Source organism: Acomys russatus, chromosome 13, assembly GCF_903995435.1.
Source record: "Acomys russatus chromosome 13, mAcoRus1.1, whole genome shotgun sequence".
In the NCBI taxonomy this organism is placed as follows: domain Eukaryota; kingdom Metazoa; phylum Chordata; class Mammalia; order Rodentia; family Muridae; genus Acomys; species Acomys russatus.
In genome coordinates, this window is record NC_067149.1 from 31,504,257 (window position 1) to 31,648,435 (window position 144,179).

The window sequence follows — 144,179 nt, forward strand, 5'->3', positions numbered from 1 at the left end:
TCAAGATGAATCCTTACTTGCCAGCTGATGCTTTACAATGATAATGCAATTACTGTGGTGGTGGTGGTGGTGGTGGTGGTGGTGGTGATGGTGGTGATGGTGGTGGTGGTGGTGGTGGTGGTGGTGGTGGTGGTGGTGGTGGTGGTGGTGGTGGTGGTGGTGGTGGTGGTGGTGGTGGTGGTGGTGGTGGTGGTGGTGGTGATGGTGGTGGTGATGGTGGTGGTGGTGGTGATGGTGGTGGTGATGGTGGTGGTGGTGGTGGTGGTGATGGTGGTGGTGGTGGTGGTGGTGATGGTGGTGGTGGTGATGGTGGTGGTGGTGGTGGTGGTGGTGGTGGTGGTGATGGTGGTGGTGGTGGTGGTGGTGGTGGTGGTGATGGTGGTGATGGTGGTGGTGGTGGTGGTGATGGTGGCTTTAAATTAGGAAAATGTTTTTCTCAGTAAATTTCTGATTTAAAAGATAGTGGTTGTAGAATAAAAAAAAAAAAGCTAGACAGTAAATCTTTTCTATTTGCCAGTCATATAGTCTCAGCCACTGCCCATATATGAATAAATGAGACTGTGTTCCAATGCATCTTTACTTACGAAACCAAAAAAGGGACGTAGTTTACCAACTTTTGTTGTATACAGTAAAAGAATAATTTTAAAACTCATGTTTCTAATTCAATGCAATCTTTCAGAAGATAACCAATTTAAAAATTGAGACTTCACTTGAGGTTAGAAGTCCAGATTATTGTGATTTTTTTTTTTCCTTTTGAGTATATATTTTCATCACGTTTGTGTGTGTTTCTGTGTCCGGGTATGTATATGTGCCCATGGGTATGAGAAACATTGTATTCCCTGTGTCTACCTTTACAAGAAGTTGTGAGCTGTCTGACATGGGTTCTAGGAACCCAACTTGGGTCCCATGCAGGAATAGTATGCATTTTTAACTAGTGAGCCATCTCTCCAGACCCACTACTAAGTTTTAAAGCATTATTATTCCTTTTGTTAGGAATTTCTACGTGTCTGACTCTGTACAAGTCTTCATCCCCACAAGAACAAGATGCAGCCATTTGACTAAGCATTTTTGTTATTAAACCTTAGTGGAAAATGGCAGTTAAAGAGTTTCATACAATTGAGTGTCTGAGGGAGAATATTTATTGTTATTTCTAATTGACTCAATTATGCCAAGTGCCGTCCACTCTTCTGAGGTCTTTTCTATATTGTTCCTCATTGAAAGGTGTCATCTGAATTTGACAATTATTTTCCCTTTGTGGGGATCAGAGCTATTTACTATCTGTATCTCATGAAAAAATACAGCCCCTATGTTCCAAATGTTATTCATATTTATTCCAAGTTGGGATGCATTGAAGTGGTTCCTTTTATCTTGCCTTTAACGCCCTGATAAGAAAAAAGACAGGAAGATCAATAACCACATGATGGGTAACTAATTGCTTTCTCTTCAACCTGCAACCTGCCATCCCTGGAGGAGCTCATTCCAAAATCCATTTGACAATCTCAGATATTGTTTTCAATCTTGGCAAAAGTCTAGACTGCAAATGGAGTGGGAAGAATATGTTTAAAATGCTTCCAGCATTAACGCCTTCAGATGTGTGTTCTACTTATTGTGATCCATATACAGCGGTTTTCAGCAGGCATTTACTAAAATGGCTGTTAAGAACCAAGAAACTCTTCATTTTGGGGAGAGTGCCAAAATGTCATTAAATTGCTTTTGAAAATGTTTTCATTTACCGTGGGATATATTAGAGTACCGCACTGAAAATGCATTTTAGGAGCTGATTTAGTACTATAGCTTGTAACCAAGATAACTGATCAATTATGAAATCCACACTTTAAACTGAAGACAAAGTTACTTAATATTCACAAATCCATAAGGTAAATACTCCTATTTCTAAACAGGGTCGTAGGTCGTAGAGGAATGTCTGTAGTTTCAACTTCTTTATCTTGAAGAAAATTCATTCACTTCTTTGTGCCTTAGGGTTTTTTTTTTTTTTTTTTTATAGTGAACTGGATACAAAAATAATGCCTATTTTGTTGATGTATTATGTGGATAAAATACAATAATATTTTAAAACATTTAGGGATGTTCATATATAAGGAGACTTAACTAATAAGATGACACTAACTTCCTCAAAGCCATAAAGCCATACATGGTAGGGGCCTTTTGTACACTGTGGGTGGGAAATTCAAAGGTGATTCTCTACATGGGTAGATCCAGCATGAACATACATTGATATGAACACTTTCAGAATCCTCAGCTGGGTTTGAATTAGTCTGAGTTGGGAATATCATCTTATATTTCCCTACACATAGAGAACTGACGTTGCTCAATATATGGACCACAGCTCATGGCTGAATAACATAGCTAAATTAAGCTGAATCCATGAATCATTCTTGGTTATATCATTTTCAAGGCTTAAACTAAATGACGACTGTTTTTGTCTTCCTTTTATGAGCTTTCCGGGGTATAAATATACAACATTTGAAAAATTTCTATTGATCAGTTGAGGGCCATCTAAACGATTCCAGTTCCTGGCTACTGTGAACAGAGCAGCAGTAAATGTGGATTAGCAGGAGTCTCTGTAGTAGGATATAGAGTTCTTTGGACACATATCCAAGTGTGATGTAACTTGGTCATGAGCTAGAAATCTTTTTGGCTCTTTTCAATATGCACAAGTTCCATGCAAGCTCAAGTCAGACAAGATCTCGGCACGGAGAAGTCATGTGGTCCTGAAGTCTTACACCACTACCAAAGAAGGTCTTGCAAATCAATAACTACTGCAAGAGGGAAAGTCAGTTTTCTTTAAGGTTGTGACCCCTGTGATGTTGACCAGATACCAGCGCAGCACAAATTAGACTTTGGAATTTTCGTTTTGTTTTGTTTTGTTTTTTGTTTTTGTTGTTGTTACTGTTGGGTTTTTTGTTTTGTTTTGTTTTGTGTTTGTTTGTTTTTTAAAGACACAGAGTTGGATGACTAGGGAAAAACAAGTGGATTTAGGTGAAGTTGGAGGATGTGTAAGGATGACCAAAATATATTGTATGGAATTCTCAAAGACCCAAAAGAGAATTTTCCCGAAAAGTGATGACCACAGGAAATTATTTTTTAATTAAATATGAAATTTTCCTGCAGAGAGACTGATTTTTGTTAACTTGTTGTTTATAGCTTGTTTTCCTGTTTCTATAGAAATAGAAAGATGTGACTTCATACCTAATCTTAGAGAGGTGACAGTACCTTTAGATATGGAGCAAAGCCAGTACCACATGGAGTCCTGGTATTTCTCAATAACCCTAAGTGAAGTGACTGCTTCACCCTTTATTAATTTAATTTAATTTAATTTTATACTTTTCCAAAATAGTAATTCAGAAAACTAGCTAAAACATCTGTGGGACATATACTGTTTTGCTCCTTCCTCCTTTCGCTTCATGCTGAACCCCAAGCTGGCCTCTAACTAGCTATGGACCTCCTGCCGGAAGCTCCTGAGTGTTGGGGTTGCATCTGTGAGCCACCATGCCTGTTTGTTACTTGCTTTTCAAATAATCTCCTTCTGGGAGAAGAAGAACTGAAGTTGGGACTGAGAAGGTGTGAGGAAGGGGCCTACCACTGGGATGTAAAGCGAATAAATTTTTTAAAATGAATTATAAAAAATTAAGTAGCCACTGAAAGAAAGAAAACAATACAAGTTCAAAAATTAAATAAATAAATAAATAAATAAATAAATAAATAAAATAATCTTCTAAACAATGCCTCTGCCAGGGCAGTTGCTAGCAACCAGGTGCTTTCGGAAGGCATTTATATTCTTATGGTTGTCCCGTATTACCTTATCATGGTCATCCTCAAATATATTTCTTCTGCATTTTGAAGAGTGAATAGTTTGAAATATGACAGATTTGGACAGCTCCATATACTCGATTTCCCCCTTATTCATTTGTCAGGCTGTGTTATCTTGCTTTTTCTCAGAAATAGACTTCTTGCACTTTCTGCTTAAGTAGACGTGTTTCAATATTTTATCATCTTAAATTAAGCCCTTAATCCATTCATCTCTAAATGTGAGCTCAATAGTATTATTTAGTTGTTGGGAAATCTTAAAAGAAAATGAAAAGATTGTTGGTGTTCATCTCTTTCTCCCTCTTGTTCTGGTTCAATCATTATATTAAATAATAACTCTTAAAATCCCATCCTTCAGTGAAAGTGGGTTGTTGAAGTCTCCCACACAACAGGGAAATATGCTCAACCATGTTCATAGTGGCCTTATTCATAACAGCCAGAACCTGGAAACAGCCTAAGTGTCCCTCAGTAGAATGGATAAAGAAACTGTGGTACATAGAATACTACTCAGCTATTAAAAACAAGGAATTCCCGAAATTTGTGGACAAATGGATTGAAGTAGAAATGATCATAATGAGTGAGTTAACCCAGAAGCAGAAAGAGTCCAATGGTATATACTCACTTATATCTGGACACTAGGCCAAGGAGCATGTCCCATGAAATTCTTCACTTACCAGCAAAGTGGGACAGAGGGGAGCACATACTATTGGGACTTTAGGTGAGAGAAACATGAGAATGTGGAAATAGAAGGATCCAGAAGGTCCTAGAAACCTACAAGAAGGACATTATGATTGGCAGATGTGGGCCCAGGGTTTCTTCTCAAACTATGGCACCAGCCAAGGACAATATGTGCAGTAAACTTTGAACCCTTCCCCAGATCTAGCCAATGGACAGGACATTCTCCACAGTTGAGTGGAGAGTCGGGACTGACCTTCACACAAACTCTGGTGCCCCATATTTGACCACGTCACCTGGATGGGGAGGCCTGGTGGCACTCAGAGGAAGGATAGCAGGCTATCAAGAAGAAACTTGATACCTTATGAGCATATACAGGGGGAGGAGGTCCCCCTTAATCACAGTTATAGGGGAGGGGAGTAGGGGGAAAGCGTAAAGGAGGGAGGAATATGAGGATACAAGGGATGGGATAACAATTGAGATGTAATATGAATAAATTAATACAATATAAAAAATAATTCTTAGAATCCCAACCAATCCAATGGACGGGTGAGTGTGCATCTGTGTTAGGAATGATACTTCTGTGACTTATTAATGTTAAGTGTTTTGCACACAGTTCTGCAGCACCCCCTTTTTATTCTTCACTGAGATATTAATACCTAATGCCTACCAAGAATATCCATAAAACATCTAAACCCTTTAAACCTCAGTCATTGGTGTGACAAATTGTGTGATGTTGGGAAAGTAGTTTATGAGATTCAGGGGGGTCAGGGCTGCTGTGCATAGGATGCAGTGTTCCTGTTTTTCTTCCTATTGAAAACCTAGTGTCTAACATTGTGGTTGCCCAAGAACCATTTCTCTGGTGTCCCCAAGTCTTTAAAAAAGCTTTCTTGAATAAAGCCTATTTCCTCTTTCAGAGTCTTGTACTTTTAATGGGCTTCGTGCTGTTACAAATACTCAGACAAGATTTCCCTTTCAATTCTCTGAAATGTTAGATTGAGGCAACTAAATTCCTTTTGTGACTCTTTCGGAAGTAATCTTGGATGGAAGCAGCAAGGAAATAATTTCAAGAGATCAGTGGGTCTCTAAGCTGAGGCTCTTGACTGGTTAGCATCACTTGCCAACTGCTTCTGCAAGCTCTGCAGCCTGACCCTAGATCAAGGTAACTGGACCATGCAATTGGGAATCCACAACCTGATTCCTTCTGATTCCAGAACCTCTGCTAGGAAGAAACACTTAACAGTAAAACACATGTAGTAATATTTGCTTCTTCTACATATTTGTAATTCCTATGACGAATATATAAATCTTTTCAGGTCAATCATCTTTTTAGCATAAGACGTTCCTGGCACTGCCACATGCCATTTGTGATGTGATTTGACCATTTCCTGCTTATCTATCAGTGGTTGAAGCTTTCCTTTCTATCAGAAATGTACTTCCCTTTCAACTTAAGTCTCAGAACATTCAGAATTCTCAATGCCTCCTATTTTCTTTGCAATATTGTAGGGTTAATTTTTGACATTATGAGTTCATTGATGCATTAATTTAAGAAACTTGTGTTGCTCTTATAAACTGAAATTGATTTATGAGCCCAATTCCACACCTGTTCCACTGAAGGTCCAGTGCAGCAAGCCTTCCAGGTTTCAGTTTAATCACCTTTATAATGGGGAAACAATGACTGTACCATAATGATTATTATATGACAGACATGTTTTAACTCTTTTCTTGGGTGAGGGTTCCTCATGTAGCTACCGCTGTCCTAGACTGGCTCTGTAGACAAGGCTGGCTTTGAGTGTCAGAGATCCACCTGCCTCTGCTTCCCAAATGTGGGGAGTAAAGACATGCACCACCATGCCTGATGAGGCTTAATTCTTTATAACAATCAATGAACTAATTGTTACTACTGCCTTTAAAAATGTATGGTTATTTTTCATTTTTTTCAGATGAAGAAAGTAAAGCAAATAAAAGCAGTCTCAACCCAACTCAGAGCCTGGATATGATGGAGTTGGTATCAGATGTAGTCTAGTGCTAATATCATGCAATGAATACCAATGACTATTGCTGTCCAACCCAACATCATATGGATGTTCTTAGTGTCAGATAAAGTAATTCAGAGACTTAGCATAGGTCCATTATTTGAACACACTTCATACAGGAAAGATATTTTTAACTACTATAAAATACAAAATTTTACACGGCCACATACGCCAATAATTTCAGTGCCCAGAGGCCAGCAGTGAGACTTTTGAGTTTCAGACCAACTTGGGACTTATAGTAAGATGCTGTCTTGAACAAACAAAACAAAAGAAAACACAGTCATACAGAAGTGAAAGTACAAGAACAAATCAAAAAAGTATTTGGTGGATATTACTATTCTACTGCTCATATTAATTATCATCTACTGAGTGACAGTGCATCATCTCAGGACATAAGTCTGAAACTGGTTTCCAAGGAGTGCTTCTTTTATCTGCTCCTTTGTTTTTGTTTTTGTTTTTTCAGTTTGTCAGCCCTGGCTATATGTCTTAGCTCAATGCCCTTGTCATCTTCCAAACCAGTGATGTCATCACCCATGTTTCGCCTACCTCAACTCTTACCCCATGTTCCTCCTTTTTCATTTTTGAAGGTTATGGCATTGGACCATCCATAATGATTTCTCCATATTAGGATTCATACTCAATTCCATGTTCAAAGACACAAGTCAAGACAGACAACATAGGCATGGGACCAGAAGATGAAAGTCAATGGAGAGGATGCCATTCTACACACCCATGAAGAGTGGAATTAAACAGATACTTACACAGAAGTGAAGCTTAGATGCAGCTTCTTCAATGTCTACTTCTTTCACCAGTCATACAAGAAGGCATGTGAAATGAAATAGCTCCTATGCACTGAGAATAGAATTCTATAAGGGGTAACTCCCATGGTTGATATCAAAATAGTAACCAATGGCCAGATACTTGATGCCCTTGAAGAGCAAGCTAAAGCCTAAGGTACTCAAAGCAGATACCTAGTAAATAGCACTGATTGATAAACCATGGAAATGATAAAAAGAATGGTTTTCCTGATGTTTAGTTAATATCACCATCTCTGTTCTGAGAGCAATATTTAAATAGAGCACCCAACCCCATTTGTCTTATGTTTTACTAGAAAGCAGATAGGTATTTACTTGTCCAAGAATAGTCCTGGAACACCTACATGCTCCAAAATTAAACTAAATTAACAGACCAATTGTTCTTGCATGAAACAAAATGTTCTGCTTGTGGTGTGTATGGTAACTCATTTGGGGACCTTAGGAACTGTGTTATACCTTCACTCACATTCACAAAATTCAACAGGCTGGCCTTTAAGTGGAACTCTGTAAGATAAGACATGGATGTGCACAAACACAACAAAGTGTCTTTCTAAGGCTCACTGTTAGATCACAAATCCTTAAGGACTGTTCTCTCTCTATGTCTGTGTCAGTGTCTGTGTCTGTGTCTGTGTCTGTGTCTGTGTCTGTGTCTGTGCCTGTGCCTGTGTGTCTGTATCTATGTCTGTCTGTCTGTCTCCCTTCCTCTCCCTTACTCCATCTCTTCCTCCCTCCCTCTCTTTCTCTCTCAAACACACACACACACACACACACACACACACACACACACACACACACAGAGGGCCATGGCCCCCTGGAACTCTTCCTGGAACAGGGTTGATAAAGCACACTATGGCCTTGTAACCTCCACCCCAAACCCCACCCTTGCAACTGAGAGCTAAGAGCTAAAAAAGAAATTGGAATTAAAACTTTTTATTGGTGCCTTCTGACTTCTAGCACATAGGCCAAGCGATATGGAACTTGCCGTGAAAACCTGTAAGAGTCAGAGTTTCTGTCTGTCCTATGGAACTGAAGACACCCTCTCCTTTCAAGACAGCACCATGCTTTCTGTGGTATAAAGCTATACCTCTCCTGAGACTCTGGTAAATGAAGAATGGAAGGCTCTCTGCCTCTTTTCAGACCTTCTGTCTTGCCATGCATGACATTTGTCTTTCCTGGGGAAGCTCTTTCTTGGACCTGAAGGCTCAAGCTCTCATCTCAGGCGAATTACCCCACATCCTGCTTCATAAAACTTAGTATTTTTGAAAACTCATTCTTTTATATCTCCATGCAGGTACACTGGCCTGGTGAAAGTCAGTGCTATAGACACAAAAACAATAAGAAATATTATTGATTTGATGGTGTCTTGGAACAAGAGGATTCAAATGACACAGTTTCTTTTCACCGTGACTCTATGGCCCTGAAGAATAGTAGACAGACCTTATCAATCTTGCCCAAGAAAGCATGAAGGGCACATGGGCAGGGCTGTGACTTCTCCGAGAATTCCTTGTTCTCTTTCGGATCAGCAGGTTTGCTGTCTCTGGGGTCACCCGTGTCACCAATGATTCTCTACAGTGGCATCCTTTCATTTTGTCTTGTCTCTGACTATAGATCCTGCTAGAATACAAAGAAGAGGAAGCTGGAATTTTTAGAGTTGCACCACTTTTGGGGTCCCTACATAAAGCTCTATGAATAAATTGGACATTGAGTTCAATTTTTTCAAGTGAGCAGTCACCATTTACTTGCATATTAACTCAGAAAATAGCAACTGAATTTCTACTATGTTCTTGGCTCTTCACAAGATGTCCTGAGTATTCAAATGCAGAAGAGAAGAAACAAAGCTGTTCCTGTACTTCCTGTATTTGTTCCTTAATGAAGGGAGACTTCATAAAATCAGTAAATGGATTAAGTAATTATCTCTGCAAGGAGGGCTGAGTCCAGAATCCAGAACAGGCACTCATTGAAATACATTACTATCAGTAGAGCCCCACCACAACCCTATGAAGAACAGGGTATTTTTGTCTTATGTCAACTTGGTCCTAGGTTTCTTGCAAGTTGCAGCCAGGCTTTTGTTTCACATGCTTACACAAAGCGCTGAGTGCCCAGGGAGCCTGCTGTCTGTTAGATTTGACATTCCCCGAGAAAGGCAGAAAACCATAGCCCCAAATTATGGCAACTGGTTCCATAACCAGACAGCATGTTGCATCTCATCACCATGGTAATGAGATGCAGCCCTTGCTAACCTCTTCCTGGACCTCCCTGATCTCTCATCCCCAGGGGAGCTCCTTGAAGATCATTTATGAAAATCAGCAGTAAGCACCAGTGGCCTTTGGAGCCTCTCAGAGAGTGCTTAATGCAGTAATTGTTTACTCTGATTCATAATGAGGAGAGGAACACCGTGATGCTAATTTGTTTTCATGAATGTATTCCAGAGCAGAAGGCACCTTGAAGAGCAGGACTCATTTTTCTCTCACTGAGAAATACCCTGTCATGATTTTTGCAGCTGAAGCCCAGGGCTCCCCTCAAAGCACAGCTTGCCTCAGATTTACATAAGGTGAAACTGCAGAGATAAAGTGTTGTCACAGGTGGGATCAGTTACCAATTTTTACCTCCAAATTGGGAGAAACCATTGCTATGGAGCCAAGAATAATACAAAAAGTGTGTCTTACTCATTCAGATAAGCAGCAGTTTTATTTTTCTGCCTTTTAACAGTCAACAGACAGTAGCTAGTGCTTCCCTGACTCAGGGTGGCCATTTTGAGATAGCGAAGAAGGAAAAAAAAATGCCAACCAGATGTAATCTGCTGTGAAATAAATAAGCGTGCAGCATTTATGCGACATATCTGTGTTGTGTAAAGTGGGGTTTTCTGAGATGCGTGAGTCCCCTCATGTTTAGAGAAGGCTTCTTTCTGTCAATCGGGCTTTTGTAGCGGTGGGGTGGGGGCAGGGGTTATGGGGCTTGGGAACAAGGGCCTTGTAAATTGGCCCTTACCAGCTGCTTTGTCTTGTCGTCTAAATTGCTTGAAAATCTATTAAGATATATGATCCACATAAAGTAGGACCAGAGGGTTTCTGTGTCACAGGCCCTAGGGATTGGATTTTACTTTATCACCCATTAACAAAGAAGGGATTTCATCAGTAGACTTACCCTCCTCTCACCCCTGAGGGCTATAAAAAGCCCAAGGATTAGCCTCTCTAGGATATAAGCAGAGATGTAAATACCCAGATAGCTATTTGTTAGGCAGGCCTGCTGGAAAACTGCGGGATTCTCTAGAATGGCTGAGGCACTAGTCCTGACATAAGAAAGGTAGTGAGGCTTGTGGAGAGAGCTGGCCTTTCAAACAGACCTGCAAAATATTAGACAGATAGAACAGACCTTTATTGTTTCTGCTTATTAATTTTAAAAAGGATTTGTTCATTTTTATTTCATGTGCATTTTTTCTGGGGTTAGGTATCTATGCACCATGTGCATATGGTGCCCAAGGAGGGAAAATAGGGCATCAGATCCTCTAGAACATGAGATGCTGGTGGCTGTGAGGCTCCTGAGCCTCTGACCTTTTTTTTTTTTTTGGTCTATTGTTTTTCTTACCCTTGGATCACCCTCATTGGCTGTGACCTTTGCAGTGGTTCCTTTGCATTGTCAAGTTTACTGGATTTATCACCAGGGAAACACATGTCAGGGTATTTTTGTGAGGGTATTTCTAGAATGGTTTAGCTGAAGAAACAGAAACACACCCCTCTCCCTTGAATGTGGATGGTACCATCCTATGGCTTGGGGTCCTTCATTAAGTACCAGTTTCTGCCTCTCAGCCTCCTGACTAAAATGTAATATGACCAGGTGACTCAAGTTCCTGCCACTATGCCTTCTCCATGGTGAGAAGATGTATTCCTTTTAAAACCATGAGCCCATATAAACCCTTCGTTAGGTTTGCTTTTGATAGGTATTTTTATCAGAGAAATAGGAGAAGAAAACTTATCTATCTATTATCATTCTGTCTATCCATCTCCTTGTATATCTCCTACTTCCTAAAAGCATTCTTTCCGAGGCATCCTTGTCCCTATTCCTGCCTTCTGAAATCTGGGTTGCATCATGATTACATCATTGTAACTGAGTGTCCAGCTTGTATGTACAAAAAGATAAGCACAGTGCCATCGTCCTTATCAAAAGGAAAGGAAACTGCCTCGTGTTGTGTCTAGTTAGGCAAGGTAACGCAGAGATTTGAACCACTAACTGACAAACGCCAAGTGCTTAGAGCATAGGATCCAACTGCTGGGCTGCTGATTGTGTTGGAGCTAAAGTTATGCTTTATTTGGCTTGCACTGTCTACTGGAATTCCTGGGTAAATTCTCATATAGGGACAATTTTTCAGAGGCTATCAAAGATAGCGGCTTCTAGATTTCCTTAACAGTAGTCTTCATTGTTTATGGGGAAAAGATATCATCCTGCCGCATTCCTTTGTGCTATATACTGGCTCTGGTAAGTGAGCACTTACTTATTTGCAGTTCTGTCTTATGCCAACCATTTTGCTCTAGCCTTTTCTCATTGGTTATTATCTGAAGTATGGGTTTCTCAGCTAGGGTTTTTTAATCTGTTGGTAAACCTCAATGATATTAGTCCCTCCCTGTTCTGGGGCTTATCTGAGCCCAGTGTCCCAAGTTGTAGCAGTTTTAGCTTCATTGGTTTTTCCAAGTAAGCTCTGTGGATTTCGGAAAGCCAGCTTATGTAATTTGGTGGATGGTCCAGGCTTCCAGGAACCTGGTACAACCCAAGCCAAACACATCCTATCATTCTTGTGCATATGCCCAGTTGTGATCTCACCTTTTTTGAGCCAGCACAGGGCTCCTTGCTTCAGCTCTGTTATATGGTGTTAGAATCACAAGAACACAATACACACACCCTCTCTCCACCCCATCCTCTAAGACTGGCAGCCCCACCTCTGCAGCCTGCATCTATTAGTAAAGCAATGATTGCCTTCCATTTATCTGTGACTGGGTTTTGCTTAAAGAGAGTGGCTTCCTGCCAAAATGAGATGCATGCTTAATGAAGTTGAATGCTCAGAAGCTCAGGCATCTCAGAAATCCTCCATGTCACTCTGCAGCTACTGGGAAAACAGAAAATTCCAGAGGGTATATACTGAATGAGTCACATCCCAGACATTAGTTTTCAGTGAGGATAATTCCCTTGAAAGGCTTGTAAAATCTTATTTTATTTTCTAAAAACAATTTGAGCTAGGAACCTGATAGTGTCATTTTTTCTAGTGTGTGTGTGTGTGTGTGTGTGTGTGTGTGTGTGTGTGTGTGTATGCATATGTGTCAGGAAAAAGGCAAATATAAGTGTTTACAGAATGTGTGTCGAATAGTAATAAATTTGCCTGTAGTTTTGAAGCCATTCCATTTTGGTAAGAGGGTGCTAAAACTGTGTAATTGTTCACTGTGGGACAGAATGCAGGCTGAGAACATAGTTGTATGTCCCTCAAAACAGGAAATTGCAAAAAAAAAATCGAAGAAATGATTACTGTACAGATTCCCAGGTTCCCCTAGGCTTTTCAGTCCCCTGGAAGATTAGACAACAGGGATAAAATGAGTCTTGAGGATTGAATGAAATATGTTGCTGTGCTTTTTTTCTTTCAGAAACACAGAGTGATGGTTTGCAAAACACAGTGGCTACTAAACCCCAGTATCTGAAAGATGAGAGATTGCAGCCTGTCCAGTTACGAACTTGATGACAAAGCCTGAGCAGCCACCTGCCCCACCATTGACTCTTGTAGCAGACTGCATCTCATCTCACTGACAGTGAAGTCATAATAATGTGGTCCCTGACCTCACCAGCATACCCCATAAGTCCCGTTTCCCCAGTACATCAAGCCACACACTAGGATGGAAATTGGTGTTCTGAAGCATGGATTTACCATAGAGTCCCTGGGGATAAAAAGGAGTTAATGCTGTTTTCCAACCCACCTAATTTACTCCTAGAGTGTATTATGTCCTATGCGGGAACAAGAATATACAAGTGCCTGGAGGGAAAGGAGTGTCGGGGGCATTAGAGAAAAATCCAGAAATGACACCATCCTCTTTCCAAACTGTCACCTTACAACCCTTTTGCACATAGCTCTGTTGGTAGACTGTAGTGACATTTCAGGAGTCTTTGAAATGTGTGTTCCATTCTTTTTCTTGTTTGTTTCTCCTGTCCACAGCTGCCTGTGCAGGTAACAGAATCAGTGCAGGATAAACAAGCCAGGGTTTTAGTGTTGCAGCCTCTTTATGTGCCCCAGTCATTCACTTCTCAGCCTTGCAGCTGTAAAGTGGGCAGACGTCGATGGCCTCTAAAGGGCCTTTGCTTCATGATTTAGTGCTGTACATGTTTGCATACATGCACGCTTAGCTTAGCCTCTGAGAACCGCAACCTACTTTAAATACACAGAGCTTCTTTTGTCCTCATTACTTAGAATCCTATCTAAAATGAATTTATATATCTCCCCTTATTAGAATATGTAACAACAAAAGAAGCAGCTGGGGCTTCAGGGGTCACGTTATCAGCAGATAACAGCATAATTACTCTAACCTTTAACCACTGCCAGTCATGAACCATGGGAAGGGCTTGGACATTACGGAAGCAGTCACCCATGACCTTCTAACCCTTTGCTCCTCCCACTGCACCCTGGTGAGTGACTCTGGTGTCTATCAGAAGTCCTTGGTGCTTACATATACCCCAGCAGAGAGGCAGGGTCTTTAATACGTGGCTGTTAAGGCTGCATTCAGAGCCTCTCAAGCCCAGGAAATTCCTCACAGAGCTCTAGTTCTGTGCATGAGATAAGCAAGGTGAGGAGGAAGGCTTTTCCTGGGGGAAGGTCTGGGGTTATATTGTCCTATTATCTTTCCCGAACCAGGCAATGCTTTTGAAATTTTCATTTCTGGCTTAGCATATAATATCTATAGCTGGTCATGTACCTCACTTTAAGATAGTAGCCACAAGCCACCTGCAAGTGTTACATTTAAGTGAATTGAATTTGCATAACATTCAAAATCTAGCTCTTTAGTCACTCCAGTCACACTCATGTACCTAACTCAAAGCTACTGGGTAGACTGCTTAAAGTACTGTATAGACACATTGGTATCACAGAAACATCTGCTAGACCACTCTGGGAGACAGCAGGCTTGTTTTTCTTGTTTAATTTTGTATTTTGGTACAGGGGTTTCCTTCTATATCCTATACTGGCTTGTGTCTTACTATATTCAAGGGTGGCCTTGAAGTCACATATTGTTTTTGCCAATCTGGGATTGTAGGTGTGAGTTAACCCCAGATAGAATGTTTAAATAACTACAGTCTTTCTTTTCCCCTCATCCATTCATTCTTTCATTTACTTATTCAAACACATGAACTTGAAGAGAGTGTGAAAAAGCTAAGCCGTATGCAGAATGGTTACTACAGGTCAGCTATCAGTCAAGGAGCTTTCCATGTTGTGAATCACCCCTCCAAGTAGCTGTAACAAACTATTTCACATAAAAGAAAATGTGCTGAGAAGCCCATATTTGATCAGGGCAGAGATGAGCAGGAAGCGGTGGGTCAAATTTTCAAGTTTATGGTACCCTATGGTCAAAATGACCTCTGGGAATTAAGTTTACAGACTAGATTCATCATCATAGGAAGTGATTAAGATAGTGTTTATACAAGGGTAAGTTCTCTTATTAGTTGTAAAATGTAGAGCGGTCAGCCCCAAAACCATATACCCACAAACAACAAAAAATGGGCTCAGTCATTTGTAGTTATATATGGTTGTACATACACATATTACACATAAACACGTAAAAATAAAACCAAAGAAAAAGAGGTTATGAACTTGAAGGGACACATGGAAGGGTTTGGGAGGCTTGGAGGTCCTGGTGGGAGGAAAGTGATAAAATTCTATTTTTATTAAAAACATGTTTTAAAAGGGATAGTGTTTATATACATTTTGGACAATATCTTGATTATTGCAAGAACCTGGGATTTTAAATATTTTTCTCCTTGAAGATCAATTTAAATAGAATATGGGGGAAATGGAACAAAGGAAGTGGACTAGAGCAAAATAAAATAAGAGAGGATTCCATGAATAGCTTGAATCTTTACATGCTAGAGTCTGTTTTTCCAGTTGCTTTGTTTTGAGCAGGCATGGACTTTTGCCTTCTATGCAGCCTGCATGGTCCCAGGTTTTGCAGGTGAAAATAAGTGTAAGGTATTTGATATGCAGTGTGTTCTCTCTAAAGCAATTCAGCTGAAAAAGAAAGAACTGCACTTCAGACTTTGTATATTTTTTCCCTTGGCAGCCTACTGCTGTGATATTACCGACACTGAGACTGTTAGACTAATGAAAGTAAATATTGTAAAAGCTGTGAAAGATGTGGTAAAACATTCATTCATTCATGTAAGAATATGTTACCGAGTACCCACTATGTGCTAGGTGTTGAACTGTATACAAGCTCAGGAAAAGGTACAAACCCTTTTCTCCAGAAGAAAATGACTGGATATAGATCCTTATACAATGTACTGTATGATCATATAATCATTAGTATTCACAAATGTTTAACAATTAACTCTTCAGAAAAAACAAAGCCAGCATCATATCAGTTGCAGTTATTGTGCAATGAATACCTATCCCTACTAGAGCTGATGTCAAGTTACCAATATGGTCTGAACGAATGTAGACTTGGGATATAACCAGCCATTATAAGCAGTATTAGCCAGCTCCATCATGCATGCCATATGTTGAATTATGCCAGTGCTTCTCAACCTGTGGGTCATGACCCCTTTGGAGGTTGAATGACTTTTTCACAGGGGTCTCCTAAGACCACAGAAAACAAGCATATCTATATTATAATTCATAAGGGTAGCAAAATTAAAGTTATGAAGTAGCCTAATATTTTATTATGCAATCATTGATAATAATTACAAAAATAACTTGTATGGTTGTGATCACCATTGGGGAAATGTATTAGAGAAAGGTTGAAAGCCATCATATGCTATTGTGTCATGAACCTATCTTATTGTATTAGCATCAATACACACAATACACACACACACACACACACACACACACATCAATGCTATTTAAAATTAAGTAGTGCAATATCTTATAGCTTATTAGTTAAGAGTTTATGGTTTGGGGATCAGAGCAGTATAACCTTAAATGTCAAAATACCTACTTACTAGCTACATAATTCAATAGTGCCTTTATCCTTCTATACCCCAGTTTACATAACTACTTAGTGGGAGAATTTGTTACCTAGGGTTTTTGAAGGATAAACATTGAAAAGGTTGAGTCAGTTATCCAATGCATATAGTAGGTTCCTAATGCACAGTAGGTACTCTATGTATATTTGCTGAAAGCATGAGTGAGTAGATGGCAAGTTAGCAGCATCAATTCAGTCTAAAGAAGATTGCTCATAAGGTCCTAGAGAAAGAGAAAATTAGATGCATTGCAAATTAATGAAGCTTTGACAGATGACAAAAAAAGATGTAGATTGTACTTTGAACATCAGTAGGAGTTCACTAAGGCCAGCAAACAGAGGTTGTTTCTGGACAAGTATGCTTGTTTATGGCCTTCTTGCTGGTATTGGTCTTTATTTGATGGTTTTTACTTTAGTCTGATACACTTCTTTTCAAAACCAACCTAGAGCATTCATACGCCTACGTTTGACGGGAGTCCATGAATGTTCCAGTATAGATGATAGCCAAGTATTGACAATCTTTCAAAAGGGTTTGGTGAACTCTTCGGGGCATCATATAGATTTCTTTTATTAATAGCCTTTGTTTACTAAAGCCAGGCAAGCTGGGCTAGTAGCTGTATTAATAATGGGACCTAAGCTCTATTGTGTTTTACTGAGATTCCATTTCAGCTGCAGAAATGCTGAATGCCTGCTGGTGAAATGAAATTTCTTGAGTATCACATATTAAAGGACATCATATTTCATCTCTCCATGCCTGAGGTTTATCCAAACAAAGGAAATGGGTTGTTACCAAGGAAAGCATAACTCAAAATTCCAATTATAACTGTTAAACCACATGTGAAATTACTTTTAATAATTAAAAATGGCTCTTGCCACTCTGCAATCCTGGTTCAATATTAAGTCTGCTGCCATTTTAAAGAGAACTAATAATCCCTAGTAAATCCCGATGACCTTAATTGTCTTCACAGCCACCCATCAGTGACCTTTATTGCTTAGATGGTTAAAATCTAAAATAAATGATACTAATACATCTGCCTTGCAAGGGCATTGTGTGCATTTTTACTACGTAGCCATTGTTTCCAAAAATGCCTTTCCTAGGACAAGATGAGGTTGCTTTGGGGTAAGTATTAGGATAGGTGAGTTTTTAAATTCATATTTTCAAGTACAGAGGGAAGAAAATGTCAATAAGAAACTAGCCATATGGGAGAAGAGGCTTAAAAGGAAAATAAGAGCTGCTGTAAAGAAAGAGTGCATGAGAAGGTTAGTAATTATAAAGTTCACTGCTAAAACACAATTGTAGCACTCAGCCATGGAGAAGCAGAAAAGAACAGCACATCTACCAACAGAGGCAAAAATGAGTGTAAATATTTGCACCATGGGTAACATTTCCCTGTACTAGTGATTGTGAGGTGTACCACCAAGGACCCAGTAGTGTCAGCTGCTGACAGAATCACATTTTATAACTGCATCTGGGAATATATTCAGGTCCAAATCTTAGCTGCTTTCCTTGGACTTGAGCAAACAGCATAGGCACCATGAATTTAAATGTTTTCTGTGCTTTGTGAACATGGATTTGACTTTCATATCATTGTGGTTCAAATTTCCACTTAATTGTGGTTCATTGTTCTTGAGAAAAGCTGCTCTTGCGTGCATGCATTCATTCAGTCCTTCGATTCATTCAACAAATATTTCCAGTGCTTATACTATATTTTGGCAAAATATGTTGTTTAAGTACACAGATGGCATACATTCTTTTTTGTTTCCTAAAGGCAATATACAGTGGAAAATGTATGGAAAAGGCAGATTTTGTCATAAATTATAAACAGAAACATGATGTGCATATACAATGGTTTAACAGAATTATGCCTCTTGTACTTACTATAGCTTTTATTTCTACTTGCTTGAGGGATCCCAAAAGGGAGAAAGATAGACTGCTGTCACTCTTTCAACACAAGTATTATCAACAGGGAAGACTGTCCTTGAGCTCTGGTCAACAAAAGGTAGGACTCATTCAACTGCCATTGTCAGTGGTACCAAAGGGAAGCTGACACTCCTCGACATTAGCGGTAGAACCCAAACTCAAGTACATTCCTGAATATGCACTTCCGTAAAAGCAACTACATATCCTAAACTCTAGGACACACCTTCTCCCCTTTCTAAGACAAACGACTTTCAATTGTCTGCTTCCCGTCACACTTCTCATGAAGTTGAAGTTATTTGTTTTGAGTTTCATGAAACTTTAGCTGAGCTAGCCTGAACTACAGATGATATTATGTATTATTCCAGGTTTCTCTGGACACAAATATCTGGCTACATTGGTCTTCTTTCTGTGGTATTTGCAGGCCACACTTGTGTCCTTTAAAGCCCTGAAACACCTAATGCCAAGGAAGTGAGACATCTTAGAAACTGAACTTTTTTTTTTTTTTTTGGTTTTTTTGAGACAGGGTTTCTCTGTGTAGCCTTGGCCATCCTGGACTCACTTTGTAGACCAGGCTGGCCTCGAACTCACAGCGATCCGCCTGCCTCTGCCTCCCGAGTGCTGGGATTAAAGGCGTGCGCCACCACGCCCGGCTAGAAACTGAACTTTTAACTAGCACTGAAGTTTCAAGAATTACAGCTGTGACTGATAATTAATTGATTAGAGTATTCCAAGAAACTCTGTGCAGGAACCATATAAACAGGTTTCTTCTGATTCCTTTCTGAACATCTTTATGGTCTAAGATGCAAGATTTGGGATTTGTTTGCAGTAGAATAGTATGTTAATACATCTATCCACACCATGATAACTGCTGCCTTTTGTCTTAAAGCAGAGCTCTTAAGATAGCAGGCCATTAGCATTTGTTGGCTGTATTAATGAATAGCAGAGTGGCTGAAGATAACTCCTTCATTTCCTTTAATTGCATTTAAATGAAGACTAATGATAACTTCACTGAAAGATATAAGATATAGCTACTTTTAAAATTAGGTTTATTTTGCTAAAAATAGCGCAGACGGAATCAATATCAAGTATTTGAATCTTTAGTCTGGCCAATGGTTGCTCTTTTATTCAACTCTAGGTTTCTTTGTCTTAACAGAGAAAATGATCAGGAAGGCTTTTATTTTGATTTCTTTTATTCTCTCTTCACTTACAGGCTTTTGGATTCTATTTGCCTTCTTATCACCCCCTTTATTTTTTCTCTAGATTTGTGGTAACAGTCTATTTGTATTACTCTTTCCAATTCTGCTGTTTTTCTTAGGGGAAAAAAAAAATTCCTCTCAAATCGTAATTAATTTGTGGAATTGTATGCACACATTTCTTACTTACAACTTGCTTTAAATGGCCTGAATTTAGCTGTTCATCACCAAACAAAAGAGGACCTGATAGCCAGTGTGCTAACTGGAGACCAACTCTGTGGAGTGGAGGAATGTTGCAGAAGACATGTTTCTACCAATGTCCCCCAAGCGTTTAGAGTATCAAATGAGATTCATATTTAATTCATAGGGTACCGTAGTTGTTCCACTGGTTGAGGACAGCTTCTCTTCAGTATTTTTCGCCTTTACAAACATCCTGAACAATGTTTCAACATTTGCTTTCCTGGCTACTATGTGCTCATTTTTATTAGCAGCAATAAGACATTTTCATCTTATCAGGATGCTTTCCATGGACAGCAAGCCTTGATGCAAATGGGTTTCATGTTAGAAAATTTGCTTCATTCTACAGTCACAGTGGAGCTCCACTTGCCAATTTTCAACAGAGAAGCACATTGGAGTATGGGAGTCATTTTTATTTAATGGCATTTTATACTTCTGATTCTCATTTTTATGAAGTGGGGTATCATTAAGATCGGTGCCATTTTGATTTCTTGTAACATCAAGTTTCAAATGGAGAATGTTTAAGCCTAGATAGCTTTTGAACATGGTTTTATATTTCAAAACAAATTAGAGTTGGGAAAACAGTGGGTATAGAGGGGGATTATAACTGTTTATTTTTATCATTAGGAGGAAAAATACAGTTGGCAGCCATGGACCTGTTTCTCCCCCATCTTGTATTATTAATGATCATTATATGATGAAGCCATATGCATTAGCAATGGAAATAGAAATATCAAATTATATAACATCACTGGCACCATCTTACACATAGTAAAGCAGAAAAAGACATTAGGGTTATTAATCATTGATAGCGCATCAATGAGAGATTAGCATTTTGCAATGTGCAGTGATATTAAACTCTCAGTTACGACCACGGATTCTAACCACACTGTTGACATTTTTTTCTTCCTCATTAGGAGACTGTGCTATGTGTTGTTGAATATATATGTAGCTGCACACCTGGCACTTGTTGGTGGTGGCATAACATCAGTACTGACAAACATTGTCAAATGTCCTTTGGAAGAAGACACAGCTCCAGAGTATCATGTCTCTACTCAAAAATGCCCACACGATGAGAAACCAGCAGCATTGATCAATAGTAAAAACATCCATTTGCAAAGGTTTCTAAATGACATGTGATCCATTTTCTTTATTTGAATAAAACTCTCAAACATTGAGAGAAATAAAAATTTGACCCAAGTTACCTAGCTGGAAATATGTCATGGCTGATGTCTGATATTTTGTGGTAGACATGGTGTCTTTTCTTACCACCAAAGATAACCCAGTCTCCACCATGGTTGAATGTAAATCTTATTTTCTTGAAAGTGCCCAAACTTTGCATTATTTTTACTCATGGAATTAGGCAATGCTCCTGCAATAAAAGTTCACCAATCTCAGCCTGAGACTGATTTCTCCCAGAATGTAAGAAGTGGGAATTTACACATCCAGGTGTGTGTTTCTTGTGTTCAAAGACTGGACCAACGATGTGTGTTTAATGACTAAAGCTTGAAAGTGTACATTCAGTATAAATGTGCAGAATCCATTTTTATTGTTTATATTTGAATTTTTGATCAAATTACTAGCTCTGTGACCTCGACTAAGTAATCTCTCCAGGTAACTTCTATAAAAAAGGGATTTGTTTGGTTGTTTATTAAGGAAAAAAAAAAAAAGGCCGTAATTGAACCTAATTAATCAGGGTGCCATAACAATGAAACAGATACTTACTGGGAGTTGAACACAGTTTCTTAGGTGCAGAAAGCACTGTCTAAATATGTCTAGTTGCAGCTTCTGTTAGTATGTTTTATGATATGAGCTGGATGATTATCAAAAAACCTAATTGTGCAAGATAGATGGATTATATTTACTTCTAAAGCACCTATCAAAATGACTAACCAGGAAATAAAGATCCAAGAACCATAAATAGAGGCATTCCCAGATATCACCAAGATTAAAAAAGACTATGTGAAAATAATCAAGAAATTCATAAGTGGGAAAGTTCCAGCCATCATCAAGACCAAGAAAGACCATATGGAGAAATTCTATTCTAAGGACTAGACACAGAGGCTAGGGAGGCAGCTTAGCAGGTAAAGGCACTTGCCATCAAGCCCGATGACCTGAATCTGACACCTAGGTCCAACATAATGGAAGAAGAAATCTAATTTCCCCAAGTTATTCTCTGACCTCCACATCAGTGCTGTAGCACACACACACACACACACACACACACACACACACACACACACACACACACACACTAAATGAATAATTTATTTTTACACTTTAAAAAAATTTTTTATTAATTTATTCTTGTTACGTCTCAATGGTTATCCCATCCCTTATATCCTCCCATTCTTCCCTCTTTCTCATTTTGCCCTTATTCCCTTCCCCTATGACTGTTCCTGAGGGGGATTTCCTCCCCCTGTATGTGCTCATAGGGTATCAAGTCTCTTCTTGGTAACCTGCTGTCCTTCCTCTGAGTGCCACCAGGTCTCCCCCTCCAGGGGACATGGTCAAATGTGAGGCACCAGAGTACGTGAGAAAGTCATATCCCACTCTCCACTCAACTGTGGAGAATGTTCTGACCATTGGCTAGATCTGGGTACCAGAAAGACTCAAATGGTATATACTCACTTATATCTGCATACTAGCCCAAGGGGCATGTCCTATGAAAGCCTTCACTTACCAGGAAACTGGGACAGAAGGGAGGACATCCTATTGGGACTCTAGATGAGAGAAGCATGGGAGAGTAGCAAAGTAGAAGGATCCAGAGGGTCCTAGAAACCTACAAGTAGAACATTATGATAGGCAGATTTGGGCCCAGGGGTCCCTCTCAAACTAAAGCACCAGCCAAGGACAATACAGGCAGTAAACGCTAAATGAATAATTAAAAGTGATTTTTTGAAAAGGAAAATGTCTTTTAAGTACACAACCCATAAGAATTGGTACAATTTAAAAATAGACATAAAGACTATCATTTTAATTTGGAGCTTAAATAACATAAGTTAATGCACTTCTATGTGTATGTGGAAAACATAATATTTTCTGAATTTTACTCATTAAATAATTTCAGTATGCCAATACTTTTATGACTCCAGCCTTCATCATGTTGATTCAGTAATACAATGAGAATTGATTTAACTCTTTGCCCACATTTTGGATTATACAACTATTAATAAGATATAATCAAGTCTACTAATGCATACGTTTGATATGCATTATCATTAGGAAAAAGATGATGAGTGCCATGCCTACTCTTTGCTTGTTCTTGCTCTAAAATGGGAAATTAGATGAAGAGTAGGAGAATAATATAGAAACAGAATGAACTTGAGACTTTGGAATCATTTAAAATTTTCCTGTAACCCTAGAGCTATGGCTAGCAAATAAAAAAGATAACACTGTCCATTTTATTTTGTCCATTGATACTGTGCATCTTCGGATACCAAGGCACACAATCTGCTTACCTGACCCATTGGAATTCATTGGTCACCACAGGATATATCTTGGCTCCTAGATTTTGTAGAAAATATAAAGTAAGGATCTTCAGTTTGGTTCCTTAACATGGCATGAATTGGATTTGACCCTTTCTTAAAAGGTAATAAAATAATAAACTTCACTTCTGTGTGCTCCAAGGAACACCACATTATAGAGATTATTTTGTGAAAAAAGAAAATAAAATAGTGACTATGCAGTTGCAATGAGCAGCAACCGAAGTCCTGCTGTTCACCAAGCCTTGAATAATAAAGAGGAAGCACTCATTGTTTGTCATCTGGTTATTCACTGTCAGGATAATTTGCCATGTGGAAACAAATTAGTCCTTGCCTCCTTTTAAAGAAAATTGTAGAATAAAAAAAAAAGCACTGAATTTTAAATTAAACAAATCTAGTTTGGCCTGCTTAATAAGTTATAGGTTGTGAGTCCACAAAATAGGATAAAACTGTCCTGTTTACCTGCCTACCTCTGAAAGTCACACTGAGAGTGAAGAGTGATAGTGTCTGTGGATGGCTGTGTACAACAGGAAACAGGGTACAAAGGTAAAATATCATTGAGATGGAGAGAGGGCACTGATACCCACTAGAGTTTAGGCATGTCTGGGCATGACTACCAAATGGTGGGGCAAACCTCTGAAGACAGTGTTTGCACAATAGACAGGGTTTCTGCTGGAGCAGATATCATAGAAAAGAAAAGACCATGTGACATATGACACTCTAAACCCAGAAAAACATAATAGAAGGTGTAGCTACACATTAGGGAAATTAGTGATTGTGAAACCATTATCAAAAGCTATCATTAAGTTTGTATTTTGTCCCTACCCTCTTGATTTCATGAAGGTGACTGTGTAGGATGCTAGAAAAACTCCTTCTGGAAGTTATGAGAAAACATTTCCATGTGTTCCTTAATTCTAGAGGCTACTTCCATTTCTTAGTTCATAGCTTCCTCTTGTTAAACTTATCATCTCCATTTCGATGATAAATCCCATCTCCTTTTATGACTTCAATACTATGTATCCTATCTAGAAGGATGTGTCATTACATTGAACCCACAAGGATCGCCAAGAAAAAAATCTTCCCATTTCATGATTCTTAAATGCAAAGGCTCATTGCTCTATAAAGTGATATCTTCACTTGTGCTGTGTATTAAGATGAAGCTGTATTTGTATGAAATATTTCTTATATCAAAATGTGGTCCTACCAAAAAGTTTAATTCAGAAAAAGGATGATAACTGTATTTTATTTTATTTATTTTATGAAAATAGATGTGCTGGTTATTTTTATTGTCAACTTGACACAGCCTCAGGCCACTAGGAAAGAGGAAACTTTTATTGAGGAATTGGCCTGCAGCCCTATCTTTGAGAAATTGTCTTGACAGATGATTGATGGAAGAGGATCCATTCCACTCTGGTCTGTATCATTCTTAAACAGATGGTTCTAGACTGTAAAAGAAAACTAACTGAGCAAGCTAGAGTGTAAACCAGCAAAAACATTTCCTTTCCTTGGATTCTGCTTAGTTCCTGCTTTTCTCCCTGTCCCAACTTTCCTCAGTGATGGACTGTGCTTAGGAGTGCAAACTGAAATAAACCCTTTCTTCATGAAGTTGCGTTTGGTCATTGTGTTGAGCACAGAAGAAAGTAAGCAAGGACATTAATTTATTTTCCTAGTTTACTTTCAAAATTTCAACCCTACGTTTCTTCTTTCTCAAATAGAATAAAAAATAGTGAACCTATAAAGTACACAAGAAATATTGCAAAGAGCATTAAGATCACTATGGACTAGTAACAAGTACATGGTCATGAGAAAGCTCATATTTCTGTAGAAATTAAATTCTTCCCAGTTTAAAATTTCATTTGTTTTTCTCACGACAGGGTTTTTTTTTTTTTGGTTTTTTTGGTTAGCTCTAGTAGTTTAGAACTAGATTGGTAGACCAGGCTGGCCTTGAACTCACAGAGATTTGCCTGTCTCTGCCTCCTGAGTGCTGGGACTAAAGGCATGTGCAACTACTGCCCAGAAGGAAACTAATTTCTCAGCAAAGGGAAAAAACAAAAAAATAATAAATTGTGATATATTTCAAAGTATATACTTACTTCTGTATGGACACTAGCCCAAGGGACATGTCTCATGAAAGTCTTCACTTACCAGGAAAATGGGACAGAAAGGAACACATCCTATTGGCACTCTAGGTGAGAGAAGCATGGGAGAATGGGGAAATAGAAGGATCCAGAGGGTCTTAGAAACCTACAAGAACATTATGATGGGTAGATCTGGACCCAGGGCTTCTGCTTAAACTATGGCACTAGCCAAGGGCAATACTCGCAGTAAACTTCAAACCCTACCCAGATCTAGCCAATTGACAGGACATTCTGCACAGTTGAGTGGAGAGTGGGATTTGACTTTCACAGAACTCTGGTGCCCCATATTTGACCACATCCCCTGGATGGGGAGGCCTGGTGGCACTTAGAGGAAGGATAGCAGGCTACCAAGAAGAGACTTGATACCCTATGATCATATACAGGGGAAGGAGGTCCCCCTCGGTCACAGTCATAAGGGAGGCATGTAAGGGGAAAATGGGAGGGAGGGAGGAATGGGAGGATACAAGGGATGGGATAACAGTTGAGATGTAATATGAATAAATTAATAAAATATATTTTAAAAAAGAATACAATCAACAGAATATTCTTGAAGCTATGTGAAACTATGCATGGTAATTAAGAGAGAGATCATGACATGGGCATCTTAGATGTAGTGACAGGAGTGAATATTGTAGAGACATTGATGACAGTGTTCTAATAAAATCCTTCTTAAGGACAACATTTTGTGAAAATACAGACAGAGAAGGTCATGAATGGACATGGATTAAGTCTTATGTTATGATGAGGAAACAGAAAACACAGATTCACAAGCATGCTTTAAATCATTGTTCATTGATTTAACAAAGAAATAAAAGTGAACAGTCCCTCACAAAATCAGAAAAAGGCTGGCAGTAAAAGTTAATGGCATGATATGAATTTGTAAAAAGCTACGCCAATCATTAGCTGCCTTAAATAGATACCAAATGACATGTTATTAGTCAGTGTGCAGAGAGGAAACATTTTCTGCAACTGTTGAAGAAATAAATGAAAATCATCGTTAGCTTTTCAGGAAAAAATGTTTCTATTGTCTCTTAAAATTAAAACTGTGTCATTAGGGCAGCTCAGTAATTACATATTTAAGTGTAAAGGAGAATGACAGTGATTTTGCATTGAAGTAGATTCAGGAAGCTCACTAGAGCATGCTTACACTAATGGAAAGAATCAGACCCTATTTAAATGCCCTTAAAATTAGCACCCATTAAATGGACTTTTCATATACATATAGCAAGCATGTGTAATATAAAGTAGCAGCTGCACCTGTATGTTCCAACATATAAGGATCTTCAAAATAGATTGTCAAGTAAAAATACATTTGATATAGCAGATGCTCAAAATCCTTTCAAACTATGTACATCCTTCTCTAAAGTAGGAGCCAACTTCTCCTAAGATAGAGTTAGGACATTTTCTGCATGTGTATGGCTCAACTAATGTAAACTGATAGCTTATTATTAATATATATCTGTACTTAAAAGCACTCACTTAATGACAAAAGCAAAAGATGATCTATTCAAAATTGGCAGTGGGATGCCAAGGACATCTTTGCCTATACAAGTGCATATTTTTGTCAAAGTACTGCCTGTTGCATAAGCCCTAACTTATCTTAATAGTTGTGTGTAATTTTTTTATTGGTGTGAAAATTCGATTCATTTCAGGCAAAGGCAGTAGAGAATTTTGAAATGTAAAGCAATGTAACAGTGAAAGACTTAAGAGCTCTATTCAAGTGCAATGTCACAGTACATCAATGTTAGAATGAGACTTCCTGTAAAACTATCTTCATCATTTATTGCATTAAGAGAGACAAATAATATTGAACAAGAAAAAAAAACCCTTCCTCTCTAGATGCAGTACAGACACCCTGGATTGCACTGTGTAGGTATAGATCAGGTTCAAGTTCAGACATGTTCAAAGAAACAAAGCTCAATTGATTATCACAGGACTTGAAACACAGTATGAAAAAAATTAAAAATGAACAGAATAATTGGTCAGGAGAATGAATACTCATGTGATGCACACTAAATTTAAGCATTTTAATACCACCACATAGGAACAAAAAGGGCTTGTTCTGCATGCAAGCAAAGTACAGAAAATAGTAACTGTCATTGTACAAAAATGCATATATTACTGTGTTTTTGTTTTTTGTTTTGTTTGGTTTGGTTTGGTGAATATTGTTCTGTTTGGCAGGTAAAGGACTGTATTTGCAGGCCTCCTTTCAGCTTTGAAGCTAAAACTGTGATCCAGTCAACAAAATACTAGTCAAAGAATAGGAAGTGACTTTCATGTATAGCAATACATTTACACACAGAGATACACACTAAAGTCAGAGATGCCACTTGTATACATGCTTCCACTTATTTTTCTCTCTTTCGTTCAGAGGAAGAAATATGGACAATACAACCTTGGAATGAATGGTTTTGCTGAGTCAATTTACTATGGAAGAAGGTCCTCTAATACTACAAAGCCATGAGTCTGGTGACTTATTCTTAGTGGGATGGGTGCAGTAGGGGAAGGTATCATGAACAATAAGGTAAAATATCAGAGTAGAAATTTTTGTTGATTGTAGCGAGAGTGACACATAGATGAAGGCTGTAGTATCAGATGATACATTCAAGTTTGCATTGCTTGTCTAAACAGAGCTAACTCTGAGAGTGGCTCTATCCACCTGGTTCCTTGGCAGACCACATGGAGGACTGTCCTACAAAGTTGTTCACTTAAGCTGTAGTTCTATGTAGCAATAATTCAGCTTCTTCTGAGTTTAAAATATTTTACTATGGCTTCTGATATAAAGCAGTTGACATATTGATCCCTTTGACAGATTTAGAAAGTGAAAGTTAGGAGATGTGAACAGGATAGAAACAACTACCAACAAGTAATTTAATCAGACTCGACCCCAATTCATCTCATTAAATGCATGCTTCGTCTTTTCTATTAACTTTCCATGTAACATAAATAGTGTCTGTGTTGTAAATGAAAGGGATAGAGATTATGATTCCACTCAAAAGAACGCTGTAATTGAGCAGTACTCACGTCTGTGAAGAGGAAGTGTGTTCAGTCTCAGGAGACATCACCAAAAACATTATAGAAAGAAAACAGTAGATGCATATCAGAGGCAGATGATTTAAGACTTCTTAAAATCTGAAATTCCATGATTCAGCGCACACTGCAAGCATTCAGATGGTGTTTATTACACAAACACTGTGCACTCAGCAGCAATTTGAGAACCCTACGGTCTCCTTAACAAGGTATAATGGAGCTACTAAGGAGCTGAGTCAGAAAAAAAAAATGAATAAGAAACTTAACTAGACAAGTTTCAGCAAATGTTTCATTTGAAAAGACTTGTATGGTGAAGAATGACAAGGAACTTGACTACAAACACATGGATGATTGTTCAAAGGAAGGAAGTTTCGGAGGAGTCACTCATCTATGGAGCCTGTACTTCATGCTTTTACCTAGAATAAGTCCAATGGTACCAGGACGCCAATGCAACTGGAAAAAAGACGAAGCCCATCTCCATTTGATACTAGTAATAGTGGTATAAGATGAAGACTGCAGGTATTAATGATGAGTTCAACTTTGATTTACTTGATGATAATACTGTGAGGATGCTGTCATAGTTCATTATGAGTTGGTTTATAGAATACTCATTGGCATCTCCAAATTTACCTCCTGCAAATTGTAGCTGTCACCATGTTTTGGTCCATCTAACCTTTAATGAAAAAAATTAAAAAAGAACCCAGAGTATACAGGAAACAATAATAAAGAGAAAAATAACAAGAAAGACAATAACAAAAAAAATCACTATTCCTAAAAGTGTATATTCCAGAAGATAAGAGAGATTATAACAAAGTAATTATGCACTGACTGTGTGTGCCTGGTTACTACAAAATTGAACCTCAATCACAACATGAAGAAAACTTTGGAAATCTGATCAGAAATTGCCCTTAGAAGAACTAGGATTTTCAGGGAATTTGTGAAGGAGCAAATGTAGTGATCTGGGCAGAAGATTCATTGGAGTCAAGCTGCATCTGGTATTCGGTACATGTATGGCTGGAACAGACTCTCGCACCGTGAAGGAGATATCTGTAGCACTTGACAGTCTAAGGAAGAACTTGTCATTTGAAGAACTCCAAGGGAGCCAATAAAAGGACTGACAGGGACTAACTTTTAGGAGACTTTAATTAACAGAAGGTTTGGCAAAGTTAAGGCTTGGAGATTAGATTACAGTTAGAAAGAAGGAAACAGCCTAACAGGCTGAATGTGGGATTAGATAATAGGAGGTATAAAATTTGAAAGCATGAGATTTGGAAGCCATATTAGCTTTACATGGAGAAAGAGATCAAATGTGCTAAAATATTTCATAGTCCAATAATAGGTAGAATGACAAGTGACCATCCTTGGGATCATAACTACAATGTCCACGGAGACACACAGGGCAGGTTTGGTGATAACAATGAGAATAAAAGCTCACTACTATCATATCAAAAGAGATGAATGACCAAAGTAAGTAAAGAAGAGAAAGATTACAGGGGAGGGAGCAAGGAAAGGAATGAATATTGGTATCAAATCATTAGGCCTTCCACGGGGCTGAAGCATTGTTAGACTGGGGTACTATAAAGAGGCAGCTGTGATACACTATTGATGAACAGAACTACCAAGCATTTGATTCTGATATAGATTTTCTGAGTCAGGCTTGTATTAGTTAATATTTATATTGCTGTGATAAAATGCCAAATCAAAAGCAATTTAGGAATACCTAAATTGACACCACCCACAATGGGCTGGGTTCTCTCATATCAATTATTAACAAAGAAAATGCTCTATACAATTTCCTGTGAGCTCATCTTAAGAAGGCATTTTCTTGAGTGAGGTTCCCTTTACCCAAATGACTCTAGCTTGAACCAAGGTGACATAATACTAACAGACACAAGACTATATTAACATTCAAGAAGAAAAGGCCAAGAAATATGGAGGACATGCCCATAAATATGATCCATGTAGCTTCATAAATCATCAGGAATAATGGTACTTTCAGTGGTTAAAAACATGACAGTTCCAGGAAGAAACATTCTACAGAGGGAGAAAAATAATTAGAGAGACAAATGGAAAGCAAAAGGCATTAGGTTGCATAGTTTGATCTTGGGAAAGCAGTCCAAGCAGAACAATTCAGCTCCCAACATGAATGGTTTAGATTTAGCCATGATGAGAAGTGGGCCATCTCTCCTGTCTCCACATGCCATGGTACAGCAGTGTATGAGAAGAAGGACAAACCCTTGTGACTTATTCAGAAAATGAGGAGCCATTGGAGGGAACACAGCCTAATTAAAGCAACAAGGACACTATGAGGCTGAGAAAAAATGCTTATGACAGCCCTGTAAGCATAGACAGCTCTATGAGTAGCTTTATGACATGGAGAGGGACAGGAAAGGGCCAGAAAAGACAGTGAGATCCAATGCTGACACTGTTTGAAGATACAGTTTATCATGGCTAGTGGCTTGTTCTAGTGGCAGTAGATAGATGTAAGCTGGTCAAGTTGTAACCATAAACAGGAAGAAGAGAAAAAAGATGCTATGCTCATTGACGTTTTTTCCGTTTAACATAGTCCAGGACCCAAGCCCAATGAATAGTGACATTCACTATTAGGGTGGACCTTCCCACTTCAGTGGACCCAATCAATATACTTCCCCATGGCTAGGCATGGGGTTGTAGCATATGTCTTTAACCCCAATATTTAAGAGGTGGAGGCAGGTTGGTTTTTGTAAGTATAAGGCCAGGGATACAAGTAAAATCTTGTAATGAGGAAAAAAAAGATATTATCTCATAAGTGTAACCAGAGGCTAACCCAATATAAGTAATCATTTGCTGGAATGTCTGGACTCCTGACTCTAAGGTGATTTCAAATCCTTTCAATTGACAGTTAACACAAACTATCACATCACCATATCGAAGCAGACAGATGTGACCAAGAACTTGCTCATCTTGATGGGAAAGAGAAATGAAGAAGAGCATTTTCAAAAGACACAAACTTCTGTGGCTCCTTCTTGACTCACATTATAACACTGAAGGATAACACTCTTCAGTGAGATTGCATATCCTTACTGGGTTGAATCCTTTGGGTGTTGGTTTTCCTTTTCCTCTCTGAACTTGTGCACATGGAAACCTGAGAGGAGTATATGTTTAGCAATGGCATATTATGTTCAGTGGTCGCAATTGTAGAAGACTATCAAAAGAAAATAAATGTGTACAGATGTTTTTAGTGCAAGAAATAGAAAAAATTATTAAAGGTATCAGTCCTCTTGGCCTATGTGATAAAAGAAACAGCCTCCCAGAAGAAATGTCCTATACTCTATATTGCTGTAGCCATTTGTTAAGGCTTCGTTTCTGACACCTATATCTTTAGTAACCTGTTGTTAAATTTTTGATTCCTTTGACATTAAAATGGACTTAACTTAATTAAAAATGGGCTTAACCTTAATTATAAGCACCAAACCTGCTGGTTGTGGTGGTATATACTTTAATTCCAGCACTTAGGAGGCAGGAGAAGGCATATCTCCATAAGTTAAAGAACAGTCTGGTATACATGTGAAGTCTATGTCAACTGAGACCCTGTCTCAAACAAAGAACCAAACACACCCAAAACAAAATAGACACATAAATGAAAATTAAATCACTAAACTGTTCATTCATTATTTGTCACTTTCAATTCGTGTTAACAGAGTCTTTTTTTTTTTTAAGGAAATCTGAACAATTTTTAATGATGGAGAAGGAGAAAATTGTGAAATGTACTGCTCTGTGCTAGAATAGAAAAGCACAGAATGAAGCTCTCTCTTCTCTTGTCTGAAGTCTGAAACACTACTCCTGGGGTATAAAATATGATCCCATAGGCCAGAAAGAGGCCAAAATCTTTCCAGCTTCAAACTTTGCTTTCATGAACCTTTCCAAGACTCCTCAGATAACTGTAATTCAAAAGTCGATACTTAGCAAACTCTTTTTATAATCTGTGTTTAAGTCTCAGTGGGACTTTATAGCGTTCTTCCTGGAAGCTGAATTTATGTTTTTTTAAAGTTCAGCTTACATTTCATTTTGAAAAAGTACAATAACACAGTGAAGTTTTTTACTGCTGTACAAAAGGAAGGACTATGGAAAACACTATATGTTTCACGGTGTGTTTGATAGGGTATTTGATTGTAGCCTTGGGGGATCAATGTGTCTTTAAATAGAAACTCTTGGGGCTCCTCATGCAGCAAATTCAATCATTTGTTCACCTACTCATCACATTTTTGTTCTACAGTTACCATACACTGGCCTCATCTCAGGGAACTAAATAGACTCTTAAAATAATGGCTTACAGTGTAAAAACCTATTCCACAGTAGATAGGAAATACAAAGCAAATAAAACTCATGAACTCTTGATTTCCCAGGTTCCTATCTGGCCACAATTACTGTGTTACAAAGGTATAGTTATTAATGGTGCATTAAAATAACATTGATAAAAAGTATGAGATTGATAGTGTATTTTATTTACAGGGCATTTAATGGAATTGTCTGTTACAATTATTATTTAGAAGCTAACAGAATTTCTGACCAAATTACTTTAGCCAAACCAATAGTAAAAGACCATAAAAGAATACAATAGGTATTAGATATTATAGTATATGCTTGTACTTCAAACATTTGGGAAATTGAAATAAGAATATTACCAGTTCAAGGCCAGCCTGGTGTGCTATGTGAGACCTTCTCATGAATAAAATCGAACAAGTACAAACAATAACTGACTGTCTAGTTCAACTCTGAAATACCAGAGTGAATGCAGACCAAAGCGTAGTTTGACCTAAAATACTGTCATGCCCTCTCTGACATGTTAGTCCACATCCACTCTTTACTTTTCTTATTCCCAAGCTTCTAGTGTTTCCTCACTCAAACAAAGAGTAAGAGTCGGAGAACACTACACCCCATCACAGCATTTCTATATGTATGTCAAGAAATATTCTTCCTTCCTTCATATTTATGACTCCTATCAATTTAGATTACTCACATTTCTCCAAAGAACAGATTAGCCAATCAAGGACTTTGAAGCTGGAAGCTGACCATGTAATGGTAGTACTGTTTCTTCAAATGAAGGGAATAGTTAACGTCAAAATGAAATGCTGAAAAATAGTATGAGAAATACATGTCCACCAGATGAATTCATCATGGCTGGAAGAGTTCAATTAGTTGATACTTAATATGTGACTCTGATTTTGTTCTTTGTCTTTTAGTAGAGCCATGTAATGTGTTAGTGGCCCCCTTTGAGAAATCTAGACAGTTGCTAGTGATAGAGATGCCATGATTATGTTGCTGAAGAGTATGTTCTATCATGGAAAATATTCATAAAGAATGGCTACATTTTAAAAAGAGTCCTTTCCTAAGCAGTAGATATAGCATCCTACCTTGATATTATTTTAATATCACAAAATGAATACTGTATATATATAAAATGAATGTTGAGAATATTTTTATAAGCAAATACTCTACCATGTTATGTGACCATCCTCGATTTTTTCCACTTTCACATAAATGTGTACCATTTCAAAGTATGCCACTTTTAAGGTTTACTCTCTTTTAGATGCATCTATTTGTGTGCAATCAAGTATATATTACCTGGTATGTGTGAAGATCATGTGAGAGTGTCATAGTCTCTAAAATTGGAATTTGGAATGGTTGTAAGCCACAATGTGTGTGCTGGAAATCAAGCCTGGATTCTCTGCAAGGACAAGTACTCTTAACTGCTGAGCCATATTTACAGCCCTGTAAAATACATTATTTGTAAAATCAAATAAAAATAATTCTCACATTAAATGTAGAGGTTCAAATTGTTTTTTCAAGGAAATTCGTGGTATAATACATACCTTGCAATGCATTTCAGAAGCGCACAAGGAGAAAATGTGTTGGTCTTGAAGCTGAACCAGAGCGTATTTGCTCCTGAGTTTTGAAATGCACCCCAGCAACTCTTCTTCTACTCAACACGATTCTCCACATCTCTCAGGAACTGCACAAGGAGAAAAGAAGATGTTCTTCCAAGTCTAAAAATGGAATGTACAAGTCCAAGCAATGCCTTGCCCCAATGTAGATTATTTTAAGCGGTAAACCATTTTTCTAAGACTCTCTCAACCATAAAAACAAAGATGTTCTTTTTGTCATTTTGTAGTCCCAATATCAGCAAAATATAGTGCATACAAATACAAACAGATGGGGAAAATAAAACAAGAAAATGCAGGCTAGGGCTAGAGCTGATTAAAGTTTAATATTTTGTCTGGAGGTCTGAAATGATTTTTTCAGAGAAAGTAGTTATGAGAGCAGCTGGCATGCAACTATTTATTCTTTTTACATGTTTTTAAAAGGCTAAAATTTTCCATGTCCATATAGCACCTTGAAGTCTACATACCAATGGAAACTTTCAAAGATGTATGCGTGCGCTATTGCTTCTGGATTGGTCCATTCTTTAAAATAAAAGATCAATAATGACTATTTATGAAACTATCATTCCTGTCTTTGCAAATTACTCTATGCTTTGTTTTGATACTAAAATATCTATTGAGTTCCTATGAACACCATAAGGTAGCAATATGAGATCAATAAGAATTCTTGTTTGTAAAAGTTTTCCTGTTCAAAAGAAATTGCCCTAAGGAAAGGAAACAATGTGTAAACATTTATTCCTCAACACTGGGATCACTTCCCAAATAAATGTAGTGCATCAGATCCCATTCTTTGGAAGAATCCAGGCTAAGCTATGCCTCATGGATTGATTGTTCCTAAGGCCTCCCTTTATTCTTGAGGAAGGAAGTAGACTCAGTGTGGCAGTCCGGCTCAGTGTATAGTCACAGACATTTGTCCCTAATGAAGAATTCAGAAGTAATTGGACAAGACTTCCTGAAGCAGATCATACTTAAACAAGTGATTTCACATTGGAGAAGAGGGTTTTATAAGGGGTGAAAGGAGAGAAAAGCTTTTAGAAACCAAGTGTGGGAAAAGACAAGTGGCTGCTGGAGCGATGTGAGGATGCTTCTCTTAACTGAGGCAGTTTGATTCAAAGAGTAAGAAGCACAAGTTAGGATGGACCCATGAGCCAGCAAATGAGACTGAGGAAATGGATATCAGTAATGACGCACTAAACAAAACTGGTTTTTGAGCAAATGATTATCTTAATTAGCTTCAATTGTCAAATTTGACCTAGCATAGAGTCACCTGAGAATGGTGTCTCAAGAGAGACATCATTACCTAGATCACACTGGGCTATGAGATTGTATGTGACAGCCTGACCTGGCCATTAATTGTGATCATTATGGGAATGCTCAGTCCATTGTAGGCAGCATCCCTAGGCATGAAGTCCTAAGTTGTATAAAAGAATGAGCCATGGACAAAGAGAGGAAGGAAACCAACAAGTGTTCTCCTCTGTGGTTCCTGCTTCTGGATTCCCACTTTGAGTTCTTGCCCTAACTTCCCTCAAGAACAGACTGTGACCTGGAAGTATAAGCCAAGTAAACACTTTCCTCTTCCCTAAGTTACTTTTGGTCAGAATGTTTTATTGGAGCCACAGAAATCAAACTAGAACAGGGAGGAATGGTATGAAGATGCTACAAAAAACAAACAACAAAAATGACTACTACAGTATACAGCAATAGAAAGCATACTTTAAATAGAAAAGCAAGAGAGAGAGAGAGAGAGAGAGAGAGAGAGAGAGAGAGAGAGAGAGAGAGAGAGAGAGAGAGAGAGAAATGGGACATTTAAAATAAAATCTAAATTAAATAGAAAATAAACTATAGAAATATTGAAGGGCAAATTCTTCTAGGCATAGAGGACATTAGGTACAAAGGCTCCTGGCAAGATTAAGTTGTTTATATATGGTAGGAAATAAGCAAGCTAACATAAAAGAAAATGAAGGGCAGTGTGTGCAGAAGACAGAGCATGGAGAAAAGCTGGAGACAGTGCTGGGAGAGCTCTGCAAGTCAATAGTGATGGGTTTGGAGTTTATTTTAAGCCTGTTGAGAAGACAGTGAGGAATTTTGTGCTAAAGAATAGTGTGATGCAATTAGGAACTGGGACAGAGGGGAAGGCATCCTATTGGGACTCTAAATGAGAGACGCATGGGAGAATAGCAAAATAAAAGGATCCAGAGGGTCCTAGAAATCTACAAGTAGAACAATATGATAGGCAGATTTGGGCCCAGGGGTCCCGCTCAAACTAAGGCACCAGCCAAGGACAATACAGGAGGTAAACTTTAAACCCCTTCCCAGATCTAGCCAATGGTCAGAATATTCTCCACAGTTGAGTGGAGAGTGTGATACGACTTTCTCACGTACTCTGGTGCCTCACATTTGACCATGTCCCCTGGAGGGGGAGACCTGGTGGCACTCAGAGGAAGGACAGCAAGTAGCCAAGAAGAGACTTGATACCCTATGAGAATATATAGGGGGACGTAATCCCCCTCAGGAACAGTCATAGGGGAGGGGAATAATGGGAAAATGGGGGGGGGGAGGAATGGGAGGATACAAGGGATGGGATAAACATTGAGATGTAACAAGAATAAATTAATAAAAAAAAGAAAAAAAAAAAGATTGTTTGGTTGCTGGTTTAATCCTGAGTAACAGAGAAGGTATTAATGTGAAGCCGAAAAGACAGTGAGGCAAGCCACTGTTCAGGTGATATATCATGGAAGCATATTGTGGTTAGTGATGGAGATGGTCAGGTATGCGAATTATAAACATGCTTGATCTAAAGCTCTTCATAAGTTGCATGCAGAGTAGAGAAAGGCCATGGTAACTACCAAAATTGTTCCCTGTGACATCTAATTAACAATTTAATTCTTGGCACCTTGTGAAATACGGCTGTTATTATCATCTTCACTGGGTATAAGTGGGATAGAGGTCATGGGGCAGCTAGAGATATATTTAAAGTCTCATATTTAGGCAAAGCGAAGGTTCAAAACCAGGTACCTTTTTTAGCTTCTTTTTAAATTTAATTTTTTCAGATTACAACTCACTTGTTATCCCCTCATTTGTATCCTCCTATTCCTCCCTCCCTCTTTCACTCTATTCCCCTCCCATAGGTCTGTGACAGAAGGGGACCTCCTCCCCCACCATATGGTCACAGCCTATCAAGTCTCATCTTGGTAGCATGCTTATCCTTTCTCTGAGTGCCACCAGGCCTCCGTGCCAAGGGGAAGTGAAAACCCTGTACCTTGCTCAAGCCCTGTTACCTTAATTGCTGTCCTATTCCGAAATACCTTTAAATACCAGTGTGGACCACAGAAGAGGAATGGGTCAATGACATTAACCTATGATTATTGAGGATAACGCATGGTTTTTAAAGATGTGAGGCAGGATGAAGTCTCTGAAGGCAAGGTTTGACATACTAGCTCTATAAATAGATAAGTCAAGCCCTGTGGGCTGGCATTGTCTCTGCCCAGACTACTCAGTCCTGCCACTGTAGTTTGAAGCTGTCTAAGATGGAAATAGAATAGATGAATGAGCATGGCTACATTCTCAGCTCTGTTTTACAAAGATTGGAGTTGGAGGAAGATTTGGCCTGTGCTTTTTATTTCTAGACATAGTCTAGAGAGATAAAGCCTATGAGGATGCAGAGTAATGAAACTCTCACATTGCAGAAAAGGGAAGTGGTTGAAAAGAAATAGGAAAGGAGAAAGAGGAAGAACATTATTCCAGTTGGCTTCTTGTTACTGGGACTAAAAAGTAAAAGTAAAAAAAAAAAAAAAAAAAAAAAAAAATTTAGGGGAGAAAATATTTTATTTCTTGATATATCTACTTCTATTCCTATGTAACAATTTGTTACCAAAGGGAAATCAGGGCAGGAACAGAAGCAGAAACAATGGAGGAAGGCTGCTTAGTGGCTTACTCAATAGCTCATGCTCAGCTAGCTTTCATATATGTCCCAGGCCCTCTTGTCAAGGCAATGTGTAACTTAATGGTAGGCTGGCCCTTCCCACATCAATTGTCAGTCAAGAAAAATCCCTCACAGACAAGGCCATTGACTTATCTGATCAGAGTAATTCTTCAATTTAGGCCACCTTTCCCCAGGTGACTCTACATTGTGTCAAACTGACAATAAAAATCAACCAGCTCAAGAGGTAAAAATTGGAGGAGGACCCATGCATAGAGAGCAATGAGAGGGAATCCAGGAGACAGAAATCATGTGGGAAAACATATAGTCAGAATAGGAGAGGTGGAAGCGAATCACTCCTGCTCAAAGATCTTTGTTCTTATAGCTAAGCAAACCAGGCTAAATATGAGACCATTTGTGCATGTATTTCAGAATACACTATATACATTACTGTGTATAATAATAATAGTGCTAATGTGAGATTTAGTTTTTTGCGGCATACACAAATATAGAACTTTATGTTCAAATTAAACAGAAAAAATTGCCAACATCTGCACAGGCATAAGTTCAAGCATGAGTTCAATTTGTAGCACCCATATAAAAAAGCCAGGCATGGCCACATGCACTTGTTATCCCACAGCTGGAAAGCTGGGGACAGGAGCATTCCTGCGTATCAGTATCAGCCACTGTCATGGAATCTGTGCGCTGTACATTCCGTAAGAGACCCTATCTCAGATAGGTAGATAGATAGACAGACAGACAGACAGACAGACAGATAGATAGATAGATAGATAGATAGATAATTAAAGACTGAGGAAAATAGCAAACATCTACCTCTTCATTCCTCATGGAAGGATGCACATAAACCTCCCCAAACATGCGTGCTCTGCATCACACATACACAAAACAAAACTAAAAACAATATGGAATAATTCTAAAAAAGCCAGTCATCTAATAACAAATATCAGCAAATATCTGACACTGCCTTCTGCATCAAGTCCTTGTAACCAATGGTTTTGTTTCAAAACAGCTTCCATTTTCATTTGGTAATTTCCTCACTGGTGTAGACATCTTAAATAAGCCTGTGGCCTGCCGTAGCATCCACTGCCTATGTGGCCATCCTCTGCTATTTCCCCCCAAACTTTGCTTTTGAGTCAATCTCTCTAGTGTACCCTGTATTATTATCTTATAATAAAAGATATAAGTTAGCAAGAAACAGCAACATGCTGCTGCTGTAGGGAATGAACAGGTGCGTCCAGGTTCCCAAAGCAAAATGATGGAGCCTGACAAGAATGTCTAGCCTGCTCATTCTGTATTGGGAAGTACCCTATATGGTTTACTGTACTGTTTTAGAGATCATAGTACTCTGAGATAGGCAGAATGCTTGTTAGTGAAGAAGAAACAGAGGCTGGGGTTGTTGAGAAACAGCTATAGAGGAGTGAAGCAAAAATGAGATCCTAGAGAGTACAGGAGTCCTCCCTGTACAAGTGAGCTGCAGGTCCAGGCTAAGGCATTGGAATCTTAGCAAGTCCAGTTCTAGAAGACATCCTGTTTGTGATACTGACCTGGATATCTTTTACTTAAGGATTTATTCCCTGGAGGAGTTACACTTCAGTTGAGGATCTTGGGAAAACAGGGATTATAAATGAGGACACATATTTCAAAAGCACTTGTAGGGCGAAATTGACAGGGTATTGTGCAAATAGGGAATGAAAAATGTAGAAAGAAGATTAACCAAAGTGTACCAAGGATGATAGTTTAAGTAACTAGATGGATGGTGAGGTCATTAATTGAGACAGGCAATCCAGGAAGAAAAAATGACAGCAGAAGAGGATGGACTTAGATTTGTTTATCTTAATCTGGGGTGCATTGGGGCACTCATGTGCAGATAAACATATGTCTGGTTGAATATAGAACTCTGAGACCTAGGCAAGAGACTTCTGCTAGATTAAGCTTCCATGAATCTCCAATGTACAGATGTTAGTTAAAACTTCAGCACAATGAAATTGCTACTGCTAAATTTTTGTGCATGAATATCACCTGTCAGTGTGCATACATGTTCTAGAGCTCAATTATGAAAAGCCTGCCATGGGAGCCTTCTCAGCTGAGTCTGTGGAAATTTATTACAAAATGCCAAAGTAATTCTATTGGTTTCAGTTTCAGAATGTGTCTCCAAAGCCTTCAACATGAAATAAGGCATGTGTCTGACTATAAGAAACTAGAAATAAAATATATGAAATAAAAAAGAAGCATACTCCCTGCAAAATGTAAAATATATCCATGTCTAATTTGAATTCTGACAGTTTTTAAAAGACTGACTCTTTTGAAAGGATTCTTTATTTATTCAATACATTACTTTGCCCTAACTCTGTATGTTAGGTCATGTTAGATTGTAACTTTTAGAACTTCATAGGTGGCATTGAGAGCTTTCTTACAAGTGCAGATTTAACTAATATTTATGGCTGCATGGAACTTTCCAAGCCCTAGGCAGTGAGGGGACATGTACCAAATAGGAAGTCAACAGGCACATATATCTTTACCTGTAATACTCTTACTCAAGATAATATTAGAATTCAGTAAAAGCACAGCAGTGTCCAAACCTCTTACTTCTCTTTTAACTTCTTTTCTTAGTGATTTTCAAAGCTAAGGGTTTCAATCAGTTTTGGTGTGGTGTGCAGTGAACCAGGTCTCTGCACACTCATGGGAACAGGGTCAGCACTGTTGATAGGATACCTGAAGTCCATTGCTAGAGCATCAAGCACATGCCTTTGACTCCCAAACAAGGGTCAGAAACACTGTGATTGCTTGTCATTTTGGGCTTAACACTTAATAAACACCATACCTAGTTTCTAGAAGGGACCTTTGAAGGTAAAAGTATAGAAGTTGGAAACAAATGATGGTTTGAGATGTGATACAGTGCTGATTCCCCTGCAACATCCATTAACTCTTTCATCCATTTAGAATTTTCCATAAGTAGTTTTTTTAAAGAAATATTTTATTTTCTTTATGTGGCTGTAAGTGTGTCTCTGTTAGTGTGTGTGTATGTGTGTGTGTGTGTGTGTGTGTGTGTGTGTGTGTGTGTGTGTGTGTGTATCCTGTGTGTGCAGAAACCATTAGAAGTGAAGGATCATCTGAGGTGGGTGCTGAAAACTGAACCCAGATCCTCTGCAAGAGCAGTAAGTGCTCTTAACTACTGAGCCATCACTCCAATTCTTCCACAAAAATCTTTATTAAACAACACAACACTGAAGCTTTATCTCTAGCCTGGAATTCTTTAGCTGGTGCTGGAGAGAAAACCATCACCAAATTCATGGGCACACACAGCGATGACTTCTTGTTATAATATATAATTTCAGGGAAGCTGAGGAATCTACTCAAGTTTGGCTTGGCTGGCAAGTTCCCTAGAAGATTTATCTTCCAGATATTCACTCATCTGTTTCCTGTATCCTGTGACCAATGGGATATCTTGGAAAAATGACTTTCTTTTGGAGGCAACTGAAAGACAAAAACACAGAATGGCAAAATTCCTTTGGAGGCTGTAGCAAGCATCAACAGCATTGGTTAAAATAAGCAGCTGCTCTAATTAGAACCACCATGAAGAGATATGGCCAACGCCATCCATCCCAGAATGCCACCCAAAATAGATAAATAATTAGTACTACCTAAGTATCTGCTTCATTTAGGACAAAAATTGAATCACAAAAATGTTTTCTTAACTTGGCAAGACCATGCATTGCCATTTATCAGATTTGACAAGACAATAATCAAATTGGTATACTTACTTATGCTTTTAGCAATTAGAAGGATCCTGCTGTTCTGTTTAAGGAGTTTATTTCAGGATCATAATACCTTGCATTTATATAAAATAACAAAAGTCTTTGTCATTAAGACATGATCTTTATACAGGATTTCAGCAGTTCAATACAAAGTTGTCAACAGACATACATTCCTGCATATGATACACCAGTTAAACACATATTCTGCTAATACCTGCTGCTAAGGAAACATCACCTCTACTCTGTCCACATTTTAAAGGGAGAGGACCATTATTACACACTTTCCAACTTATTGCAGCCATGATTGGTGCAATTCTCTCTACACTGGAGTATATACATCATTTTGAAGACAGGCACTTTTACCTGGACCAGTGTGGTTAAGCATCACTCAGAAATCAGGGAGGCTCCTAAAGCTTTTATCTGCAAGAAAAGTTTCCTGTGCAGAGTGCTAGTGAAAAGAAAGGGTATGAAAGGCAGAAGCAGGCTGGAAATTTCTAAAGATAGCCAAAGAGTTTCCAAAGCATCCATGTCTATTTTCACACGCAAGCTGCTTATCCAGCTTCAAAGTGAATTACATGTCTTTTCTCTTTAAATTACAGATGCAAACAGTGACCCCCATTACAGAATTTCTTTATTTACATGTTTTCTATGCCCCTCCTGCTATCACAATCTGCCTTTCCGAGTACTAGGGGATGGATATGAGCAATTTAGCTACCTCACACCATCCTGTCTCTTTTGAGAATGGCTTTGGAAGCCAGCCAGATTGCATTGTTATCCTTCTGTCAATTACAAATGTGCCAGACACCCAAAGCATTGGGGAGGAAGTGCAGTGATTAGAAAGCACCCCAGAGGATGTGGCCAATGTCATCTCTGACTTGCCAGGTGACCTTTCGAACATCAGATGTGTAAAAGAGGGATGATGAATTGTTCTCTAGACTAATCATGCAAATGAGTTGAAGTAACAGAGAGGGAAGGAGTCTGGGCAAGTAGATTTCCAAAGAATTCAAGTTTTTGTTCAAGAAAGAATTGTCTTCCAATACAAAGAGAACTTATTCCAAATAATGGTTAGGGTCTTTCCCTGGATATCACTCATAATTGACTGTTCTTTTCCTATTCATGTGTGTTAATCCCAAATTCCTTCCTCTTGCCAAAACCCCATGTATCTAACACCCATCCTTTCATTTTCAGTGCAGCACTGATGATTTCATAAAATGACTTCTAAAATCCCTAATCCTAGTGCCAAAATGCCTTTGTTTTTCCTTGCATGTGGAGCAATGGAGATTGGGAAAAGAATAAGTATGAAAATGTAGACAAATCTATTTATATGGTATGCCTGTGACTATTGCACCTCTTCTGGTCTGATTGGACCCTCCTCTGAGGGGATTACATGGATATTTTCCAGTCGTGTAAAAAAAAAAAAAAAAAAAAAAGAAAGAAAAGAAAGAAAAGAAAGAACACTCTCCACCACTGAGCATTCGTCTTCACATAATATATACTGTACAAGATACTTTGAAGCCAATCAAGTGGCATACCGACAGGAAGAAGAAGCAGGAGGATCATAAGTTTAAAGTAGCCTAAGCTACCAACTAAGTTCTAGACTAACCTGGCTTGTAGGATATGACTGGAGAGAGGCAGAGACAGAAGAGAGGAGTTATATTGAGCCATCAAAAAATTTAACTTAAACTAGACACCAAATATTTACTTAGCACCATTTTTATCATCACACATGGACATGTGCTGGCACATACGCACACACATAGAAACACACACAAATTAATATGAAATAAACTGACTTAGCAATTGTACTCAAATGAAAAATAAGAATCTCTAGCTATAAATCTCTTCTACCTGTGAAGCTAATCCAGTCCTCACTGTATATTATTCTCAAAGGAACTTAAAAAAAATAGTAAAGTGAAATATTGGTTATTAGCCACCATGCACTGTCTTAGAAGATGTGTGTCTTTTATTCTGTCAGATCATAATGGTTAGTTTTATGTCAGTTTTATTAAGTTAAGGTATGCCCAGAGAGTTAAAGACCTATTTCTGGATCTGTCTATGAGGGTGTTCCTGGAGGAGGTCAGCATTTTAATAACTAGACTATGAACCTCGGAGCACTCACATTCACCAATGTTCACCAGCAGACTTGATTCCACAAAGGACTGAAAGGAAACAAATCTCCCTGTCTTAATCCAGCACCCACTAGCCTCGGTTCTCATGCTTTTGGCCTTGGCATGGAAGCTATGCCATTGATTCAGCTATTGCTTTCTCAGGCTTTTGACACAGACTGAGTGATAGTACTGCTTTCTTTGTTCTTCAGCTTTCAGGAAGCACACCTGCAGCCTTTGCAGTATCTGTAATCACACTAGCCAAACATGTAACAAATCCCATCATGGGTCTATACGTCTCTCTTGGGCTGTTTCTCTGAAGAATTCTGAATGGCACACTGACTTTGTCTGGTATATCTGTATTGTGATTTTTTAAATTGAGACTTAGAAGTAACCAACAGTGTTTAGCATCAAACTCCCCACAGGCTAAAAGGACAAGTCTTTCAACAAGAATGTCTAAGTGAGTCTAAGCAAGTGAGATGTGAAAATTCTCTACCTCCAAGTTGACAACTTCCTGATACCTATCTTTCACATTAAATCATGAAACTCAGGAAAGTACCATGCGTTTGACTGAAATTTTAGAATAGAATGTACAATGTAAAACCAGCTGAACAAAAGAACAGAGGGGTCCATTTAGGAAGGTTCAAAATACATCTCCTTTTGGAATCAGAGTACTTCACACTCTAGCCACATTAATATGGTCATCACCTAGGAGGTTCCATCAAACTTTGATGTTCAGAGGTTTTTTTTTGGGGGGGGGTTATTTATGTAGACCGGATAGATTGGTTCTTTGCTTATAAAGCTATGATGTATCCTCAGCTCCCTCTACCCTTCATTCCACTCAAACTCTCAATTCGCTGATGTCATGCCTGGGTTTTCTGCTCATCAGTACCCAAGATGCCTTATCTGCTGTCTATAAACTTCAGTGTCATCCATGAGGACTCATTAACACCAAAGAACCTAGTAGGAAATTTCAGGGATTTAGATATCCTCATCAGGCTCCAAGAGTAAAAACTATTCAGATTCTTCCCCCATAGAATACAAATTGCAAACTGTAAACTAAAGATAAACACATTTAATGTATGTGTAGTTGTGCATCTCTTTCTTGTCTCTGTATAAAACTTGAAGCTAGTAGTAAGGTAGCAAGAAGAATAAACAAGACAGTGGGAAAGTCACCAAGTAGGAATAAACTAAATAAACAAACATGAAAGATATGCTTTTCTACCAGCTGAAATAAGTGTTGGGGATTTTTCTCATGGTCCCAACCTCAGTATTTTGCCAGAAAGCCCCATAAGTTCCAATAGCAAACTCTGCATTTGGTCAAGGTTCATTACAGAGTAATGGTGGGAAAAATTATCTATCAAACCAGTTCCTGAATCAGGGTCCCAGTTCTCTGTCTGCTGCCATATGTGACCTAGTTTTTCTCTACAGGAAATTACAGGAATATTCTCTGGAATGTTTCTGCCAGAGGTAGTCCAGTTGAGTCTCCGGCTCCGAGGCATCCATTGGTTCTGGTCACATCTGTATTTTCTGTTATGCCAGTGGTCATGACACTTGAAACTCAGGACTATCAAAGCCAGGTATATATTATCAACCATGATGTTCAGGCAATGCTAGTCTTACAAGCATGTGTGGCTGCCCCAGGTGTACACAGCAGAGTCACTAGAATAAATAAATTTCCAAAGATCACATCCCCATGTGTCAGAGAAGATCAATCGTAATTTTGCTCCCATACAGACATTTAGATAGGGCAATATGTGATTTGTGTTAACTCCAGATAGACAGGTATCACAGGCTCAGGAACTTGTGAATGGCATACACAAACACAAAAATTCCCAAATTCTACACATGAGGAAATGGGTTTCCAAATGTTTTGGAACAATATAGGAAGTCAAGAACAATATAGAAAAGGTTTGCTCATAACATTAGTGAAAGAAAACGGGCCAACTTGATCTGTAAAAAAGACACAGAGAAAATAAATTCAAACATTCTGTAATGTGATGAGACCATACAATGTTGGACAACACAATAAACCCTTTTGTAGGTTATTTCAGAGTATAGCAAGGTAGACACTCCATTACTTCCCCTGGAACCCTTCATTGTCTTTACATTTAGGTAATTTAAACTGGCAGTTGTACTCTGTCTGACTTTTCTCCTCTGTCTCTGTGTCTCTGTCTCTGTCTTTGTGTTTGTCTGTCTCTCTCTGTCTCTTTGTCTCTCTGCCTGTCCCTCTCTGTCTCTCTGCCTCTCTCTTTGTCTCTCTGTCTCTGTCTCTGTCTCTCTCTGTCTCTCTGTCTCTCTGTCTCTCTCTCTCTCTTTCTCATGTCTTCCTCAGACCAAGTATCCTACCTTAAATACAAATGGGAAGTTTAGTTCATAACTTGTGTCCCTCTGCTCCTCTTTCTGGCCTTTTCTTTGACTGGATTCTTGTCTTGAGCTCTATTCTGTGCCACCTCCTCCAAGAATTTTATTTTTTTCTGAAAATTCAAACAAAAGGACTCCCTTATCACAAAGCATTCTACATCATTTTTGTTAATTGTATTTATTTATTTTGTTAAGGTTTGCTTTTCAGGACTCTATGTAAGCTCTGTGTGAGTAGGTGCTTATTCTATACTGGTCCCTGCTTCAACCCTGTTACTACCATCTGACTCATAGTAGGTATTCAATAAATGAGTATTTATATAATCATTTAAAGGATTCATGGTAGTGGTGGCACACCTTTAACCCCAGCATTAAAGGTGGAGACAGATGTACAAGGTCATCCTTCACTATATATTGAGTCTTAGGCTAATCTGGGCTACAAAATGGCACTCTTTTTTTAAAGACAAAATAAAAAGGAAACAAATAAATATTGATTTAAAGCATCCAAGATTTAGTTAGTTTGTTTACTGTTTTGAGACAAAGTCTAGCCTGCAGTGCAGGGTGTCCTCAAATGCTTGGCCCTCCTTCTGCTCTCTTCCATGTATAAGGATTTTAGGCACACAGTGACTAACCTTGGTCTACAAAAACTGATTTTAACATGCAGGTAATATATTTATCCCTGGGCTGTTTGATAAATGCCAGGAAGAGTATTATTCCTCTCTCACTGTGTGAGCAAATTTGAGGATCTACTGAAATAGTCAAATGAATCTGCCTGTGCATGCATGGCCCACTTCCATAAGAATTAAATGGTTGTTTTCGTGAAAGTGTCCTTTAATGCACTGTGCACACTGCAGTTCCCACTTAGCAGATCTTGGAAGTCAGAAATTTACATGTTCATTAGTGACTCTTATGTCCACCAAAATAGCAGCTATGGCTTAAGTAGCTTAGTGCTCATTGGTCACAAGGACACTAAACAAGAAAGACTATTTAGGTTGATAAAATGCAAATACACACTGATTGTTCTTTTGAGACAATCATTGGTCTTAAGACATTCAAAATAAAATGGGTCACTTTCATTTCACCTCTTCAATTTTGAAAATCACAAGGCACAGGCAAGCCTGAGTGTGATTCTTGCTAAACAAACAGTTAACTTTTAAGCACTCACATCCCTTATTTCATTTTCTTTATTGTAGGAATAGAAATATCTCGCTGGAAGTATGTTTTTAAAAGATTAATGAGCGAATGTGTAGGAAACACTTAGCCGAGTGCAATGGTAATTTCACAATGACAAGTTTTATTAGTAAGATTTCAAGCAGGCTGAAGACAAAGAGCAGGGCAGTGAGCCCAGACCAAAGATTCATACAGAAAAAGTCACCGTCGCCTCATTCGCACAGCACACCTGCCTCTTTAATGGTAAGAGCAGCATCTCTATGCACACTCCCCACCCTTATCTGGTTTTTCATTAGACACAGTTTACATAACCATCTACGTCTCTTTAAATACTACAACACTTAGGTCAACTAAACACATTTCTAACTTCAAATTTTATAGGGTTTATCTGAGTGCGAGGAAGAAGACTTGGTGGATAAAGTGCTTGATATAGGTGAGGACCTGAGGTCAGATTCCTATTGCCTGTGTAAAATGCTGGCTGTGGCTGTGGACTTCTGTAAAGCCAGTTCTGGGGAGACAGAGACAGGCAGACCCCTGGGACTTGGTGGCCAGCTAGCCTAAATGAATTGGTAATCATCAAAAGCCCTATTTTAAAAATATATAGAAAAATTGAGAAAGGCACCCATATTAACCTATGGTCTCTATATGTACACACACACACACACACACACACACACACACACACACACACACACAAGGAAATACACATACACATACAAACATACATGTGCATTCACAAGCACACAGGCATACATAAGTATATAGACATACTATACAAATAAATATACAGATAGATAGATAAATGGTAGATAGATAGATAGATAGATAGATAGATGGATGAACATCATTTACTTCTGAGTCTTTGCTTCAGTTACCCCTAATACTATACTCTGCGTGCATTGTATCTCCCATAAATTTCATTTTAGGCAGATGCCCCACCCACCGTGTATTGATACTCAGTTGGAAATCTTTCAGAGATGAGTGATTGTTGGATCATGGGACTCCATCTTCATGAATTGATTAATGTTAATCTCACAGATAAGTTTGAGCTTCAGAGGACTGACTTAGTTCTCAATAACAGATTGTTACAAAGTGAGACTACCCCCAAGGCCATAGATAGGTCCTTTTTATTTATGGCCAGTTCTTTCTATTTTTCTATCATGTTGTGAAACAGCTAGAATAACCCCACATTAGGATCACAGTATTATGATACTTTTACCCTAAAGACACTACAGTCATGAATCAAATATTGTTCATTTCTTTATGTGTTAGCCAGCCTCCATTGTTTTGTTAGGGTTATATAAGACAGACTAATATACCCAATATACCCCTTGATAGAAGAATGTTGCTCCTTGGTCAGTATCTATCTATTATATCTTATCATGTTTGACACATTACAGAATTAATAAAGAAGTAAGAATTAATGATACTATAAGAAGTACTTGGTTTGGGTTGCCTTTTGACATGACTGAGAAATGAACTTGAAAGCCATTTTCTTAAAGGAGTAGTAAGGAGAGAGGATTTTCCTTTTCCTTTCCTGGGGTAATGGCCTCACTTGGTAAGTCTTTAACAAGTTTACAGTAATCGTTCTAATCCATGACGGAAACAGAAATTAATTCTTTGTATCCTATACGCGAACCTTTTAAAGACAGGCATCTGATGGAGACCTTTCTACATACTGATAAAAACAAAGGTAACGAACAAAATACACAGAGGTACTGTACTTGTGAACTGGTATTTGAGGAACATAATAAATGACCTACTGTTCTTATCATCTGCTCATTCCTCGTCCCCTCCCCCCATCCATTTTTAAATACTTAAATGCAAGGACATGGGAGTTTGATTTATATATTCTAGTCCTCAATGTCTGAAACTTGTATATAAGTAACAGGTGAAGAAACAATCATCAAAATACCACACAAACACTGAATAGCCTTTGTTTAAGCTTCTACAAAAGCCTTGGGTTGTATTGCAGTATATGCTCGATTGTGATGCTGGCTGAATTTGCTTAGCAAGAACAGGGCACGATCATTTCTCGAGCAGAGAAAAACAGCTGGTTTGCCAAATCTGCACATTTGGCTGTGCAACTGGCTTTATCACTCGCTTCAGGCTAGCAATATTTTTTCCTGACAATTTACATGCTGCTCTAGCCCAAGGTGTCTGAAATGAAGTCTCCACATAGACACAGTCAGAAAAGAACTTGGCTCCCAACCCTAGTCAGAACTGCTTGCAAAAGGAAACTCACACTGCACAGACTGGCTAAGCAAGATCCATTGTTTTATGAGGCTTATGTAAAATAAAGTGTTAATAATCCATATTGTTTGCCTTAATACCATTAGTCACTTTTCAGTATCATGTCTACCTTAGCTGAACTGTTATCCTGAACCACTCCCCCTCCCCATACACACAGGGCGATGGAGATAACTGTGGGGGAACATGGCTGCATACAGATTGTGTTTTGTTGGCAGGGAGCTACTCTTGCGTTCCTCTCAGACAAAGCAGCTTAAGGACAACATTTTCTTGGATCTCCAAATTCCCAACTGCTTAAAAGGCAGATTTGATCAAACTAATTAAAATTTCTTTGTGGCTAATCACTTTGGAGGCTCCGTTAACTTTGGTATTATTAATAGAATTTTGGCTTTATCTGATTTTACTCTAAAATAGAATTAAGTAGCACATTTGAGAATGGTTTATGCCCGGGACTTGCATTCATTCCATTTTCTAAACAATTGATTTTCCGTATTATCCTTCTGTCTCAAGGTACAGTGTGTAAATAGATCACAGTGAGATATACAGTGAGCGGAGAAGTAATGGAATTACATAGGAATTCTCTAGGGGAGCAAAAATCTATGACATAATGCATATGAAAGCCGACCAAAAGTAAAAGCTCTGTGACATTCATTCAAATGCAGATATTGTCAAAAAAAATCAGAGTCCTTAGGTCCTGTAATTATGGAATATAATAGATTGTGTTACATTATAGAAAAGTGTGAGACTTCAAACTTTATTTTTAAAAATGGAGCCTCAACAATCTGGAAATTGGGGTGTGTGTGTGTGTGTGTGTGTGTGTGTGTGTGTGTGTGTGTGTTACATTTATAGTATTTTGGCTATTTGTATTTGGCAGCCTTGAAGAAAACATCTTTCCTATACTGGTGAGTCTAAAATTCTGAATGTAAATCAATATCTATCATATCTCATTATCAACTTAAAACATCTATCTAGACCTAAAAACATCTTAACCCCTAGACAACTAAGCTTATTTGTAAGACTAATCTATCTGGTCTTTAACTTCATCAGAGACTTGATTTATACATTTATAATTTTAGGACTGTACAATGCTTGTGAGAAATTATATGTTTTCAGAACAAAAGAACCAGACGCTGACACTAGGACAGACCTGACAGTATCTATTCCTCTCAGTATGCTGGATGCTGACATCATGCATCCTTCATGTTCCAGCACCAAGTGCTTCAGTTGCTGTTACTCATCAGAACAGGACAGCTCCTAGGATAGCTTTAAAGAAAGCATCCAATTCCAATTGGTCCATCATTTCAGATTGTCCTATATAGGTCTATAATTAAGCCTGGAGTTTCTCAGCATTTATAAAATGGAACACAAATGCTATCACTAGCTTATTTAATCATTCTCCTCAATTTTATTTGGGCCTCTACAAATGTATTATTCATCCCAAGTCAGCCTGAAGAAACCTTAATGCCACATTTTCCTCAAGGGGGTTGGGTAGGTTTTTGGTTGCTTTCTTAGGTGATAGATTTTTATTTTCATTGGGAGCTAGATAAGTTATTATTGATCTTATTTAGAGAGAACATACAATTCTCTAAAACATTAGGCTTGCCAATGTTGCCACACTCTGGATCCCAGCACTGGGGAGGTGCAGACAGACAGATCTCTGTGAGTTTGACGCCAGACTGTTTTAATTCTAGGCCAATCAGGAGTCAAACACCATCTAAAAGCAAAAATAGCATCCTTTAAAAAATGGAATAGGACCTGTGGCTGTAGTCCAGTGATAGAAAACATGTGAAGTATGATCTCTGGTACCAAAATTAAACAAACAAAATTTGGAAAGATTACAGATTTACTAAAAAAATCATAAATATGCTACTAGAAAGCTTTTCCTGAAACATCTCAAGGTAAACTACTGACTCTTCTCCCTGCTACTGCCTGGCAGCCTTTAAACACAGATATCCATTTATTGCCACAGTGCAATCAGGAAATTAGAACTGATAAATTTCTTCCATCTGGTCTTCAAATCACATTCAAAGTTCACAGACTGCCTCAACAATGTCCTTTGCTGCCAGATGACCTCATTCACAGTCACCACGCACACTATCTGGTGTCTCTTTAATGTCTGGGATGTGGGGCAGCTTCTCTGTCTATTTAATTTATGACTTGCCACTTTTGAGGATCATAGGCAGGCTACCTTCAAAACCACACTTCAACCACACTTAGAAGACATCTTTAAGATTAGAAAGAAATGTCCTTCCTTTGCACGTTCCAAGGGCTTGTCATTTCTATTGGTCTCATTCTGTTTGTTAATTTTTACCATTTGATTCAGATTATATGCTCATATATGTACATATATATTTTCAGATTGTGTATTTTCACACTTCTGAGGCCAGGTGCAAAGGTGGAGATCAGAGAACAGGTGGGGGAATCTGTCTTTATCATCTACCTTATTTGAGGCAGGGTCTTTTGGTCATTTTTGTGTATGTCAGACTAACTATCCAGTGAGCTTTGGAGATTTTCCTGTGCTCACTCCCATCTCCTTCTAAGAATTTTGGGATTATAGACATTTACGCTGCTGTGTTAATATATACATGAGTGCTACACACCCAGTATAAGGTCTTTGCCCTTGCACAATAAACATTTTACCTACTTAGCAGTCTCCCTATCCCAGATGCCCCAATTTTCTCTAAAGCTAGTGCCTTTTATTTTATAGCCACTTATTACTTTGTTGGGAAGTAGAATTTTAGGAAAAGACAATCCTTTGTATTTCAACTGGTCATTTATTTATAATTATATGGATTCATGTTTCTCTATTTCATTCAATTATTTATTATGAGTTGTGGGTTTTGTTTTGGGTTTTCTGTTATGTTTTACTTTGCTTTTATTGGCTTAATGGTTGTGCTTTTGATGCTATTGGGTCTCAAACTATTAAAAAAAAAACAGGGTACAGAACTAAGCAGAGAATTCTAAACAGAAGAATGCTGAATTGCTGAGAAAACTTAAAGAAATGCTCAATGATGTCTCTAGGCAACGGAAAAATGCAAACCAAAAGACTCTGAGATTCTGTCTTTCACCCCTCAGAACTGCTAAGATAAAAAGCGGTAAACTTCAAACTCCTACCCAGATCTAGCCAATGGTCAGAACAGTCTCCACAGTTGAGTGGAGAGTGGGATATGACTTTCTCATGTACTCTGGTGCCTCATATTTGACCATGTCCCCTGGAGGGGGAGACCTGGTGGCACTCAGAGGAAGGACAGCAGGTTACCAAGAAGAGACTTGATACCCTATGAGCATATACAGGGGGAGGTAATCCCCCTCACGAACAGTCATAAGGGAGGGGAATAAGGGGAAAAGGAGAGGGAGGGAAGAATGGGAGGATACAAGGGATGGGAGAAACATTGAGATGTAACAAGAATAAATTAATAAAAAAAAAAAAAAAACAAGTGACAGCACATGCTGGTGAAGATGTGAAGAAAGGGGAACACGTCTCCAATTGCTCGTGGGAGTGCAAATTTGTACAACCACTTTGGAAATCAATCTAGTGCTTTCTCAGAAAATTGGGAATAGTTCTACCTCAAGACTCAGTCATACCACTCCTGGGTACATACCCGAAAGATGTTCTACCATACAACAAGGACATTTGATCAACTATGTTCATAGCAGCTTTATTCATAATAGCCAGAATCTGGAAACAACCTACATGTCCATAAACCAAAGAATGCATATAGAAATGGTGCTACATTTACACAATGGAATTCTACTCAGCTATTAAAAACAAGGAATTATTGACATTTGCAGGAACTAAAAGTGATTATCCTCAATGAGGTCACCCAATCCCAGAAAGACACTCATGTTATATACTCACTAATAGGTGATTATTAGCTCAGCATAGATGTCTTCTGAGAGACTCCACAGAGCTGGGGATCATGACAGATGCTGGGATACACTGTGGGACCCCAGGTGCAGTGCTCAGAGTGGTATGGGAAATGGGGGTGCTGTAAGGACCCAGAGGGTTCAGGAGCACCAAAAGGAGAACATCAAGGCTGGTGGATGTGAACCCAGGGGGGCATGCCAAGGACAATGCATGCTGAAAACTTAGACCCTCTGTTCAAATATAGTCAATGGGCAGCTCATTTTCCACGGTTGTGGGTTGTAGGGTGAGTGGGGACTGCCTCTGACATGAACTCTGGTTCCCCTGATTTGAATATTTCCCCTTGGTGGGAAGGCCCAGTAGGCACATAGAGGAAGGGGAAGTAAGCTATCTGGATGAGACTTGATAGGTTGAGGTCATATGGTGGGGGAGGAGGTCCTCTTCAGTCAGAGGACTAGGGCAGGGGAATAGGGCAGAAGTGGGAGGGAGGATAGAAGTGGGAAGATACAAGCAAGGGGATAACATACAGGATGTAATCTGAATAGATTATGAAAAACTAAAACTAACAACCAATTCCTTCTGACTGATCTCTGTGCCCTGTTGACACCTCTGTCAGGCTTAGCCGTGCCTCTCTGACTACCTTCTTTGACTTCCTCCTCTGCTTCTTATGGTTCTTCTACACCTTTGAGACACATGTGTGCCGGTGTCAGATCTTGGAGTTACAGACAGTTGTGAGCTACTATGTGGATGCTGGGAATTGAACCTGGGTCCTTTGGAAGAGCAGGCACTGCTCTTCACCACTGAGCCATTTCTCCAGCTCCTCCTCCATTCTTCTTAAGGATTTATCCATGGATTGTTCTAGAAAATCAGAACAAGAGACAGAGGGTCAGTGAGGGGACAAACAAAAGGGAGGAAAGAGGGATGGAGACGGAGAAGATCACGAAGTACCAGTTTGCTCCTATGGTTACAAACTAACGTAGTTGTCCATTTTGTATTTCTACAGTGAACTCGCTGAGGCGGCTGATTTTATAAAGTGAGATAGCTTCTTCTGATCACAGATCGGAGGCTTCCATACTGAAATAACTATAGGGCAGGTTGATGCCCTTTCCTTTTTCTGTCACCTCATGGTGCAGATGGCAATGGTGGCTGCAATTTTAGGAGTGAGGAAGAGGTTAGATTTCAAACATAAAGAAGAGATGACGTTTGGGTAGCTCCACACAAGACTGCCATTCCAAAGGCACCCTACCCTCAAGTAACCCGAGGACCTGCTGGCCCCAGGTTCGGGTTCCTAAGGCTGACACTTCACTACAGTGCAACCTTGTTGTCTGGACTTGTCTGAACTTTTTATTGATTCTTTTCTTTAAAGATACCCTATGAGCATATACAGCGGGGGGACGTCCCCCTCAGTCACAGTCATAGGGGAGGGGAGTAAGGGGAAAATGGAAGGGAGGGAGGAATGGAAGGATACAAGGAATGGGTTAACAATTGAGATGTAATATGAATAAATTAATAAAATATATTTTTAAAAGATAGTTTAAATGAAATCTTTCTCATTTAACTACTTTAATGGGATATATTTTATAGTTTTTATTAACAAAAGGTTTTTTTTCAAAATATATATTTTGTTCATGTTTTCCCATCCCTAGCTCCTGCCAAAACCTCTTCACTGTCATATCTATGTTATTTTTCTCTTTATTTCTGAAAGAAAGAAAAGAAAATTAGAAAGTAAGGACAAAGGAAAGAAGAAAGAAAGAAGGAAAGAAAGAAACCCAAAAAATACGTAGTTGGCAAACACAAACCAAAACAATCTCAATAGCATTTTTGTGGGCTTTTTGATTCATTTTATTTTGTTTTGGCATTTTTTTTTTGTATTATGAAAAGATTCTCTGTGATAAAGATATTCCATGGGTTAAAAGTGTGTGTTGCTTCTGCACAGCATCAGATTTCAGTTCCCATCACTTACACCAGGCAGCACACCACCACTTGTAACTCTAGCGCCAGGGAATCCATTGTCCTCTGCTAGCCTGCCATGGTTCTCAATCCTCCCACTACTACAGCCCTTCAATATGGTTCCTCAGAGTATGATGACCTCCAACTATAAAACAATTTTCATTGCTACTTCATAACTGTAAATTTGTTACTGTTATGAATCATAATGTAAATATTTTTGGAGATAGGGGTTTGCCTAAGGTAGTCAGTACCTACAGTTTGAGAACCACTGTCCTATCTACAGAATCACCATCATGAGACACATTGACATGTTTTATGCTAGAGAACTAGCACATGGAAAACAAGATATTTCTAGAAAAATCAAACATAATAACAATAAGAAAATCCTGTCCAATCAGAAAAATAACTTTCAGGTAAAACTGAGCCAAGTTTCCATTCAATAGAAAACATAATTGTCTATTTAGGCAGTTGACTGATTGGCTGGTTCCAAACCCTAATTCTATTTTATTTTTTTGTAAGCCAAACAAACAAGCAAACACTACTCTCTCTTTTAGGACCTGTGTGGCAGTTTGAGTAATTAGTTTCTCTCATAGTCTTAGACATTTGAATCACTGTTCTCAATTGATAGCACTGTCTCAGAGGTTTGGAAGTCATGGCCTTTGGCGAAAGTATGTCACTGGAGGTGGTTTTGAGACGTTACAGAGTCGTACCATTTCTAGCTTGATTTCACCGCGTCATGGTTTTTGCTTCATGACGTGAGCCCTCACCTGGCTATTCCAGCCACCATGCCTGATCCCATTATCCTTCTAAAACTCTAAGACCAAATGAATGTTTCCTTCTATAAGTTGCCTTGAATGTGATGTTCCTTTACAGTAATAGAAAGGTAACTGCTACAGCACCTCAATTTCTTCCACCAAATAAAAAATAAGTAAAAATGAAATATAAAGACAATGTAAACTGTTACTTTGTGTGGTGGAGTAAACTTTGCTTAACAAATAAAGGGACTGACTGACTATGAAATGTGACTACAAGCATCCAAATTCCAGTCATCTATAACAAATAAGTTATTATTAGGTTGCTAATTCCTTCAGTGCCTCCACTGTTTTATGTGTAAAACTAGAAATATTCTGAACTTCTGGGTTCAGCTATTGGGTAGACTGAGACAGGAAGATCACAGTTCATATTATCCCTGGCAAGCAGAGTTAATTCTAAGATAACCTAGACAAATTAGTGAGACAATATTTCAAAGTAAAAAGTAAAAAGAAGTCTAGAAATCTAACTCAGTGGAAGAACACTGTTTAATACTGAGAAGTTGACAGTCAAAGCAGCAGCTGGAATTATAATGCTACCTACTTCATAGAATTACTGGGTCACTAAGCAGGTACACCTAAGAATATTGACTATTTTCCCCACAGAGCTCAATGAACGTTAGGTATACAATTAGAATTATTTGCATTTAAATGGCATTATATTATGTCCTCCCTCAGTACACTCAATCCAATACATATTTTTACCTAATGTATCACATTGTACATTTTACTCCATGATTGTTAGTTTTTTTTTAAATAATATAAGAGATAAACATTTTTTGTTCATTGTAAAAGTGGAAAAGTCCTGAGATTAAAATAGAGGTAAATTCATTAGAAAGATATTAATAACACAATTTCTCCTGAAAGAGCTAACTTTCAAAATCTTTTTCTACATGGCAAATGTAGCTCTCCTGAATGTGCCTGCATACAAAGCCAGGCAGACACTGCCAGGATGGCTGTGTGACTCCAGTGCAAACTGAAGCCTTATGTCTCATGATGTTTAAGGGCATTTTCATAGCACATTTTACATCGCATATAGACTATAGCCCCAACTATGATGATCCAAATAAAATATCTGCATCAACATGAAGAAAATTTGGTTGTATTTTAATTTTTATTAGTGGTATAAAAAAGATCCTATGGTTTGGAGGATTTTTCTCAGACTGCATACATTTTATTTTTCACTGGTCTTGGGGAAAATACAGTCTCTTGTCATTGTTGTTTATTTATGTAATTATGCCTTTTCCACCCAATAGTTATTAATCTTAGGATGTTCCCCTTTAATATCTTTTAACTTAATTTCATGGAACTTTTATGATATATGTATCATTCCTGTTAAAATTTTAAGGACGAAAAAACTGAGAAATAAGACACTGATTATCTTGCACTAGGCCCTAGAATACAGTACCAGACAGCTGTATCCTATCCAGTGTGCACTAATCCTGTATTACTTCTTCATAATAAGGCTAAGCATTATGGAAAGAAAGTCTTCTGTTATGCTGCTTAAATTAATTTCCTCATTTATTTCTTACTGGATAAGTACACTGTACTGCCAAATTGTGTGTGTGTAAAATTCATAGCTTCAGACAATGACATTGTATATTTGTTGTTCAGAGGTATGTGAAATCAGCAGGATATCTTGTTCAAGTAACTGAGACACAGGTGTTCACATATCAAAATAAATAGATGTATTTTAAAGACAGAGGCACTCTAAATCGGATACCTTCCTCCTTAGCTGAGGTCTCTGCTGTCTGAAGTCACTGTTTAGTGAATGAGTCTTCTCTTTCTGTTGTGCTAAAGACTACCTCCATCCTTCATAAATACACAACTTCAGAGTTATACAAACTCTACTATGTTTTGTCCCAATCTCAAAAACAAAGACTGGCACAATACAGAAAGAATGAAGTGGCATCTCCTGGAGGCTATTAATACTTGATCAGTTCTTAAAAAAAAAAAAATATTTGTGAGTTCCAAAGCCTTTGGTGTCCAATATTGTGTGCACACTTGTAGCAATTAGCATGCAAAAGGCAAGTTATTGAAAAAGTCCTGGGATGGTCTGGGGAACTGAAGATATGGAAAGCATTCTAGACAGCTCCTCTTCCTTCAATCAGAGGTTTAATTGTGAAGCGCTCTCACCATCAGTCAATGTAAAAAATTTCATCCATAAATTTCCACATACAGAGTGAAAGAGAAAAGGGAAGAGATACCCTTTTTGAGTCTGAGCGTTGTATTAGCATAGCTCAAGCCTGAGCATGAATGTAAACTACGACTTCTGTGCAATGCCTTCTAATACATTCAAATTACTTCTTCCAAATCCTCACGTTCTGTTCTGATTTAGTTGCACATTGCTGCTGGGAAAGCACCAGGGAGGGCTTGTAAACCACAGACATCTGTAATCCAAATGATAGCAATTTAATGTGGAATGTTTGACACATATTGGTGCTTAGATTGTTTACCAAAAGTAGTCATTGCCTTTGGATTTAAAAGGGGTAATGTATTAATTATACTGGACAACAAAGGCCCTTTTCATTACCCAGTTGCTATTAAAATTTGAGAAGCCACCTGTATTGTTTTTAATTCCATCCAACATCCCCTTTAAGAATAAAACAATACTGTAATCTAGGCACATGTGGAAATAGGTTAGTTGTCTGTATATTTTATAAACTATTAAGAAGCTGATAAAACAGAAATTCAAAGTCAGAATTCATGATTGCTAATTATATTCACATCTACAAGGATTTCTGTTTCATAAATCTTATTTAACTTTCAAAGGCCATAGTTTGTCTCTCTCTTTAATCTATTTCTACTGCATAGTGTTATTATGAAAACAGCTAATACTTATTAACCACGTTGGACATACCATGTAAGTGTGTGGTACTAATTAATTGGTTTAATCCCTTAAACAACTCTATTTGAAGAGTAATACTATTATCTTCCCTTCAAAGGTGATGAAACTGAGGCAAAGATAATTGTGTAACTTGCCTATGGTCAAAACAATTATTAAAAGAGAGGTTAAGGCCTCCACCAGTCTTACTCCAAGCTGTCATTCTTAATTCCCAGTAAAAATTATGTTAGGCTTCCAAAAAATGTTTAACGAAGGCAATTATTATGTTCTGAATATGGAATATTGGAGGCCAATTGTCAGATTCATAATCACAGACTCCATTTAGACTACTTCTGTATAGATACTAGCTTCTGGTTTTTGATGTATATATTTTATTAATTCCTTGAGGAATTCATACATTGCATTCTGTTCATATTCTTTTTTTCCTATCCCAAATACTCTTAGATAGACCATTCATTCTATACATATGCTAAGACTTTGTTTGGTTTGAGCTGGCACAGGTCTTCTAATATATTGTCACAACCACTGTGGGTATGCATGTGCAGCTTCCCTATTGCTAACCTCACACCTATATCTTTTTAAAACTTTATTATTTATTCAGACGCTTCTTAATTGTTATCCCCTCACTTGTATCTTTGTGTTCCCACCCTCCTTCCTTCTGCTGTCTTATTCCCTTGCCCTAGACCTCTGACAACAGGGGGCCTCCTCCCCTACTGTATGACAACAGCCCATCAAGTCTCATCTGGATAGCCTGCTTCCCCTTTCTCTGTGTGCTGCCAGGTCTCCCCGCCAAGGGGATGTGCTTAAAGTGGGAGCCACAGAGTTAATGTCAGAGGGAGTCCCTGCTCTCCCCACAACCGTGGAGAATGAGCTGTCCATTGGCTAGATCTGAACAGAGGTTCTAGGTTTACCGCATACATTGTCCTTGGTTGGCGCACCAGTTTGTTTAAGCCCCCCTGGATCCAGATACGCCAGTTTTAATTGTCTCCTTTTGTGGTGTCTGAATCCTCTGGGTCCTTTCATCTCTTCATTCTTCCATACCATTCTCAATGCTCTACCAGTAGCCCAGCAGTGAGTACTAGCTTCTGTCCTGGGTGGAGTCTCTCAGAGGACATCTCCTGAGTTCATTGACAGAGGGACAACTTCTTGAACAGAACACCAATAGCTCAGGCTGTAAGATCAACAATTAATAAATGGGACCTCATGAAACTAAAAACTTTCTGTAAGGCAAAGGACACTGTCATCTGAACAAAACAATAGCCTACAGACTGGGAGAAGATCTTCACCAACCCTACATCTGACAAAGGGCTAAAATCCAAAATATATAAAGAACTCAAGAATTTAAACACCACCAAACAAAATGATCCAATTAAAATATGGGGTACAGAGCTAAACAGAGAATTCTCAACCGAGAAACATCAAATGGCTGAAAACCACTTAAAGAAATGCTCAACATCCTTAGTTATCAGGAAAACACCTACATCTTTATATCATTTCAGGTATAATGTCTTCTATAAAATGTAATAAAACAGTAGACTTTACCAAAAAAAAAAAGATTAAATATTATAGGCACATAATGGTAGTAGAGGATAGAAATTTGACTATCCAGACTCCTTTTTCCCCTATAAATTCTAAAGAACTCCTGTCTATTTGAAGCATGCCATAGGAACAGCATGAACCTAACAAAAAAGCTGTACCTCTAATAAAGTTCTCATGAATCTAATGGTACCAGAATTCATAATGGAATGAATCTGTTTGTTCACTAAATACAGGATCAAGCACCACAAGTCTACGTCGTTCTTGGAAGAACCACATAGCAAACTTTAGGATGTTGTTTCAAATAGCAGGATAAAATTTTCAATCCAGACTTGACCAGTTAACTACAACATATAATCATATGTTGATATTGAGCAGTGAGGAACTGGTTCCTTGCCGACTTCATTTTCATAAGTGGATAGTGTCGAAATCCAGGCGGGGAATTCCTCTGTAATCTAGCTACTCATTTTCTTTCATCAGAACTTATGTTGTTCCAGCACTATGGCTTCCAGTTTGCAAATTTTTCTGTGGTATTTGTTTGCTTTGTTTTGTTTTTTATAATAATGCCTCCCATTTCTACTTAATCTAAGGAGTAATCTAGAGAAGCTCTCAACAGTATCTTAAGGAAGTCATGTCACACTGGCAGGATGATGTAGAAATAGGTTTTATCAAACTTCCAACAGGCCACATTAGGCATCTAATATTCTTGTTAGAATCATTCTGGTAATATAAACACTTTCTCAAGGCCATTCCTTCTGTTATTTCTTTTTAAATTTATGACAATTCAAAGGAAGCCAAATGTTTCTGCCCATGGTTTCCTTCTGTGGAGGGAGAAATCTAGGAAAACATCCTAGTCTTCACTCCCTTGGATGGGTAGATCATATGACCTCCAACCAAACGGAGCCATCAAAGGCCAAGGGATGATGATGTCATGTGTGTATTTTATAAGATGGCTATACCTATAGTCCTAGAAGCCTCTTTCCCTGATTGGCTTTGGAGAAGCCATGAGCCAATATTTGAAGAGATTAGTGGAAGGGCTTGTATTGTGTCTTTTACCCAACAACCCGCAAAAATAATGGGGGACTTCAGTCCAACAGGTTGCAAGTATATGAATCAAATCTTTCATTGATGAGCATGGGGTTATGACCATGGGCTTGATCAATACTTTCATGGCATCCATGAGGGACTCTGAAAGAGAAGAGTCAAACTCTGCATGGATTCTTCACCCACAGAAATTGTGAAGTTAGAAACGTGTGCTGTTTATAACACTAGATTAGTGGTAACACTTTAATGCAGCATTAGATTACTTATAAATTACAAATGATAAATGTCACCTTATTAAGAAACATAATATGGAGCTTAGGATGTGACTCAGTTGGTAGAGCACTTGCTTAACTTGTATAAAGCTCTGGGACCAACTTCCAACAATGTGAAAACAAGACATGCCTCACACCAAGAATACCAACACTCCACAGTCCAATGGTAGAAGAAGGGGGATCAGGAATTCAATGTCATCCTCAGCTTCAGAGTGATTTTGAAGCCCATCTGTGCTATATGGGGCCCTGTCTCAAAACAGAATATAATTTAAAATTAGAATTCATAAATGTAAATTAAATTGCATTGTCATTATTCATGATGCTACAGTAATGATTATTTGGTGTAGTTAAGGTTACCCTTAAATGGCTCATCCCCCTGCCTTCACCTCCCAAGTGCTAGGAACACAGGTGTACACCACTACACCTGGCAAAAGAACACGTAATGATAAGCATATGAATCATTCACCGAAAGAATGAAATGTTTTGGGTTGAAATGAATAATCCTAATATAATCTCCAAGCATAGATAACAATGACTAAATAATTAAATCAAGATAAATTAAAGGAAGCAGGATTAAGGAATAGCAAAACATGAATATTCGAAAGCCATATCATGCACATGATTGAAAATAAATCTGGAGCAGAAGATCTCTGTTAAAAGCGTAATTTGGATCTTGAAACTGACTTAAACATTTAAGCATTAGGGTAATACAAGAAAGAGTCAAAGGAGTGCTCAGAAAAAAACATTTCTAATATTTAAGGCAGAAGTAGATAATAGAAAAATATGAAGCATACATAAGTATTAAGCCTATGGTTCAAGCTGTTTGAGAAGAGATAAGAACAAAGGAAAAATTAAACAAGATTTTGCATTAAAAAATGTTAGCAAGCCAATGAAGTGGAATGCCCTAAAAGCCCACAAGGCAGCCAGTTTCCACAGAGAAGACAACATGTCTCCTAAGAGGATCCGAATCTTTTAGTCTATTGTCTGTGCTTTTAAAGATCCTGGGATACAGTCACCACGGGCCTGATACGTAGACACTGTGACCCTTCCATTAGCTCTATTTGTCATTTGCTACTATCCATGTGAGGAAAGCTCAGAAAATACTTAGATGTGTTCCATGTGCTAATGAATTCTTAACCCCAGGGGCTTCAGTTTTTAATGGCTTTCTTTCACTTTCAGTCCTGAAAATTAGCATTTGCATTCAGGAATAATTTTTGAAAATCAATTAATTATAAATTAAGGAATGACTAAAAAACAAAACAAAACATATTCTAAAGGTGTTTCACAAAATACTCTTATGCTATCCAATATTCTGTTGTGTATATTCTCTTTTCCAGAAATCTTTCTTTAAGCCATTTTCCCCTATGGAGACTGGTTTTTGCCTCACTATGAAAGTAATATCATGTGTTGTATAGAATATTTGTGGACGAGTGTCTTCATTTATCAGAAAACACATATTTAGCACATTTTCACTGTCCTAGCTTCTCCCGTAATACAGCAGTATCCATCACCCCAGTTAAGGTTTATATTACACTGCAGCAAAGTGATTCATCACATTCTTACACCGGTTACTTCTTTATTATTAAAATTTTCTTGCGTAGTTACACAGATGATCAACCTAAGCTAATATTTAATAAATTTTCTTTAGCGTTTGACCTGGAGTACAGGGAAACAAAGATGCAATTTTGAAGCCATGATAAAAGATCTAAAACTGTATTAATTAAATTAGTATCTGGAAATTCTTTACCATAAAGTAACATATATATATGCCACCAGAAAGCATTAGTATGAATCATTTTGTCTAATTTGAAAATGACTTGATTCCTTCATTAACTCTGGAGAAAAATCATGACTTAAGGCACCTCAGAACTATCTGCTCAAATGTGAGAAGTGATTGGAATTAATGGCAGGTAGGGCTGGGAGGTTGGCCAGTGGTTAAAACATTTGTTTCAGAGGCTTGAGAGCAGGGGTTCCAATCTGCAGAACTTGTGTAAATATTGGGTGGTCATGCAGCCCTCCTGTAGTTACAGCATGGTAAGGAGACCACAGAGTAAACTGACTAGCATATAGATGGCTTCTGGGTTGGATTTCAAGATGCTAAGCCAGTGTGTGGAGAATGAGTTCTGACATCAACCTCAGGTCTTCACTAATATGTGCCCACATGTGCATGGGAATCTACGCACACAGTAAAACAATAACACCACATACGTACACATGAAAAGGGAAGAACATATATAATCCATGGAAGTGTAAATATCAAGTGACTATGGCCGCCCTCTTTAAGATAGTTAAGTCATGTGTCAAGAAGTGCCTACTAAGCTATCCTCTGCATATTTGACGTTGTTATGGTTTCTTTCTGAGATTGCCTCTCATTTCAAAAATGTTGCCATTTCAGATGAGAAGACAGCCCATGGGTTAAAGTACTTGCTGCAGTATCACGAGAACCCAACTTAGAACCCCAAGGACCTTTGTAAATGTCATATGATTGTGGTGTGTAGGCTGTGGACTTTTACAAGCCTACTTTATTTGGGGTTCTTTAATGCATATAATTCCCTTCCAACCCATCTATCCTACATAGGAGAGAAAAGAGGCTGATGGTAACAGGAGTAGACCTTTTTAGACCCAGTCTTTGTCAAGGTTCTAGCAGACCTGTTAAACAGCAGTTTAGGCAAACTGGCTGCAGCTGCAGAAGCCATAACCTTGAATGCAAGTGGGAATCCAGAACCTCTAATCATTCTGTGGAGCATTTCTCTCTAGGAGTGTCTCAAAATGAAGCAATGAATAGCCAAATGACAGGAAGAGATGCAAAAACCAAAAAGCCAAGCCTCTTGTTTGGGGCTCGTATATTTCTCCTCAGAGCCCATATTAGTATGTTTGTCAACTGGCAAATACTATGCCCCCACAAGAGACAGTTCCTCTTCTAGCAGACAAACACTTAGTGTCCTCTTACAAGTTTGTTCCAAGTGGACAGCACCAGAAGCTCTCACACACGTCTGTTTCAGGTCCCACACTTCACATCAAAAGAAAAACATGTTTATATTCACTACAGTAGTGTGATTCCAGCTTTTGAATGAGGCAGGAGATGCCTGGGGAAAGGAGGCTAGCAAAACTAGCCCTACTGCGAAGTTTGATAGCGAGATCCTGCCTGAAAAATAAGGTACAAGAACAATAAAGAAAATTCTAGAAGTCCCTGCCACCCACATACACACAAGAACCACACATAATCTACCACACACACACATGCAGCAACCCACATGTGAACATACACACACACACACACACACGCACACACACACGTAAAGAATACAAAAACATACTTGGTTATCAAATTGAAATAGGAAGAATCAGCCATATTATCTAACAAACAAAAGCTTGAGAAAGAAGGTTATTAGATAGCCAAATGCAGTCTTTTGGGAGGACAAGAAAATAAGCAACTGAAGAAACAAAATACTCTGTCTTCTGTGGTTCCCTGAGGACCTGAGGATGAAGCAGTCCTTTGTACACAGAAGACTGGGCATGGAAGGGATCCTCTCATGATCTGGAGACCATGAGTCTGTTAAAGGTGTTTTAACAGATTTTACGATAAAAAGCTCAGTATTGCCATCAGTTGTTGAAATTTCAAGAACAGCTAGATTTCTTGATTCTTATGTAAAAGTTTGTAATTTTTAATATGCAAACAGAGACATTAAGTATAAAATTTGGGGTATTCTTCATGTATATAGACAACGAAACGCCAACGGTTTCCTATTTATATGATAATCAGAGATAAAGAGAACTAAGTATCTTGAGGATAGTGTGAAGGACCCAGCCTTTGTCAATAGAAGTACTTTTTATCTCATTAAATAAGACACATAGATTCATCTTTAGTCCCTCAGTTATGGTCACTGTTGAAAGCTTTTTGGATAGCAGGGTCCATTGGCACAGACATATACAGAGTCTGGGGATGTCTGCCTGAGCTACAGAGTAAGTTCAACAGCAGCCTAGGTAATGTAGCAAGTCTTTTGCCAGGAATGCAAATGAATCAGGGAGGAGCAGTAGTATAGCTCAGTAGGATAGTGTGTCCAGGAAGTTCCACGTTTAATCCTTAGATTGGCAAACACTAAACTAAACAAGAATAAAGTAAGACAATTAAAATATAAACAAAATTACACCCTGAAAGCCTAAGTAATGCCAGTTTTCATTCAGATGTAGACATGGTTTGAACAGTATTCAAATATCGCTGGTGAATTTTCATATATACAGATGTCTGGGTCATATCTTGTATCAGCTCTTTATTGTTGTATAATCATCCTTCCTATAACATATATCTTTAAAATAATAACCTTTTTTTTCTTTTTTTTTTTATTAATTTATTCTTGTTACATCTCAATGTTTATCCCATCCCTTGTATCCTCCCATTCCTCCCCCCCCCATTTCCCCATTATTCCCCTCCCCTATGACTTCCTGAGGGGGATTACCTCCCCCTGTATATTCTCATAGGGTATCAAGTCTCTTCTTGGCTACCAGCTGTCCTTCCTCTGAGTGCCACCAGGTCTCCCCCTCCAGGGGACATGATCATAAAATAATAACCTTTGTTTTGCAATTGTAAATACTTTTTACCAAGATGGTGTGTCTACTAGTCTTAGCAGGGGTAATTTATTTAATCATCTGATTAAATGACTTAATAGGGTTGTATATTCCTGGTGACTGACCAAGTACCATCTTCCTTTTTCTCTATGAGTCCTTAATCCAACTTTCAGGTAAGATTTGGTTTCCCAACAGGGTAATTTGCAGCTTCCCAAATGTGGTCCAAGAAACCAAGCCCTGATGTTTAAGTCTTCAAATCTCTATTTGCATCTTGATTACTAACATTCTGGGGAGCAGAAAAGTTCACATGATGATTCCTATTTGTGGGCAAAAATAAAGAAACCTCACTTTTTGATGGTTAAAGTAACAGCAAGTCTTCCATGCAAAAGTTCCTGTGCTCTTTTCTAGGCCTCCTATGCTACAACTAAATGAGAAATCCAGTAAATAAGATAGGGATGGAATTTTTTACAGTGACTCCAATGTGTGAGCAAGTTTAGAAGCAATGGTTTTATTCAGATGTTTTTCAAACTTCCATGTGCTGAAGAATCACCTGGAAACATCTTTAGCTTGAAGATCTATGAGTGTTATCTTCACTGTCTGCAGTGTAGGGCCTAAAACTGCATTGTTATTAGCACCTAGCAAAACTGATAGTGAAGATTTTCCATCTGCATTTTCATTGACACCACTGTTTATACAGTACAAATCTATATGTATGTATAAATATTTATATGTATATATATTTATGTGTATACATTTTTACTTCTGTTTATATAAAAATTAGGCATGCATGTGTATACAATGATATATGTGTACATATATATGTGTCTTTGTCTTCATATATATGCATATGTATATAAACATATATATGTTAGTAAAATAGTAAAATGGTCTCTCTGCCTTTGCTTGCATTCGTTTTTCCATTTTTTAGAGTTTGATACAAGTTAGAAGGGTTGACTATTCTACACCATTTACAAAGATCAATATTACCTTATAGACCTGAAAAATTGAAGAAGTGTCCAGGCAGTATCTAGCAGTAGAGCATCATGGGTTACTTGATACCGTACTATAACCTTAAAGTTTGTTTTGGGTTACTGATTGCCTAGGTCTTTCCTTCCCCTTTATCTCTGTACTCTTGGGTAAAGTTTATCTTGCTCTTAGTGTAGGTGATGCCCCTGTTCATAATCTGGGAGCTGGCATCTTGCCTTGTTCCCCACATTCATTTACACAACTGCATCTTTCCAGTGAGAATGGAGATTCTGGCTATTTCCCATAGCTAGATTTTAAAACATGCATTTTATTTACTTAGTTATTGTATAGTGGGGGTGCACATTTGCCACTGCATGCCTATGGCAGTCAGAGGACAGCTTTCAAGAGACAGTTCCCTCCTTTTATCTGCTGAGTCAGGGTTTGAACTCAGGTCAACAGATTTGGAGACAAGCACAAATACCTACTCCACCATCTTGCCAGGCAGTGCTGCTGGATATTATACAGCTACTGATTAAATAGCATTTTACTTCTGGGTTTCTGTGACTGAAGAGAGGATCCTTCTCCTTGTGCTCATTATTTTGTACAAGTAAGGCCTTACACTGGCTCTCATCTGTCTTCTGCATTTGCCTAAAGATGGAGAACTGTTTAGTATACACATCTCTGGTCCTTCTTCCTGGTTATTTCTGAAAACTGCTAAATAGCAGAGTGGAGTCCCTCAGCCAGCAGCATGCCTATCACCACCACTTTCACCCAGTGGAGATTTCTGTTGTTCTGGAAAATGTGGAGCCCCCTGCCAAGGCTAGCAAAACTGTCAAGTCGAGAACCAGTATTCTATGCCAATTAGTCTTTCAAGTGGCTGACAAATACTTGAGTTTGAGAATCCTTGATATAGAAAATGGGTGATGATAGATATAGCTAGGAGATCAGAATACAGACTGGCTGAACAGAGTTTCTTTCTTGATCCACTTCCTTCTAGCTCTGAGCACACTTTCTGATGGAGTGTACGTGCTTTCAACCTTTACTGCCCTTGTCAGGCAACAACTGCCCCACAGCTTCACTCTGGTCGCCCCCTTTCCTTCAGTGTGGCAATGGTTTTCTGATGCTGACAAAATCTAGACTTCACTATTAGTCATTTCTTTTAATCCTGTCTAAATGTATAAATACCCCTTTCCTGAAAGTTTTTAAACCATCATCAGGGTAATGTTTACTGTCAGCATCCTCAGATACTGTTCACTGCAGGTTTCTCCTTCCCAGCCTTCCTCATCCAGAGTCCCACCACTCAGGATAAAGCTCAGGTGTGTTGCATTCATGGAGCCAAATAGATGTTGTTGACTGAAAGGCTCGATATTTTACAAATTCAATCCTGAAAGCTCACAGATATTACAGCTGTGATGTAGAAAGAGCTTTTTTCTAGAGTTTTGAACAACTCTCTCAAACAGACACAGGCAGCTTCACATCTGGTGCATATGCAGAGTTATATATGTGTGTTGATGTGCATGCAAAGGGGAAAGAAATCATCGATGAAAATGTGCAAGGCATCATAATAAAAATATATAGTCCTGTAATTCCCTGGAAACTGCTTCAGATGTCAGAATACATTAGTCAAAAGAGCAATAGATCATGGCTGAAGAGCTCTTCTTTAGGGGGAGAAAACTGAGATTTAGTAAAATTATGAACTACATTGTAAACATGGGTACTAATGCAAATGTGCTGTTTTTGCAGTAAGAGGTCTTGTCTGACCAACAAGGTTGTGCTTCCCTTTGTTGTTTTGGAATCAGTCTTTTCTGTATGAAAAGAACTGAAGATAGATCACTTGCTCAAAGTCAAGCCATATTGGCAAACACTTGATGTCTGTACCATTTGCTCTCCATTCCACAGAATAGCCTCATACAAACCCATTTAACTGTGAATTGTGTTCCTGTTTAGGGTCTAAGAAGTGCACAGCCACAAATGCAGAAGTAGTTATTGTAATGTTTCAGGACTCAAAGCCTTCTCCCCCTATAAAGTCCACTACTGTAGTGATCAACAGCCTTTCTCCTAAGAATATTGATCAAGGTTGTTCCTAAGAAACTAAATCAATTATGAGTCTCATGCCCTAGGTGAGGAATCTTAGAGCAGGCAAAGGGGATCCTAGTAGCCAAGCAAATGGAAAGAAAGAAAAGAAATCAATGTCACAATACCTAAAGGAATTATTAGTTTCACCCTTGCTTATTCTTTTTCTGAGTGATCTATACATCTAGGGGTAGGCAATATTTTTATTGACCACAACATTTATTTGTTTTTACTCTGAAAATGTTTCTGCAATGGTGTTTTACATTTTAAAGTTAAAATATTATGATTTTGGTAATATCATACAGCATAAAATCTATCAAATTAACCATCCTAAGTGTACAGTTCAGTAATAGTGAATATAGTCATAATATATTGATATTGTGCAACCAGTCTCCAGGAATTTCATATTTACTCAAAAATTCTGTGCCTTTTAACATTTTTGTTGCTTCTTCATTCCTATATATGTAGTTGTGTGTGTGAATGTGTGTGAGTGTGTGCATGCTATATATACTTGTCAATGTGTTTGCACAAGTGTATGCACATATGTGTGTAGGCACAAATAGAATAGAGGTCAAGTTTGAATGTTTCCTTGATTACTCTCCACCTTATTTTTTGAGGTATGGTCTCTTCCTGAGCATGGCCCTCATCTATTTGAGCTGCCTGGCCAATGAGGTACAGGGATCTCATGTCTCTGTCCAGACAGAAATTTGGTTTACACACTTGTGATGCTGTGTTTTTAATGTCCCAGTTCTTTCCAAATAGGCTAGGCAATGTATTAACTGAACCATCTCCCTATCATTTTACATGCATATTTAAAGCTTATAATAGACGTTTTTACTTAAAATTTTTATTTTATATTCCTTTTTAATTGAAAAACAGATTTCACTCTCATAAAATACATCCACACCATTTTCCCATCTAGTGGACTTTTTCAGAAGAGTTAGAAGGTGTGGACTTCTAGGAGGAAGTGTGTCATAAGAGGTGGGCTTTGAGGTTTCAAAAGCTCATGCCAGGCCCAGCCCCAGCTCTCCTGTGAATAAGATGTAAGCTTTCAGAATCTACTCCAATGCCAAGACTGTCTGCTTGGTGCTCCCTCCCATGATGATCATGAACTAACCCTTTGAAACAATAAGCAAGTCCCCAATTAAATGCTTTATTTTATAAATTTGCTTTGGTCATGGTTTCTCTTCACAGCAATAAACAATAACTATGACAAATACTAAGGACTTGTTATGCTTCTCCAAGGCCCAAGGACAATCATTATTACTTCCCTGATTTCCGTTCTGTTTCTCAAAATAATTGTATTGCTTAGGCAAATGATACAAGCAACTTGTTTGTTTATGTAGATATCTCAGAATACTTTCTGGTGCCGTGGAAAAAGAAGGCGGTTGGCAAGGATACTTTTGTGTTTTTCCATTGTGATCACTATATCCTGAAAGCACTATGTGGCTTTCTCCTGAAAACTCTTGTTCAGTGAACTCCACTGCTGTTTGTAACTGATGCTCCAACCACCCCCACCCCTCAGCTACTACTTAACATATTCCCTAATTCTGGTTCATGCCCCATTATACTTTCTTCAGAGTTCTATATTTTCTGATATTTTCCTTCTAACTAGACAAGTTTGCATGACGAAGAAAGGAAAAAGGTGTTAGCTAGTGTTAATGTTCTTGTGACCAGAGTACCTATAAGCATAACTGAAAAGCTGCCGTTTTAAAGCCATTTCACTTTTGAAGGGAGGACTTTGAAGAACTCTGCCGCCAAGGTCATCAATGTTGCCTTCTCCTTTACCCTTCTAATCGCAGGGTTCCAGGTACCTATCAAGGATGTCTGAGCATTGCCACTGTAATAATTTTCTATAGCTATATCCACTATGAGATTTCTGGTACCAGAAAAATGTCTTGGTTAAGGTACCATCATCCTTGTCTACAATAGATAATCTTCAAAATCTCTTCCAATTAATGTTTCTCTAACTTTAGTAGCTCTTCTTCAGCAAAAGGCTTTCACAGCACCAGTAACTTCCATATGTATGCAGCCTTACATTTCAGTATTTAGATATTAAGTGGCCAGATTGTTTAGAAAAAACCTGGTAACACTCCAGATTTGTTTAAGTCCATTTATTATATATTCTTACAGTTAGCACTCTATATCTCTTCCTGGCTGTATTGGATACATTTGTATATTTATTCAATTTTTGTTTCCCCATTGAATGACATGCTACATAAGGTTAGTCCATTATATTGATCTTGTTTATTGATTATCACAATTCTACCTTTTGTGATATTCTCCTGAATCTGAAGTATGCTTATATTTGCATTCAAACCCAGCAGTTTGAGGTACCTTGCAGTTATTTTTCTTTTAATTTTTATGACTAATTTATGTTCATAACTCTTATCTTTGGATTCATTATGGAAGATGGTCCAGATTGTGGTTAATTTTATGATGAAATATGAACTGAATTCAGGGAACTCTTACTGAAAATTCCCTGAAAAAGCTCCAGTGGTTTTGGCTATTAAAGTGTAATCTCTGTTAAACATCTTATTCTCCAGTGTGGAAGTCTTGCTTTAGAAAGATCCAAGCAGAATGAGCATAAATCCTAATAAAATACGTCCCTGGGACTCATTAGTCTAGCTCTCTTGCCTCACTTAAATTTACTGTACCTGTTAATTCTTTCTAGCTTCTTTTATGGTTTTAAATGCATCCATAGATTCTTACCTTAAACTAACTATTTTTGTCACTCCAAGATTCTTCAAGAATTATTCCTGAGTATACAGAACATTTTATAGGGTAATATAACTTTTATGAAGATGTAATCTTCATAAAATGTAGATGTAAAGATGTAATTTTGTGTCCCTCTTAATGAACTTTCCTGAATAATTGGAAATCAAATGAAAATTGTTATTGTTATCTTTGGTGAATAAACTATAATAAATTTTGCTCAATTATCACCTTGTTTATTGAACCATCCACTGATGGTTCTTCAAATAAAAGCATGTGGGCCTGGGTGAGCATCCCCAGCACCATGTGGGAGGCTCTTCATACCTGCAGCTGCCACTCCTTTTGATAAGGAAAAATAGCTCACCTTGAAGAACTTCTGTTTATAGCATGAAGGACATGAGTGTGTCACTTTGGCTCTCATAACCAGAAGGAGAGGCACGCACGTGCACGAACACACACACACACACACACACACACACACACACACACACACACAGTGTTAACAACCAACAGAAAGTGAGTAATCTGGAGATGTAGATGCCTTTGGGGTACCCATTAATTACTTCCACACACAATACATCTGTTTCTTTGTGTCTTATTGTACAAGAGGCAGGTTTGTATGTTGATTTATTTGTAAATCAAAGGACAATGGCAGTCTTATCAACAACTTACAGCTGATTTCAATATGTTTACTGTAGCATAAAGTTTATCACAATGTACTAGGGAGGCACACTGGTAACATATGTGAGCAGCTGAGGGCGGTAGCAAAGTCAGTGTAGTGCATTTAAAGAAAGCATGCATATATGTCTCTTTAATTTGATATTTTGATTCATGATCCTAAAAGTATTCATTATTAGTTCACTTCATTGCTAAAAGGAATACATTGGCTTCAGTTTTCCTCCAAGTATCATCAGGTGTTTAGTATTTTAATGAAGGGCCGAGATAATCTGCTCATGGCAGTCTAAAATTTTTTGTTAATCAAACTCTAGCTGTTTTCTACATCATACCCACTTTCATCCACTTTTTAACCTATTCTTTGAGATAAGCCAGTAAGGCATGTCACTAATGAGAGACTTAGTATGTTGTGGTAGGAATGATGTAAAAATATATGGATTCTGCTCTCAAATATTCAAATCCAAGCAAAGAGTACATGGAAGCCACATGCTTAAATGGAAACCTTTGGTGTAATGTAGTTTACGAAGTGCTGTCTTGAAGGTCAGCCTTACAGCTCCTGGAATGCAACAGAAAACATGACTAATCAAGCCAAACCTCTAGAGTGGTCTTTCAATAGAAAAATACTATCAGTCAGATTTGCAAACCTGATGATTTAATAGGCTTCTGATAGCAGAGGTGCTTAATGTGTCATTTAGAGAGTTACCATCCACAATGATGATAATTAAGGAGAGAAAGAAAGAGAGAGACAGACAGACAGACAGAGACAGAGACAGGGAGAACAGTGACTTCGAAATGGCACACAGGCTAGACGTGTAAATCTTTTGGTGAAATGTTCACCTAGAATGCACAAAGCTGGATTCTATCTGCAGCACTGCACAAGTTGGCATTTGATATGTGCCGGTGATCCTGATATTTAAGAGGTGAAGATAGAAGTATCAAAAGCTCAAAGTCATCTTCAGTTATGTAGAGAGTGGAGTTATCTTGGGATACATAAGTTCATAAGCACATGAAATAGTATGAATATGAAACATGACTTCTTAATATATACGAAATCTTATTTTTCTAATCTATAAATAACCTACATGCCAGAATCAATAAACTTCTGTAAAGACAAAATTGCAAAGTAGTGACAAAAAACATGGAGAAAAGAAGAAAAAATAGGACAAAGTGTATCTTTTATCTGGAGTGTTACATCTGTTTGTTTAATATGAAGTGAGCTGTACTTTCCCCTTACTGACATTACCCTGTTAGTTTGTATAGCATTCCAAACGGGATGATAAAACCTTGAAAGATTTCAGGAAGGACATTGCATACAGAAAGAAGCAGAAGTGTAGAAAGCACATTGTGTTCAGAGGATCCAAGATGCTAGAAGAAAGAAAACACTGAATTCATTAGAGGTGAATAAGCCTGGAGAGGTGTGAGCAGATTATAAATTACTTCACTGAGACCCTTGAGCTACAGCCTTGGATGATGACTCTATTCTAGGCATTTTATAAGTCCATGCTAAGACCCAAAAGGAACCAAACACTCTTCTAAACATGGAGGATTTGCAAAGCAAAAAAGGAAAAGAAGTATATTAATGAGTATTACCATTTAGATGAGGTTGAAGTATCCAAGTCTTGATGTGTTGACAGTTAATCCTCATGGTGAGAATTTATAAAGTCAAAGTCTCGATCCTCATGGTTCTTTTTTTTTTTTTTTTTTAATTTATTCTTGTTACATCTCAATGTTTATCCCATCCCTTGTATCCTCCCATTCCTCCCCCCTCCCATTTTCCCATTATTCCCCTCCCCTATGACTGTTCCTGAGGGGGATTACCTCCCCCTGTATATTCTCATAGGGTATCAAGTCTCTTCTTGGCTACCAGCTGTCCTTCCTCTGAGTGCCACCAGGTCTCCCCCTCCAGGGGACATGGTCAAATGTGAGGCACCAGAGTACGTGAGAAAGTCATATCACACTCTCCACTCAACTGTGGAGAATATTCTGACCATTGACTAGATCTGGGAAGGGGTTTTAAAGTTTACCTCCTGTATTGTCCTTGGCTGGTGCCTTAGTTTGAGCGGGACCCCTGGGCCCAAATCTGCCTATCATATTGTTCTACTTGTAGATTTCTAGGACCATCTGTATCCTTTTATTTTGCTGTTCTCCCATGCGTCTCTCATTTAGAGTCCCAATAGGATGCCCTCCCCTCTGTCCCAGTTTCCTGGTAAGTGAAGGCTTTCGTGGGACATGTCCCTTGGGATAGTATGCAGATATAAGTGAGTATATACCATTTGATTCTTTCTTCTTCTGGGTTAACTCACTCATTATGATCATTTCTAGCTCAATCCATTTATCCACAAATTTCAGGAATTCCTTGTTTTTAATAGCTGAGTAGTATTCCATAGTGTATATGTACCACAGTTTCTTTATCCACTCTTCTACTGAGGGACACTTAGGCTGTTTCCATGTCTGGCTATTATGAATAAGGCTGCTATGAACATGGTTGAGCAAATTTTCTTGTTGTGTGCTGGAGCATCTTCTGGGTATATTCCAAGGAGTGGAATAGCTGGGTCTTGAGGAAGCCCCTAGTTTGCCATGTTTCTGAGATAGCACCAGATAGATTCCAAAGTTTGCCTGTACTAGTTTGCATTCCCACCAGCAATGAAGGAGTGTTCCTCTCTCCCCACATCCTCGCCAGCATGTGGTGTCGCTTGAGTTTTTGATCTTAGCCATTCTGATGGGTGTAAGATGGAATCTCAGAGTTGTTTTGATTTGCATTTCCCTCATGACTAAGGAGGTTGAGCATTTCTTTAAGTGTTTCTCAGCCATTTGATACTCCTCTGTTGAGAATTCTCTGTTTAGTTCCAAGCCCCATTTCTCAATTGGGTTATTCGGTTTGGTGGTGTTTAATTTCTTGAGTTCTTCATATATTTTGGATATTAGACCTTTGTCAGATGTAGGGTTGGTGAAGATATTTTCCCACTCTGTAGGCTGTCACTTTGTTCTCTTGACAGTGTCTCCTGCCTTACAGAAGCTTCTCAGCCTCATGAGGTCCCATTTATTAATGGTTGACATTAAGGCCTGGGCCGTTGGTGTTCTGTTCAGGAAGTTGTCTCCTGTGCCAATATGTTCCAGGCTCTTTCCCACTTTTTCCTCTAAGTGGCTTAGTGTCTTTGGTTTTATGTTGAGGTCTTTAATCCACTTGGATTTGAGTTTTGTGCAAGGTGACAAATATGTGTCCAGTTTCATTTTTTTACACATAGACCTCCAGTTAGACCAGCACCATTTGTTGAAGATGCTATCCTTTTTCCATTGAATGGATTTGGCTTCTTTGTAAAAAATCAAGTGACCATATGTGTGTGGATTCATATCTGGGTCTTCGATTCGATTCCACTGATCAACCAGCCTGTTGCTGTGCCAGTACCATGCTGTTTTAATTACTATTGCTTTATAGTACAGTTTGAGATCAGGTATGGAGATTCCTCCGGATCACCTTTTATTGTACAAGATTGTCTTAGCTATTCTGGGTTTTTGTTTTTCCATATGAAGTTCAGAATTAAACTTTCAATGTCTTTAAAAAATTGTGTAGGTGTTTTGATAGGGATTGCATTGAATCTGTAGATTGCTTTTGGTAGGATGCCATTTTTACTATGTTAATTCTCCCGATCCATGAGCAAGGAAGATCATGCCATCTTCTCAGGTCATCTTCAATCTCTTTCTTTAGAGTTTTGAAATTTTTTTCATACAAGTCCTTCACTTGCTTAGTTAGGGTAACTCCTAGATATTTTATATTGCTTGTGGCTAATGTGAAGGGTGTGGTTTTCCTAATTTCTTCCTCTGCAAGCTTGTCATTTGTGTATAGGAAGGCTACAGACTTTTTTGAGTTAATTTTGTATCCAGCCAATTTGCTGAAGGTGTTTATCAGCTTTAGGATTTCTCTGGTGGAATTTTGAGGGTCACTTATGTACACTATCATATCATCTGCAAAGAGGGATAATTTGACTTCCTCCTTTCCCATTTGGATCCCCTTGATCTCCTTTTGTTGTCTTATTGCTCTGGCTAGAACTTCGAGTACTATATTGAAGAGATATGGAGAGAGTGGGCAGCCTTGCCTTGTTCCCGATTTTAGAGGAATTTCCTTGAGTATCTCACCATTTACTTTGATTTTGGCTATTGGCTTGCTGTATATAGCCTTTATTATGTTGAGGAAAGTGCCTTGTATCCCCGATCTCTCTAAAACTTTAAACATGAATGGGTGTTGAATTTTATCAAATGCTTTCTCTGCATCCAAGGAGATGATCATGTGGTTTTTTTATTTTCAGTTTGTTTATATGGTGGATTACATTGATGGATTTCCGTATATTAAACCATCCCTGCATGCCTGGAATGAAGCCTACTTGGTCATGATGAATGATATCTTTGATGTGTTCCTGTATTCGTTTTGCAAGTATTTTATTTAGTATTTTTGTATCGATGTTCATAAGAGAAATTGGTCTGAAATTCTCTTTTTTTGTTGAGTCTTTGTGAGATTTAGGTATCAATGAGACTATGGCCTCATAGAATGAATTTGGTAATTTTCCATCCATTTCTATCTTTTGGAGTAGCTTGAAGAGTATCGGTATTAGCTCGCCCTTGAAGGTCTGGTAGAATTCTGCACTGAAACCATCTGGCCCTGGGATTTTTTTGGTTGGGAGACCATCGATGATTGCTTCTATTTCTGTAGGGGAAATGGGACTATTTAGCTTGTTTATCTGTTCTTCATTCAATTTTGGCAAGTGAAATTGATCAAGAAAATCGTCCATTTCCCTTAGATTTTCTAATTTTGTGGCGTATATGCCTTCAAAGTACGATCTTATGATTCTTTGAATTTTTCAGTGTCTGTTGTTATGTCTCCCTTTTCATTTCTGATTTTGTTGATTTCAATACTGTCTTTCTGCCTTTTAGTTAGTTTGGCTAATGGTCTGTCTATCTTGTTGATTTTCTCAAAGAACCAGCTTTTGATTTTGTTGATTCTTTGGACTGTTTTCTTAGTTTCAAATTTGTTAATTTCAGCCCTGAGTTTGATTATTTCCAGGTGTCTACTCCTCTTGGGTGTTTCTGCTTCTTTTTTTTCTAGGGCTTCCAGTTGTGTTGTTAAGATGCTTATGTGCGATGTTTCCAATTTCTTTTTAAAGGCACTTAGTGCTATGAATTTTCCTCTTAGCACTGCTTTCAATGTATCCCACAAATTTGGGTATGGTGTTTCTTCATTTTCATTGAATTTCAGAAACTCCTTGATTTCTTTCTTAATTTCTTCCCTGACCCAGGTGTCATTTAGCAGAGAGTTGTTTAGTTTCCATGTACGTGTAGGCTTTTTGTTATTTCTGTTGTTGTTGAATTGCAGCCTAAGAGCATGGTGATCTGATAGGATACAAGGTATTATTTCAATCCTCTTGTATCTATTGAGGCTTGCTTTGTGACCTACGATGTGATCAATTTTGGAGAAGGTTCCATGGGGTGCAGAGAAGAAGGTGTATTCTTTCTTGTTTGGGTGAAAGGTTCTATAGATATCTGTTAGATCCATTTGACCCATGGCATTGGTTAATGATGTTATTTCTCTGCTTAGTTTCTGTTTCAATGACTTATCCTTCAGTGAGAGTGGGGTGTTGAAGTCTCCCACTATTATTGTGTGGGGATCGATGTGTGATTTAAGCTTTTTTAGGAGATCTTTTACAAATATGGGTGCCCTTATATTGGGAGCATAGATGTTCAGAATTGTGATGTCATCTTGGTTGACTTTACCTTTGATGAGTATGAAGTGTCCTTCCTCATCCCTTTTGATTAATTTTGGTTGAAAGTCTATTTTGTTCGATACTAAAATGGCTACTCCTGCTTGCTTCTTGTGACCATTTGCTTGGAATATTTTTTTTCCAACCTTTTACCCTGAGGTAATGCCTTTCATTATGGGTGAGATGTGTTTCTTGAATGCAGAAGAATGTTGGATCTTGTTTATGTACCCATTCAGTTAGTCTGTGTCTTTTTATTGGAGAATTGAGGCCATTGATGTTGAGAGATATTAATGACCAGTGACTGTTAAGAGTCTTAATTTTGATGATGTTTCCAGTCGAGCATTTGTGTAGTTGTGTTTTTGCCATGGGATAGTTATCTATTTCCTGGGTAGTTTTGGTTGGAGCTTGACCCTTTGGGATGGAGTTTTCCTTCTAGTACCTTCTGTAAAGCTGGGTTTGTCGATAGGTACTGTTTGAATTTGTTTTTTGTCATGGAATATTTTTGTTTTCTCCATCAATGGTTATTGATAATTTTGCTGGGTAAAGTAGTCTGGCCTGGCATCTGTGGTCTCTTAAGGTTTGCAGGATCTCTGTCCAGGCCCTTCTGGCTTTTATGGTCTCTGCTGAGAAGTCGGGCGTAATTCTGATTGGTTTACCATTAAATGTTATTTGGCCCTTTTCCCTTGCAGCTTTTAATATTTTTTCTTTGTTCTGCATGTTTTGTGTTTTGATTATTATGTGGCGGGCAGTTTTTCTTTTCTGGTCAATTCTATTTGGTGTTCTGTAGGCCTCTTGTATGTTTATAGGCATTTCTTTCTTTAGATTGGGGAAATTCTCTTCTATGATTTTGTTGAGAATAGTTTCTGGGCCCTGGAGTCTGATGTCTTCTCTTTCTTCAATGCCTATTATCCTCAAATTTCTTCTTTTCATGGTGTCCTTAATTTCTTGGATGTTTTGTGTCAGGAGTTTTCCAGATTTGGCATTTTTCTTTAATGGTTGATTCAATATCTGTGATTGTATCTTCTAGACCTGAGATTCGTTCTTCCATCTCTTGGATTCTGTTAGAAAAGCTCACCTCTGTGTTGCTCACCTTCTTCTCTGAGGTCTCCTGTTCTCGTTTTTCTTCTGTCTGTGTGTTTATCATTGAATCCATTTTCATTTTCAGATCTTGAACTGATTTTTTGATTTCTTTCATCTGATTTTTTGTATATTCCTGAGTTTCTTCCATTGCCTCTTTATAGGTCTTCAGAGCTTGAACCGTTTTAGGTATTTTCTTTCATCTGGTTGTTTGCATTTTCCTGCAATTTTTCCAGTTCCACTCTATGTGCTTCTTTTATGTCTCTCACCTGTTTGTCTGCGTCTTCCTGTATTTGATTACGAATTTTATTTGTTTCCTCCATTATCATCCTCATTACTAAGGATTTGAGGTCATTTTCTTGTATTTCCGTTGTTTTGAGTTCTCTGGGTTGTTTTCTTTGGGATAGCTGGAAACTGGAGACGCCATGTTGTTTTGGGGTTTTTTGCGTATGCTTTTTCGTTGTCCTTTAGACATCTTGCCGTCTTTGTTTTTGTTGGGTGGCTTCCAGAGTTGGATGGAGGGTGTCTGACGATAGATTCACTTATTTTCTCACGATTTCTCTAGGCTGGGAGCTCAAAGCTTCACTGGTGTGGATGTTAGGAGGTTAGCCCTGTTGTTCTGGTCTCTCACAGCCAGTGATCTTCAGCCCCCCTCTGCTGTGGATCCTGCAATTGTTCTGGGTCTCTGAATGAGCGCTGGGTCAGGCCAAGATATCCACAGCCTTCTGTGTTCCCTGCCAAGTCCAGCCAGGAACACTGGGCCTGAACCAGGGGCTGAACTCAGCTAGATTCTCAGGGCCTGAACCGTCTGCAGAGCTCAGCTAGGGATTCTGGGCCCAAAATGTGCACGGGGTCCAGCCAGAATTTTTGGGCTGGGACTACGCACCAAGCTCCGCTAGGGCCTTTTGGCCCAAAGTGCGTGCTGTGGTCAGTTATTGACTCAGGGCCCGAACTGACTACCAATCTCAGCCAGGAACTCTGGATTCAAACTGCACACTGTTTCCAACCAGAGTCTTAGAGCTGGTGGAACCGAGAGCTCTATCCAGCCTGCGTCACAGCAGGAGAACTGTGGCTGCTCTGAGTTAGCGCCTGTGGTTCAACCAAGTGCTCCGCCGAGACTGTGTCACTGCAGGGGAGCTGCCGCTGAGCTGAGGTGGCGCCTAGGGTGGAACTGAATGCTTGGCCAAGCCAGTGCCACAGCAGGAGAACTGCAGCTGCTCTGAGTTAGCGCCTGTGGTTCAACCAAGCGCTCCGCCCAGACTGTGTCACCGCAGGGGAGCTGCCGCTGAGCTGAGGTGCTGCCTAGCGTGGAGCTGCGCGCTCAACTGAGCCTGCGCCACAGCAGGGGAGCTGTGGCCGAAGCTGAGTTAGTGCCTCGGGCAGAATTGCTTGCTGGGCTGGTCCCGTACCCGGGACTCTGGGGCCGAACTGTCCGCCGAGTCCAGTCTGGGTCCGAAGGCTCCACGTGACCCAAATCCTGCCCCGAGTCCCCTCTCCCGCAGCAACTCCTACCAGCCACCTCACCAATCACCTCCACCGGAAGGCTCTGAGCTGCAAACCTCAGCCACCGTCGCTGGTGCCGCTGGTGCTGCTGCCTCTGCCGCTGCCGCTCCGATCAGAGAAAAACCACGCTCCTCCCGTGTGCAGGGGCACGCAGGTCCTCCGCACCCTGGTCCCTCTGAACCGTGGAGCACTCCCGCTGCCGTGATGTTTGGACCTCGGTGTTCCTGGCTCAGAAATCTGTGCAATTCCCTGAATTGTTCACTGGAGCCTCCAAATGCGGTCCACACTGCTCGCTGCCATCTTGTAAAACCCAATCATGGTTCTTAGAGGTGGGTGCTTTGCAAATACTTAATGATTAGATAAGGTCATTTGGAGGAAGCCTTTATATAATTGAGTTCTAGTGATTTTAAAAGAAGCAGTGAGAAAGAAACATGGAAAGAAACATACACACAAGCAGGCTTAGTAGTTTTTGCATGTGATGTTTTATGGGATACTTGTTTTTTGAATTAGTTTACAATGTAGTTTGTTTCCATATGGAATTTTCTAATATTTTAATTTTAGTTGTTTCTCCCCTAAGTTCTACTCACCCCCTCTTCGTGCCCCTCCCACCATTCTCTTCACTTTTGTTCTATGCTCTCATATGCCAGCTCCTTAAAACATGCATTTTGAAGTCTCTATCACCCTTTCCTAGTTTCCTTTCATGAGCCCTGAGTCCATGCTTAGTCATATCTGTTAAACACTGTTACATATATATTATAATAATATAATTAATATAATATAATATACAACACTATATGCCATATCAGACATTCATATAGCACGTAGAGGCTAACTAAGGCTCACACATGACATAGATGTACAATATTTTTCATTCTGAGACTGCTATCCTATTTTATATAATGTGTTCCAACTCCATCATTTCCCCCCTAAATTTCACCTTTATTTGCTACTGAGTAAAATGGCATTGTTCACATGTACTAGTTTTCATTATCTATTCATGTCTGTTGATGGATATCTACCCTGATTTCATTTTCTTGCTGTTAGAAAGAGCAGCAATGAACATAGGTATTGTAGTGTGGTTACCCTGTATTGTGTGGCTAATATCCACTTCTGAGTGAGTATATACCATTAATGTATTTCTGGGTCTGTCTTATCTTACTCAGAAAGATTCTTTCTTTTTTAAAATATATTTTATTAATTTATTTGTATTACATTTAAATTGTTATCCCATCCCTTGTATCCTCCCATTCCTCCCTCCCTCCCATTTTCCCCTTGCTCCTTTCCCCTATTACTATGATCCTTTCTAGTTCCATTGATTTGCCAGCAAATTTCAATATTTCCTTGCTTTTAATAGCTGAATAGTATTCAGCTGTGTTAATATACCACAGTTTCTTTATCCATTCTTCAGTTGAGGGACTTCTATGTTGTTTCCAGATTCTAGCTATTACGAATAAAGCTGCTTTGAACATAGTTGAACAAATGTCCTTGTTGTATGGTGTAGAAACTTTCATGTATATTCCCAGAATGAGTTGGCCTTGAGGTAGAATTATTCCCAATTTCCTGAGAAATATTGGTTTCCATAGTTATACAAGTTTGCATCTCACTAGCAATAGAGGAGTGTTCCCTTTTTCCAACATCCTCCTCAGCATGTGTTGTCACTTGAGTTTTTTATCTTAGCCATTCAGGTCGGTATAAGGTGGAATCTCAGAGTCTTTTTTATTTGCATTTCCTTAATGACTGGGGATATTGAGCATTTCTTTACGTGTTTCTCAGTCATTTGATATTCTTCTGCTAAGAATTCTCTGTTTAGCTTTGTACTACTTTTTTAAATAGGGCTATTTGGTTTGCTGATAGTGAAGATCTTTTCCCAGTCTGTAGGCTGTCATTTTGTTTTGCGGACACTGTCCTTTGCCTAATAAAAGCTTTACCGTTTCTTGAGATCCCAATTATTAACTGTTGACCCTAGAGCCTGAGCTGTTGGTGTTCTCCAGTGCCACTGAGTTAAAGGGTCTTCCCCACTTTTTTCTTCTAAGATTTAGGGTTTCCAGTTTTATGTTGCGATCTTTAATCCATTTGGACTTCAGTTTTGTGCAGGGTGATGAATTTGGATCTATTTGTATTTTTCTACGTGTAGCTATCTAGTTAGACCAACACCATTTGTTGAAGATGCTATCTTTTTCCATTGTATGGATTTGGCTTCTTTGTCAAAAATCAAGTGTCCATAGGTATCTACAAGGAAAACTGTCAGGGTCATTCTGGGGAGTCCAGAGTGGAACATTGAGATTCAGTTGCATACAGATAAGAATGTGCAAAATGTTCCACTGTATATATGTGCATTTTCCTGCCCATGACTGTAAACCTTATTTTAACGACAACAACAACAACAATGTGGCTAGGAAGGTGTTTGCATCTCACTAGCAATGGAGGAGTGTTCCCTTTTCTCCACTCTGTGGACTCTGTGGCTTCCTGTCACTGTTATTTTGCTAAATGGGCTTGTTACTAAACTGTCTTATAAATATTTGTATTGCTCTTCACTTTGGTCAGAAAAGCTTAATTTTGCCATGCATCATGGTTAATGCAGATATTCTTAACTGTGCAAAGGGTTGAGAGTAAACAGTTGTGAGTGCTCAACCATAGACAGGTTATCTATATCAATCAACACCCAACCATTGCAGAAGGGGCAAAAGTAATGCAAAAGCTGCAAGATAGGGAAGAGTGCTGTGAAATAGTGCGTACTGGATATGACATGGCAATTGACTCAAGAACCCAAAGCAGATTTGCTTGCCAGCCTAAGACGAGGGAAGGTTAAGCCAGTTAAAATGTACATAAATGGAGGCCATCGCCATCATGTAAGGAGGCATGATAGAAGCCAGGTGAGTGCCACTACAATAAACATATATGTTTTGGAGAGGTGGGAAGGAAAGACAATTGGAGCAATATATTTACTGTTGAGAGAGGCAGAACTAGAGACGTGACAGTGGTGACAGATGTGTAAGAGGGCTGAGGTTGACAGTAGAACATGTGGAACATTTCATTGTCCAGTAAGGTTGGCAGATGGTATGCAATAGCCTGGATGTATTTATTTTTTGTCCCTTTAAAGGACCTCCAATTGACCCTATGAGCTTCAGTATTGGTTGTCTCTTGGACTTCTGTCAACAGGAGAGGATGCAAAAAGCCAGCAGAGGCTGAGGAAGAGTAGTAGTAGGGTCCAGCTGGCACAAGGGTAGGGTCAGAGAGTAGGGTCAGAGAAGACAGTTGGTGCAGGAATAAAAAAGAAGAGGACTAAATATTGTTAGGAGACAGTTGAAAGTGAATTGGGCTAACAGAGTGAGAAGAGAAGACAGTGACAGTGTTATGGGATGTGTTTAAACCCTACATAACTCAAACACCAGGTCAATGTAGATGACAAAAATTTATTGTAATCACACTGTTACTGATTGAACAGGGCTGCAGAATAGACTCAGGAGTGAGCTATGACCCTGAAGGGACATTGTGTACCATATTTAAAGAATGCAATAATAAAGTGAGGGGGTAGGGGTGGGATGTAGCATTGTGCAATCTCATTTTGACATAAGGGGTTAAGTAAGGGATTTTTTCCATTGTTTAGGATAGGAGTAGGTTCCTGGACCTGAGAACATGAACTTATCTGGCCCTACCAGCAAAAAGGCTCAACGATGGCTAGACTCAGACAACTGTCTTTTTACAAGTTACCTCTGAGATGGCTGGACTGAGACAACTGTCTCCTTGCAACGGAAGCTGTTCTTCTATTAGGAAGTCCCCAGCTTCCCTAGGGCATGGAAATTTGGACTTAGTTTTCCCCATATGATTAAATAAAGCCTGAAAATAAAATAATAGAACTTAGAAAGTGTTTCTTTTGCTTGTTTCCAACAACTTTTGAGGCAGAAGAAGCTGAGCTGAGCAGATAGGCAAGAACAGTTGCCATAGTTTGGAGCTGATAGTATTGTGGAAACTGAGAGAAAAGGCGTTTTTAAGCACACTGTTGGGGAGCTGAGGGAGGGGCAATTGGGAGAAATGTTTGAAGGGGATGGACCGGAAACTGGGAGGAAGGCTGGCCAGGAGTTAAGAGAACTCATTACAGTTTGTGAGAAAAAGAGACAACATTAAAAGAAACATTTAAAAAGAAAAAAACATTTTAAAAACCCACACATTTTACACCTGGAGGTTATGCAGACTCAGATTCACCTGCAGCACACACTGCCTCACTGTGGGATCACCCTGGCCCTGGACAATGTCAGAGGACCAAGCTGAGTAATGGTTCACTTTCTGGATTGGACCTCCTTGAAGGACCACCATGGTCCATGATGCCACCTGAGGGTCTGTGGTCCATGCTGCTGTCCTAGGCTGTGATGAAGTTGGAGATCCATGTGGATGTATGTGCTCTGTGAAACTGACTGAATCCTTTGTGATGTCCTCTGTTTTTGCTTAGTGGTGGGGGATGGGGGAACATGTTAACTTGAGTGGTCTGTGTAGCCAATTGAAGACATATTGAGGTCTGTGGTCTATGCTCCCACGGAAGTTCATGAGTAAGTAAGTCAGTGGTCTTAATATGCCTTGGCCCATGGTGATTTCTGTGGTCCATGTTAGCACTCAAGGCCATGTGTATATTCCAAGCCATGTTGATGCCCAAGAGCCATGCTATAGAACAGAAGCCATGTCAATATAAGAGGCTTGTGTAGTCACCTGAGGCTATGTTGATGTCCTTGTCCTATGTATCTGTTGAGTGCCATGTGTGAGTCTGTGTTCATTACGTAAATGGGAGGCCATGCTGATGTCTGTGACCTGTGCTGCCACCCAAGTCCATGTGGATTTCCATGGTCCATGTGGCTGCCAGAAGCCATGTCATTGTCCATGGGACATGATGCCACTGAGGACCATGTTGAAGTGAGTGGCCCATGTAGCCTCCTGGGACCATGCTGATGTCTGAGGCCTTGCTGCCATTGAGGGCCATATCTGGGTCCTTGGTCATACTTTGACCAGGTCTGTGTTGATGTGCATGCCCCGTGTTGCCACCGAGGGCCAGGTGGATGTCCATGGTCTGTGTTGCATCCTGGGACTATGTTGATATTCAGAGGCCATTCTGCCTCTGAGGCCCTTGTCTGGATCCGTGGTTCTACTGCAGATGGGTGCCATATCCATGTCCATTCTGTCACCAGGAACCATGTGGAAGCACATGATCTATGCTTGCAGTGATGTCAATGAGTTGAGATACACAGTTGAGGAAGAGGGCCGTGCAATGCTTCTGTGAACACCACTGGACTATAATGCATGCCCAGAATATCAGCATAAACAGGAAGCCAACGAAGAGTACTTTTTAAAAAAATGTGATATGGTTGCTGAAGCGTAGCTCTCCACAATTGATGGCCTCTGCCAAGGGTGCAGGAGGGGAAGGACTTAGTTCTATTTAAGGGGAAGGCATCCAGCGAGTGTATGGATAACACAAACTGGACTTTAAAAATTTTTTTATTCTTAATTCTATTTTTATTTTGTGTTGGGGAGAGTTCACAATGTGGGAAACATGGGAGGACTGAGAACTGAGTGTGATCAGGGTGCATGATGTGAAATTCCCGAAGTATTAACATACTATGTTGAATAAAAGAATTATATAATGGACTTGGGAGGAGTTACCAAGTCCAAGCCTGAGCCTTGGAACTATTGGCAGTTCATAGCTGCTTAGGAAAGAAAAGTCACTTTTCTTTGAGGGTGTGACCACTGATAGGTTGCCTATGATTCAGTGGATGGCTCTATCTGTACTGATGCACACATGAGCAACACTAATTGACTAATAGGCTATAAATGAATTTTTAAAATAAAAAGTGGACTTGACATTTGGAAGGAACAGTGTGGGAAGTGAGGGGTGGGGAAGTAGAGAGTGGGTTTTATCAAGATAAATTGTATACATGAATGAAAAATTCAGAGTAAATAAAAATATTAAAAAAGAGGGAATGGAATGGCCATCACATAGTGATAAAGATAATGCAGACATAGGATGGCAGCTTGGACCAGTGTCATTGTGGCCGAGGAAAAGTAGTTGGTACAAATCTGGGATCCTAAGTCTGTTAGGCTAATTAAATGAGTTAAGGTCACATTCTTTTCAAAGAAATAGAGTGACATTTTGGCCAGTCATCTGTTTCTAAGAACAGGTTCTTTTTGATTCTTCTGATTTTGGTGCTATCAACTTCAATATTGAGATAGAAGACTTGCTTGCTTTTTGTATTATAGCCTGTAAACATCACTGGGTATTTCCTTGATTTTTCTCCTGTAATCAGTTACATGCTTTGAAAACAAGGCAACCATTATACAATAATGTAAGTTTGATTGTGCCTTCTCATCCTACTAAAAGAATGTTCACATAAAGCAAAACAAATGCTGCATCCTGACCCACGGGACACTTTTTCTCTGCAGTCTCAATATGATGCCACAGTCTCATACGTATGTTACAGGAAGGCTCTCTCTTTAGCTCCTCTGATGCATTAAGATGCTCCCATGACAGAAGTTTACCTGTTGCCTGTTCCACCTGAACTTTATTTAATTATCTTCTTTGTATAGTAATTTTTCCTTCATCATTTCATATTATATTATCTTAATATTGTAAGTGTTCCTCTTTCTCTAGGATTTCTGAACTAATGTATGACCATTTGGAACAAATTGGTAGCAGTTTCCTCCCTTCTTATTGCATATTTCAGTTATAAGTGTGTGTGTGTGTGTGTGTGTGTGTGTGTGTGTATGTGTGTGTGTGTGTGTGTGTAATTCTGTAGTGATTTAATTAATGTTACCTCTTTCTTTCATCTACCCTCCCTGATAATAGGGACAGCATTTTGTTCTTTTCTTCAGCACAATGTATGCCATCTTTATGCTGAATGTGTGCATGGGATCGACACACAATCTGCCTGATATGGGACTTGGACTTTCCTCATCTTTCTACTTATTGTTCAGTGTGATGGGTATTTTGGAGATCATGGATACATGGTTGCTGTGTAAAGCCAGGCTGTGAAGGCAACCTTTCCAGTCTGTCTGACTTATACCTGAGAAATCACATTGACTATCAATTGAGTAAACTGATACATTGTAATTGTGTCTATTACTCATTTGGAAAGCCTAGATGCTAATGCTTTTGTTTGCCTGTGGCTTTCTTGCAGAGTCTGTGAAACCAGAATGGAAAGATTATTATCTTCAGCCATCATCACATGTTCTTTGATTATTTTCAACCTCACATTATCTTGTTGATAAAATGGAAATGATTCATATCTAAGATTGACAGAAGAAGATGTTTATATTAGGTTGTCTCTCAAAACAAATAAGCAAAAACCCAATCCTAATTTTATAAATGCAAAGGAATATTGCTTTTTTTCCTTCCGAAGCCAAGTAGATGTCATTGTGTGCATTTTGATGGACATAATCTACATGTACAATAAGCAAATCCATTATCTAAAAGGGATAAATACCATTCCACCATAAATTTCACAACTTCAAAATTCTGTCAATATTTGATTACCCAGTTAACATCTTATCTTTCTGCATTCCTTGTGAATTGTACCTCTTAATTTTCTTATAAACAGGATGATGTGCTTTGCAATCAAGCAAGTTAAATGTATGTTTTACGGAACTTAGACTCATCCTCTAAACCAGTCAAATAAAAGGCAAAGAGAGTTGATGTTGATAAACCTTAAAACTATAAATAAAACAACAAAGGGAGAGGAGAGTAAGGCACATCCACTGGAGGAAAGAAACTACAGATACTGTCAAGGAAAGTTGTGTGGGAATAGTAGGAAACCTCCAAACGATGCAGCTTAATGCAAACCCCAACCTTCTGTGGCTGGGAAGGATGGCATAAGTCAGCTCTGGTGCCATTCATTTAAGATAGATCACTAATGTCACCTAAAGAACTGTTCACTACCACACTTCTGGTCAAGAGAGGTCCATAAGAATGCACTGAACTCTCACAGCATGTATTAGAGAGGCGGCTACAGGAGCTCAGTGGCCTGTGGTGAGCAAGAGCGAAAAAGGAAAGATACATAGCCTTGGTAGATATTGTCTTCCTTTTTTCTATGGGCCACTGGAAGTTAAATAAACAAGCAAATGTCAATGAGTGTATATAAAACTGAACTCTGGGCCACTGGAGCCACACTCAGCTGGAGTATTCCACATTCCAGAAGGCTCTTAGGTGCCTATTTTATCGATTGACCTATTCTTTACTCAAAGGGAACATTTCTATCTCTATTGACAAACATTGCTATTTTAAATACCCCATTTGTTATTATTTTTACTGGAACTACTTAAGGTAAGAAAAAAGACAAACAACAAGCACAATTCATGATCCATGTTCAACATCCAAATGTGTACCTGTCTCTCCATTTTTCCCAATCACTCTGCAGGACACTTTAGTCTGACTATCCTCCCAACATCCATCACCACACATAATAAACCCTGAAGATATGTAATCTTATAGATAGATGTGAAAAATCTTCAACTGCTATAAGACTTATTTTGAGACACTGTGTGATGATAGCAAGGTGTTTAGTTATCTTTCAATATGAGTGTGAACTTTACTACTCTTGAAACCCACTACATACATCCGTTTCTTTCCAAGTTCTTATTTTTTCAAGTGAAAGATGCTGAATTATTGCCAGATTCAGCTTTGCATAACAAAGATGATAACTGATAGTAAACGGTCAGATGTATACAGAAGTAAGGAACTCTATGTCATTTATTTAAAATCCAAATGTAGTTCATCTTTATCTGCTGCTGGAGGAGGTGTGTCCAGTATGACAGGTGACAGGTGGCCCTTTGGCTTTTTAAACAGTAGCTAAGGAATAAACAAGAACGTACCATTCCTACTCACTTAGTAAAATGAGTTTTTATTTAAAATAAATCAGTACTTTTTGAGCTGTAGAAACATCACCTGGGCTACATTAATGGGTTCACTAATTTAAAATGTATGACTAATCTCTTAAAAAGGCATTCATTTTCAAATTAAGGAATACTATTAAAAGAAAAATATCTTCTATGCACCTGTTCTTTTAAATATATCTTTCTTTCATTTTGAAATTTCAAATATGCACAGTATTAATCAAGAATTACTTAGATGTGGAAGACAAAACATTCCAGAAAGTCAGAGTACCTTTCTTCCCGGAATGACATGAATTTAATTTTATCCATTTCTTTTTAATTCAGCAAGTAGAAATATCATGAGAAAGCACTGCAGCATTTGATGACCTACACTTGACTTAATCTGGCTTCAGTCATCTTGTGGCTGTATTTTCTTGAATAGACATTATGCTCAGACTTCTCCAAGCAGTGTGAGAAATCTGAGAGTTCCTCATCTTGGTTCACATAACAGGTTTTCAAGAAAGGGAGGTGCTGAAATCATAATTTATTTATTTCATGTTGTTTCTCTATCTAGCAGTCCTTTTCATTTACCTTTGGTTTTTAATTACTTTCTTCCAAGTCTACAATTATGCTTGTATTCTCTATATGTATATTTGATGCTTTCAGACATATTTTAATTAGCAGAAAGTAGCTATTTCTAAAGTATTTATTTTTTTAATTTTATGTGTTAAAGTGTAGCTACTTCATGTATATAATGTACCACATGTACTCAACAATTATGGAGGTCAGGGAGGGTGTCAGATTCCTTGCTATTGGGATTATAGGCAGTAGTGAGGTATCATGCAGGTTCTGGGAACATAACCCTAGTCCTCTGCAAGAACGGCAAGTGCTCCTAACTGTGGAGCCATCTTCCTCTATGAAACTACCAAATTTTAACCATCACTGTTTACATTAAAATTGTTAATCACTTCCTTTAAAGTATCTAAGTCACAACAATCTGGTTTTTCACTACATTCAAGTGGAAGACTTGAAATGTATATGTGGATGGTGACCTAACTGAAATATTAACACAAGAACTTGTGTTTTTGGTTTATTTTTTAAAAATATTTCCTTTCCTTTTTTTTTTTAACTGTTCACTTTTCCTGGTTATAAGAATGGTATTTGAAAAAAAAAAAAGAATGGTATTTGAACCAGGGTGGGTAAACTGCTAACTAAAATCTACATAGGGCTATAGATTGTGTGAGGAACAGCATTTGAAGCAAATAAGATCTTGCAGGCAATTCTTATGTTTGCAAATGGAGGTAGAAAAATGGTTCCTGGGCTTATCTTCACCCTCCTCTATAAAATATAAATAGTAACATTCCCTCTTTTAAAATTTACTGTAGTTAGTAAATGAGTACTAAAAAATTTAGAAATGAAGTGGGCAGTGTTAGAGCACTCCTTTAATCCCAACATTCAGTAGGCATAGGTAAACAGATTTCTGAGTTCGAGGCCAACATGGTCTCTGGATAGCCAAGGCTACATAGAAAAGCCCTTGCTTGAAAAACAAAACAAAACCCAAGTTTAGAAAGAACATCATGTAAATTCAGTTCTCAGTGAATATTTGGCTGATTATCAGCAATTATAATTATCATTACTATTACTCATGTAGTTGTTACCTAAGGGTTGGCAGGATTCTAGAGTATAGAACACTACAATACACTGATATCAAATTTGTAAATAATAAATAAAGCCAATTAAAACACATCTTTAGGAATACTGAAAGAGACAGCACACAGGTCTATTGCTTAGATAGAGACACAGTCATGCTATATAGCTATCAGACATTACAAAAATTCTCCAATATTTGAGACATATAAAGAGCGTGAGGGGTACAGATGATGTTTTAGTGATGAAACACATACTCAATGTCTAAAAGACCCTGGCTTTCACCCCCCAAAACAGGTTTCTTTTATTTAAACTATTTGTAATAGTAATCATGAGAGTGTTACCGTCGCATATAGCCATCAAATGAGTAATTCCTTGGAAAACTAATTGGAAAAGAATAGCTGATGGTCATGAGTAGTGTTTTCACTCTGTCTGCTGTTCTATATCCACCTCTCTCTCTCTCTCTCTCTCTCTCTCTCTCTCTCTCTCTCTCTCTCTTTCTCTCTCTCTCCTCCTCTCCGCTCTCCCGCCCCTTCCTCTCTCTCTCTCTCTCTCTCGCTCCTCTCTCCTCTCTCTCTCTCTCTCTCTCTCTCTCTCACACACACACACACACACACACACAAACACACACACACACACCTCTTCTCTTTTGTGAACAATCTAGAGAATGTCCTCATTACTTACCTGTATATGCATAACCTTAATGAACTAAGAATGTAAATGCTTCTGAGATAAAAGAGAATTTGGAATCATTACTACCATTCCATCTAACTAGGAGACACAAAATGACCAGTGAAGGGTACGTAGCTGCTAGAGCTTCTATCATTATAAGGACTTGATGATGATGCCTCAGATATTTAACACTCCATACAAACAAAACCCACATTTTTTTTGCCAGTTGTATCAAGATTTTATTGTCATGAAGAGACCCTACAATCATGACAGCTCTTCTAAAGGAAAACATTTAATTGGGGCTGGCTTACAATTCAGAGGTTTAGTCCAGTATTGCCATTGTAGGAAGCATGGGGACATTCAGGCAGACATGGTGCTGACATGGTAGCTGAGAGTTCTACACCAGATTGCTATGCACCAGGATGGAAGACTATAAGCCACTAGGCTTGATTTAAGCTTCTAAGACCTCAAAGCTCACCCACTACATCTACTCCAACAAAGCCACACTTCCTCATAGTGCTACTCCCTATGGGCCTAAGGGAGGCATTTTTATTCAAACAACCACACCAGTGTGTTTGGTTCTATTTATGGGTGTGGATGAACATACATACAGAGAGAGAGAGAGAGGGAGAGAGAGAGAGAGAGAGAGAGAGAGAGAGAGAGAGAGAGAGAGAGAGAGAGAAGAAAGACTAATTGCAAGCCTCAATGTCTCTGCTCTAAGCTTGAGGATAGATGAGGTCTTTCTTTTGGCATGGACTTGTGACTTGTATCTTGTATATATTGCATAACATGGCTCATTAAACAACTGAAAATAATCCTTCAGTTTTCCTTTGATTATTTAAAATTCTTTTTCAAATAGCTAATATTTCGAGCTATAGACTCTGACTGTAGTAGACATGTAATTAATAATAGCAATAATCTCTAATAATTAATACTAAAAACCTAATACATCTTTAAAATATCACCTAAATTTTCTCAAATATTAAAACGTATCAAAACTCTTTTTTACCAATGACATTTCATGAGGTAAATGCCTAAATAATTTCCTATTTTTCAAGTAATCCTTATATTATCAATACATTATTAGTTACAAAAATACAGGATTATGTATTCAACTATTATGACTTGGGAAGTATTTTGAGATATCTCCTTATATCAACATTTCTACATAGTAATCAGAGTAAAGAATGTACAATTGTTTGTGTAGATGCCTTGTGGATTTCGCTTTTGGGTCCCAGGTTAATCCATCTAGATCACTCATGAATTTTGTTTTTCTTTTTTCTTTTTTAATAATATATTTTATTAATTTATTCATATTATATCTCAATTGTTATCCCATCCCTTGAGCTTTTTTTTCATAGTCCCTCATGCCTAAGATTCTTTTCTGTCTTCATTTTATGGCTTACCTTTATTTTTATTTATTTTTTATTTTCTTCATTCTGATTTATTCCTCTTCAGGATGTTTGCTCACCTTTTCCCCTCTCCTTTTAATATTACTTTCTCTTAAGACAGTTGGTGGCATTTGAAGATGGGATTTAACTACTAATGCAATCTTGCCTTCACATGGCAGCCTTTTCCCTAAGGAGCTGGCTTGCTTTTGAAATTGGCTTTAGATCTGACAGAGCTTCTTCAGTTTCACATTACTGCTAGTCCAATAGAGAAAATGAATCCAGGAAATTTGATCAGGTTATCCTAGGGCAAAAAGAAAAGGTTGGTTTTGGGAAATGGTTAATTTGCACGATCCAGCAGGGATTTAACAGCCTGTTCTCCTGAGGAAAGCAGAATCTGGTTTTCCATTTATCCACTGGGCTTGTCTGACTTACTAGCCTTAGGTTGCTTTTAAAGATAAGAATGTACGGTGGATTTTGAATATTAATTTCAACTCTTGATATGAATTTACTTAAAACATGTATAAGAACAGCAAGCACCGTCACTCTCTCCTCTCCTGTATGCCACCACAAGCCATTTATGAGTTTTTAGGGTCTTTAATAGCCTTTAGTCAAAGAGAACATTCAAGGAGCTTTAAAATGCTTCAGAATGAGTGACCAGGTAAGCCAGAAGTCAAGAACCAGACATTAGGTTAATTGAAGAAGGACTTATAGACCTGTATATTCTTTTATCTTTCTTATTTCATAAAGTAGAATGGTGGATAGCTGGGTATTTCATTAAACAATAAGGAGGAAATAAATCTGGCCCTCATTCCTTGCGTCATTAAACATTAGATGAACTTATGTGCATAGGCTGTTCAGTCCTTTTGCCACACAGAGCCTTTGAAAACAATCAACTTCCACTCCCTTGCTTCTCTGCCGTGCTTTCTCTTATATTGTATAAATGATAGATAATGTCCCTTGTCCAGTTTTGCTTTATAAAAAAGATAGATGTTTTGTGCTGGGTCTATTTTATATCATTCTTGGGACCATATAATACAAATCTGTGTCATATGTGCATAATGGAAACCAACATATCTTTCTTCATTTGCACAGAACCTATTTAAATTTGTTGCACTTATTCCCTCATTATGAAGAGAAATAAGGAACTTGCCTTTTGAGTCTTAGCTCACAGATGCTATAGGCAAATATGAGTGTGTCAGACCAAGTGCAGGTGAAGAGGAGGATGCTAATTAAGAACCATCATTCAATGTCATTTCTACATTAGATTAAGAAAAGTCCATTATAACACTCTATCTTACTTTTCTCAAGAGGTCATGATCCAAGCTACTAACCTCATCAGAACAAATAGCTACAATCACTCTTTATCCACTTCACCACAGTTCAAGCTAAATTTAGACCTCATTTGCCTTTTACCAGCACACCTTCTAAATGCAGTGTAAGCACTTGCTCATTCTGAAGAACCTGACTACATTCATCTCTGCCCAGATGCATTTCTGTCAAACCAAGACAGTTCATTGGAAATGGGAAGATTCTCACTTGGGGCCCAGTGGCTATTTTCTCCATTTATAGACTGCCCAGGAATACAGATGGCAAAAGAAGTTCTGTGAATTGAGCCTTCAGATCTTGCAAGAATACTGCTAGCACCAAAGAAAAAGGAATGTTTAAATGGGACATATGCAAATATATTTGTGTTGTTTCAAGGAAATCAATTTGGACAATCTGTGTGATCTTGGTTGTTATTGTTTTTATAACTTCATTGATCACAAAATTGGTCTTTTATGAAGCCAACCCTTATTTACATAGGTGCTGATTCATGTGTAATTGCCTTCTGAAGCCTGAAAATATGTTACTAATTAATTATGCAGCTTTAATAGTAATATTGATTTAGCAACTCTGCTCTTTCTTCAAAAGTGGAGTTCACAATCCAGCCAGTTAACAGAATAACACATACAAAACATTGTTTGAATGTTAGCAGTTTGTTGGAGACATGCTGGAGCTGAAACGAATGATTATGATTTTTAAAATTGGATCATCAAATATTCTACAAATGTATTTTTAGATAATATCAACTTTGCCAGGTGCAGTGTCACACGCCTGTAATCCTAGCACTCAAGGGATGCAGAGGCAGAGTTCAAGGCCAGTCTGGTCTATAAAATGAGTCCAGGATAGGCAAGGCTACAAAGCCATACCTTGTCTAGGAAATCAAGACAAAAGGATACTATCAGTTTTTAAATTGGATCATATTCATATTGAAAATTGATAAATAACATAGGTCATTTATATAACTGATTGCATCAACTTTTCTTTCTTTCTTTTTTTTTTTTTTTTTTTTTTTTTTTTTTTGTAGAAGGGCTTTTTCTATACATCCTTAGTTGTGCTGGACTCACTTTGTAGACCATGCCGGGCTGTAATGCACAGAAATCCACCTGCCTCTGCCTCCCTGAATGCTAGGATTATAGGCATGGGCCACTGTGTCCAGCCTAACATTAAGTTCTTTAATCTGGTTGCACTGAAAAAATGATACAAGAAAATGTCTTTTACAACCATACTATTCTGTTGCTATAGGTAAGAGAGAAGAAATTATAAGTGAAACTATAATAAATTTAAATGAAATCTTTTTTATTAATTTATTCTTGTTACATCTCAGTGTTTATCCCATCCCTTGTATCCTCCCATTCTTCCCTCCCTCCCATTTTCGCCTTATTCCCCTCCCCTATGACTGTGACTGAGGGGGATTACATCCCCCTGTATATTCTCATAGGGTATCAAGTCTCTTCTTGGCTACCAGCTGTCCTTCCTCTGAGTGCCACCAGGTCTCCCCCTCCAGGGGACATGGTCAAATGTGAGGCACCAGAGTACGTGAGAAAGTCATATCACACTCTCCACTCAACTGTGGAGAATATTCTGACCATTGGCTAGATCTGGGTAGGGGTTTAAAGTTTACCTCCTGTATTGTCCTTGGCTGGTGCCTTAGTTTGAGCGGGACCCCTGGGCCCAAATCTGCCTATCATAATGTTATACTTGTAGGTTTCTAGGACCCTCTGGATCCTGCTACTTTGCTATTCTCCCATGCTTCTCTCATTTAGAGTCCCAATAGGATGTCCTCCCCTCTGTCCCAGTTTCCTGGTAAGTGAAGGCTTTCATGGGACATGCCCCTTGCGCTAGTAAGCAGATGTAAGTGAGTATATACCATTTGATTCTTTCTGCTTCTGGGTTAACTCACTCATTATGATCATTTCTAGCTCAATCCATTTATCCACAAATTTTGGGAATTCCTTGTTTTTAATAGCTGAGTAGTATTCCATAGTGTATATGTACCACAGTTTCTTTATCCATTCTTCTACTGATGGACACTTAGGCTGTTTCCATGTTCTGGCTATTATGAATAAGGCTGCTATGAACATGGTTGAGCAAATTTTCTTGTTGTGTGCTGGAGCATCTTCCGGGTATATTCCAAGGAGTGGAATAGCTGGGTCTTGAGGAAGCCCAGACTGGGAAAAAATCTTCACCAACCCTACATCTGACAAAGGTCTAATATCCAAAATATATAAAGAACTCAAGAAATTAAACACCACCAAACCAAATAACCCAATTGAGAAATGGGGCTTGGATCTAAACAGAGAATTCTCAACAGAGGAATGTCAAATGGCTGAGAAACACTTAAAGAAATGCTCAACCTCCTTAGTTAACAGGGAAATGCAAATCAAAACAACTCTGAGACTCCATCTTACACCCATCAGAATGGCTAAGATCAAAAATTCAAGTGACACCACATGCTGGCGAGGATGTGAGGAGAGAGGAACACTCCTTCATTGCTGGTGGGAATGCAAACTAGTACAGCCAATTTGGAAATCTATCTGGTGCTATCTTAAAATGAAATCTTAATATTTCTATTATTGTTTCTTTTTAAACAAATGATAATCTATCATAATAAGGATATCATCTATTTATGATGTGACACTTAAAACAGTCATCATTTTCACCTTAATATGTGTGTCTTTTGTGAGGCATCCACTTAATACAGTAGACTTTACATGCGCTGAAAAGCTAATACATGGCTATCCTCAAGTGAGTAAGAAGTTTCCCCTCTCCCCATAGTAGCAGAGACTAAAATGACCCTGAACTACATACATATGTGTTGTCAGCTGATGGAATGGCATGCTCCTATTTGCAGCACAGCGTGAATCACATCCATCAAAGCTCATGCATGGCATGTTCCCAGATAAGAAGCTTCTGCATGAACGTGCAGAATGTATTTAAAAATACTTGAATCAGAGAAGACAGACTCAAGTTCAAGTGTGTTCTGCTACCTTTCAGGTGTGTAACCTCGAGTAAGATGCTCCAATTCTCGAAGATCCAGCTATTTCATCCTGTAATCAGAGAAAGCAGTTGTAGAGATTAATAAAAAAAAGTGTGAAGGTTAATTGAAATGATAATAGTGATTATTATTATAGTAACAATATGCTGAGTACAACTAGTGGAAATATAGCCTGGCATAGGTTCTAAGAGAAAGCTCAATGGAATTCCACCTATGAATCAGCAGCATTGTACTGTAGAACTAATGGGTATGTGGGTTCAACAATTCAAGATGGCAGCACTTGTGTTCAGAAGCAAGTAGTCAAGAACCTTGATGCTTAGGGTTAGGCAAACACAAACAGCTATACTGTTAGGGAGAATATCTTTAGTTATGGTTTGTTTGTTGCTGCAGTTGCTATTTTGAGACAGGGTTTTGCTGGCCCTAACTGATATGTAGCTATCCTTGGCTTTTGCAACCCTACTACTACTACCATAGCTCCTTCACCGTCCTCCATGTACACACCAGACTATAGCGCCACTCCGAGATCGTTGTCACTTTTGGATGCAAGCAAGCATTATATAAAATTGAAAGCGCAGCACACTTGTAGGACTTGGAATGCTGAGCAGGGACCATTCTACTCTATGGGGACCATCTCCTAAAAACAAAGGAATAAGTGATAAAAAACTGCACGGTTTTAATTGCAGTGTTGGAATTCTGGTCATAGCAAGTATAAAATTATGATCTTTGTTTTACTGAGCAGGTCAAAACATGTGTGAACTTTTTGACCAGTTAGTAGCATGTTTTTGAGGCAGAGGAAAGAAAGCATGAGAAAAATCCAGAAGATGGTAATTAAAATCCATGTACCTCTCCTTCCAAAAACTGTATGTGTAGTCTAGGTGGCCCTAAATATGGTGGAGGGGTTGAAGGGACAGAAATGAAACACTTGCTGGTTCTTTGTTTGTGACATAGCTGAGCATTTCCAACTTAAATGTCTAATTACCACATTGAAACAGTGGACTGCAGCATCACCAAATGTCACTGTCTTTGTAAATAGAGTCTTAAAGAAGGCATATAAGTTAAAATATGACCATAAGGTTGAGTCTTAATTGGATATTATTATAAAAGGAGTATCTTACATGAAGGCACAGAAGAGAGATCATTATGAAGACACAGAAATGGCATTTCTAAGCCAAGGAGAAGGGCCTCAAGGGCAACTCACCTGGCACATACCTTGATTGCAGACGTGAGCCGCCAGGACTGGGAGATGATGAATTTCTGTTGATTAAGTTTTCTTGTCTGTGATGTTTTGTCATGAAAACCCTAACAATGCAGTATGCTGCCCTTCACAGAAATGATGAAAATAGAACCATAGAGTACCTGAATAAATGCTAAATTAGCATAAGCAGATGCATATTAAAATGGCTCAGACTTTGCAAAGAAAAATGCTTCTTTAATGACCTGATCATTACACTGGAAATGCTGAGATGTAAAGCTATCCTTTTATTTGGGGAAGTACACATGCTTTAGGTATTTTATTAGGCAAAGTAATTAATGATAACCTTTATAAACAAAAATACAACCTCTTTTCCAACATTCAATGGCTTTATGGAATAGATTTTTATAATTGTGTTATAAGTTTATTATGATCATTCCAAGTGGGATATGTTCTCTCTCTCTCTCTCTCTCTCTCTCTCTCTCTCTCTCTCTCTCTCTCTCTCTCTCTCTCTCTCTCTCTCTCTCTCTCTCTCTGTGTGTGTGTGTGTGTGTGTGTGTGTCCACATGAATGCATGCATGTGGGGGAGCAGGGGTGAGGGATCATATGTGACTACGAGTACCAATGAGCTTATGTTTGTGCACACACATGTAGAGGCCACAGGAAAATCTGACGTGTTGTTTCTCAGGTCTCATCTACCCCTCCACCGCTCCTCCTGCCCCCACCCCCATGCCCTGTTTTTGAGATTTGGGGCTCTCCATTGGTTTGGAGCCCACCAAATAGGTCAGGCTGGCTGGTGAGTAAATCCCACAGGTTCTAGTCTCTCTGTTTCCTAGGCACTAAGATTATAGGTATGTCTATTTACCACACCCAGCTTTTTAATGTGGATTTTGGTGAACAAACCTATGTTTCCACGCTTGCACAACAAGCACTGTTTCCAGTTGAGCTACATTCCTAACTGTTTCTTCAAGCTGTCTGGAGCCCTCCATGTCCTCTCTTGCCACTGTGCTGTTTTCTTCTTTGAATCTAACCACATAGAGGGAGAGAGACATTACTGGAAGTTTGGTTTTTTGTTTGTTTGTTTGTTGTTTTATAGCTAGTCTTAAATATCACATATTTCTTTTCTCTATACTGTTTGCCAGAAGTCAGGTACAACATTCTATCAGAAACAAGGCACCCAAGGAATTCTACTCTAGCTTTGTGCCCAGGAACAAGAAGAGGCTGGAATATTGATTACACTAGCCATCTTGCATCATGGCTTACTAGAATCTCAAGTGTGCAAAGTTTTATATAATTAAGAAGATGGAAGAAATAGCTAACTCGAGATAATGCATGTTTCCATCAATCGTACTGGGAAGACTGGTTGGATTTGGAGATTTAACAATAAATAGCTGTTGCAGTATGGAAAAGTCTAGTATCGAAGATAAGAAATGTTTTCACTAAATGGATTGAGATTATTTATATTGGACTTTGTACCTGAGTTTAAATCCTTAGCACCCATGTAAAAAGCCAGCCATAGTTGTGCGTGCTGGTGGCCCCAGCATAGAAGAGGAGTATCTGTGGGGTAGATCTCCAGAGTTCGCTGACCAGAAAGCATATCCTAAGCAGTAAGTTTCTACTTCAGTGCTCATGCAATGTGGGGGAGAGCACTGGACAAAGACACTCAATGCCTTGCTTCTTGCTCTGCACATGTGTGCATGGATCTGTGTTGTCATATGTCCATATACATATGTCACAAACATACACACACACTACAGTTACACATTTAGAAGTTTGCTTTTTGTGTAGATCAAATGATTAAATCTGTGTAGACTACTAGTCTATATTTGAGGATTTACTAAGACTTGACTTCCCTCAATAATTTCATCCTCAATATCACAGAATTTCTAGGTTCCCAGAACTACTACTGTTTGTCTCATTCAACAGTGACTTCTCCAAGTGCAAAGCCCTTTATTTCTCTTGGATAGTTATAAAGGAGTTCCTTGACATTATTCTCTCCCATTTTTATTATGCCACCTTTGTTACATAAGCAAAATATCTCCCTCTGAGTTCAAAACATTTTATCATGCAGAAAGCTCTTTAAGCAGGAAGGTAAACAACACAAAATAGCTTCAGGAAGTCCCTAAAATTGACTAGACTGACTAGGCCCCTTCCTGCCAGAGTCAACAATGTAAGCCAAGAGTTTCCCTCAGATATAGAGGAGTTGGCACCAAAAAAATTAAGAAGGCTCTCAGACCAGACCAGCTGCTAGACCTGGAAGAAGCAGAAACCAGCCAAGCTGCTTGGTTTAGACCTACTGAGGCACCTGGAAAAGACACACTTCAAACTCCTGAGCTGTCTGTAGTACTCCATGTTCTCTGCTTAGAGAGCTGCCACCCATGATGAATGTTGGGTGATACAGCTGGCTATCTTTGAGTCATTTCTGCTCTTATAATTAACCCTTCAATCATAATCCTTTAAGTAAATCCAATAAAACATATTGGTTCACCAAATTGAACTTGGTAATAGCCATATGTATAGTTGGTTTGCATTGTTTAGACAGTGTTCTAGTTTACCTTCTATTGCTGTGAAAAAACCGTGGCCGAATGAGAAGAGGAAAGGTTTCATTTCAGCTTACAATTCTCTGTTAACACTTTATCATGGAGGGAAGACAGGGAGAAGTCACCGTGAGAACTCCAGGCAGAAACCTGAAAGCAGGAACTGTAGCAGAAAAGGAATGACGTTTGCTGGCTTGTTCTCTTTTACAGCCAGCCACCACCTGCTCAGAGCTCATAAGCCCATAGTGACCTGGCTGTTATTTTCCCAATTGAGGTTCTCTCTTTGCAGATGTCTCTAGTTTGTATTGAGTTGACAAAATAAATAATTTTACACAAATTGATGGCTTTACTCTTATCCACTTGTTTTATGCATAGGTAGTAGATGTTCTCTGGATACGATGATGTTATGGCAGGAGAGTTGTACGTTACCCACCATAGACGAGGCCTTTTTATCCTTCAAGCTCTGGCTCTGACATAGAAGGCTAGAAGAACATAGCACTATTCCAAATACGTAACAAGCCACAATAAAAATCAGCCATTAATATTACTACTACCATGAATATTATTTGTAAAACCTGAAAAGGCACTTGATAAGGTTATACAAAGTTAAGCCATCTAGTGTGTGGTGATCAAAACAAAACAAAACAAAACAAACCCTAAAACTAGACTAAGATATGTCATTTCTGCCGGCTTCATGTTTCAGGTGTGACTCTTTATCAATGACCAAGATGGCCTCTAATAGCAAGTCAAGAGGCAAAGTTGTCCTGTTTACCATGCTGTGAGTTAGATTTTTGAGTAACGGAATAATATTAATTTTAGGATAATTAATTTTAGAATGGCTTAAAAATCGTATAATGATCCTCTAGTTCCTTTATGCAGACTCTGCCAGACCACTATTAAGTTCAGTTACATAACTTCCCATTATGTACTGCATTGCAATATATAAAGGAAGAATGGCTTGTTTTGCACTTAGGTTTGGCACCTGGGAGACATTCTTCAAGTAGGCATCATTGAAATACAACTTCTTTGATTATGATAAAAGATCAGGGAATTATGGATTACATCATTTTGGGGAAAATAAATTTATGTTGTCATTTTTATTTCTGGTAGGGTAAGATGGCATCTATTTTATTTATTTATTAAAATGTGTGAGGTACTTTGTTACAAGACAATGCTATGGACAGTAGCTGTCATGTAGTCTGTACTGCTGTGAAGTGAAAAATCAACTGAGTGCAATTTTCATCATGCTTAAGAACTTGATTATTTTGGAGATAAAATATTCAAATGGGGCTCTGTCTCCACCATTATTTCATGATCTCATTAGACCACTTTCACATGTACACCTTAGGAAACTTCCACATTATTAGGTTTCCATACTACTCCTCAAATACCCTTTAATTTGAGCTATCTTTCCCTCTACTGTTCCTCTCCCTCCTCCTCACTTGATCCTTTGGTCCCTGTGCCACCTATCCATCCATAACTACCTATTCATTTCCCTTTCCTAACAAGATCTATCCATATCCCTCAGTCCATTACTATATTCTAACCTCTGTGGTATTAAAGATGGTAGCTTAGTTATCATTGATTTAACAGATAATGTTTATATGTAAGAGAATACATACCGTCTTTGTCTTTCTGAGTCTGGGACACCTCACTCAGGATGACTTCTTTCTAGGCCAATCTATTCACCTGTGAATTTTATGATGTCATTTTTAATGGCTAATACACCATTATTTAAATGTACCACATTTTATTTATCTATTATTCTGTTGAGGAGCATCTAGGCCATTCCAATTTCTGCCTATTTTGAATAGAGCACTGGTGAATGTGGTTGAACCAGTGTCTCTGGGGTAAAATGAATCATCCTTTGGGATTATGCCTAAGAATGGTCTAGCTGGATCTTAGGGTAGATCAATTCTTATCTTCCTGATGAGATTATTTCCTGAATTCTACAGTAGCTATTTAAGTTTGCACTCTCTCCAACAGTGGATGAGTGTTCCTTTTACTCCACATCCTAGTGTGCATGAGCTATCATTTATTTATTTTTTGATCTTAGCCATTCTGATGAGTGTAAGAATGAAGCTGTCAGTACTGGGACTGGGTTAGAACTGATTGAGTTGTTGGCCAAATGGGTCCTATAGGAGTTCCCAAACAACCTAGGCTGGTACCAAGACTTTAGGTTGCTCTCCACAATCTGACAGCAAGGCCCCATTGCTGAAGACAGCACCTGTACAACTCATTAAAGATAGAACTTGGGCTGGTGCCTCCTTAGAGGCTTAAGAAAAGACCCTATGTTCCAGTGTCTTTTGTACGGAAAGATACTCTCTGCATGATACCAAAAGAGAAATATAAACACCATGGCAAACATGTACCTCATGGTTTACAATGGCATCCTGTCTACAGGATATGTTAGGGCAATAGTGGCACAAAGTTTGCTAGAGTAACCAATTAATATCTAACTCCAGTTAAGGCCCACTCCATCAGATAAAAGCCATATTCAACATTGCCTGGATAACCAACTGAAAAACTAGTTGCCCTGTGGGGACAGAGAACACCAAGGAAACAAGGTCCTCTAAAGCAACATGAGCAAAGCTCTTAGGACCTTGTAGAGACTGAGGCAGCATTCATAGGGCCTATACCACGTCCTCTGCATATATATTATGGTTTGCAGTGTTGTGCATTTATTGGATTACTGGGTGTGTAAAAGAATGGGTTCTGATTTTTATGCCTTCTCTTAGCTCTTTTCCTTCTACTTGTTTGTTTTATTCAACCCCGATGTGGTAGTTTTTATTTTATTTTATTATATTTTTTGGTTATCCTGTTATTATTCTTCTTCTTTAAAAATGTATTCTATTCCTGGTTTCTGCTTAGTAGTGAACAACACCACTGTCTTCTCCAGTGATAGAAGAAAGAATTGAAACGAAAACATCTTCTCTGATATTCCTAAGATAGATTTATGATTCTGATTGTGTGTTATGACTATAAAGGCTAAGGAACAATCCATAAATCCATAATAGTTTGCCTCTCAGGATAAAATAAGTTTTGCTTGTAACTTGGCCATCCACCATGTCATGCACTCACTTATAAAGGGCCTCGATGGAGTGGCTATTCAGAAGATTCTGACTGCTACAGTAATGTGTTAAAAAGGAGAAAGATACCCTTTGGAAAAGCATTTTACCTAGGAAAAGTAATACAGATCTGCACTTGGAAAGCGTTTTTTTTTTTTTTTTTTTTTTTAATCCCTGAAGCATTCACTTTTGCATGGCAAGCTAGCAGCGCATCCTGTCTGTGCCGCGCCACTCATAGTAGGGCACTCCAGGTTCATTCAAGACCTGAATGGGCCTCCACACAGTACTATTATCTGAGTTTCATTTGAGATGAAAAGGATACCTAAAATGGCCCAAACTGAAAATCTCCACAGGATACCACTTGGTTTGGATTGTGCTGTTAAGAGGTAGTGAACCTCTCCAACTCCAGATAAGAGTAGAAATATTGTTTCTTGGATGCATTCAAGATGGCCTCTGATTTTCATCCTGAATGCTTTAATTACACAGGAAACTTTGAGATATGTTAATGATCCACTTATCCAGAACATTTAGAAAATCATCAATCTCCTTTGAGGGTAGACAGTATGTTTAACACATGCACATTGTGTGTGTGTGTGTGTGTGTGTGTGTGTGTGTGTGTGTGAATGCATGTGTATACATTTGAGTTGGTGATTTAGATGGTGTTGCAGGCTATCTCTCCTATTCATGAAAGCACTAGAATAATTAACAAATCTCACCTCAGCCTCACTTGTGCATTTGGAAAATTCTTGCAGGGTCTTGGATTCACAGGCTACAAAGTTATTAGTTACTTGCTGTGCACCTGGCTGTAGGTCTCCATTTCCTTTAAAATTCCGAAACACTCTTTTCATGTAGATTTACATTACGCAGCCCTCCTCCCCAGAGCATGGTGGGGCACATCTTTAATCACATGGGAGGGGAGGCAGAGGCAGACAGATGCTGTGAGTTTGAGGCCAGCCTGGTCTACAAAGCAAGTCCAGGACAGCCAAAATAGCTAACACAGAGAGATCCTGTCTCGAAAAACAAAAACAAAAACAAAAAAACAACAAAAATTACATTACTATTTCACCCCTAGCATAGTATACATTTTGCTGACCAGGTCGTATCTCAAAAAAAAATGTGTGGTAAAGATAAAAATATTTGCTTTCTAGATGAGATATTTGTTATTCTGAATCATACTATTCTTTTCTTTTCTTTTTTTTTTTTTTTTTCTGCCCCTATTCCTTTTATTTAGTTTAGGAAAGCCACTGTTGTCTCTCGTTATAGGATTACTATTTTCTTAATTAAATACTCACCATATTTGCTCTAATGAACCACAGAATTTTGGGATTTTTTTTTTTTTTGATGTTTTTAAAATTTGTTTTGTTTTACAATGTCGTTTTACTAAAGACCAGTCTCTTGGGAGTCAAAAGCAAAAACAAAGCCATCCGTCTTTCACAAATATACACGACTATGCCTACCGACAGTAGTTAAGTATACGATTGCTGATGTTCCCCATGGTTGGAATTCCATTTAAACACCAATTCCCAAGGAGGCCACTTCACTTGCTAAAGGATGTGAACAAAACCACAGTCATTATTCCAGGGATGATGCTATCCTTTCTCTCTTTGTGGTAATTCTAAAGGGGGCTGTTTTACCTTACCTCTTTAATCACATGATGGTGAGAAAACCCTATAACTTACAGGGTAGGAGTTTATTGGCCTAAATGTAAAACAGAACAAAACACCAAGGCTCTGACAGTGTTTTACAGGGAAACGTTTCTGATCCTTCCAATAACAATCCCTTTGGTGGAGTCCCCATTTTATGTTGCTTTGCTCTGTCATCGGTGGGGAGTTATGGCTGGAATAAATTCCTGTGGAGGGTTTGAAGGTTGGCATGGGAATCCTTTCTTTTCAGGAGCTTATAATAGATGTGTGTAATTCTTCAAGCGTGGAACATATGCCATGCTTGATTCACAAACTTTTAGAGAAGTTTAAGTGCCCATTACCACCTTCAAAATCTAGCACAATTGGTGACGTTCTATTCATGTTTTATTCAAATTTTATATTCAAACCATCAGAAATAAAGCTTTGCAAGTATCATATTAGCAAGTCAAAATTATTTCAAAAGTACTTTATTTATTTCACCATATTGCTGTTTTACTTCATGACATATTTTGGGGAAGATTTTTATATTTTCACTATATTTCAATTTTATAGGACCCACACAAATTAAACACAACTAGGTTTCCAGGTAGTATTGGAGTAAAAGATAAATAACAAGTTACCTTTTATTTAAGTTGAATAGCGTTTAATGAAAACTTGTTTTTTTCTCTGTTTTATTGATAAATCTTTCTCAAGGAATATGAAAAATAGCATAAATGTATTTTCTAAATGAGGATTTATCTGTATATAATATGTTCTTTGCTTATTTTTCTTTTTCCCATTATTACTGTTTTCTGATCATACAAGATACACTTATTCATTTCATTTTTCTTTTTTCATTTTTCTTTTTCTTTCATTTTTCTTTTTTGAGACAAGATCTTACTGTGTAGTCTAGGCAGACTTCTAACTCTTGATCCTCCTATCATAGGCTTAGGCAAGTAACACCACACCTGGCCTATATTATGATATTTTGCATGTATTTTTATTCTACCATTTAGAATATAAACTTCTAAAAACTAACATCATTGCTTTCTGCCCATGCTATCTGACATTTACTTGATAGAACCAATATAATATAATATAGTATTAGATAAAATTCCATAAGAAAAATAATTTCTGTCATTATTCATAGTGATTAGATTTAGTTCTCCAGAAGTCTGTAACCAAATAATGGTAACTTCATTTATTCAGTGCCATTTTGAGGACAAAAATGAACTATCCTCCAAACATACCTTACACTAGACAAAGGAAATAGATCATGTGTGATGTACAAGATTATGGCTAATTATATTGCAAAGTATTTAGCAGTTCAGTGCTAGCTGTTTCTCTCACAAATAATTTTCTAATAATGATAGTGGCAAAAAAAATTCCACATTGTACTCAATTGAAACTTACTCTGTACTCCTGATGCAGTTTACTCACATTTAGACAAAATGTGAGTCTTTTATTTTGAAGTGCACTACTATATTTGTTCCATTTTGTTTTCAAATGCAAATGGTCAAGTGCTTTGCATTCTCATCAGCAAAAAGCCCAGTGACTAAATCATAATTTCATCATCTCTTTCTTCTAGAGAAGCACTGTAAAATTTAGATCTGAAAAGATTTTTTTTCTTTTATTTAACTGGGCTGATGTTTCTGTGAAATATGTGCAGGCCTCTGTGGTTGTGCTAATAATAAAACACTAGATGAAATTAACATTGTAAAGATGATTCGTTTTTATTTAGGAGATAGGGATGATTATAATAAATCTTCATATATGAAATGATATTTTCTGTGGATGTGTAAATTCATTTTCAAGGATGTTGGTAAATTATCTTAGTTTTATCGAAAGCAGGAGATAAGCTATTTTGACTTCGACAAACGTATATATTATAAGTAAATGAAAAGAAAAATAGCCTTTTATATTTATCAGCATATTTACCATTGCCAGTAGTCTGTTCTCCTCCAAATGGAATTGAGTTTCCAAATGGCATCATTTCCTTTAGCCTTAAAAACCACTTTTACTGTGTCTTATAGTGCAGTTCTGGTGGTAGTAATTTTGGTTTGTTCTAAAAGAAGAAAGGTTTATGTTGCTTACGCATTTGAATAGTTTCTCTAGACAAAGGGTTATGAATGGAAACACATCTTTGGGCTTTTCTTGTGCTTATTCACAACACTTTTTTTCGTGTGTGTGTGTGTGTGTGTGTGTGTGTGTGTGTGTGTGTGTGTGTGCGCGCGTGCGTGCGTGCGTGCATATGTGCATGCTTCATGTAATATAGATTGAGGTCAGTGCATAGTTTTTAGAAGTGACGTTTCACTCTTCATCTTTGTTTGAGGTACTGCCTCTCTTGATTGCTGTTCCAAGCAAGCTGACCTGCTGGCTTCAGGACCATGCCTTGTCTCACCTCACATCTTACCATTGCAGGTGCACACTACTCAATCTGGCCTTTTTTTGTGGGAGACTTGCAGTGTAGCACATAGTTTTGAATGCTTCAATGGACTTGTCTGTTTGATATTCTGAAAATGAACATAAAATCAAATCCATAAATCTTGTTTATCCTTTAAAGGAAAAGAAACATAACATATTCATTGTTGAAAACAGATTTGTTTCTGTTAATTTAGTGTGTCACACGCCAGCAGTTTGTGATCTAAGAACAGGTCCCAAGGAAGAATGTTGGTGTTGGAACAGGTTTACAGTATAAGGTATAAGTTCCCTGTTAAGGTGAACACAATGCTTGTATTGGTTAATTGTATTATTTTTAGTGCTAAATATGTGACACACAGGAATTTAAAGATGTGAGTTTATTCTTGTCCCATAGTTTATGAAACATTACAATATGCCAAGGCAAGAAGATTTGCTAACACGATCAGGATATGACAGGTCACGTTGCATCCACAGTTAGAAAACAAAGAGAAATGAATGCTGCTACTAAAAAAAAATGCAATCATATTGTGGTTGCCATCTCCCATAATAGTTGTGCCACTATTGCATTGGAGGGCATATCTTTCTAGGTAGGTCATTACTGTAGCTCATGCACTCCACAGCTGTGTTGGAAGACTGATGCTTTTCTTTTTTTCCTCAAGCAGCTTTTGTAGAACCTTTGAGCCCTGTGATTGTCAACAAGAAGGAAACTTACTGGTTGGATCATGCTTGACTTTCCATGTCCTACAATCCAAGTGCCCAGTGTCATTAATAATAACATATTATGATATATTTCTGTGTGCAACCAAGTACGTTGACTATAACTTTTAATGTTTTGGGGCCTTTGGGGTATTTCTGGCCAACAACTAATAGGGAGGTATTCTACACCTAATACGAGATTTTTAAATGAATAACATTGGCCTATTGGAGAAGTGTTATTCACCCACACAGGGTATCTTCATTCAAACTTTCTCTAAAATTAACCTTTTATTAGTTTTAAAATAGCAGGCATCCATACAGCTTTTTCATTCATTCCTCTCTTTGCTCTGCTCTATCCCTTTAGCCTCATGGTCTAGTTCATGTTAAAATTGTATTATTTGACTGACGTTTAAGGTTTTGAAGGTATGTGCATAGTCTAGATATTAATCCCCTGTGAGAGCAATACTTTAGAAATTATTTTTACCATTCTTTAGGTTGTCTTGTTTCTGCTTTTTATTTCCTTTGTTTAAAAAAAAAAAAGCTTCTTGTTATAATCTGATTTGTCTGTCTTTATATTTCTTTATTCCTTTGTCTTTGGGGTCTATGCTAAAAATTATCACCCTATACCAACAACTTGAAATGTTTCCCCTTTGTTTTCTTATAGTAAGTTCAGAATTTCAGATATCTATTTGAGTTTCTTATTCTGTTTTAGTTTTGATGTGTGCTGGCTTTGTTTCTCTGTGTCTAATTTTGCTAATATCATTTATTGAATAGACTGTCAATTCATACAGTGCCTTAGTGCCTTTATCAATAAATAATCATCTATATGGATGTAGGTTAACATCTGTGTCCTCTTATTTTATTCCATTGCTCTAGCTATCTGTCTTTTATACAGTTCAACAATGATATTTGGTTATCATAGTTTCATAGCATGTTTTGAAGTCAAGTGTTATAATGCCTCAGCTTTTTGTTTGTTTTGTTTGTGCTGAAGATTGCTTAGGCTTTTGTGACTCCATATGAAGTTTAGAGATTTCTTTATTTTCGGTTTCCATGAGAAAAGTACTATGTTTTGAGAAGAAATAGAATGGAATCTATAGATGGCTTCCAGTGGTGTGATGGTTACTATTCATTGACAAATTGCCAGGATTTGGAATCATGTAGGAGACATAATTTTGGTCATCTAGATGTATCTAGGAGAGGGTTTCCAGAGATGTTTTTTTGATGAGAGAAGACATACACTGAGCTTGGATGACACCATCCCTAGTTTGATGTCAAGGACTCCAAGAAGTTGAAGGGAAGCAAGTCATTTGGGTACCAGCATTTATCCTGTTTCCTGACTATGTATGCAACATAGCCAGCCAACTAATGTTTCTGCCACCAAACTTTCTTGCCATGGTGGACTGTAATATTATTTAAACCATGAGGGAAAATATTCCTTCATGTTGTGAAGGTACTTTCTGCCAGGAAGTTAGTGATAGCAATGACAAATGTAACCAGTATAAGAATTATGCTCAACATAACTTTGTTGCTTCTTCTCATCCTTGAACACAGGATTCTTTTTATTTTCCTGTGTTCTCTATAATTTCTTTCATCAGCATTTGAGAATTTTCATTGTAGGGATCTTTCCTTTTCTTGGTTACATGTCTTATTAAGATATTTTGAAGCTGTTATGAATGGGGTATTCTTTTTTCTTTTCCCCTTTACTGGCACATACATATGATATTTTACAACATTGATCATTGTATTCTGAACCATTACTAAGATCAGTTCCTACTGATTTTTTATAGAATGTTAAATATTTCTACGTATAAAATCACATGCTCTGAAATCATAGATAATTTAACTTCCTTTTAGTTTGGTGCTTCCTTATCTCTTTCTCTTGTTCTTGTTAAGACTTTCAGTGGTATAAAATGTTGTGAAAGGTTTAGTCCTTGTCTTGGTCCTTGTCCTATGAGAAATATATTTAACATTTACCACTCCAATATGATATTAGGTATATTATTTTCACATATATTTATTGTGTGTATATATGTATATGTGTGGATGTGCCATGGTACATGCGTGGAAATCAGGGAACAACCTGATTTGGCTCTCCCTTACCACCATGTGTGTCTCAGGAATAGAATTCTGATAGTCAGCAGTGGTACCAAGCATCTTTACCCATAAATCCCTCTCACCAGCTGATTTTTCACATGAAGTATTATACTCACTATATGAAAAAGTTTTCATCATAACATGAGGAATTTTACTAAATTTGTTTTCTGAATTTGTTGAGAGTCTGAGGAATCTGTATCTTTTTTATCCTTCAGTCTGTTAATGGATTAGATACTATTTATTGATCTTCTTATGTTGGGAACACTTTGTATTCCTAGGATGAATCCAACGTGAACATGGCTTATGACCCTGAAAAACTGGATTTTCGATGTGGTGTTGATTTCATTTGCCAACCCAACCTTTATTCCAGTTTCTGCTTTAAGCAAACAGTAAGCTGTCAGCTTGGCTGCAGATCTGGATCTTTGAATCAGATTGCCAGTTATCTGTCTCTCCTTTTTTTCCCCACTAAGCTCATGTGAGTTTTAGATAGACTGATAATTGTAAGCAGCCACTTTATCTGGCTTACTTCAGACTTGCTGAGTAAACTTTAAATTTTTTTCCTGTTAGTGTAGTCACAAGTCCCAGTCTGATTTCTGTCACTATAGTTAAATGTAGTGTTTATTTCAGTTCAAAATTTAGTAGACTTCTGTGTGTCATTACTTCACCCAGTCACTTAGCCTATAGCAACAGAGTGTACAACATGAAAGACATACATGTAAGAAAAAAAATGCTTACACTACAAATCAGGGAACAAAGAGGATAATGAAGGCATTAGAGCAGCACAATTCTTTTTAATGGTATTGTTATATGAACTAAGGAGCGGGAGCTAGAGTCCACCTCTCAACAGCTCCACTAGCACCTAATAGTGACACTTTTGACTCCAAGACTTTGACACATAGGCATGTAGGAGACATATAGTAAACAAAGTCAGAAGCCTTTCATTGGTTTCTATTGCCTTTCTTTGCTTTTTCCCAAGTATATAAAAGTCTGGTAAGAAGCCTGTTTTGTACACTTGGATCCTGAGTAGAGAGGGAACATTGGGTACAGACTTAGCTCAGCCATGCAAACATGGGTGCTATGTTTTCCTAGGGTTGGTTAAAGTAAATGAATGCAAATGTACTGGGAAAGTAACACCAACAAATATTCACCGTAGCCCATTCTTGATTTACTTCTAAACTTGTTGTGATGATAGAATTTATAGTTGCCTTACTTAACGTTTATACTGTTTTATATAAAAGAGACTCTGAAAGACTGGCTTGAAGAAGAGAGATGTGCACATTTCATACTAGTAGGTAGAGTCTGACCCATAGCCATGTGAGGATTTAGGCTAATGAGGGTTCTTTTGCCATTCTCAGCATAAGGCTTCTGCTACTAACTAGAATCCAAAGAGTTAGTCTGTTTTATCTTAGGTAGATGATCTGAAAAATTGCCTATTTCTCTTACTATCTCTTTAGCAAGAATTTAGACATAGAGCTAAACTTAGTCTCCCACTTTGTGGATGGCCATGTAAAACTGATAACATATTGGGGGAATAGTCAATGCCTTCTAAAAAGCTTTATGGTAATCAAATTTTCTTGGTGTCTACTTTTTCTCTAGCTTATTTTCAAAGTCACTAACACAAAATAAAAGATAATGACTAAGAATCTTTATTTTGGCTCTGCTGAGATCAGCCCTTATATGAGATCAGTCCTATCATCATATTCTCTCCTCTCCCCTTTGTCTTTGTCTTGTTTGGAATAGCAGAAATGGGATATATAATGTTATCTTCAAAGTGCTCTGCTATGTTTTAAAGTGGCATGGCATCAGATGTTTTTATAAGTACATCCTAGGTGACTAAGCACTTGTACAACTTTGAAAAAATCTAAATTGTACTGTCTACAAATATAAAAAAGAAGCTATAGGTGAATATTTTACCTGATTAAAGTTTTTCATATTACATTGGAAATAGTGGCATGTAGATTTATTTTTCATCCTTTAAGAAACAGCAGAGCTTCTGCCCAACAACTAAGAAGTACCTTAGAATACAATTTGTGGGTCTTTCAGATCAATTCTGATGACATGGGACTTTGGAGCAAACCAGCAATAGGACAGTAACTTAGATATTTTAGGCATTTCTGTTTGCAGGGTTGGACATCTTACTGATTTGCTGAAGTAGTCAATGGATGTCTGAACCCTGAGATTTCATAGCATCTACTGACTTATTCCATAGCCCATTAATAATCCATTAAAGATATCTGATTCTATGAGCTCCTGGGGCCAAAAACCCATATGTTAATGATCCAGGGCATGAAATGAGGGAGGGAGGAGTTACCTTATTTGTCCCAGAATTATCATCCTTTGATTTTTAATGCATGTCCTTTTGTTCTTGAATGAAAGGACAAGTAAAAGGAGGACAGACTCTCTGTGGTTCTGCCGAGTCACTGTTCTGGTCTTTAGCTTTGTTAGTTTCTAAGCAGAAGGAGGCTGCTTTGTGTTTCCAAGGTTGCCTTTGAAGGATCTTTTCCTCAGAGGAACATCCTGCTTTCCTTTTTATTACAGCAGTTGGCCAGAAAACCCCAGTCGATCTGTGACTATTGGGGACTGCTAGACTGCAAGGCCATTTCCAACACTACAGCTCTTCCACTAAACAATTTTTCTAGGAACGATGCCATTATCACTAGCTACTTGGCTTTGCCAAAAGGCAGTACTCTTACAATAGCTCCAGCCCTGGGAATCATACCAATGATGCTTCAGGCAGAGGATAGGCAGTAAATCACCAGGAAAAGCAGAAAAAAATTACCCCAGCTTTTGATACCCTTTATGTGTTTCCAGTCCACTGGCCTATCTCTCTCACCTTCTGCTTCTATTTATGAGAAAACTCATCCCTACCCCCTTCCTTTGTGGTCCAGTAGTAGTGTTTTCAATTGACAGGATCTTCATTCATCACGAGAAGGAAAAATTCACACCTTTCAAAGCTAGTGTGATCAGATTTGAAGGTAGTATTTCCTCCCTAGCATCTCTTACAGATCAGGCATGTGTGCAGAGTGGGGGAAGTGTCAGACAGTGGAGAGGGGCCCACAACAGCAGCAGAAGGCACCTTTCACAGCCTTTCATTCTGGTTGAAGGGCATCTTCTGGTTCCAGACTTGCTGGAGGCTGTTTCTCTGGCCAGCAAGCATAGCTGTGTTGCCCGCATTTGCTGCTACTGTATAAAAATATGGGCTCACACATGGAGACCATGGTGGTGAGGTACTTTTTCAATACAGATTTTTTTAAAGGTGTCTGCTTCCTCTGAGCAGACCTCAGAGAAAACAGTCTTTTTCTTTCTTGGCTCATCATTTGTCTTCCCTCCCTCCCTCCCTACTCCCTCCAAGTATTTTCCTTCCTTTTTTCTTTCTGAAAGTTTGGTTGCCTAGGGTATATGTGAGTTGCTATATGCTGACTTACTTATTGTTTCTAGTTGGCAACTATTAATGTTTCCAATCTATATGCAGCTTTATGCAGTATCAGAGGCTCAGAAGTGTGTGTATGTTTGTGTGTGTGTGTGTGTGTGTGTGTGTGTGTGTGTGTGTGTTTAATGAGAACCGTTATGAAAGACTGACACTGTGTTTTGTTTTTGTTGTTTGGGTTATTGAACCTTGGTGTTACCTAATATAATTTAGAACATTTCATTTCAAATGGAAGATATGATCTTTGAGTTTCTCAAGTGTTTACTAACACTGAGAAAACTGGAAAATTGTATCTCTCTCCTTTCTTCTTTCTTCAAATCTGTGTACCTATTTTTTCCGTATATCTGTTTGTCTGCCTATCTATCTGCCTACTTACCTAGCTAACATCTATTTACCTATAATCTGCCTGCCCAGTAATGATCTTAATAAGTCCATCAAACAGTCACCAGTGAAGGAAAAGCTGAGTCTTTAAAAAGTCTGTTACTCTGGACAAAATAGAATTTTCAGTCACCCTCCCTCCCCCCAGGAAATGCCACCCCAGAAGGTGGTGAATTTGAGACCAACTTGGCTTTGTGTCTCTCTTGGGGATCCTAAATCTTGGAAATGGTTTCCTACAGGCTCAGTATTTTCCTTGTTGGACTTTATTTCAGTTTTCTTTGTTTCTGCTTTAGAAAACATGCCCCATGAATAATGATGCCTCGGGCAGAGGAATCACTCCAGTAGCACAATTTAAACTTAGGACACATCCTGCCCTCACTTGCATTTGTAATATGCCAGCGCAGTCAGTAGGAATTGTGCCCACACACGAACTAACAGCGTTGAGGCCTCAAGGTTAGCAATTATGAACATGGAAAAGTCCATTTACTCATTTCAAAATATTTAATGCAAGTGCTTCTGAGTCAGATTCTTGAGTCTCCTCTCGTTGGTCCCAGTAGTGACAGCCACTCTGAGGGTAGCACACAGCAATAAATGTCCGCATGTTTAGTGCACCAGATGAGAACAAAATAAGACTGTAAGATCAATCTCAAAGACTTGGTGGAGTAAAAGTTAATAGCCAGTAATTTCATTACCATCAAAGAGCACTTAAATGCAATAGGATTTTTTAAAGCAATATTGTATGCATATTTTGGAACATATAATCAATGTGTGGAAGAAAAATGAAGGAGTGTGCCCATCAGTTAGAGTGCCAAAGTTCATGAATTCTCTATACTTCCACCCAAAACATCCATTTGTTGGTAAAAAGGCATCAGGAATGGATTTTTTGCACTGTGAATGAGCAAAAAGATCTTTTATTCTATAGCATTAAATTAATAGAGAATACATAGGAAACCATCAGTGACCAATCTGGAGAGGTACAGATGGTAGAAGAGCACAAATTATACATTAGATAACAGTAGAAGAGCTTTTTAAATTTATGCCTGCACTGATTTGACAGCTAATGGAAATGGCTTTTTTTTTGTAAATTAAATTACTGCAAGTCCCATCACCTCCCCAAATGAAGAAGCAAATCCAGCAAGACTTTATTTAAAGAGGTACAAGGCACCGCACCCTCCACCACGCAGCAAAGGGTAAAACAAAACTGGAAGCCTGTGTGTGTAATATGAACGGAGAAGGGTGGGAGAGGGAAGTGAGGGGATGAGGGGAGGGGTTTCTTTTTAGGCTCCTTGACTAGCGAACCGGCAGCGATCCTGCCTCTTTTGGCTTAGAGATGTTGAAAATGACAAGCAAACTTTTGTCTTTGTCCCCTGCTTTTCATAAAACCATGGTCTAAAGCTTGTAACTGCCTCTTGTCCCAGGGGAAAGTGTAAAAGGGAGGGAAAAGAAGCCGTGTGGGTGAAGGTGGCAGAGCAGATCCGGGGGACAGCGGAGAAGAGGCACAAGCCAGTCTCTGACAGGAGGGCGTGGATACCGGTGCAAGCTCCAGTGCAAGCTCGAACAGGTCCAGCCTTCTGGAGACCTGTGCCAACAGCAGGAGGGGACAGACGGAAGCTCTGTGGGCAAACCAGGGTGTGGATCAGCGGGGAGTGCCCAAGGAGAAACTCGCCTGGATCCGCCCAGAGGAGCTGGACCTCTTTGGTCCCTCTTGCCCTTGTGAGACGGCTTAAGAAGTTTCCTCTAAGGAAGGCACCCGACAGATGGCATGTCAGAGGCGGCTCAGGTGAGTCTTTACGCGCCTGTCATGCTATGGACTGAGTTCTCTCTATCTGGCCTTTAGATAACTCTTTGAGCCAGGTGGAGGGAAATCGAGGGATTGCTCTTGGAAAAGGAGCAACTCTGTATGAAAGGGAAATGGTGCACAACACAGGATTCCATCCTTGCCCAAAATGGGAGTGGCTCAAGGTCCCTTCTCTAACCTGAGTAGAGGAGCCGCCTTTCCGAGCCCCGCCGCAGGTGGCTAAGGTTTGATTTTTGACAGCTCCAGGGCAGTGGATGGAGTAAAAAAAAGCTTCAGGGGACCCCTGCACCTTCAAGCTCCCAACCTTCGGTAGGCTGACCTGTCTTTCTTCCAACATAGCCACCGCCCCCCTCCTTATCCTCCGGAGAGGATCATGCCCTCCGTAGATTGTAGCCTTCAGGGACTGGGGCTGGTCCTAGACTTTTCTTCACTGCCCACCTCTAGGTCTTGGGGGTCCAGATTTTCCCACCCAGCCTCAAAGCCCCCATCTAGCTGTTAGTCTCTAGTCTCTAGAGATAATTCTTGGTTGCAGTGGCTGGCGTTCCTCAAATGCCTCCAGCCTGGAATGAACGATCTCTGAACCGTCATCGCGTTAGGGGAAAAAGCCGGAGACAGCACTCTCACCTCATCAGAACACCGTGGGGGCTAAAGGGTAGACCAGGGACCCCAGTTGCCATAGCTCCCTGGTAGCCTAGCCCGGAGATCTGGAGATGCCAGTCACGGACAGTCCCTTTTAGCTCTTTGTGCCTCTCCTTGTCTTCTTTCACTGCCTCTCCCTATTTTTTCCCTCCCTGGAGTGAAAGTGTGCGTAGGGAGGGAGCAAGGAGCAAGTAATTAATTTATAGAACTGGGATTGGAGCCGCCGAGAAGCTGAAGACGGTCGCTATCTCCATCCCCACTCCCCTTGGGGTTGCAAAGAACCTCACTTTCTCACCCAGGGGCAGGGCTGAGGAATTTCTGTGAAAAATCTGGGGCCGGAAGAACAGCGGCATCGAGGTCCAGGTATTGGAGCCCAACGCTGGGAGAGGGAGCGGGGTGGGTGGCCTGAGGTCGGGCGGAGAGGGTGGGCGGGGAGTGCAGCGTAGCCACCAAGCACAGTCAGGTGTGAGTGGCAGTGAGCGTCTGGGCGGGGAAGGAGCCTCTGACTCAGCCTAGGGAGAAAGGCAATCAATACTGCCCCGCCGGCCAGATCTGTGAAGAGCTTGCCAACGGCAGCTAGCTGAAGGCGCGCGCACTACAGCGCGCTCCCGCTGGAAGCAAGGGGAGGTTTGCACCTGCCGGTGCTCTTAGGTCCTGAGCTAAGGAACTCTTGAAGGTACATCAAGGTAGTCCCCCCCCCGACCCCCCCGCACCGCCCCCATCCCCGCCGCCCGCCCGCTTGGAATTCCAGTTCTACCTCCTCAGGGGTGTGTGAGTGTGAAGAGACGTTTACTCGGTGCATCAGCTTCCCTCTTTTTAATAATAGGTATCAAAGTATCTCATTTTGAGTTGGAAGGCTGGAATGAGATTATCCAAGTGGACAATTTACAAGCTGTCTCTGATGAATAATTATCATTCAGAAGTTAGCTATCCTTGGTGTTTTTACTGTTTCAATTAATTCTCAAATTAATTAGATGTGGTAGATTGTTGTCTCTCAGCATTTTTATTGAGGGCAGAATTCTGTGCTTTCTAATTTTAGAAAACAACATTTAATAAAAAATTTTAACACCCAGTTCAACTCGTAAATCTGGTTTTTAGCAGATTGAAAGAGAAAAACTGAGTAGTTGTTAGCAGGTTGGCTCTGAGTCATGTGCTAGGCACATGGAGGGTACAAAGCTGCTCGCGAAACTACTGGCCACAAGAAAATCCAGTTTCTACCATAATTCTGTATCTAGGATTTGAACTCCATCTCTCACTTGCTAATGCTGCAATTGGGCTTGTCTCCTCTTCAGTCTCTGTGATATTTCAGCCTATGGCTTTCACAAATTAACTTGGCTAGACAGGCTAATATATACCTGGATGTTCCCTCTTATGGTCTTCAGTGCTCCAATAGATTCACCTTTCCTAATGGTGGCAAAGTATGTGCTCTATTGTCATCACTTGACTTCTCCTGAGGTTTGCACTTATAGGACTGACCCATCCTTTCTTGCAAGCACCTTAAGGTTGTATAAGTTTAATTATCTGGTGTTGTGCAACAAAAGTTTATATCATGCACAATGCGCTGGTATCTATAAGTTAATACTTCCCAGTCCTAATTAGGCAACTAGTTTTAACTAAATTTTAAAGAACATTTTCTTACTAAAATATAGATGTATTTTTGGTAGATTTTAAACACTTAAGATAGGCAGCTACTACTATCACAAACATTTTCATATTCTTTTTGAACTATATCTCAATGAGAAAAGCATTACCGTCATAGAAGCATGCCTTTATTCTTACTTCTGAAATATTTTAAAACAGATATGTTATACCTAAAGTTATTTTGTTTAGATTATTTAACCAGATTCATCTTTCTGAGGAAATAAGTAAGAGCTGCTGTCCTATTAGTTCTAACTGAAAAGGGAAAAGGAAGTAACAGAGAGGAACTGATGTCAAGCAGGAAAAGGTGGTTCTTTAGGAAATGCTCTGAGTACCAGTTCAGGTATCATGTAGAGCCCTGCTGCTTTTCCTTAAGCATTGCAGCACTCACCTGCACAGTGGGTATGTCATCTTTAAAAGGGACTTTGAAGAATTAGTGTGACAGCTTGTCTGAAATGCATGTGATCATTTACATATTGTTTCCCAGGAGCCCTGGCATTGAATATTCTATTTATTGGAAATTATTTTGCCCTTTGATTGATGACAACCAACACTATGATAGAATGTCATCTGCTCTGGAAACACAGATTTCAATTTCCCCCATTTTTTTTCTATTTTCCTTTGAAAAATCTAAGCAGCTATGCACTTGGAAAAAGCTTCCTACACCAAACAAAGGGCAGCAGCAGAGAACATGACAGATTGGAAGGTGTTGAACCCTGAATTTGGGGGACTAATTAACGTGTCAAGGTGTAATCAAGAGGAGGAACTTGCCTCCTACTGAGTCTGCTTGCGGTGATGAACTATATTTTCTGATCCAATCAGTGTTTCATGCTCTTTTTTCAAACCAACACTGAGAATACTGTATTTTCAATTATGAAAATTTTGATTACAGCATCATCCTAACTAATTCAGTCTGAACAGAATGCAATTATTATGGTGATTTACATACAATATGCTAAGTTAACAGAGGTAATGAGTGAAAGCATAATATTCTTTCTATTCATTCCTGGAAAAAATATTGTGATAAGCATTCTTTGAGCGAGAGGATTGCGTTGTTCCCCAGCACTTTGAGCCTACCTACAAGTAGATTTGGCACTGAGCCATTTTCTCTGCTATTAAAGTGAAAGCTCTCACATTTTGGAAGACCACGTGTCTTTCCTCCCTCTTGGGAGGGACTGGAAACAATTCTCAATTTAATTAGATATGGTGCCTTCTCTTTTCTGAATATATTTATTAGAAAACGGAGTGTGCATTTTCTAATTTTGAGGGCTGGTTAACACTTTAAACATTACTAATTGCTGCAGTTTATTGTATGTGTGTTGCAATAGTGTGGTTAGTTAATTATAGCTTTCTCATTAGCACCATGTAGAGAATAATGAATTAACACATCCCTTTGATCAAAAGAACATCTAAGTTTATCTTCTGAGAATGAAAGTGTTATTGTGTTACCAAAAGTCACTATAATTTCCCCAAGAAAATCAAATTAGTTGAAATTCTCCAGCAGTATGTTAGGAAGCTTGATGAATGGGTCGGATTGATCACAGACAAGAGAGAGTAGAGCTGTGGTTGCTTGGCAACCCAACATTATTCTGCAGTTTCTTCTGGTATATTTATCCAGTAAACTAGAAAATTCTGTTTTGTTAACAAATGTTTTTAGTGAATGCACAAATAGACCATAACTAATTGAGATTTTATGTATTGCAGGTTCAGCAATGATCCTGTTTACCTTTCCATTGTGTTTAGATAATGACAATATAAAAAAGCGTACTTTGTTTTTTATATTTCAGAATTTTAGCTAGACAGCAATTGTTTCATTTTCACAGAATTTATTTCCACCAAAAGAAAAATAAATTGTGTATCATTTTTGGAAATCAATAGGACTATGTTTAGGTGTCTTCATGAAAATAATTAAGAATGAAGCAGAAAGCTTGAAGTAGAGTGGGTTGAGGTGAGATAAATCCTTTAAGCTATGATGTAAATTCATGGTTCATCAGTTGACCTGACAATTGAGTAATTTTAAGGTAGACATAAACATCCAACTCCAATGACACTGGCAGATAGCGATGACAATAATAAATGCATTGAATTTGGAAAACACATCAATACATTTGTACTTTGACTATATCTTGCCACATTTTTCCTTGTGATGTTTGCCTTGGCTTATTTCCTCAGGGGTTACAGAAATAGGAAGCGCACACAACTACTGGCTCCCCTCTCATGATCACCTTTTTTTTTTTTTTTCTTGCTCTGAGAGTGACAATCATACCATTTCCCAGTACATCCTATGAATTTTAGTGCACATCACAATTCCATTCTCAGACTGTAAATTCTTGAGGGCATGTGTTCCATTTTATACACCTCATAAACCCTTACCGTCCCTGGCATGGTAGAAAGCACGTTGTTGTGATGGCTAAATGGAATGACTTTTTAGTCAGGCTACCAGGGTTCAGAATTGAAATGGCCAGCTCGCAGGTGCTGTAACTATGTCATTTTGACTTCAGATTGATTTCACTTGTAAAAACAGCTTACACACCTAGCTTGTGCTTGTTACTGTGACCATTATGTAACACACTCTGTCTATAGAGCCCAGTAGCACTTATTAACTGCTGGTTAATTTCCAGCTTTTTAATTCGTTTTCATCTCTCTATACCATCCTTAGTGTGTGAATGAACAAAAACAGATAAATGTGCTTGTGTCACACATTTGTGTGTTGTGTATGAAGACATGTGAGCTGTGACCCATGATACCATCAGATTTCACCTATATTAATTGCATGCACATATCTGAACAGAGACTCTGCCAGGTGTTTCATGGATCTTGAGACATGGTTCTTACTTGTGGCAAAAATGAGACATACGTATCTCACACCTATTCAATCAGGGTCTGGTGGGGCTTGCGTTGAGAGTCTAGTGTCCTCCCATGATTGCCTTAGGTCTGCACATCTTCCCTTAGATGCTGCAGGCCTGAATACTGACTAACAGTTGTCTTGTTACCATGAAGTTTGGTTGGAGAAGAAAACAGCCTTGTCCATTTCTGAGACTTTTCTTACTAAACTCTTTGTCTCAAACAACATTTTGTTAATTGAAAGTATCTTAAGTGCTTTTTGCATTTACCAAGTATAATTTCATTTTTCAACCAGATGTCTCTGTGAAGATGGTAGAAGAGGAGCCAATATACTTTTGTGGATGAATGGAGTAAGCCACTGAATGTAAACGGCCACACTAGGTTCATAGATTTAGAACAGGCTTAAAGATAAAGAAACCTGGAGCTTTTGAGATCTGAATACAGATGTGTTTTATTTTATGGTTTCAAATGAGGCAAGAAGAGTAATTATGTTTGGATACAATTACCTTGTAGGTGAGTTTAAGTTTAAAGACTTCTGTGCAGTGTCAAATAAAAGGGTAAACTGTAGTCTATCAAATGAATGCCCTTTGGATTGAATATAACACGAATATGTATTTTGTCTGACTGGGCCCACGAAATTTCTAATTACATATTTTATGTAATACATAAAATGTGGAGATTCTAAGATTTTTATGTATGTCTCATTTTGGAAAACAAATCATATAACTTGACCTGAGACTTTGTATGTTAGAGATTGCCATTGGTCTGATTGAATGGCTCAATGGCACACACCCCTTTGGGGGATACAGAAAGACTCATTGATTTTTAGCTGGCTCTGGTAAAACTATCTCTCTGTCTCTGCTTCTGTCTCTGTCTCTGACTCTCTCTCTCTCTGTTTCTCTCTCTGTCTCTGTCTGTCTGTCTGTCTGTCTGTGTGTGTGTGTGTCTCTCTCTCTCTCTCTTACTCTCTGTCTCTCTCCTCTCTCTCTCCCTCCTCTCTCCCCCTATAATATTTTCATATTCCAAAGAGCCAATCAAAGGGGTTTTAAATAGGAGTCTGAATCTTTTTTATAGAGTTAAGGGGAGTCAACAGTTTGTCAAGCAACCTTGAGGATGTTACTGGCCTTCATCTTAAAGTCAAAACAGAAGTCACTAGGAGAAGAGTATGTTGAACTTGTGCCTTTTGGCAGCGGCATAGAACTCGTGTCCAGCCTCAAGAAAACATCTTCTCCCTGTTCCAATTGCTCCTTCTATAGAGTATCAGAACTGACCCAGAAGTAAAAGAGACCTGTATCTGTAGAGGACAGCTATCTCAGAACACAGCATGATGGATGAGAGTCTACAATAGATGGGATTTGATAGGTTTGCAAAAACACTCAGTATACTTTGCAAACTTCCAATTTCTAGAATGTGAGTAGTGAAAGTGCTTGAGCTGCCATAAATAAGCCTGAATTAGCCTCATTACACTTGCATTTAAGGTCAACTTTAGCCCTTTTCCTTTATTTTACTTTCTTCCATTTTTTTTTTACCATCCCAGATGGGCAAGTTCATATTCACATATGATATGAAGTAGACAAAATGGATAAAATGTAGATAAACAGGAATCTTCAGCTGTGGGGCCCAACCTTCAGAACAAACTGTCCACCCCCCTGGACAGTCTCTGCTTTCCAAGGCTAGAGCTGATACAATGGAAGGAGAATGCCAAAATCAGATTCTATGGAATCAGATTTGCTCTTTAAGCAGAAGTCCCTGCCCCAAGGAAAGCTCTGCTGCAACTTGGAGACTATGGTTACTGTACATGGAAAGTCAGGGCTCAAGTAACAGTGGCAATCGAGCACCAGTGTCATCTGGACATTTGGATCTTTGCAGGACATCCCTGCCTTTGGCAATGTTATATACACAAAGAAAGAAAGGAAAATCAGAGCAAGGGTGTATTGCTGGGAAATCTGTGCTTCTGAAGCTGAGGGAGGAGGCATTCTCCACAATTACAGAATATAAGTAGGTAAGAAGAATGCAGTATGTTTTGATGATGCTATCAGAGTTGATTATGAACAGAGTGTACTACTGTACTGAAGACCTTTGCTAACGAGTATAATATGACAACATCCATTCATTATGAGCTGTCTTACACTTTAATGGAGCCAAAAGAAGTAAATCACATCATTACAAACAAACTTGGAAGAAAATAAATACTGACCTATTTGGGGACTCTACCACTCAAAACTGCTTTTCCACTAATTCAGAAAATTACTCATGAAATGGTCATTTAAACTTTAATACCACATAGTGTGTGTGTGTAAGCATGGTATGCTTTTTAGAGAATATTCTTATACCTTCTTGACTTTTATAACATGGTTAACAGAAGAAGAGAAGCTAGTAGCCCACTTTATATGTTAAAAAATTAACCCAAAGTCAAAAAGCCAGTCAGGTGGTGGGGTAAAAATAGGAAGGAAAGCTTAGAGAATTTCATTTGTTCTGTGGGGCCCAAGTATTCTCCATATGAATACTTATAATATTACTTTCATATTTTTCATCTGGTTCCTTATTTAAAACCAATGATGAAAACATACAAATAGTGTCAAATTTTTTTCTTCAAATCAAGAAATACTATGTGAATTAGTGAAAGCTGTAATAAATCTAAGAAAATACTATTTCCACTTCCAGGGCTGAATTTAGTCCTACTCAAAATAAGGAGTAGATTTTGATGAAGTTTCCTCAATTTTATTGTATTTATTTGCATAGTTTTGTAAGGGAGTAGGGTCAGGGGCTTTCTTATCCAACAGTAAAAGTAATCAGTAACTTTAAGACGTTTTATTTAACTAAATATTGTTACATGTATCTGTAGTTCAAGCCAAGCTGAAATAGGGAGATTATGAATTTGAGATCAGCCTGGGCATTATATGGATTCTCCATCTACAAATTAACCATTTATCAAATATTTATTTTGTGCTAGCTGTCAGAGTAAAGCTGAAATCTAAGCTACTTAAATAATTCCATATACCACTGCCAAACATTTACACGGTGTTTACAATCTCCACGTCAGTAATTTGAGGAGAGTACCAATGTCTTAATACCTCATTTAAGCCAGATAGTATAGACATAGAAGGGCCATGTTGAGAGTGGCATGGTATTGCTAGCAAGTGGCAATGACTGCACAAAGACAGAAATATCCAGCTCTTTTTCCTGAGCCTTTTGCTCTTACTCTGTGCTTCATTGAATTCACTGTACCATTTCTGCATCCTTTCTCTTTTCAGACATTTCATTCTCAAAATTTACAGGGTTTATCAATGTCCCTCTCCCTTAAATTCCCACTCTGATTTTCACTATAGACTAGCATTTTTTCTTGTTATCTATTCAAACTTACATGTTAAGTACCCAGTCACTCAAGGTAAACATGAGAAAAGTAGATAAAAAGGAGTCTTTCTAAAATGTTATGCAACACATACCTATCCTAGCTACAGTGTTATTTAAGAAGAGATTTTTAAAATCTTTCTTGCACTGTAGTCATAGTAAGAAAGGGCCACTGAGAGAGAAACTTGGCAATTAAATTCGCTGACAAATTTAAGAACCAAACAAACTTTTGTGTAGATTGGAGGTTTCAACTCTTTCCATTGTATATGCTGTTAGGCATTTGTTTAACCCCTGTCTGCTTCTTTAGAATACAGTGCCTGGTTTCTCAAAAACACATTTATCATTGTGTTATGAAAATAAAGATTGTCTTAACTTGCTCTATTCAGTGCATCTCTTATCACAGATTTAATACTCTGGCTTACAATAAAGAATACTGCATAGAGTGCATAATGACAAGAAGAAGTTCAGAGCATTGGCATGGCAAAAATACAAGAAAGCAAAAATAACAATTTTAACATCTGCAGCCTACAGCCTATATGTGTATGAATAATTAATTGACTACTTGGAGATATTTATTATTGTTTAGTGATGTACTGTTCTCTGTAGATATCAAAACAAATAGATAAAAATAAATAAAAAGCAAAATAACTTTTAAAAATTGACCTTGATTCCACTTTGTTTTATGAACTCTGGAAATTCTCAGAGGTGATAGATTTCGAAGGGTCTCAACAGTCTACTTTTCTTATGCCTGCACATTTCTGCATGTAATTGATTAAGACTGAACAGATTTTGTATACAATTAATGCGCTTGAAGTAATATTAAAGGACTAAGGAGTTCACGTGCAACTTAATATGTGCCTTCGTGAGTCAAGGTCAAATATATCAGATTTGACCTTAAACAATGTCCCTTTAATAAAGAAAAATGTGTGGTGGGTGGGGGTTACCATTAGAGGGAATGCCTTCTATTCACATTTTAAAATTGATATGAATTGTTTAAATGGGAAACTGACATCTGTACACAAAAGCTTTTGAAAGCTATCTTCTATTTTCCTGCTCCACCAGCTGTAAACTGAGGATAGAAACAGCATTTACTGTCCCTTTGCAGTGGCAGTTGGAGGATTAATGAGCTAATATTTGTAAAGTGCTTTGAAGATAAAGGTGTCAGCTATTATTATTACTAATAAACCATTTTTCTCTAGTGTAGTTTTGGACAGGAGCCATTAAAAACCCATTACTGTATTTAACAGTAAAACAATCTGCTACAACCTAGTATTTAGTGCCTCAATTAAGCATAGGTTCTGCTCCCTTTGCCCCTCCACATACAGAGCTGGTGAGAAAGGACAGAAAGTTGTGTCCTGTCATTTCCTAAGCTCATCTGAATACTGAGCTTGGATTTTCTGCCTGTCTCTAGAAAGAGCCAAGCTCTGTCCTCCATGAGAAACAAGTTGGGCTGCACCTTTATTTTTGTGGTTTATAAAAGGAATGGATCATTAACTTCTGGGATTTTTACCCATCTGCCTGTATATTGTAGTTTATTATCTTTGAAGGTTGAGCTCTACTTAATCTTTTTCATTGCTTGGCACTTATACCAAGAATGAAATGAACTCATGGATGGTGGTAGATATGTTTATGCATGAGAGGAAATTATTTTGCAGTATTTATAACTCATTACTAAGATTACAGTTGAAAACTCAAATAATTATGCATATATTCTCAGCTCACAAATATTAAAAAATAAAATCAAAAGGCTTAGATTTTGTAAACTAACTTCCTAGAGGAATAAGTTACTATAACTAGCATGTAGTATTAAATCCACCAAATTTATTTCAGTCTCTATAAATGTCCTAAAATACAGAATCATATTGAGGAATGTATCTCCTTCTCACATATTTCCAAAGGAATTATCACTTTAAAAATGTTTCACCACAGCAAATAAGAATAAAAGTATAAATCAGTGACTGCATTGATGCCTGCCCAAGGCCATCAGCAGCTAGCTTCACATTTTTCAACCATGCTGACATTTGAATGAAAAGGGCTTTATTGGTACACAAATCTGGCTTTCTGAGAAAGAAAAATCATTACTGTACAGCACAACATTTTATTATGGAAAACTCTTCCTCAGTCTCTATTTGCTTTTATTTTAGAACAATTTGAATGAATAAATCATCTATTTAGTTTTAGCAGATAAAAGTATGTACCACATTGCGTAGATGAAATATTATTCTTACAGGCTTGTTCACAAAGGAAAGAAGTTACAGCCAGTGTCTTTTCATAAAGAAAGAGGACATTAAATTTAAAGAATGGAATAACCCAACACTCATATGGATAATGAAACTGAAATTACAAAATAGTTCAAAATAAAGGACATGCTTTGTGGCACTTTACCTCTTGGAATAAAGCTCATTTATCTGAATGTCAGGTGAAACAACTCTTTTTCTGGACTCTAGATGTTTTAATAAGACTAAATCCTCAACAGAACCTTTCCAAAGAGTTAATTTTAGAATCAGTACATTAATAAGTATCCAGAACATGTGCTATTGGTCATAGGCAGGGCTTTTGATTGTCCGTTGAAGGTTAATTGTGGCACATATTTTAAGGTAGATTTTGCACAGGGAGGTCATGCTGTGTAAGTACTAACCCCATCGGATTGACTTATTCTGTTTTCATCTTTCGCTTGAAAGTACTTGAAACTTTCATTGAACTGCATGTAGAGAATTCACCGTATGGCAAGATTACTTGAATTCAGGGGATATTAAAAGGTCTGGGGTTTGGATTGGAAGGGGGATACTGAGATGGATTGTCTATTTTTTAAAGCGACATATGAGAAGATATAGTAATACCACAGACAGCAGAATGACTGCTTATGTGAGGAGAGAGAGATCACACTGTAATGTTAGAGTGGGGCTTGTGTCATTTTTACAGGAGTAGAGGTGATAAACGTATTGAAATGTTTTCTTTGTAGTCCCCAGTACGCCATATCCAGTGAGTATTCAGTTAAAGTGATCAAGAAAGGCTTTTCCTGGCTGGCATTATCGAGGCTTGATAGGACAGGGAAGACAAGAATCTAGGAAAGCAAACTACCTTACTTCCTGAAATGCAAATGACTGTAGCTACTGTAATTGAGGCAGTCCAACAAAATGGAGAAATTTACAAAATGGCATGACCATGGATAACAGATGAATACTTACATATATGATCCTTATGGTATCAGTTGAGAAATGAGCAAGCAGTTTGTCATTGAGAAGAAAATTTATAGCTTATGTATAGTTGTATTAGTCAGGGTTCTCTAGAAAAATAAAATCTATAGAATATATACTACGCACATATGTATTTAAACACATATTTAATCACATATGTATGTAATTATATGTGTATATATACGGTTTATTATGTATTACATGTTGTGGTCCAGCTAGTCCAACTATGGCTCTCCACCAACTCAAGATCCACGAATCTAGTAACTGTGTAGTTCATGAGCCTGGATGCTCAACTGGTGCTCAGTGTACACCAGAATCTCAAAGAAGTTGGCTCTACTGCCAGTGAAAGAATAGACTTGCCAGCGAGAGCAAGAGCACGCAGGCAAAGAGAGCAAGATGCCTCTTGCATGTCCTTTATATAGGCTGCCAGCAGAAGGTGTGGTACAGATCAAAGAGAGATCTTTCCACCTCAAACGTTTTTTTGGATTAAAGTTATGTATTTCCATCTCAAAAATCTAGATTAAAAGTGGATTTTCCCACTTAAAGTGATTTAATTTATTTAAGAAATCCCCTCAGGTATACCCAGCCACGTTGGCTTTTGTCAATTACAGATCTAGTCAGTTTGACAACAAAGAATTGCCATCACACTAGTTATGAGAGGAGATACTTAACAAATGATTCTCAAGTGTGCCCATTTAGTGAGTTATGTAAGGTGTGGAAGAACATTTTCTACTTATCTGTTGATACATGGAAAACTGTCCCATAAGCGCAAACAATAAAATCGTGATGTATCATGACACTTCAGATCAGGGACTCAAGCAGAACACAGTTGGGTCATTACAGAGCAATACTTGAGACACTATGGTGCTGCTCAGGGGTTGCCTCGATGGGTTGGTAAGCTATGATGGCTTCATTCTGTGAAATGTGTGGCAAGGAAGGCCACATGAAACCTATGTGGCTCTGCTTGCTTTTCTTGTGGCTCAAAGGGCTATCTACTAGACTCTTTAGTTAGGCCATTGTTCTTTTCATTATGGCTTAGGGTCCTAAAATCTTATTTGCAATCTCAACTATTCTATTAAAGACTAGTTTTGAAAAAGTCAACATTCAGTGGAAGTGCCCACTAGGTTTCTCACTGGCAGATTCTAGTAGATAGGGAGAAATAGAAAAATAGAAATATTTATGAACAGAATTATGGAACCAGCTACTATGCCTTCAAGGTAGATAAATCTACAGTAAGGTGGTAGAACCTTTTGGAAGTGGGTTCAAGTTGGAGGTCCTTGGATTTCAATGGAAAAGGATTTCAAAGGAAAAGGAACACTTGGCCTCTGTTCTTCCTCTATTCTTTGCCTGCTGGCCATCCAGAAAACAATTTTACTTGCCACTTAGTCCTCATTCTTTAGAGGCTCATTGTGACAGGGACAATCAATCATGGTGTAAAGCCTCTGAGATTGTAAGCCAAGTAAACCGCATCTCATATATTTATTATCTTGGCCATTTTGTCATATTAATTGTAAACCAGCAATCATTATCTTTTTTGATATACTAGTTATTCACCACAGGGTTGAAATACAAAAAAAAAAAAGTTGTTTTTTTTTTTTTAATCTGTCAGAGAGATACTGTGTTCTAATAGAGTATTGTATTTTAATCCTTTACTTCTATTTTTAAAATTCTATTTTATTTTTAGGGGTGAGTGTGTGTGATGGACAGAGAGAGAGAGAGAGAGAGAGAGAGAGAGAGAGAGAGAGAGAGAGAGAGAGAGAGAGAGATTTGTTGTTACTTTGGTTTGACTTAGGCCTTCTTGCATGCATAGCACACACTTTTCTAATGTCTCCATCTGTCCCTATGAGAGGCTATGGTGTTTTCAGAAGTGAGCAGCAGTGAGATGGGAGAAATGGGCACTGTGAATACTGTAGACTAAGATTCTTGAGTTGAGCAAAATGCTCTGATTTCTTTTCTGCAGATTTGTTTAGATTAATCACCCACCCCCCCCCCACCCTTCAATTCTCTTTGAAATGGTTTGAACTTGTGAGAACCAAGAAATCAGTTAGCAGATTCCAAAGGGCCATTAGCTGTGAACTTCACATGCCAGGAATAGAGATGCCTGCTGTTTCCAGTGCCCAGGGTTGCCTGGCTCCAGGTGCAAGAGAATAGAGTACTTTCTCTTTTCCTTTCATAGCCATGGAAGTCACAGTGGAAAAGGAAGTAGACTGCTTGCTGTGAAATGATGAGGATGGATTTGACTGTAGGGATCTCTTACCTGTAGCTCACAAAAGCACAGTCTATAATGCAAAGGGGCCTGGAGTGTGCAGCACAACCACAGTTATTATATTTACCCGCAGTATTGCAGAAGCACAGAACCTGAAGTTGGTCAAGGATAGATAGCTGGGGCAGCTTCTTTGGTCTCCTCCTTTCCCCTTAAATGCTCTTTGATAGTAAAGAACTGAAGTCATGCCTGGTAGAGGTTCATCTGTGTACTCATGCCCTCTACTATCTGCCTATGTCTTGTTGCCAAATCCTTCCTTTTTCGTATGTTTCTCTATTCCCCCTAGTTATTACAAAGTGTATGGAATACCATCCTTATCCTGCAGAAGCTCTGACTCACTTGTGATAAACACAAATACATGACAATACTTGACAGTCTCTCATTGTCTTGGCAAAAGCACTTGTAGAATATTAAAGAATATTTTTATATTCCATAAGGTAACTTAATGACATAGGCAACATATATAACTTTAAAATACTATGTATTGCTTAATTTTACATTGGTGATTGAACTGCCTCTGAGTGGAAGCTGTCATGTGCATTTAACTGTTGCTTATGATAATTTCATAAGCAAGAACTAAAGTAGAACTCACAGAACTATCAGGACCAGGAGTTCTCAGGCTATCAGATTTTTGCCTTATTTCCATGATGGCTAATCTGGATTTATTCAGAGTGTCAGTTGGCAGTACACCTCTTGCTCCAAAGGAAATAAGTGATGGTTTTGAGTGACTGAATCAGAAACAAAGATTTAGATTGTGTGATTAAAACGTTCCATTGGAGAAGAGATTTAATAAACAAACAAACAAGAAAAGGCTTGCATCAACGTATTTGCTAAATGCATTGGTGAGGAACGGATGCCTTTTCATCTGAAACATTCCAACTTTCCATGGTGAGAAATTTAATTTGGCCTTATAGGATCTGTAGCCTGGAACCCGAGTTTACAGAGGTGTGCAAGGAAACTTGAGTTCACAAGAGTATGCAAATTTCTTATATAGGTTTCATTTTCAGACAATAAAACCTGAAGTCTTGTAAATAACACTTCTGGTGAGAGCTGCCTGATGGGCAGAGTGGTAGTGAGGGACAGGGAGTTTCACACAGCAATTTCTCTCTCCAATTTTCCCAGAGTTCCTTTTGATACAGTGCAGTAATTTTGCTATAGCGCAGATCACTTTTTTCTTGTTTTGCTTTAGCAACTTGCCATTTTCTCTCCTTTGTAACAACTATAAAACCTGTTTCTCTTTTCTCCTAGGCACACAGATTTATTTCCCCCTCAGCTGTTCTGAAAAATTCCTTGTTATGTCTTTGAACCACTAGACCACTGCAAGTCTCGCTGGATTTCTGCCTTGCATAGCCTCTCCTCTCTAGTAAGACCTAAATGTCACTGTTCAAATCTCCTTTCTTGCTTGTCAGTTTGACCAGGACTTCGCTTACTTTCTGAAAATCCCCCTTGACTCCCCCTGGCTTTGCTTGCCAAGGAACTGTCACACTTGCTTCCCACCTTAAGTTGCATTTGGCTTAATTATTCTTCTCCACATCCTTGTATCCTTAGAGACCCTCCAGCACAACAGATCCCAGCCCCCTCCTCCCAGGCTTCTAGGTTCTAAAGGAACCAGTTACTGGAGATTCATTCTCTAAGACATGTTACCGCAAACTCTTTGTACCCCAAACATCTTAGTACCACCTCATATAGTGCACTAAAATTTTAACCTGCTCATTAATTAGGTGGGTATATGTACACACACACACAAATACATATAGAGGTATATATGTGCAGATTTTTTTTTCACTAATTAATGTGCAATAGTCATGCCAGTGGCCAACAGTGAAAAGTAACTATAAACATTAGCAGGGTGAAAGCGGCAGAAACTACCATGTTCTAATTAGATACTGTCGTCTGCCACAGGCCTGCTCTTCTGTCTTCTCTATCTTTAAAACTTGGGAGGTTTGTACCATTTGCATGCTGATGATGACAGAACATCTCCTGCAGACCTTTGTAGTCCGTAAGATGGAAGGAAGATTTGCAGGGATTGGCATTCCTGGGATGAACTGAACTCCCTTATGGCCTGCAGAAAGCACACACTAAGGCTATCTCAGGACAGAGACACACAGAAGTGCCAGAAGGGCCCAAAGAGTGCAGTAATGCTTGGAGTTAACTGTCAAATAGAAAGAACTTAGAATCATCTAAGAGGTGGACCCCATGGCCATTGTAAGGGGGGTCTTGATTACATTATGTAAAGTGTGAAGACACACACAATGGGTGGCACCACTCTCTAGTTGGGGTCCTGGAGAATATAACTGGGAAAAGGGAACTGAGCAGCAGACTGCATTTATTCGCTCTCTCTTCCTGACCGTGGGTGTGACCAGCTGCCCCAAGCTTCTGCTGACTTGATTCCCCCTCACAATGAACTATTCCCTGTGAGTCAGAATAAGCTGTTCCCCCTAAGTTGCTTTTATCAGGAGAGTTTATGTCATCAACAGAAAGAACAACTAAGATAACCCCTTAGGAGCCATTTTTCCACACTTCTTTCTTAATTTTCTCCCACATTTAATCATTAAATGGACATCTATGATGCTGCTGATATGTGAAAACCACAGTGCTGATACGTGAATTCCAGAGTGATTTATATCCATCTGCTGGTCTCAAGAGATTTATAGTTACCCCTAAATGTGTGTCCAGGAGATATCAATCTGAGTACATTTGCCTCTTTCCTTAGTCTGGTATCTTCGTGTAGGGACGCTTGAGTTTAATGAAAGAGCTAAAGATCTGGGGTACAGACCCAAATATCAGACAGTGTAAGTTGTGAAAATCAAATATGAATATTCAGATAACCTAATACAGATGTCCAAACTAGAGAAGAGTTACTTGTGTATTGTTCAAAAGTATTGTAAAAGAGATTCACATTTTAAAAGCAAAGAAGGAATTATTTTGTGATCAGCCTTTTGTAACCAAAATCTAATTTTTAGCAGTATTTATCACCTTGTAATTTAATATTCTTTGATAAAACCTTCTGAGGTGGTAAAATTTGACATAAATATCATTCTCAAGTTCTGAGGGGTTTTACCTCTCCTTCATAAAGCTAGAGACTTTCTAATTTGGGGTCATGTCAGAGAAATCCAAATATAGGCAGAAGGTGGCTTCTTCTAAAGTACATATATCAATCCGGCTCATTGTTTTCTCTGTTGACAAGAAGCTGAACGCAGGAATATTGAATCCATCCTAGATCGCTGGTTTCAATAACCTAGTGCAGCTCACATCAGTTCTGAGATGATCCTGAAATCACCTGTTCATGGGAAGACAAACAACAAAATGCCACAGTATCAGGCTTATTTTTCACCTAGGTTAGTTTCTCTTTCGCATTTAGAAATATCAATAAGCAGGGACTCTGGCTTCTTCCAAGGCCTTATTCTCTTTCTTTGTCACACACATATTCTCTCTCTCTCTCTCTCTCTCTCTCTCTCTCTCTCTCTCTCTCTCTCTCTCTCTCTCACACACACACACACACACACACACACACACACATACACACACACACACACACACACACAGCCTCTACTTTCTCTGTGTTGAGTACCCTCTCTTAGGCTGTGCTTGAAAAATGTCTTCAAAATTGTCAGGTGCTTAGTCTATGTTTACTAGGAGCAAAAATGACATCTTCTTCTTTGCCACACACTAGGTGATTAATTATAGAATGATTCTGTGCACTGAAGCATCTCTGTCATAAGCTTATGGCTTGACATTTGAAAAGGGTGTGTAGTGCTCATTTATTTGATTCCATCCTTGATCGCTTAAACTAAAGAATTCTCTCTCTCTCTCTCTCTCTCTCTCTCTCTCTCTCTCTCTCTCTCTCTCTCTCTCTGTTCATTTTTTTTTACCACTACAAATTGATGAAATGAATGTTCTTAGTGACACTTGATATTTTTAGGAATGATTTAAAAATAATAGCATAGAATTGAATCCTGGTCACTAAAATACAACAGAAAATGTAGGCAAAATGCTATTGGAAATGATACTATAATTTGAAGAAATGAAAGTAATCAGCTATATTGAATATCTGATAGTTTTCAGAGTCTGGTTGCACATGCTTGTGAACTCAGCATTTCGGGGGAGGTAGAAAAATGAGACCAGCTGGATGAGGCTAGATTGGGCTAGTTTGGGCTATAAACAAGACCTTGTCTCAAAAAAACAGAAATGGACGTAAGGCTCTGATGTTTAAAGGGGGCATATTTAATATTATGGAAAAATGGTCTTAGTAATATTTAGAGTTTTACTTATTAAATGGGAAATTGTTGTCAGGCATGAAAATGACATATCTGTAAGGTAGCACTGTGGAGGATACAAAAGGAGGACTGACAATTACTGCCAGCCTGGTACACCTATTGGCTTCTTTTCAAAACTGAGTTAAAATGCAAGTCATTGCCTCTAACGGCCAGCATCTAGGGATCCATATTATGCAGAGAAATGAATAAGCAAAAATCTCAAAGCAAAACTCTGAGATTGTATCTCTGAAGATACATGACACAGTTATAAAGTGTGTGTGTGTGTGTGTGTGTGTGTGTGTGTGTGTGTGTGTAAAATCTTTTATGTCTCATGGCTTCAACTTTGATCTTTCTTGAGGACAATCTGAACAAAAACAAATCCTCTATGTCTGTGTATTCTTTTTACTATGATCAGGGTAAGTAACACAAATGCATATTTCATAAAACTTATGAGTCAGTTTTGAAGCAAAACCATAGCTTCAAAGCCACAGATATGTTCATCTTTGTCCATACTTTTGTCTGTAAAGCCCCAAGCACTCATGGCATGAAGCTCACAACCAGTTGTGCTTTCAGATCTAGAGGCTCTGACATCTTCTTCTGGCCTTAAAGACACTGGTACCTATGTGTGTAAAAACACGTGCATACACATTGACAGAATCATGAACATTAAATAATTTTTAAAATACTATAAAATAGCTGGTTCTCTGATATATCTTTAGGAACACGTAGCCTTACCAGAAGAACTTGATCTTCCAAATTGTCTGCTAATGCCATCTGTCGATGGCATAATCAGTGCATTTGGTAGACATCCTCTGTAAACACTTGGCATCGTTCACCAAAGCACTCATAGATTTTGAGGAAAGGGAAGCTAAATGTGGCCACTTTTGGCCAGGTTTTTCAAATGCTACACCCTGTATTCTTCCTTAGTGCTGGTTTACAGAACCATCTAACAGAAGCTCTGAAGCTAGCATGAAACCCAGCAACGCAGAAAGAAAGCAAATCACATTCTTCTTCTTTGTCAATATTTCCCTAGAGTGACGTATGATATTAAATTACCTGGAATTAGTGTCCGTGCATTTCAGCCACCTTTTGTTCTCAATCTGCTACAAGCTACTTGGGCTGATTAATGGTTTAAAAGTCTACTTATGAAGGGAATTTTAGTAGCTCGATTTCCCCGCCCCTTCTTTAGCCCTGTGTACCTTGGGAAGGCAATGCTGTCTGTGCAGCTTCAGACTAATTTGGTTTGAACAGATTCCTGCTGGGAAACAACATTATCACACACTGAAAAAAATTTATCTACAGGAATACATTTGTGCTCTCAGACCGAAGCTGGGGGAAAGAAGAGTTAGTGCCTTCAAATGAAGTGTGTGTATGCGTATGTATGTAGCTTGGGTTTCATTCATTCATTCATTCATTCATTCTATTGTCCATTCTTTCATTCATCAAATATTTATGGAGCTGAGACTAAATCCCAGACAGTGTGCTAACATTGTGATGAAGATAAATCTTTTGTCCTCCCACAGTAGTCTTCATTAGGAATGTTAGTCAATAAATAAGTAAAGACATAAAAATCATTCCAGGAAAGAAACAAAGGCTAATGAAAGAGAAAAATTGGAAGAGCATAGTCAAAAGGATTTTCTGAAAAGGTGTCTTTTAAGCTGAGCCAGAAAGGAAAGAAAGCAAGCAGGGAAAGAGCCAGAAGTGAAGAGAGACAGACCCAGAGTGAGGTAGTGTGTGTGTGTGTGTGTGTGTGTGTGTGTGTGTGTAGGTGACATGGCTTGATATTATTTAGAGTCAACATAGGCTAGGACTTGTAGAGCAATGAGTGTGTCAGCCACTGTCCAGCAGGATGTAAATTTAGAATTGATCATATGAGGCGCCGTTCTTCATATACACCAAAATAGAAAATGTTCTGCAGAAACATCAAAGAAATCTAAGAAGGCAAGCAAAAATCAATGCAATTTATGCTCAAACAACAGCAAATGTACAAGGAACACATTTCACAAGAAGCAGATTGTGTTAATGATGGAGATCAATTGGTATTCTACACTGGAGATGAGAAAGGCTTAGATTTGAGCTAGGTGTCATAAATAAATATTTGTAAGCAAAGCTGTTGCAATTTTATTTAGTGTGCTTATATTAAAATAAAACAGTTTTAATAAGGGTTGTAAATTTTAATTCATAGCCCCTGGGTATAGGAAACCTCTCTAAGAAATAAGGGATAAAGGAGGACTTGTGCAATGGCACAGCTTCTGCATCTATTTCCCAACTGTTGGCTTACATAGTGAGTGAGTGACCTCTGAAAGGGTTCAGGGCTGTTCTGGGTAATATTTAGTGAATATTTGCTGTGGATGAGAACAAACTCTTGTAAAAAAAAAAAAAAAGAGGGATGGTTTTATGCATTCTGCACAAGGAGAATATACTCTAATTCTCACAGAAGCTGTGAGTTAGATGCGGAAAATAGAAGACATTTTTAATTGGTTGGTTTCAAGCCCAATATGTGTTGATAAAAATTGGACAATGACCACATCAAATGGGCATTATAATGCATAGTTTTTCCTGTATATTCATGTGTATCATGCTTTCCCCAAGTCATTGGAAAAAGAATATCTACATTTCTTTTTATACTTGAAAGGTAAAGTTGATTGATTTGAAAATAAATTATGTTGATGTCAGACCAAATTTCTAACTTTGGCTTGCCTTATTAGTGATGTTATGTGTTTTGAAATTGATACTTTATGGAAAGTAAATTCAGGCTTTGGGTGTTAACTTTAAAGTGATGGTATTCAAGACTTCCTCAGAAAATGACACAGAACAAAAGAATTACCTGAAGAAATACTTTCTGTTCACACTGACAAATAGAAGCACAATACAATGGAAAATGTTCATAGCCACCAATATAATAGAATTTCACTATTGCGTGTAACCAAGGCAACACAATTAAAGCCACAGAAAAAACAAAGCATGGTTCATCTATCCAAGAGATATTATTAAACAATAAAAAGGAATAACCTACAAATATATACAGCCATGAAAGGGAATTTCCTAAGTAGTCTAAGTGAAAGGCTAAATGTTGTGTGAAGTCATTAATGTGATAGTCTGTTAAAGTCAAGATTGAAAGAACTCAAACAAAACCCTTAATGTCTAATACTGTCAGGGGACAAAAGACTAACTATAGGTTGTGGTACGTTTTAAAGCAGTATGTTTGTATGAACTGTAGCTCTTTGAGTTGACGGTTTTTTGTTTGCTTCTTTGTTTGCTAAAACTCAGCTTCATGTATCCTAGGCTGTCCTGGTATTTGTTCCATTGCTTGTGCTATTCAGTGGAAGAAAGCTGGCTACTAAACCCATGGTTTATGCCTGCCTTTTACCAACTGTGTCTATGCTTTACTTTGTAATATTTATTACCTGGATTATATGGAAATCTTATCCCAATACTCTAATTTTAAAAATAGTATGCTGAGGTATATTGTAAAGACACCAATAATTGGGAATACTCAGGTTCTGGTCAATTGAGTGAAGATTGGAAAAATCCTGTTTTTGTTTGTTTGCTTTTTGTTTTTTTCCTTTTTTATTAATTAGAAATTTTTATTATTTACATATACATTTATATTGTTACATGTATAGACAATAAACTACCTATAGCAAGAAGAATCATGGCACAATCAGGAATTATATAAATGTTGCATTCTTAGTGTTTTGACTATTTGTATTTAATAGCCTTAAAGAAAACATCTTTCCTATCAGAGCTTGTAAAGTTGGAAGTATTTGTGCCATATGATGCCCCCAACATTCTGTCTCAGAAGATCATTCAAAAGAAATGTTCACATATGTGTGCAATGAGAAATGTGCAAATATTTTCCCTGCAAGATTTTAAGGACATTAAAAACAAAACAAAACAAAAACCCAAGAATGCCTATCAAAAACAACAAAAGAGCTTGAATATGTAACTATATAGAGATTGAATACTTAACACATAACATGTTAAACTTATAACTTAACATGTACAATAGATAAACATATGAGATATATAACTTGATGTCTGAAGAAAGTGTCCAAGTATAGATTTCAAAGATATTCAAAGAATTTCACATAAAAAAAAACAAGTTTCAGATTGCTATTTGCAGATGGTACTTATTATGTAAATTAGGGAAAGTTCAGCTAAGACTATAATCTTCATTGAAATTATAAAAATGAATTTGTCAGGAGCCAAATTTTATTGGTTCTTTTGGTACGGGTAAAGGAAATACAAGATGTAGAAGGAAATTTTTAGGAAGCTTTTACATTATATTAAACTGAAATCTTGAGTTCTGGGGTTGGGCATATGAATCAGTGGATAAAAGATCTTTTGCAAGAAAGAAGTTTGGATTTCAAGAACTTTATAAAGGAAAAAAAAAATGTCCTGGCCTGGATTTCCGTGCCGGTAACTCCAGCACTATGGGGAATGGAGACAAGTAGATCACAAGGCCTACTGACCACCAGCCTGACTCCAGATCCAGTGAGAAACCCTACCTCAGAGGAACATCGGTGGCATGCAAAGGAGAGACAGTGTTCTCCAGCCTCTGCATACTTATGCTCTGGGCTCAACTTCACACACATATGCTCATGCACGTGAGGTCTTAGTGGGACTAGGCAAGTATGGAAAAAATATCAATATACATCAATTTTAGATAGCATTTTATTATCTGTTTTGCATTTCAATATATTAGCAAAGAAGCTGAGATAGTTTCAAAGTTATGTTTACACTGGTTAGTATATTATAAGTCAGTTGAGGAAGAATTATAGGAGAGGATTAAGATATGTTTTTATGTCAACTCCAGAGTAGGTAGCAGACTAATTAGGAATGAATGCCTCTTATCCATTTCTGTTTTTCTTTTCAGTGACCAATTGCATCAAATGGTGTCTTTAGACTACATAATTTGCTCTTTTAGCACTGTGGAGGTCAGATGGCCAAATGGCAAGGTGTTTGTGCGGTTGTTGCTTGTGTTCCTGTAGCTACTCTGCAGAGACTGGTACTTTTTCTATTTTAGCTTATATAGGTTGCTTCCATACCTTGGCTGTGTGGCATCTTCCTTCATTTCAATGCCAGTCAAATAGGACACTTCACTGTCTTTCTATGTCTTTGCTCTATTGCCATATTACTTGTGCATAGTCTTGTTCTCCTGTAGAGAAACTTTAGATTACATTGGACCTATCCACATGTTCAGAGTCAGTATTTTAATTTTAAGATTCCTAAGTCATTGCATCTCATTTTCAAAGTCACACCTGGGGTGTAAGATAATATGTCTATAGAAACTGTGAACTGGGGTGTGAACATTTTGATGATCATTATTTTATTCAATCATGTCACTCTTCAAAGTCTTTTCAGCTTGTGACATGTCGAGCAGCATTTTGGCGAATGGGCTGTAGGTACCATTTTCTCTATCTCATCTCAAACTCTATTACATAAGTGAAGTGTTACTGGGGCACATAGCTGCACTAGAAGTGCTTATTAGGAGGCAATGTGCTGTAAATGTTGACTCATAGAGCTAAAATAACGTGTGTAGGTGGTTATACCATTTCTCTTGAGAGCAATTCCCTATTCATACTATGGGCAGTTTTTACAGTAACTACTATTATTATAAAAGGTATAAATAATAGGGATAATCTTAGAACACTGTCCCAAGTCATACATAAACTATTTTTAAAACTGTTAGAACAGTGACTAAGAAAAAGCAGTTGCTAAATTTGTGTTTGCTGAATTTTCTGGTATTGTTAGATCTATTTTCAGATTTAAAACCCTTTTATCTTAAAATTTTAAGAATTCAGTGGATAAAACCCATTCTGCATAAGTAAAAATGCAGACTGCATAAGTAAAAATATTTCTGCTAAGTTCAAGGCCAGTAATAAACAATTTGAAGCATTAATTAAAGAACATGCAGTTGGCTAAAAAAGGTGGGTGATTAAAAATTGAAGGGTGTGTGCTGTGGTGGAAATTGTACTGACCACCATTTGTTTGGTGTCTAGAGTTCTGTACCAAATTTGTGTCTCTGAAGCTTGAAAATGAATATAAATTAGAGAGCTCTCTAATATTTCTCAAGTAATCCTTGGAGTGCATCTCCTTTCTTAGGAAATAGTTCATAGCTAACAAAACAAATATGTAAGATAACTCAAACAACACAATTGAAATATACACAGAGTGACCCACACTCATCCCCCTTCTCCCAACACACACACAAGTAACTAAGCAATTCTTCTCTGGCACTAAAATTCTTTTAAATTGATAGAGGTGAGATATGATAGATATTGATTTACCTTCAGATTTTCAGACTCACCAAGACAGGAAATATGTTTTCTTTCAAGGTTGCCAAATACAAATAGCCAAAGCACTATGAATGTAATATTAATATAATTTCTGATTATTTCATGGTTCTTCTTGCTGTATGTAGTTTATTATAGTAATTTCAAGATGGAATTTTGAGAGAATTTTGAGAGAATAGAGACTACTGAGTAATTGTTATCTTTTAATATGAAAACACATTAGTGTTTTTTTTTTTTTTTTAGAGAAAATAGTTTGCTCTACAATAATTACAGTGTGTGTGTGTAGACCAAATGCTGACAAACTGGTATCTTTCTCAATTGATCTCCATCCTGTAATTTGAGGCAAGGTCTCTCATTGAACTCAGAGCTCATTGAGTCAACCATACTGGCTAGCCTGTATGACTACAGGATTTTCCAGTCTCTGTCTCTCCTGTGCTGGGATTATACATTCCCTCCTGAACCTGGCCTTATTCATCGGTGCTAGGATTCCAACTTCAAGTCCTCATGCTGTGTGGCAAGGGTTTTATCCACTGAACTTCTTTGCTTGCTAGGCCCAGGACTTTCAACTTTTCTCTTTTCTGTTACTCTCCATGGCATGTTGCCTCGCTACAATGTTTAGCAGGTAGTTCACTAAAGGAAACATTATTTTCTGAATAGACTTCACAAGGGAGAATATTTGGAAGGAGCATGAGAAGTGTGTCTTAGATTTTGTCAAAATATTTTCTTGTTGGGAGCAGGGAAAATCTTTGGCAAAAGCTGAAATGCATGGCAGGTTAATTCATGCATATTATTTTAGGTAAATAATTTCACCAGGAGTCTTTCTAGGTAAAATTAATGTTTACACTGTGTATAATCATAACAGGTGTAAGCATTACCAAGGCTTGAAAGGAGAATGGCTGCTATTCACCTCCTTGCTGATCCCCTTCCACTCCATCCAATAGGTACCTTATTTTTGCATTACTAAACCCCTGCCCAGGATGTCTATTTTTAAAAATGGGAGGGATTTGTAGGTCCCACTTCCTCTTCTGTGACTGCTACTTTTTACTTTAAAATCTTCTTAGTAGAAAAACTATATGAGGAGAGGCATAGACAAACGAGAATGACTGTGCACTGAAGACAGAGCTGAAGCTGGAGCCAAGGACAATACTGTTCATGTGTACAAGCTCTAATGAGGTTCTGAATTTCTAGAGCCAATTTCTAGCATTGTGTGAGCATGTTCTGTGCCTTTCTGCTGGAGGGGAAAGGTAAGCACAAACACACAAGCAAAAATCATTAATGTTTTTCTAAAACCTTGTGGTTTTGTAACACAAAAATCACGACTAAAAGATTCATCTTGTTCTGATAGACAGTACGTGTTGTGTGGTGTGTGTGTGTGTGTGTGTGTGTGTGTGTGTGTGTGTGTGTGTGTGTAGAATGCTTTCAAAGCCATGAGACTGAAATCAAACAGTGATGGGAAGTGTCTGCAGTCTGCAAACAGTAACATATGTGGACCATTGGCTCTCTTTTCATGCTGATGTATCACAGAAGCAAGGCCCCCTTTACAGCTAGCAGCTCTAGCACATTCATGCCCTTTGTGCATCTTTATCTATTTTCTCCCTGTAGCTTTTCCCCTTATCACCTCTATCCTCCATTTTCTTTGTTCCAGTAGACCCCTGAATTCATTGCTTTCCGCATCTGGCCCATTAGGTTTCTTTGTTACACTGCCTGCACTCTGTTTGCTGTGTTTGAGCTTCTAAGAGTGGAATCAGAACAGAGGAAACCAAACAGTTCCTGTCAGATGACCTGCGAGAAGATGTTGACTGAGTTCCTCTTTACTCTGTTCTGACTGATATTATATTTTACCTTTATCTGTCTACCCATCTGTCCACTAATCTGTCC